The 144,179-nt window shown below is 41.4% G+C and overlaps 1 protein-coding gene across 1 annotated transcript; it reads left to right on the top strand.

Moving 5' to 3' along the window:
* The first annotated feature begins 48,670 nt into the window (after positions 1-48,670).
* Positions 48,671-113,680, top strand: ALG12 (homolog of asparagine-linked glycosylation 12). Its single transcript, XM_087690983.1, is given in 22 exon segments — positions 48,671-48,687; positions 48,869-48,954; positions 49,035-49,124; positions 73,683-73,768; positions 74,481-74,522; positions 74,597-74,642; positions 90,088-90,174; positions 91,261-91,316; positions 91,437-91,554; positions 91,742-91,800; positions 93,999-94,070; positions 94,152-94,215; positions 94,401-94,504; positions 94,667-94,750; positions 94,753-94,914; positions 95,054-95,121; positions 95,210-95,278; positions 95,367-95,449; positions 112,483-112,579; positions 112,650-112,715; positions 112,808-112,901; positions 112,985-113,680. Coding segments are annotated over 20 exon segments (1,611 nt in total). The 5' UTR covers positions 48,671-48,687; positions 48,869-48,954; positions 49,035-49,054; the 3' UTR covers positions 113,069-113,680.
* Positions 113,681-144,179: the final 30,499 nt, after the last annotated feature.

Here is a 144,179-nt window from a genome sequence, read left to right as displayed (position 1 = left end):
ATCATCTATCACGGATCCCTCAAACAGAAGAAGAGGAACAAGATGATCCATACCTTCCTGATGCTTCCTTGTTTCTAGTTGAAACAGTTACTCCCTGGTATGCAGACATAGCCAATCTCCTAGCAACTCAACAGTATCCTCCTGGCATCTCAAGCCGTGAGAAGAAGAAGCTTATGTTAGAATTAGCCCCCTACACCTTGTTAGGCAGTGCACTGTACAAGAGAGGCAAAGATGAAGTGCTGCGGAGATGTGTTGCAGGAGATGAAATCGGCATAGTATTGAAAGCATGCCATGACGAACCATGTGCTGGACATTTCGTAGGAGAAGCGACAGCCAGGAAGGCTCTATTGGCAGGATACTAGTGGCCAACCCTCCACAAGGATGCATATGACTACTGCAAGAGATGCTTGTCAGCGAATGGGACACCAAAACAAGTGCCATGCCACTGCAACCCATTCTTCCCCTAAAGCCGTTCGAGAAGTGGGGGATTGATTTTGTGGGTCCCATTGATCCACCCACCAGACAAAAGTAGAATAGATACATCTTAGTATGTACGGATTATGTCACAAAGTGGTGTGAAGCTAAAGCCCTGAAGCGGGACGATGGTAATAGCATCGCCATGTTTATGTACGAGAATATTATCACCAGTTTTGGCAGTTCCCTTGAGCTGGTAAGTGACAGAGGTACTCATTTCCTTAACAAAATCATGAAGGAGTTGACGGAGCTGTATAAGATCCGCCCATCGTAAGTCCACTTCTTATTACCCCAGAGCCAATGGCCAAGTTGAAGTCACCAATTGCATCCTCTGCTCAATTTCGATAAGAATGATTGCCGTACATCGTCACGACTGGGGCGATCGACTTACAGAGGCCCACTGGGCGTACAAAACCTCTCGTAAGATAGCTACAGGACAGACCCCATTTCAGCTAGTGTATGGTAAAGAAGTTGTCTTCCCTGTTGAGCTGGAATTGCCCTCTTTGCGAGTGGCAGTTAAAGAACGCTTGGGAGATAGTGAGTCACTGCAATGCCGTCTCCTGCACTTGGAATGCTTGGACGAGATACAACGGATGGCCCTACAGTGCATGGAAACCACTCAAGTGCGACGCAAGGTCTATCATGACAGTTTCATCAAGCACAAAGAGTTCAAAGAAGGTGATCTTGTCCTAGCCTATGATTCAAGATTTGGCAAGTTTCCTGGCAAGCTTCAACAACGGTGGATGGGCATGTACAAGGTACTTGCTGTCAATCCTAACGGCTCTATTCAGGTGCAGACCGTTGATGCCTCTGATGATCCTTTCCTCATCAATGGCTATCGCTTTAAAAAGTATTTCCCTCCCTGGGGATCTTGACAATCACAGTCAACCTACCCTCTCCCTTTTGGGCGTTGCACTGTCCTTCTTGTCGTGCTTCTGATAGCTATTATGATTCTCCTCATGAGGCAGTCTCGTTCTGCTACCCCCTCACAGAAACATCTCAATCCGACATTGTTCTCTTCTCGTCTGATCCAACAACAGCAGCGAGGTTGGTCCTAACATATGGTATTTCTACCATTCTCTTTCTTAATGAAAAAAAAAGAAAAGAAAAAAAAGAAAAAAAAGAAAAAAAACGAAAAGAAAAGAAAAGAAAAGAAAAGAAGAAGAAAATAACAAAAACAACAAAATTGTTATGGGAGAAAATGAAGAAATTCCCTGTCATAACAGGCCTCGTTCCAAGAAAAGGTGGAAACATCCTTGGACGAGAAGCTGACTGTGGAAAAGGTGGTAACACCCCGCAATTCAGGATAGCTGACTCACCAGTAGAACCTCTTCAGCAAGTAATTTGAAGCCACCTCCCTTGGTGCGATGTCTCTGTAATATCAGTCTGACTACCCTTCTTAACAAACGACTCTTCCTACCAATCATTGAAGTACGAGATTTGTAGGCTGCCTCCCTAGGTATGGCTCCTCCTCAAGCTCCTTATGATAACAACAGCCGACATGATCTTCATCATCAACCCCTTGAGTGATGTGAGCTTTCATCCTAACAGGATGGGGACATGAGTATGGCTGCCCTCTGTATCTATCAGAGAGTGAGACAGAGAGTGGGGTGAGTGACCAGTCTTTCCCTTCAAATTGAATGAGAGGTGAGATGTGTGAACAGAGTGTTGCACGCACACGATGGGCCTCTCAATGCACAATGCACGATCTGTTTTTGTGCACTGCACTATAAGGCTCCCTGGCCTTCCTTCTTGCACTGTACGCCGACACAGGGTGGGATGCACAGTTGCACCATCAAATGCGCACAAGGCATACAACCTCTGCACAAGTGATAGTGAGGATTACATCAATGGGTTTCAGGATATGGCTGCCCTCTGTATCTATCAACAGAGCGTGAGATAGAGGGTGGGCTGAGTGTGACTAGTGTTTCTTCAACCAATTATCGAGAGGTGAGAATTGAGAGACATTACGACCTTTGGAGTCAGGTACGTTCCCATTTCCCTATGCACCCACGGGCTGGGTTTCTGCCATAAGCATAAGACATGTCACTCTGTTCTGTACACTGCACTGCAAGGCTCCCTGGCCTTTCTCCTTGCACCTATGTCAGACGGGTTGGACGCAGTGATGCACCATCAATTGTGCACCCTGGCATACTCTTTCTACACCATTCCCTTGTCGATTCTTAAACCGGGTGTGAGCTCTGGGTTTTCATCCTTATTTCCTCGAGTGATATTAGTAATGGGGTGAGTAATTGCTCTTTCAATCCATTTGAGTGATCATGAGTTGAGTGCAATATCCCTCGCTATCGATGAATTTCCTGCGATTCCTTCAACCAGCTACCTCCCTGGGTGCTGCCGCTTGGTCCCTACCACGAAGGACGAAGAATGTGTGCTGCGAAGACACCTTGTTACCTCCTGCAGCCGACGACGCCATCAGACACAACCTCGATAGTCGACATTCCTCCTCGGCAATATGGGCCAAGTTTTTCTAACCCTACACCTTTTGTTTCTCAATAGTGGTCATGTCTTAAGTGTGGGGACATTTGTGGTTGGTCTGATGTGAGGTACTAAGTCCTTGAAGTTTGGCTTACCCTTCCTGCTAAGGTTTTAAGTGTGGGGATGCGTCCCTGCACGTCTATGTAGCATACCCCCATGCATACCCCATGCACATACCCTGTTCTAATCATGCATCTATGCCCTGACTTTATTTTACCCTGATTGGGTCCCTTCCTCACCCTTACGTTCTATTTCACCCTATCCTAGGGGTTGTTCTTTGACCATTTGCCCTTATTCTGGGTTTTGCGTTTCTTTCATATGAATAGATCTTATGTTTACCGAAAGCTCAATCCAACCTTACCGCCCTCTTCGTCCCTTCGAATTGCCTATTTTTCCTTTTTACCAACCCCTGTTCCAACAAACGATTCTCACGTTATTAATTTTTGACGCAATTCCTGTAAATTGGATAGTTTTCCATGTGAACGCATCATGATTGCTTCAGAACCCTGATCTTATGCATCAGACCTGTCCTACCCATTCCGCTTGGTACTTTTCCTTTTTACTATGTGTCCTTCCGATACACAGTTCATCCGTTATTAATTTCTACGGGTTTTGGGGCCCTTTTTGTGCCTATTTTTCACATTTTTCCATGTGAACCTGCCCTATTTTCACCAGAATTCCAGTTTTATTTGATAGTTGTGTTGTGCCAGCCTTTCCCCCACTTTTTCCTTTGCCCCCCTCTTTCGATTGTCGGATTTTTAGTTATTAATTTTTTCGAGCGTTTTTTAATGTATTTTTCGTATATTTTCCACGTGAATCCTTCCTAATTCCCCCCCAAACTGAGTTTTGATGCACCAGCCTTGTGAATCCCTTTTTTTTGGACATTTTTCCTTTTTACCGTCTGCTCTTTCGACGCATGGTTCTTCCCGTATTAATTTTCAAGTCCATTTTCGGGCTCATTTCTGGGGTTTTTCCTATGTGAACGCGTCCTATCTCGCTTGAAACCATGTTTTTGTCGTGATAGGGTTGTCGGATACATTGTTTTGCACACTTTTCGTTCTTTCCGTACTTCTTTTCGATGCGCGAATTTTCTGATATTAATATCCGTATGCGTTTTCAGGTTTATTTTTAGTGTTTTTCCCATGTGAACACCCTAATTTTGTCCCGGAACTGGTGTTGCATGTTTCCAACATTTTCCTCTTGTCTCTCGGCCCATTTTTCCTTTTTACGGATTTTTGATCCAACAAACGGTTTGGATTTTATTAATTTTACTTTATTTTTCCTGTTAACCGTGTTTCTCGCCTCGCGCATGAACGCGCCTATTTTTGGTTTTACGAGGCTCGGGACGCCCTGTGGCGTCCGTGGCTCGTGCGTCCCCGTCCCTGTCCATTTGACCCCGTCACTGCAAATTTTTTTACCTCTGCCCGCGCATGCGCACGAGCCGGGGTGTATTTCTTGACCCTTTAGTTTTCTTTTTCTAATTATTATTAATTTATTTTCTATTTTTTTAAAACAAAACACAAATTTTTTTTTTCATTAACTTCAAACGAATTAATTTTACAATTTTTTTTAAGAGCAAAAACAAAAAACACAAAAAAAAAACCAATAACCACACTTTAGATTATTATAAATTTAAAAAAACAAAAACACAAAAAGACTTTTTTTTTAAACAAAAACAAACGGACGTACCTGTTTGCTCCTCCCTCCTTAGTGCTCCCCCTCCTTTCTCCTTGGCCGCTTCCTCCACCCGCGGTCTCCTCCATCGCTCCCTCCTACCACAGCAGCGTCGTCTCCTCCTCCTCTCCCTATCGGTCGCTCGTGCTCCCCCCTCCTCTCGCCCGCTGGACGCTGCCCGTGGCCTCTTCAGTCGGCCGCCTCCCTCTCCCTCTCGTGGCCTCTTCAACCGCGTGTGGCCTCTTCAGTCGGCCGCCTCCTTCTCCACTCGCAGCCCGCCACCCTCACCTGCGGCTCCTCCAACCGCCCCCTGGACCTCCTCCACACGCCCGCTTATCAATGCCCTCCTAGGCTACCTCACCGCCTGTGCAGATCTGCCCCTCTCCTCCACCTGCCGTTCGCCACCCCTCTCCTCCACCTGTCGTTCGCTGCCTCCACAGGCCGCCTCCTGGGCCCCTCCACGCGCCGTGCCGCCTCCTCCTCCTCTCCCTCCTCCCCCTCCTCCTCCTCCAGCCCACCTCCTCCTCCTCTAACCACAGCAAGGTACTACTAACTAACCTTAGTTAACACTAACCTAAGTTAAGTTACAACTAACCTAGGTTAGGTTAACAACTAACCTAACTATAGTTAACCTCTAACTTAACTCAAGTTACACACTAACCTAACTCACCCCTCTTTGGTTACCCTAACCCCCCTAGAGTTAAATTAACCTAACTAGGGTTAGGTCACTATTAACCTAGCTAGGGTTAGGTCACTATTAACCTAACTAGAGTTGGGTCACTATTAACCTAACTAGGGTCAGGTTAACCCTAACCTAACTATAGTCAGTCAACTAACCTAACTCAGGTTAGTTCCCCCCCACTAAGTAACCCTAGGTTAGTTAGTCTCACCTAGGTTAGTTAATACTTGCCTAGACTACCTTAACTTGACCTAACTGACCCTAGACTAACCTAATTGACTTAATTACCCCTAGACTAACTCAGACTAACCTAATCAACCCTGACTAACTTGACTACATCAGCCCTGACTTACCTGACTTATCTAGATTAACTTGACTTAGTTGACTTAACTTGACCTTACTTACCCAACTAAACTGATTTACATTATTTAATTGATTTAGTTAATTTTTAAAAAAAATCATTTAAATTTAGGAAAATTACCAAAAAAAATTTAAAAATTCCCCCATATTTTGTAATTTTTTTAAAATTTTGTCAGGTGGAAATTTCAACAAACCAAATTACAAAAAATTAACAATTTGAAAATTCATTCAAAATTTCCTTTAAAAATGCATACAATTCATTTACAATTAGTAAAAAATACCAAAAAAATTCAAAAAATTTCCAAAAAATTCCACCCATCCCCCCCCCCCCCCCCCCCCGCAACCTTTTTCCACTGATTTCTCACTTCAAAATATTTTCATAGAAGGCACCCATATTCTTTGAAAAACAAAAAAACAGAATAAACATAAAAAAAAATTTAAAAACTTCTTTTCATAACATAAATTGTGGATATTTCCTCCATGGATGAACTTTTATTTTTTCCCTTCCTCGCATATCCATGTGCTATATATCTTGATTTAATTATTATTCCTTTTGAGAAAAAAAAAACCACAAACAAATTATTAAAAAATAAAAAAGAAAAAAACACATAAAACAAACAAACAAAAACACATAATAAAATAAATTAACCAAACCACATTATACAACCAAAACAAACACACCTCAAATACCAAATAAACAAAATATAAAATTAAAAAATAAAATACTAATAAAATAAAAAATAAAAATCGACAAATCTACTAAGGTATTTTCTTTGTTGTTTAGTCAGTGGTCTTTGATTTTCTTTGACTAGATTCATTGATTTTGGGGGACTCCTCCATGCACCTTCTAGCCATTGCATACACACCCCTACCAGGTATTTATTGTGTGAGATTTATTTATTTTCATTCTCCCTTAATCACACTTAATTGCTAAAATGAACTATCTATTCACCCACATTTTTCACACGCATTCGCGCTAAATACACAATGTAATAATTTAACAAATCAACCAGCCGTTCACGCTACGTGTGCTTAAGAGGCACCTTAATTGTAATACAAATGAACCAGCCGTCACGAAGAAGCACGCGCTGGCAAAAAAGCGCTCCATATTACTATTAATTTTTAATTAAGGAATTTGCATTTAGAGACCCAATCTGGGAATCGTAGTCCAGGTTGCGATAAAGCATCGTTTCACCTTAATAATTTGTAACTAAATTTTTAAGAAGGAACCGTCGTTTTCTTATTAAGGTTTATAACATAATAAAATGTCACCCATTGTTAATAATTTCTTAAAAATGAACCCTCCATTAAAATAATTCTCCCTCACTGCACTTTTTTTTCCTTTTTTTTTAATAAATACGCTTCGTGGGATGGGCGCATACAAGTCTTTTAGTTGACACTGATGGTCAAGGTTACAGTCAAGTCTTGATGTACATTTTTATGGTAGTCTGATTTATCTATGTGTTACAATTACGGGTACAGTGTGTAGTTCTTTCTTTCTTGCTTGATACGGGGATTTGGGTGCTTGAATGTTGCATTGCATGAAGCTTTCAATCGTATATGTGTAGAGGTCATGCCGAAATTTTTCTAGGCTGTGTATTGTCTAGGGTGGTAATTGGGTTAGTTACGTCTATGTCTGTATGAATGTTCTTCTTTTGGATTGATTCCTTTTTTATAGCCCTTTGGTTGTTTTGCAGGCATTCTTTGTGATTGTCTGTGTTTGTGGTGTGTGTGTTTACCATCTGAATGGCACCTCACGCTCCTCCCCCTATCCAGTATGTCCCATCGGTTAGTAGGGATTACTCTGCCCTACTCACTTTTGAGCCTATCGCGAAGGCAGGACTCGCGACTGTGTGTGTCTAGTAGTTCATCTACAACGCCTTGCCTAGCGGATTCTCCTGTGGGGATACAAGACATATGGTCAACCATGTAATGTTGCTTCCCTTTACGCACCACCATGGAGAAGTCAAACTCCAAAAGCAGAAGTAGCCATCTAGCGATGCATCCTGTAGCGCAAGATTTATTAACCAAATACAACAAGGCTTGATTGTCAACAAAGAAGATAAAATGTGTAGCCAAAAGATAATGCCAAAATTTCTTTACACAGCAAACACCATGGCCAAGACCTCTCTCTCTGTTTTTGAGTAATTCATTTCATTCTCAATGAGTTGTTTGCTAGCAAATCTCACTGGGTAATCCAGGTTGTGTTCGCTTGATTGGCACAACACCGCTCCTACGGTGAATTTCGAAGCATCAATGTGCACATGGAATGTGAGTGCCCAATCTAGGGCTCATAGAATTGGTGCCCTGGTTAGAGCCTTTTTCAGTTCCTCATACGCGTGTTGGCATTCCTTATTCCATTCAAATATGATCAACAGCTTGTATAGAGGTCTAGCAATCAATGCATAGTTTAACATAAACCATCGATAATACCTTGTATGTCCTAAGAAGCACTAAATACCCTTATAACTAGTTGGGGGTGGAAGATCGACAATGACCCTGATCTTCGAGAAATTTTTGGCAATCCGTTCTTCGACACCACATGTCCTAGGATGCATCCATGCTTCACCCAAAACTGGAACCAAGCGACCCTTGTCACTTAAGCATAGTTCAAAATCTTGGGAGCATTAAGTAGGATCGGTGAGGCTATTGGCCTCGTAGACCTACTTTAATTGCTCCACAAAAGCTGTACGGTGGGTCATCGTTTGCTTGGTATTTGTCTAGCTGCTTCGCCACCACATGAATTTTCAATTGGCTCTTAGTGCCTTGGGTGACTCCTAACCCCACTAGCAGTGATGTTGCTAATGCTACAGCATTCTGCTCTACTGCCATGTTATCTAGCATCCGCTTGTCAAGAGCTCGCTCAGTGTGAGGTCTCCTTCTAGCGCTCTCTCGCTCTCCGACCGATTCTTGCCTACTAGGGCTACCATTGTTTGAATGTCTCGCATTTCCATGCTCTTGCGCAAGCTCCTAGTTTGTTGGTCCTAGTTGTATGCGGCTAGGCCTTGTAGAGCCCTACATGCCAGCTTCCTCTTCTCCTCAAGATCTACTATGATTTCCTCTACAATTCTACCACGGTGTTCTAGTCGGGTTTGAGCATCATATTTTTTCACTAACTCTTGGACAGCCTTAGGAAAATCGCCTAGGTCTAGTTCTTTGTTGGCTCTATGGCCTGAGCTGCCCTCTTCCATGTCTAGGACTTCCTTTTGCACCAAGTTGTCAATCAGGTTGATGAGGTCGCGTAGATCCACTTCCCCGATAATGTCGGTCCTCGCTGTGTCTGGCTCTTTGATCGTGTTCCTTGCCTGGTCCTACTTTTGGGGATTCGATCACCCTTCTACGTCTTGGGATCTTCTACTGGTAGGTTCCTTCAAGGTTTTATGCCTGAGTAAGTTCTTTATTAATTACAACCAATCCTCAACTTACCCTCACTCTGTGCATGTGTGTGCGGGTGTATTCTTTTCAGTGCACTGTGCACAACCAGGCTATTCGCTCTTTTTAAGTGTGTTTTGGGTGCTGGAAATTAGAGTGAGTGAGGAAAAAAAGTGTCTATGCAGCTCTAGCACTCTTGTTTATGGGTTAGCTTCATAAGGTCATATGTTCAGTTTCTAGCTGTCCTCACTAGCTTATAGGGTTTTTCGTCGCACTATTTAGTCCAGATCGTTCAGGGTCAAGTTGGGGTCTTACAACCAACCCACAACATCAGACACTCCAAGCTTGTGGAAACATGCTAGTGCACGATTCCAAACTATTCGATCACAATTTCTAGGTCTATAACTACTTATGAGGCATTCGGTGGGTTCTTCCACTATGGATCACACTTCTCATTGGCCGGATTTTGTCAAATTTCTATACTTTCTTTCTCAAGCTATGTCCAATTTACCAGAGTCTGATTTTGAAAATCAGACGTCCGATTTACCAGTGTCCAATTCTAAGAGTCGGGCAGGGCCAGGTCTTTTCGATTGTCACAATCGGACAAGGTGTGTCCGATCGGACGGCTTGAGTTTGTCTGATTAGGATATGTCCGCCAATTGTTGGACTCAGAAAGGGGTGCTTGGTCCGATTCAAATGTATGTCCAATCAGATCAGTCACATTAGGTCCGATCCTGTGGTCCGATTGTTGCGATCGGACAGGCAAGCACCCAATCGGATGAAGTGGTGTCTGATTTCTTCTTGTCCGATTCTCAGAATCGGACAGAGGTGGTGTGTCCGATTATGAGTTGGTCCGATTTTCAAAATCAAACAGGTATGTCCGATTGGATTGGATGGTCTTGTTCAAGTCTGATTCTAGGAATTAGACACTGCAGAAAGCATCCGATTCTGTCGGTCGAAAATGTGCATCGATCGTGTTTTGCCAAAAATCTCCACTATAATGTTGCCACCACCTACAAAAACTTCCAAGAATCAAGCAAGGGTGTAGGCCAAGGGCATCCTATACATGAATCCTACCAAAAGCTCCAACATGCTCCAATCGATCCGAAGTAGACTCGTGACCTACAAGCTCTCTCTCTCATACAAAGCCATGACTGCAAATGAGGCTTTACCTAGTCACCCATGATCTTAAAACCTTGCTAGGCAGCACCTTAGCCTTCCCGATCACTCCCCTTGCGACTTTGACACATCTGAGCACTCTTTTTTTTCCATTTTTTCCGTGTTTGTGCCTTCTTTAGGCTTGTTTTACGGCAGTGAACCTTAAGCGTTCCACTCCAATTTCTCCCTCCTATCCTACTCTAAATGCGACAAAAATCAAAGGCAAAGTACTAAAATTATTTCTCCTACTCAATTAATCATCAAAAACCAAAAATACTTACTTGTAGCACATATTAAAAACCCAAAACCTCCTATCTATCTCAAGCTCTAGTTCAAGAAACCCTTACTTCAATGCTCGATTTGAAGCGCTCAAGCTTGAATCTATTGGTCCCGGCAATGGAACCAAAATGTAGGGGCAAGCAACTACCAAGACCCATGGACCACTTATTCTTCAAGCATTTCAAGCGAACACTAATGGCTACCTCTCACATAGCCAATATGCTATCCCTCCCTATGAGTGTAGTGAGCTTACCTTAATGCCCGATTGAGTTGCCTCCTCTCTCAAACACACCGGTAGCTCCACGATTCTTGATGCAAGCTCAAGCATCCTCAAGCCTCTTCCTCCATGCTCCATCCTCCATAGCCAACGCGAGACAAGAGAACAGAAGAGAGGAGAGGAAGAAGAGGGGAGATGGCGGAGGGCTTCATCTCCAAGATTCCTTACCCTCACACACACACTCCTCACTCACACACTCCCTCCCTCAAGCACTCACAAGCAAGCAAGCAAGAGAAGAAAAGTCTAAGAGAAGAAAAAGAGTCCACTTTTCCACACACCAAAGAATGAGCTCTCATTCACTTTTTGAACTTTATATACATGCCCTAAAATCCCATGGACATCCATCCCCTTTTTTACAATGATGGCCAACCATGGCCTAGGCCCTTTTTTCCATTGTCCTCCTAGCTTCCTAGCTTCCTTCCTACCGCCCATCTGCCTTTACAACTTGCACGGCACTCTTAAAATAAATCATGATGCGCCTTGCACTCTTTTACCAAAGTATTATCTCGTGCTTTTTCTTATGCACCTTCGTCTTCCGTTTCACTTTTGCCTTGGCCTTGTCTTCTGCTTTAGATTTTCTGGATTTTTTGCCTTGTTCATCTAAGGGTTAACACCCTATGTAACTAATCTTTCCTTGTATTTTTCTAAGCTATCATTAGCCTTATACTTTCCCTTCTAGATCCACTTGGTGCTAATAATCTTTCTCTTTTCTAGCCAACCCAAGTCTGTGTGTAAATAAAATTTAGGAGAGAAGTAACATAAGATGTTTGGGTAGGAGAAGAAGATGTGGGCAATAAGAGGATGGAAATACTTTTGATGCTGAAGTATTGTTGATTATAACATCATTTAATTTGTCATGAATGAAGCACACCATTAGAATCCTCTTTGACTCATGATCACACACCTTAGGAGTTTTGGCATGATTCGAATCTAGGATAGATATGTGATTTTTCCCAAAGAGGGAAGTTTAAGTTGTTGGAGAGAGAGAGAGAGAGAGAGAGAGAGAGAGAGCATGATGTGCTTTTTTCATTTTTTTAAATTCTTCTCCTCCCAAAAAAATCAAAGCTGCTTTGTATTTATCTTTGTGAGTTGTACCTTTCCAACAAAGCCAAAGTATTTTCCACCCTTCTTTGTTCTCCACAATAGCAAATTAGTATTCCCTTTTCCACTCTATTTATTTTATTTATCCATTATTTTCCTATACAAAAAGTGTGTTCTCACCTCTTCATTTACGAGTTTAGCCTAGCCTGCTCCAAGTATTGAATTAAGTTGATATAAAATCCTAGAATGACTAACTTTTTGAGATGACTAGACTTGCATAGTAGAGTGACTAACTTTTTGAGGCAAGTGAACCTGAGTTGTCAATTTCACCTAGTTTTCATTAAGGATTCAATTTTTAATCTTTAGATTTTCATGTGTTTTAAATGTACAAGTTAAATTTTACTAATTTTACATATGTTTAACAACATGTAAATATGAAAAGGTCCTAATAATTCACGTTTCTTCAATGGAAACACTTGTTTAACATCATTTACACATTAATGTACTTATTTCAAAATATCTATGTTGTTTTTTAGTATTAGCTATGTAATTTTCAGATTACATCCTCTCCCCCATAGGGAAATCAAGATGTCCTTCTCTTGAGAGACATTGGTGGTATTCTATTTGAAGGGTAACCTCAACCACCCATGTAGCATAGATAATCTTTTCATTGTACAATATGTTCACTTAGAATTCAACTTCTCAAAGGTTTCTCCCTTGTCTCAATAATTCTCTTTGGTTGAAATTCAAGAATTTTTAGGTTTGCATTACTATTTGCTCATCATCAACTACATGCTTAGGGTTAGATATATATGGATTTAGCAAGCTCACATGGAATACATTATGTACCTTGGGATGAGGTGGTAGTTTGAGCTTTTATTCTCACTTTCCCATCACTTTGATCACTTCCTAGGATCCACAAAACCTCAAAATAAGCTTCTTATACTTCCTTGGGGATAATGAACTCTTTTGAAGTCTCATTCTTAAGAAAATGATGGGGTTGCTTCCACCTTGAGAGTGGTATTCAAAAAATGGTGTTTGACATTCTTGTCCATGGGATGTCTTAATTATCTATTGATAGATGATATTGTATGCACATTCCACAAGTGACACGTTGCAAAAAATGAAGAATAGTTAACATGTTAATTGTTTGATTGGTCACAGATTGCATACTAATTCATCACTTTGTAAAGTGGGTGGTGGAGATTTCTCATCCAAAATTGGTGGGGGACTTAACATGGATGCCCAATTCCTAAATAAATAATTGGATTAATTGATATATACAAAATGGACGTTTGTCATTGTTTGTACAAGGGTGTGACTTTGATGTGTCAACTTTGAGTTTATTGTGGTGTTGGCCATGCCTTTAAAAAAAAACAATTTTTAGGATGCCAAGACCCCAAAATATGGGTGAGGCAAATGATGATGAGTCCATCCTTGGGATTGAACTCAGCCGAAACACACACACACAACGTTGGCATAACCCAGCAAGGAATGCACTCGACCACCACTAAGTGGTTGATAAGGTAGGGTATGGGGGCCAATAAAGTGTCATAAAAAAGGCCCATCGCAAATGACCCTACCAACCCTTGTGGTCCAATCTGGGTGGCTAGACTGGTTGTTGGGCACCCCCCTAGGATGGATAAAAAATATTACAGTCATCCAAAGCCTAAAAATTACCACTTTTTGGGAAAATAGAGAGGGGATTTTGCCCCCTATTGGGATGCAGACTAAAGCCCGCAATGCCCCCCCAGTGGGGCTAAATCACATGCCATACTAGATTGCTAATACTACCACTCCAAGACCAATGGAATGGCACCACACCATGCATATGTTGCTACATGCATGCCCGAATTGTACACGATGGCCTATTGTCCTGCACAAACACACTAAGAGTATCATTGTGGTTGTCTTCCCTTTGTCTCCTCTATGTTAACTACCTTGACTCAATTGATGGCCTTCCTTACCACAAATATGTTCTCTATTCAGACAAGGATAATGATGCGAAAGGCAAAATAGTAACATGTATTCCTACTCGTGCATTCTTAATCTCTGGCTTCTACAGAATGTCTTGTTGAGAGTCTATGCAACAATTGCATTGAGGCATTGATTGCGATTTGTGATGGAGTTGCAAAGAAAATAGAATAACATTGTTAGAAACACAATTATTAGTACAAGTGATATTTCAAATAAGAAAGCAAGAAGAACCAAAAGAAAACTTACAAAGTCTTCCAAATAAGTCATGTGGCCACCACTCCCCAGATGATGCATGACCCCTGCCTCCAGTCGTGCCCTTGCTGCCTCCTGTTGCCGCTACCATTGTCCTAGAGAATATGTGCCCTCCTCCCTTAGTCTCCGCCAATCCTCTACGTCTAGCTACACGGGCTTTGAGATGCCACTCTTGATGGTCTTGCGTGCATCTGATCATCTATGTGACATATATACACACATACACTCCATTATCCACCCAGTGAAAAGCCTCTCTATTGTCATAGGTATCGAAAACTCCTCATGCAAAGATGCCGCTACATAGTCCTTGCTCCCCTCATGTATATTCTTCCAATGGTCTAGAACATTGTGCCTATATACTTATTGGCACAACGCCCTTATGTGAGACATCACCCTTCTCCCCTCATCATTCATGATTACAGCACATGTCTTGTCATCTACAAGGTATTCGTACCCTACTCGGGTATGTCTAAGGTGTGTCCTCTCCCACATGTGACCATGCTCCTGGGCAAACCAGGAGACCCCTATATGTCTAGCATACTTGTGGGGGTAGTATCTGTCAGAGTAAGCATCATCGATTGAACAATTTGGAAGAAAACCACCATAACACTCAAGAGACAACTAGAAGATAATAACATCAAACATTAGCTGCCAGTTCTGGGTGTTGTACTCAGTCATATTCCATTCTTGATTAAAAGCAACTGTTTGAATACAACTGCCTGACATTTTTTAACCTACGCCCTAACTTTCAGGTGAAACATCATATGAAAGATAAAGGTTGTTTTACATATGCTGATCCAAAGGATTACATGTATACTAATACTAAGGTGTAAAATAGTACTAAATATACAGTGAAGTTCAAGTCCTAACACCTGGCACAACCCGGTGGATGATTGGGATAGTCATGACTCGAACCCACATGCATGTAGATAACTGACTGAACATATGAAAACTAAATATGATAAATAACTACTCAAATAACACAATTATGCCTTACCAAAGGCCTTGCACCCCTTGACAAGCCACACTGAGCTATTATGAGTAGAGCCCCTCTAGGATACTCGTAATCCTCTTATGCAGTTGCATAATTGGTTCTAGGAGTCAATGGAATGATCAAAAGATATCATGAACAAAACAAAACTACATCCAAAGTAACAGCTAGACAGATATAGGAGCATATAAAACGATGTCTATGCATGAAGATATCTTACATGCTACAACACCAACATCATGATTCTGAACTATCCCATGATCCACGACAAAAAAATCCTAATGAAGTTTGTGAACCACCTCCTTAATGACAAAATCATGCTCATCAGATCGAAAATCTCTATGTTGCAACAAAGAAGCCACATGCTCTTCACTTGCTCTTTTTGCATCCAAAGCTTTCTCCAACCTTGCATTTACATCCATGCATTTTGTCTCCAATTCTTCCACTTTCAATCTCAAAGCATTTCTCTCATGCATGAGATCTTCATAATCTGTAGACACAAAGACATTTTTAAGCATATGATAAGGCCGAGAAATCATACCAACAAACCTATCTGCAACCATTTGCCATGCAACTTTGACATCATCCATCAATGCATTTCTAATATCCTCAAAGTCACAAACTTCAATATCACTGAAGCATCCACTTCAACTTCAACGTTGCTCAAAATTTGCTTTTCCACTCCCTACAATGGCTGAAATCTCTCCAATAACATTTGATAATCAACCTAAAGTTGAACATGTTTCCCGATAAAAGACTGCATCTCCTCCAAGCATTGAGTCCTAAGTTCACTGGTCCATTTTTCAAAAAGTGCAGTAGACATTTTGTTTCTATCCAACATCTGCTGCAAATATGCAATTTTAACCCCAAGATCCAATTCTAATGCATCATACTCTGACTGCTTTTGCTGCAGCTGCTAATTCAACTCCTCAATTGCCTTCTACCTGGCAGCCAGCTGATCCTGCAATTTAGTAACCCGAACAGCAGTCTGAGCATTCCACTTATCATAATCCTGGAAGTATGCCATGATTTTCCGCATAACTCCAATAGCATCAGAAAGACTAGAAAACTGACCACCACACATCCGAAAACCAGTTGAACCTGAATGTATTTTTGTTGGACCTTCAACCACATGTTGGTCACCAAAATCATTGCCAACATGATTCCAAGCATCAAGATTAGCATCTTGCTTTTTCTCCTCTAATGCCAACCTACCTCTCAACCATATCTTCCCAATTTTTTGCTTCTTCTTTGCATAAAAATTTCCACCCATTTTAGAAGCATCCCCATCATACTACTTACCAACATGAAATACATCTTTAATACCTGCATCTCTATGGTCTCCCTTAACAAATTCGGAAGCCACATGCTTAGCATATGCCTCATCATATCCAACCTATTTCAAGTCACGATAAATAGCATGTTTTCCAATATCACCATCAAACATATCATGAGCATCATTGACATTTTTAAACTCGTGAGAAACATCATCTTTATGATCGGCTCTGCATCTTTAGCCAAGAAATAACATCCATTTTCAGCAAAATACTTAGCCATAAGCTTTGGATACAAAACCCTTGCATGCTCATACAACCCTGCTAGAAAACAACCCATCCGAGATTTTTGAAAAGCCTTCTTGGTTTTTGAAATTTTAATGTTAGCAATAAGCCTCTCAAACATAAGGCCTACCCAATTTGGCATCCCTATATTCTTTACATAGTAAAGAATCCCATAAGTATATCTAGCAATGCTATCCATCTTGATGAACATCATAAAACGTTCCATAAACCAATGCAATTGCAATTTATTGACACCATCAATGCATTTTAACACAAACATTCCTGGGCCTTGCTGGATCACCGAAAACATAATGCATCTAGTCTTCTGTGCATCTATAGGCAATCGGATTATCATTCATTGGGAGTGCAAACACTTGACTAACAATAGCAAGAGTCAACTCAATATGACCTGCAATTTTGCAATTTGAGTGCCTCAAAATATCCATTTGTAGGGAGGCATGCACATTCGATGCCCAACAATCCCATCGCAACTGAGCATAATCATACAATCCAAACCACGATCGATGAACCTATACCTCAACATTCAAATACAAGGTGGAGTCCACGAAGGGAGTTCCAACAGCACTAGGACTGGAAAATGAAGCTTTCAGTGGTGCTACATCTTCATCTCCCTGCTACACCGACCTGTCGTCATCACTGGCCACATATAGCTCATCATCGTCATCCTTCTAGCGGCCACTCTTGGTCATGGACAGCTTCCCAGTTGAAGAGCGGCGAGTATGCATCATGATAGTGAGAGTTGCAAGCCGAGAATGCGTCGAGAGTGGAGAAGGAGAGAAACTCCCAAATGAACACGTGCCCTTTTCCATTTGCATGCCAAAGTTCTTAGTCTTCTCTTAGTGTACCCTATTTTGTGCTAAGTGTCACCTCAACATCATAAGATTTGGACCATTCACACATGTAACTACCAATAATTGGTTCCTTTGTCCCATTTTGAATGATAAAATGGACATTTGAATAATAGGGTTGTATTAACCTCTTAAGCCTAAACCCATTCACTGCAGGGTGTAAAACCTTTCCTTGCAAGTCATGCTGTAAAAAAGTACCTTGACCCATATCCTTGAAAATAACAAAGGGACCTGCATACCTCAGTTGTAGCTTACTGGGAAACTTGCCAAGGTGGGAGTTATATACTACAACCTAGTCTCCCTCCTAAAATTTTTTCTTCTTGACATCCCTATTAACCCATGCCTATCACCTCTGTTGTGTGACACCCGTAATATAAGCTGCTAATATTTGGCCCTCTTCCATTGTCAAAAGTTGTTCTAATCTATGCTACATCGAGTCTTTAAGATCCATCTTGTGCACAATAGCAACTCTCAGACTTGGAACTACAAATTCCATGGGAACCACTATTTCCAAACCATAAACCAATCTAAAAGGTGTAAGCCTTGTGGCAACTTTATATGCTATCCTGAAGGCCCATAATGTTGAATCAAGTTTAATATCCCAATGCTCCCTGTTATCCTCCACAATTTTCTTCAAGATGCGGAGTAAAATCTTGTTGGAACTTTCAGCTTGACTGTTAGCTTGAGGGTGATACGGAGTAGATTTCTTATGCAAAATCATATGCCTAATAGTCATTCTCTGATCACTTGATTCAAAAAATGCTTTCCTCGATCATTAATTAGCTCGATAGGACAACCAAATCTGGTCATAATATTAGAGTATAAAAACTTGGCCACACTTGCTGCTTTATTGTCCTTTAATGCCTAAGCTTCTACCCACTTTGTAGCATAGTCAATGCAAACCAAAATGTATCTATTACCTGTCCATTTAGCTGCTGATTCAATGGGCTTGACAAAGTCAATTCCCCATTTTTGAAATGGTTCAAGTGGTAATACAGGATGATCAGGCATCCTATCCCTATCAAGTGGTTGACCTTCCTTCAGACACTGCAAACACTCTTTGGTATATTGATGAGCATCCTTCAACACAATAGGCCACCAAAGACCTGCCTGCAAAATTTTCATGCTTGTAATCTCTCCTGAAAAATGACCTCCTAATAATCTAGAATGAGCTTCATGCAATATTGTTGGTTGCTCAAACTCAGGAACACATCTTCGCAATACATTATCAACTCCCCTTCTATAGAGTGTGTTCAAAATTACCTGAAATAATCTACTCTTTAATGCCAACCTTCTTCTTTGATCTGTTGAAAGGTGGGCAGGCATAATTCCTGACGTGAGGAAATGCAACATATGGTCATAATATGAATCAGGGTCAAGCACCTAAACCTCAAACAATTCAGCATCATGTAACTGATCATGAATTCCTACTTTAGGCTCATCAGTTTGCAATCTACTTAGATAATCAGCAATGGCATGCTCTTTTCCAGGGGTATGAATAACCTTAAAATCAAACTCTTGCAACAGCAGCATCCATCTAGCCAATCTACTTGTCAAATGGGGTTTATTAATAAAAAACAACAATGCTTGATGATCCACATGGAAAACAACTTGATTCCCCAATAAATAATGTCTAAATTTCTGCACCGAGAAGACCATTCCAAGTGCTTCCCTTTCCGTAATTGAATAGTTCTTCTCCACAATACACAATCTCCTGCTTGCATAATAAATTGGTTTGTACCAACCAGACACTTTATCTTGCATAAGAACAGCTCCCACAGCCAGATCAAATGCATCAACAAAAATACGGAAAGGTAAATCCCATATTGGAGGTTGTAAAAGTGGAGCCACCACCAACATCTTTTTCAAAACCCTAAAAGCTCTCTCCTAATCTTCCCTCCAAACAAACCGCATTCCTTTCTTTCTGAGAGTTGTAAGAGGAGAACATATATGTGATAGGTGCCTTAAATATTTGCTGTGCCACTTAACTTGCCCCACAAACCTCATGATTTCTTGCACATTACTAGGAGTCTTAGCCTTCTGCACAACTACAATCTTCCTAGGGTCTATACTCATACCCTCTTCAAACACATGATATGACCCAACAACACACCTCTTTTGGCTGCAAACACTGATGTGAAAGGATTTAATGACATACCAAACATTCTACATCTCTGAAAGCATAATTTAAGATGTTTTAAGTGTTCCACTTTGCTACCAAAAACACAAAAATCATCAATGAATACTCTCATAAAAGTTGTTAAATACGGTTCAAAGGTTTTGTGAGCAGCTCCTTGAAATTCAAGCGGTCCATTTTTAGCCCAAAGTTCATAATTGTGCTAACATAAGCTCCCCACTCTATAATGAAAGCTGTCTTATCCATATCTTTTGGATGCATCCTAATCTAATTTTATCCTGAAAAACCATCTAGGAAACTATACATCTCATGACCTGCTACATCATCCAGAAGAGAATCGGTAAAAGGAATGGGAAAGGGATCAGTAATGGTGGCTACATTTAATTTCCTGTAATCCACACAAACTATGATCTTCCCCTTCTTCTTTGGCACTACAACAATAGAAGATAACTAAGTAACCTCATTAACCACTTTGATAAACCCAACTCTCAAAATCTTATCAATTTCTTCCTTGACTTGTTTGGCATAATTAGGATTCATTCTATACTTCTTTTGAACAACAGGCTTAGCATCCTTTTTCAAGTTTATCCTGTGCCGACACACAGCTGGATCGAATCCCTTCATGTCTATATAATCCCAAGAAAAAATATCTTGAAACTCTCTGCACAATTGAATTAGATCCTGCTTGAAATTATCTTCCACAAAAATAATGACCTTGATAGGTTTAAACTCATCTTCAACATTCACCTCCTAAACCTCATCTTCAACCACTCTTGTTGATCTTCTCATTGTATGCTCATATCTTACTTCAGCCTAAACAATAGGTTTCTGTCCTTCCTCATCCAATGAACCAAAACTGTCCATGAAACTGTCCATATCAATTTGTTGTTTATCAAGTATTGCTTGCTGCAAAACCTCCAGATGAGTGATGCCTCGGTCCTAAATTAATTTATTCCCTTCATGCCATGACCTGTCCTGAAATTCAAGATTCTCCAAACCTTCAAGAAAACCCTTTGATTGCTGTGCATGCTTATTTTGACCTATAGTTTCAACAGGTTGCTGCTCCAAAAATACATCTCCAACCCTATTGGGTTGCTCTTGATACCCTTGAATAATACCATCAACATCTATCTCAAAAATTGGAACTACAGAAGGATTTGCTTGAAGATATAATTCCTCCTCATCATCTTCTACTTCATCGGTAAGGTTAATAGCTTGGGCCACGACAGGTCTGGATAAACTCTTCAAAATAACCTTATTTATGTGGATAACTTGATTTCCTTAAGTCCTCTTGGAATACACACATAATCATTTCTCCAATCCTACTTGAGTTTAGCCAATCTAAACCATGGCCTCCCAAAAGCATTGTATAAGAATCCCCAATTTTTGACATTCTCAAGACCACAAAATTGACCCTAAACTTCAGGCCATCTACTCGAATTTGTTGATTTCTAAGAATACCCAAAGGCTGTAACCTCCTTTGGTCTGCCATCCTCACTTGAAATGGGGCTAGCAATAACTCTTCTTGCTTATTTGCCAAATATGTATGTTCAGGAAGGATATTAACTCCTGAACCTCCATCCAACAGAACATCATCATACTTACTACCGGCATACTCAACCTGAATGGTAGGTACTTGATAATTCACCACTTCCTGTTGGGTTGGGATCATTGCTTGATAATCATGAACTATTTGATCCTGAACTGGTATACTTTCAAGGACTTCTTGTTGCCTCTACCTGATCTTCAGAAGTAACTTCTCCTTGAATCCCGGTATTAGTTCCAAGATTTGCTCCAAAGTTAACTGCAGAGAACACTTTGCTAAAGCTTGGAATAGCTCTTCCGAGACTCCTTGCTGTAAGTTTGGGGCAACACTACTATCAAGAAACTGCTCCTAATCTTCAAGAGATTGGTTCTGTTGTTCAGGAGAATACTCTTGAATTTCAGGAAATTGGTCCTACAATTCAGGTCTCTACAAACCTGAATTCCCTACATCCTGAAGTTGATCAGCTTCACATTTTTCAACAAGTTTTTGCATTTTTCTTACCTACTTTGCTACCTTTTTCTTTATCTTCTCTTGTTCCTGCCAATCAAGCTTCATACCACCTTGACTTCTGGTGACTGCTAAAACCAATGGTTCCTCTTGACATTCCTCTATTTCAATGCAATTAGAACAATCACAATGAACATGCATACTTATAGCATTAGTGTTACCTAGCACCACCTTTGCCTCTTCTTGAACCTTCTGTTGCTGAATTTTCTTACAACTAGTAGCTCATGTACCATCAGGAGATTGCCTTTTCTCATCTTGATCAAGTAACTCTATAACGACTGCTGCAACTTTCCCAAGGCTGCCTAGCATGCATTCTTCTAGGTCCTCTGAAGGGTCTCTATGACAGTATCAGAAATAATTTGATTTATTGCAACTGGTTGAATAGGTCTTGGCCTAGCCTGCATTAGTGGCAACTGTTGTGCCATCCTGACATTAGGATTATACTAGCAAGTCCTAGTCTCATGGCCCTTTCTCTAGCATATCTCACAATGCTTTTCCTTCTTCGTAAATACCCAAATCTTTTAACTTTTGTTTTATCATTCTATTTAACTTGTTGTCCTTTGACTTCCTCTTATCTTTGTCCTTTGCTTTCTTCTTTTTAGTCTTGGCTAATCCTGATTTCTTCTTTTTCTTCATGTGCCTCCTCTTGCTAGAGTTATCCTCATTAGAGTCACTTGATTCATCATTTGAATCTGAGTTGTAATCACTATTCTCATCATGAGTGTCTATGTCTGAATCTGACCCTGAATCTGCATCAGAATCTGAGTCCGAAGAATCCTCATCTTTACTATTCTTATATCTAGAGGTACCAAGTCTTTTTTCCACTCTCATACACTACAAGATATAGGCCTTATATCGACATTAAAAGCGACGAAAATGTTAATAAAGAAATTTGTCCCATCGTCACAAAAAGTGTCGTTATTGGCGACGCCATAGAATAATCGGTATTAGCGTCCTTATCAGCGTCGCTATTTGCATTGGTATCAGCATCGCACTGATATCGACGCAAATAATGATGCTGATAATGATGCTTTTGTTAGATATTATCAATGCCCCACCCTCATTAGGTGCCACCAATGATCCATGGTGCTCAAAGTTGCAAGGCCCCCATTATGAGGAGAAGCCAAATGTGAGCCCGGACATTGGTTGAGTCCTGACTTGTATATCAAATGAGGTCTATGTGACCGATAGCAAAAAGGTGATTGTTGTGGGTCTAATCTTTGGGTTAGATGGAGTGGTTAAGCTGGAAGCAACTCAAGGCACATTGCATCAAGTTGCGGGGTAAGGGAGTTAAAAGGGGCCGACTAGTGGAGGCTCATATGGTAGGTTGGTCAGGCCGACCTAATGGCCTTCGCAGGCTATAAAAGCTAAACCCCTTCACAGCCATCCATCATTCATCTTTCACCCAGTCAGAGTTGTTGTTCCAGCTAGCCTTAAGCTCTTCACCTATCTTCTGTCTAAATCGCTATCTAAGCTTCACACAGTGGAAGCACACGGGTGGACAGAGCCATCTTTGTATCAGGTGTTTGGAGCTAAAGAATTTACTGATTCTCCTCTTATCTATTGTGTACTCTCTATCTCTTTCTCAGATTCTATTCGCTGCACTGTGTAATTTTTTACATGGTATCAAAGCCCAGGGGGCTCTAGAGATCGGAGAGTGTGCAAGAGGCAAAGGCTTCAACAGCAAAGATAAAATATGTCAACTTCCGAAAGCGGTTCTGGCGCATCAGGAAGAGGTGCAGGAGGTGGTACTGGTGTACCGGCTATTCAAACACTGAGGATTCATCCACCAACCTTCAGCGAAGGCAAGTTAGATGGTACAAACTACACCTTGTGAAAGTTCAAAATTACAACTATCCTTGATTCTTATGAACTTCTGGAGACTGTGCTGGGGACTAATGCAGAACCACAGCCTACCCCCGACCCATCAAATTCTAGTGTGATGATTCCTCTGAATGCAGATCTTCTACGAGCTTGGAAACGAAGGAATGCAGATGCATTGTGTGCCTTAGTTACAAGCTGTTCTGACAGTGTTCTGACTTTGATTCAGCATACAACCAAAGCGTTAGAGGCTTGGAATGTATTAAGGAGTCAATATGAAACACGAAAACAAACAAGGATTCAAAACTTGGAGAATCAACTAGTAGCGGAGAAGTTTGCTGAAGGAGAGATAGTTGAAGCATTCATCACTCGGATTAAGAATCTGCGCGACCAGATGGCTGACGCTAGGATACAAAAGACTAGCGAAGAGCTAGCTTGGAGGTGTCTTCGGATTTGTCCACAAAAGTTTGATGGACTAGTAACTGCCCTTAATACTCAGGTGAGACCTCAAGCTTTGACTTTTGAGGAGTTTTGTGCATTATTGATGGAGGAGGAGTTGAGGCTGAAAGCCCGAGAAGGAAGCAACAATGGAGATGATGCATTCTCTGCCAATGCAAAAGGCAAAGGTGGTTTCTCCACCAAAAATGATGGTGACAAAAAGAAGAAGGGCGGTAAGAAGAAGTTTCAAGGAGAGTGCTTCTACTGCAAGAAGAAAGGACATGCAATTGCAGATTGTCGTGTCAAGAAGGTAGATGAAAAGAATGGTACCCTTAAAAGTAAAGGGAAAGAGACAACCAATACGGCTGAAGCAGAGTTGGAATTATTCATGGCAACCATTGAGGAAGTGTGCTCCTCGGTGCAAGAAGAATCTACCACTGACTCATGGGTGTTGGATAGTGGGGCCTCCCGTCACATGACCAACAAGAAAGGTCTATACAGTTCTATGCAGCCTCTACAAGAATCCATCACTGTGACGGTTGGAAATGATGCTAAATGCCCTGCTGCGGGCATAGGTACTATTTCTTTTGTTGTTGCAAATGGTGAAGTCAAAAAGCTTTCAAATGTGTTGTATGTTCTCGAAATCAGGAGAAATCTGTTATCAGTTGTGCTGCCATAACTGATTTTGGTCTTGAAGTGAGGTTCAAGAAGACAAGTGCATAAATTCTTGATAGTGCTGGTACAATTGTTGGCAAAGGAGAAAGAAGGAACAACCTGTATGAGCTAAGTGCTCTTACAGCCACCACTGGAGTGGGCACAAGTAAGCTTTGGCATGAAAGGTTTGGACACATCGGATTTGCAATGTTGAAGAAGATGCAAAAGCAAGGTATGGTTGCTCACCTACCTACAATAACTGAATTGAAGGAACCATGTGAAGCTTGTATGATGGGCAAGCAACAAAGAAAGGCATTTCCACAAGAAAGCAAGAATAGAGCATATGCTCCTCTAGAGTTGGTGCATGCTAACTTGTGTGGTAAGATGCCTACACAGGCCTGGGGGGAATCTTCTTATTTTATGTTGATTGTCGACAACTACAATAGGAAGATGTGGGTGTACTTCCTTCGTGATAAGGCTCAAGCTTTTGGTAAGTATAAAGAATGGCTAAAACATTTTGAGAATGAAACAGGGAAAAGTGTGAAGAAATTTAGAACAGATGGTGGTGGTGAGTTCAACTGAAAGGAGTTCGAAGACTTTTGCAAGAGCAAAGGGATCAAGCGTCAATTGACGACACCTCACACACCTCAGCAGAACGATGTTGTGGAACGCAGGAATCGCACCATTGTGGAGATGGCAAGATGCATGCTAAAGGGCAAGGGATGTGCCTAACCATTTTTGGGCTAAAGCTGTTAATAATGCAGTCTACATTCTAAATCGGAGCTAGACAAAGGCTCTCTAGGGAAAAACACCTCATGAGGCTTACACTAGTAAGAAATCATCTGTCTCACATTTCAGAATTTTTGGATGTGAATGTTACGCGCATGTTCCAGATGAGAAGAGAAACAAGTTAAAACCAAAAAGCAGAAAATGTATCTTCTTGGGTTATAGTGATGAATACAAGGCTTACAAATTATATGACCAAGAGGCAAAGAAGATCATCGCGAGCCGTGATGTGGTGTTGAAGAAGGAGCCGCATACAGTGGAGGAGGAGAAGGCAAGTTCTTCCACTTTATCATCAAGCGAAGAAGTAGTCCACTATGAACCTGTCCCGAGAGCTGTCCCTATCCTTAAGGAGGAGGAAGCATCATCTTCAGATGATGAGAAAAAAGTTCACCAACCTGACATCACCCGACCGAAAAAGCCATTGCCGTGCTGGTGAAGCAGCTCTATGACCACAATAATCCTATGCCTGCATCTGTTTAGGAGAAGGCAGATGGACCAAGAGGTCTTAGAGAATAAAGGAGCAAAGGAGGGCTTCTGCTCACATAGTCAATATGGCCTTGATGGTTGAGATTATGAGAGAAGTAAAGGAGCCAACTGACTTGGAAGAAGCACTTGTAGATCCATCATGGAAGGCTGCTATGCAAGCAGAGTATGACAGCATAATGAAGAATGACACTTGGGAGCTAGTGGATCGACCAGCAAAGCGGAAGGTTATTGGCACCAAGTGGATCTGGAAGGTAAAGTACAATGCTGATGGTACCTTAGAAAAGTACAAAGCTAGATTGGTTGCCCAAGGATTTTCACAAGTTGAAGGGTTTGATTTTCAAGAGTCATTTGCCCCAACTGCCAGAATGACCACTATTCGCACGGTACTTGCAGTGGCTATCCACAAGAAGTGGCCAGTGTACCAAATGGATGTTAAGTCAACATTCTTAAATGGTGACCTCAAGGAGGAGGTGTACGTGGTGTTGAGATATTGAGCTCCACTCATGATATGCCAGGGCGACCGTTGTGCATTTATGTCACCGACTTGTTAGCTGCAGATGCGGTTGGTACATCGCCCATGAATAATAGCTCATGACAGCTATCCTTATCTACTCTACTTCGTGGCTCAGTTAGTATGCCACCTTAGTTAGTTGAGTTTGGTTTAAGACCCATATATAGGGTTCTTCTATTTCTCTGTACTAGAGTTTTTTTGGCTTACACAACTAAGAAGAGGAAAACTGTTTTCAGCCTCCACCTTTGTGTGTATTCCCCCATTGTGTAAGTGAGAAAGCTACAAGTGAGACTCCTTCATTCTCTCCCACAATCTTGACATGGTATCAGAGCCTGGTTCGTGGTAAGAAGCTCAAGAAAGCAAACCAAGCTTGCGGTGTTCTGGTAAGAGGACCAGTGTTGCTTTCATTTTTCGAGTTTGGGAGCAAGTCTCTGCAGGTAGCACAGCCGGAAAGTGCAAGAGTGCATTGTCTCAGATTGAGACGCCTTTCGCAGTGTAGCAAGAGGGCAATATATGCTGCGGGGGAAGGCTTTAGCCCTTGGTTGCCCTGTTTTTTTTATTCGAGGCCATTTCGGGGCTCGTTTTGAAAGCGGAAGTTTTCCGCACGCACTCAAGAAAAGGCCCTGTTTTTTGTTGTGGGACCACTTTTCTACAGGTCGGTGAAAAGTTACCGTAGAAATTGCATTGTATACCTATGTGCAGAGACATTGGGAGTTACATAATCATCCTTGTTGCCTGTTGATGAAAAATCGTCACTAGGAAGTGACTGTGTGGTCAAATACCACTTTCGTCAGTTGTGCAGATTTGCCCTTGTGAGGCTGAAGCTGTGTTTTTTGTAGTGACAGAATTTTTTGCAGTGTTCTGTAATGGTGTTTGATTCTCTTTCACAGATTGTCACTAAAAAGCTTGACAAGAACAACTTCCAAGCATGGAAGTTTAAAATGACGAATTTCCTTATGAAAAAAGGATATTGGAAATTCGTTGCAAGAAATGAAGAAGAACCAGTTCTTCCTGATGTTCCCAATCAACAGCAAATGTAGGCATTTAAAGGATGGCATGAGAGAGCCAGAAAAGTTATGTACTGGCTGTCTATCAGTATTCCAAACTCTATGATTGTGCATTTAAAGGATGGCATGAGAGAGCCAGAAAAGTACACCAAAGGAGGCATGGGATACTTTGTTAAAAATGTATAGCATAAATACGTAAGCCAGGAAAATGCAGCTCAAGCAAGAGTTGCACAATGTGCAAAGAGAAAGTATGAGCATCAATGATTACCACATGATGGTGAAGAAGATTGCATATGCACTTGCTTCCATTGGATCGCCAGTGGAAGATGATGATTTAGTTTCTGTGACCTTGAATGGTCTAGAAAAGGATTATGCACAGTTCCGAACATCCATTTCTGTCCATGAAAGATTTCCTGATTTTGAGGAGTTGATTGCTCTTCTAATTTCTGAGGAGCAGAGAAATGGTGGTGCATCTTATTCAGGAGGAACTTCAAAAGAAGCTATATTCTACTCAAATGCTGGAAGAGGTAGAGGCAGAGGTAGAGGAGGCCGATCTGCAGGCCGTGGTAGAAATCAGAATATGCAGCAAACTCAAGAAAACCAGTCCTATGGAGGAGGACGTGGTAACTCTAGAGGCAAGGGGAGCCAAAGAGGTCGTGGTGGATGGCAAAGAGGCCAAAATGCAAGCAGCAATGTTGAATGCTACTACTGTGGTAAAATGGGTCATATGGCTAAAGACTGCTATAAAAAGTAGAATGATATCATGAATGGAAATTTGCAACAAGGGAATTATGCATCTTCTAGTAAACAGGGTGATGACAAAAATGAGCATTTGTTTATGGTGCAGCACATGAACAATTATGTGACAAGTGCATAAGAAAGCAACGAAGTGTGGTATGTTGACTCAGGTGCGTCAAACCACATGACAGGTCATGCAGAATGGATGCAGGATGCAAGGAAAATGGAAAAACCAGGATTTGTGGAGACTGGTGATGATACTGCACATCCTATTGTACAGATTGGAAAAATTCCTTTGTCTATGCAGGATGGGAAAAAGAAATACTTGTCGGATGTATTTCATGTCCCGAATATCACCAAGAACCTAGTTTCTATTGGTCAAATGGTTGAGCAGGGCTTGCAAGTCAGATTTAATCCTCATGGATGCTTTGTTGAAGATATGAAAAATAAAGGTCGCTTGATAGCAAAAGGAAAGAAGAAGGGCAGAATGTTTACGTTGGATGCAGACATGCCTGAATTGAGTGCAACAATGTTTGCACATGGGACCAGTGTAGTTGCAGATATTGATATCTGGCATAAACGCATTGGTCATGTTAATGTACAGCGACTTAAATCAATGCAGGCCCAAAATATTGTTGCAGGATTGCCTAAATTCAAGGTTACAGAAATGTATAAGGTATGTGAAGCCTGTCAATTCGGAAAACAGGCAAGGAAACCATTTCCTAGACATGTTCAAGAGAGTAAGAAGCCATTGGAATTAATCCACTCTGATGTGTGGACTACTAAAGCTGCATCTATTGGAGGCTGTCATTATTTTATCACTTTTATTGATGACTATAGCAGAAAAGTTTGGGTGTATTTTGTGAAAAAGAAAAGTGAAGTGTTTGGGCATTTCAAAACGCTTAAAGCTATGGTTAAAAAAGAAACAGGCCTGCAAATAAAATGCCTAAGGTTAGATGGAGGGGGAGAGTACCTCTCAAATGAGTTTGCAAGGTTCTTGCAGGAGCATGGCATAAAGTAGCAATATTCATGCAGTCATACCCCACAACAAAATGGAATTGTAGAAAGGAAAAGCATGCATATTGGAGAGGTATCTCGTGTCATGCTCAACGAAAAAGACTTGCCAGATTTTTACTGGGCTGAAGCAGTTGCTACAGCAGTCTACATAATGAACGGGACTCCCACTGCAGCAATACATGGGATGACTCCAAAGGAGAGGTATACTGGTAGGAAACCAGATATTTCTCATTTGACAATTTTTTGTTGCATTGCCTATGTTCATGTGCCAGATGAGTTGAGATCCAAGTTGGATCCAAAAGCTGAGAAGTGCATCTTTATTGGTTACTCTCTGCAGTAGAAAGGGTATAGATGTTATAACCCTTCTACTCGTAAGTTTACAATGAGCAGAGATGTTATTTTTTATGAGATGAGTAGCTGGTATAAACCAGTAAATGTAATTGATGATATAGATGCAAAAAATGGTAATGCTGCACAGAATTCACAGCAGCAGTCACAAAATATTAGTGGACTTGGAGTGTCCTCTAGCAGTGGTTCACATTCTTCGCTATGGACAGGCAGATTGAGATCAGGAGAATCTCCTCAAAGCAATGCAGATAGTGGTATGCAGGTTTCACGAAAAGGAAAAGAGAAGGTAGATCAACCCATGTTTGATGTGAATGTAGGTCACTCTTATGTGGATGGTGAATCCAGTGGCTCAGAACAGAGCATTGATGATGAGTTGGGCATTCCTTCTATTGTTACACCTGGAGTAAGGAAGACCAGGGATGTTTTGAGAGCACCTGGGAGTGAACCTACTTTGCGCAGGTCTACCAAAGCTAGGTATCCTGTGGATAGGCTGAAATATGATGGATTTACAGCCATTCACTATGCCTATATAGTCAAAGTGATACAGGAACCAGAACCCACTTCTTTTGAGCAAGCCATGGGAAAATAAAAATGGGAGAAAGCCATGGATGAAGAAATGGATGCCTTGGAAGCAAATGCTACATGGGAATTGGTACCTTTGCCTAAAGATAAGAATGCAATTGGTTGTAAGTGGATTTATAAGGTGAAGCACAATGCAGATGGTTCTGTGAACAGATACAAGGCAAGATTAGTAGTCAAGGGGTATGCACAAACATATGGCATTGATTATGAAGAAACATTCAGTCCGGTTGCAAGGATGGCAACCGTAAGAGCAGTCATTGCTATGGCTCCATCAAAGGGATGGTCTTTACATCAGATGGATGTAAAGAATGCCTTCTTGCATGGTGATTTGCAAGAAGAGGTCTATATGGAGCAGCCACTAGGTTATGTGCATGCTATTCATCCTGAGTTTGTTTGCAGGTTGAAGAAATCCTTGTATGGCTTGAAGCAAGCACCTAGAGCATGGTCTGACAAGATAGGACAGTATCTTGTCACTATTGGCTTTCTGATTTCCAAGGTGGATTTCTCACTTTATGTGAGAAAAATAGATAAAGATATTATGCTACTTGTCATTTATGTTGATGATTTGATTATGACAGGTGATAGTGATGAAGATATCCTTCATGTGAAAATGCTATTGAAGCAGAAGTTTGAGATGAAGGATTTGGGAGAGCTGCGTTATTTCTTGGGCATTGAGGTGATTAGATCACCAAGTGGGATACGGCTCTTGCAGAGGTAGTATGGATTGGACATGCTGTCCAAATATGGGATGACAGGCTGTAAGCCTATTTCAGTTCCTTTGGAGTAGAATGTGAAGCTGAGCGCAAATGCAGGTGAGCTTCTCGAAGACCCTACTATGTATAGATGCATAGTAGGAAGTTTGATTTATATGACTATTACCAGGCCAGATTTGAGCTATGCTGTTGGATTGGTAAGTTAGTTTATGCAAGCTCCAAGGAAACCACATTTGGATGCGGCTAGACGCATACTCACGTATGTGAAGTCCACATTGCAGTATGGACTATTTTATGAGACTGGGGTTCAGATACAGTTGCATGGATACACTGATGCTGATTTGGCTGGTAGTATTTCTGATAGATGATCTACCAGTGGATATGTGTTCTCTTTTGGGAGTGCTACAGTCACTTGGAGTAGCAAGAAACAGCCTACAGTTGCCTTGTCGAGCACAGAGGCTGAGTACAGGGGTGCAGCAATGCCTGCATGTGAGGTAGCTTGGTTGCATAAGCTACTTTATGATATGCATCAGCCTATAGATGGGCCAGTTGTCATTTATTGTGACAACATGAGTAGTATACACTTTGCAAATAACCCAATCTATCATGCTAGAACAAAGCAGATTAAGGTGCATTATCACTATGTGCGGGAGAGGGTTTTACTAGGTCTTATTGATCTAGTTTATGTCAGCACAAAGGATCATGTAGCTGACATATTTACGAAGGCATTGGGCACAGAGAAGCTACGCAAGTTCAAAGACCTGCTTGGTGTGCAGGAATTGGGATTGAGCTCGAGGGAGAGTGTTGAGATATCGAGCTCCACTCGTGATATGCCAGGGTGACCGTTGTGCATTTATGTCACCGACTTGTTAACTGCAGATGCGGTTGGTACACCGCCCATGAATAATAGCTAGATGACAGCTATCCTTATCTACTCTAGTTCATGGCTCAGTTAGTATGTCACCTTAGTTAGTTGAGTTTGGTTTGAGACCCATATATAGGGTTCTTGTATTTCTCTATACTAGAGTTTTTTTGGCTTACACAACTAAGAAGAGGAAAACTGTTTTCAGCCTCCACCTTTGTGTGTATTCCCCATTGTGTAAGTGAGAAAGCTACAAGTGAGACTCCTTCATTCTCTCCCACAATCTTAACACGTGGCTCAGCCACCAGGGTTTGAAGCCCCCCATTCTGAGAACAAAGTGTGTAAGCTGAAGAAGGCATTGTATGGGCTGAAACAAGCCCCCAGAGCATGGTACTAGCGGATAGATAAGTTCTTTTAAACCTAAACTTCAAAAGACGTGCCTCAGATGCTAACTTGTATGTTTACAGGGATGGTAAAAAGTCTGTAGTGATTGTCTTATATGTGGACGACCTTCTTATTATACAGGTGACTATGAAGATATGATCAACCAAACTCGAAAGGCTTTGAGTTCTGAGTTTGAAATGACAGACTTGGGCTTGCTGCACTATTGTTTGGGGATTGAAGTCTGGCAAGAGCCAGGAAAGATCTTCATCTCATAAAAGAAGTATGCATGGGAGATCTTGAAGGCATTTGGCATGACCGAGTGCAAGGAGATAGCTACACCTATGGAGATGAATGCAAAGTTATCCGTCGAGGATACATCAGCACTAGCAGACATTGGGAGGTATAGGAGTTTGGTCGGCAGTCTGATCTACTTGTGTAACACCAGACCAGATATCAATTTTACTGTTGGTGTTTTGAGCAGGTTCTCAAACAAACCTCATGAGAGTCATTGGAAGGCTAGGATGCGGGTGCTCAGATACTTGAAGGAAACTCTTGACTATGGTATCACATACAGTTTCGGAACTTCTCTTGTGGGGAACAGTGACTCTGATTGGCAGGAGACAATGATTCCAGGAAGTCAGTTTTTGGTTATTGTTTCTCTTTGGGTTCATGAATTTTCTCTTGGATTAGTAAGAAGCAGCCAACAGTGGCATTGTCTTCTACCGAAGCAGAGTACAAGGCGGCTTATTTTGCTACATGTGAAGCAGTATGGTTGAGAAGGATTCTATGGCATATGGGAGTGCAAGATGAAGAACCAACTATGCTGAGATGTGACAATCAGAGTTGCATCTCCATTGCCAAAAATCCAGTGTTTCATGCACGCACCAAACATATAAAGATCCAATATCACTATGTGCGTGATTTGATGGAGGATGGGATACTGGAATTGGTCTACTGTCCAATAGAGGAGAATGGAGCAGATATCTTCACCAAAGCACTTACGAAGGATCTGCTTCAAGTTCATCTTCAGAGACTCTGCATCGGGCCGAGGAGATAGTTCACCTATGGGTGGACATTGAGGGGGGGTGTTAGATATGATCAATGCCCCACCCTCATTAGATGCCACCAATGATCCATGGTGCTCAAAGTTGTAAGGCCCCCATTATGAGGAGAAGCCAAATGTGAGCCTGGACATTGGTTGAGTCCTGACTTGTATATTAGATAAGGTCTATGTGACCGGATGGCAAAAGGTGACCGTTGTGGGTCTAATCTTTAGGTTATACGAAGTGGTTAAGCTGGTAGCAACTCGAGGCGCATTGCATCGAGTTGCGGGGTAAGGGAGTTAAAAGGGGCCGACTAGTGGAGGCTCATATGGTAGGTCGGTCAGGCCGACCTAACGGCCTTCGCGGGCTATAAAAGCTAAACCCCTTCATAGACATCCATCATTCATCCTTCACCCAGTCAGAGTTGTTATTCCAACTAGCCTTAAGCTCTTCATCTATCTTCTGTCTAGATCACCATCTAAGCTTCACACAATGGAAGCGCACGGGTAGACAGAGCTATCTTTGTATCAGTTGTTTGGAGCTAAACAATTTACTGATTCTCCTCTTATCTGTTGTGTACTCTCTATCTCTTTCTCAGATTCTATTCGCTGCGCTGTGTAATTTTTTACAGCTTTGCGACACTAATAACGATGCTAATAGCGACACGTGCAGTAAATTTGTGACGCCAATAGTGAGGATAACATGGAAAAAAAAATTGTAGCAGGATAGCTTACATATAGCACTATGTGCTTTATTTGGGCCATACAAAATAGTTTCATAAATGTGTATAATGCTCGTGTAAATAAAGACAAAGTGTACTTAAATCATAACACTGATATATGAAATAAATACATGATCGTATAATGAAAGTGACTGGTACAATCATGGCAAGATATCACTACTACATAGAAAATATCTACACAGATCACGTGACCAAAAAAGAAGGGTGTATGAGCTTTAGGGATCCAAGGGCGAGCTATAGATCATTGCCATCCGAAACCTCGTCCTGCCGCAAAGGAGCATCGAACGGACTCTGGAAAAAAGAAACAATTACACATCAGTCCACTAGACAATAATGCATTCTAATTAAACATGGTAACTACGGACAAGAAAGATGAGTGACTTACAGGGCTGCTACGTCCATACAATCGGTCGATCAATGCAATGAGACCGTGCCTCTCTGCATATCAAGTCTCAAGGCAAGTCAGATCGCGATTTGTAATGGAGTGCTGCAAAGAAAACAAAATACAACTATTAAAAACACAATTGTCAGTACAAAGGATATTGCAAAAAAATAAGCAAGCAAAACAAAAGAGAAACTTACAAAGTCCTCCAGATATGTCCTATAGCTGCCACTCCTAAGATGATGGACCACTTCGGCCTCTAGTCATGCCCTTGCTGCCTCGCGCTGCTGTCTCCAATGTCCTGGAGAATCTATAGCCTTCTCCCTAAGTCGGCACCAGTCGTCCGCGTCTAGCCACTCGAGCTTTGCAGCCCCACTCTTAAGTGCCTTGCGTGCGTCCGATCGTCTATGTGACATATATGCACACATGCACTCCATCATCCAGCCTATAGAAAACCTATCTGCTGTAGCTGGTACCGAAAACTCCTCATGCAAGGATGCTACTATGTAGTCCTTGCTCCTCTCCGGTATGTTTTTCCAATGATCCAAAAACTGTGCCGAAAAAATTATTGGCACAACTCTCTCATGCGAGCCATCACCCTCCTCCCCTCATCATTCACGATGATGGCTCCTAACCTATCATCTACAAGGTAGGCATGCCCCTCTAGGATATGCCTAAAAGATGGGTCCTCTCCCACCTGCGACCACGCTCCTGGGCATATCTAGGAGACCCCTGTACATCTGGTGTACCAATCAGGGTAGTATCTATCGGAGTAGCATCCATAAGGGTGCCACCTGCGGACGGTCGGACTGAGTAGAGTAGACGTCTCCACAGGTGTGACAAATCCTAGAGGTGATACAACTCTAGCAGAACGATGAGATGAAGACACCATGTCTGTGCCTCCACAGCAACCACCTAAGCCATGCTCTCTGGAACTGCCATGAGAGCGAGGAGTAGCACATATATCCCGAGCCGCGGACTCACTATATCCGGATCTCTGCAGCATCCCCCTGAAGCACTCCCTCCGTCTGGCCCAAGTTTGGAGCGTCGACCTCGTCTACTCGAAACTGAAGCATCTGATCACGCCGAAGTAGATCTAATAGAGCAGCCTAACGGTGTCCGAGACAGCTCCTAGTCTGCCATGTCTCTGAATCTCGCCATCTAATCTGGAGACATGCGCGTGAAGATCTCCTACAGATCCTCATTGCTCATCCCTTGACTCATCTTGATGATCTAAGTATCCACAAAGGTCACCTGCACAGACAAAAAATGATGTTAGAATAATCAATTTAAATCATACAAAGCACGGTAATATAAATCTTAAAAAGATTATCTTACTTAAAATGCATATCTTATGTACCCTTATAAGTGATTCGTCAACAAATTGAGTAGGTGGATGCTCCAAGTATGAAGTATCCTATGGTCCCATGTCAATCTCCTGACACAACTCGACATACGCTGGAAGGTCGATAGACATGTCACCACAAAAGGATGAGTCCACCTCGTTCTCAAAGAATTATTGGACTCATGTATTTCCATCATTGTTACCCGATGCTAGCTCCTCTACATGCTCCAAGCTTTTGGTAGCCTCCACCCTTGCAATATTGATCCCTCTATTTGCATATTCTCCTCATCTATACTCGGAACATCGCTTTGATCATATACTCTCACACTTCGAGGAGCTGAAGGTATAACATACCACCATCAAGGTTGTCGGGGGTTGGATAGAAGATTACATGTTCACAATCATATACAAGAGAGATTTAACTATTGTGACAATGTACCATGTCGTAATACAATTAAAAAATAAATGAGTTCATGCACGTGTTCACAACGGGCCGGCAACACAAAGGTGTCGCGCAAATCCGTCCATTTTTTTTTTGAATCTATTTCGAGAAATCCAAATGGACCTTGTCAAACTGTTGCTCCAGCTCCTTCAAGTACCACTTTGAACCACAGCACATTGAATAGTATCATGGAGAAGCTACGGTAATCCATTGTAACAATACTTTACAAGTTCCCAAAATATTGCATCTCATCTATAATCGTATTTGGATCCGTTGCTCGTCATCGGCTCTCTTGCTCGAACCTTGCCATGATACCATAGTCTATTGTGGAGCGCATTTTGTCAATATGCTCCACGCGAAAATGCCGTCCGCGCGATCATGTTACACTATATATTTTATACTATACATTGAAACACTCAATTAGTTGTCGCATATAAAATATAGATACGAAAAATCCTAAACATGTCATCAACTTTGGACTACATCCCCTCGAGAATTCCCACTCCTCGATTGAGACCTCCGCCCCTTCGCGAGACGTTGTGGTCAAAGCTCCATGCAAACATCGCGTTGACATAAACCGCGGCATCTCCTCCATGCCCTCGGGATATCGAATTGGTCGATGGCGCGTAATACGTCAAAATTCAAATCGTGCTTCCTCTCGATCTTGCCTAGCTTGCTGGTACCTAGTGAGCCACGTCTCCATAGAGGCATGTTGCAACATACAAAAGCGATTCACTTTCTCCTCCATTGCAGCATCCATTCTTTTTTCTACCCCATTTTCAACCACCACATTTTCGGTCAGTCTATCATCGTCCTTCAACGAGGACCATAACATACTGTTGTTTGGATCCACCGTTGGTAGCCATCGTGAAATATGCACTAGCGCCTTAGACGCCAACCAACCTTCAGCCATGCTACCTTTTGGCCGAGCTCGTTGTCGCACAAAGCCTTTCAGGGTTTTCATGAAGCGCTCCAAGAAGAACATACATCGCGTATGGACAGGTCCAGCAATCTCCACTTCATCTATAAGATGCACAAGAAGGTGGATTTGTATTGTGAGCATGCTGATAGGCAGGTATTTCTCATAGAGACAAACCGTCTCCACTGCTCCCCACCTCGCGAATTCAATAGAGGACATCTTAATCTCCTTCTGTGAGACCCATTGCACTAAAGTTGGCAACCTATAAATTGCTTTGCGTATTTCTAGAGTAAGGCATCCTGCAATCGCGATTAGTAGTACAAACTGCCACAAATGAGAAAACATTATGAACAATGACTACACTCCAAATAGCAAAATACGCAGGCCACTTACAATCCATTCATAGTAGAAATCAACGAAGCGTACATACAAGGTACTTCATTAACTCGGTCACACTGGCATCGCTCCACCCGTATTTTGCTTGCACACTTAGAAGTGCAAGCAGTGTCTTCAGGCGAGATACTCGGCACCCATCATATAATGGTATGGATGCTTCCTCTCTAAGCGGATCAGAAGTCTCGACATCCATAGGAATCAATGCATCGATCATTGCCTCTATCTCAAGCTCCAAGATTGCAGGTAAGTCTCAAAGGCTGTCTATCTCCTCTGATATTGATGGTATAGATTGGATAGTACCTTCCAAGTGGTGGATTGGCTCAGGCATTCCATCCATCGCACGCCCACGAACTCTTCTAATTGGCCGCAAAGGGTGCACTTCTCCTTGGGACGAGACGTCACCTCCCTGGATAGAAAATTTGCCAGCCACACCCAATCTTTTTGTATATGGTATTCAATTAGCTTGCAAGTACAATGCATGATTGATATTAACTTTTCTTACCATTTGCTCAAAATCCAAGATCGCCTGATTAATGATCTCAGATTGAAACTCGCCGAAGCATCATACATATTCTATAGACAATCGACGTTTTCGTCTAATTGCCAGCTTACATGAGAGCGAGGACATGGGACACACTGATTAAGATACGCCTCATGATCTTCAACATCACGACCTTCATCATTTTCCATTTTATCTACGTTACGACAAACAATTTGTTTTTGTTATCATTCTTTTTTTCTTTCTTAAATTGTTTGAGAAGGGATTTCTTCTCTTATAACTTAGCAAAAATGTACGTATGTAAAGTCTCCACCCACCCACCCACAAATTAACTTATGTCAGAGTGTTTCCCGTCTCGTGATATTGCATCGGACCTCACCAGACCTCGCCACCACTCTCTCTTTGTTTTTTATCCATTCATTATCTCCTCTCCTTCCATCTCTCTCTCTTTTTCTCTTTCTATATTATGATGTATGTTTATTCCCTCTCTCTCATTCCTTCTTCCTTTTTCTCTTCCTCTCCCTCTCTCATTTTCTTTAACAAAACATATCTCTCTCTCTATAACAACAACAACAACAACAACAACAACAACTACTACTACTACTACTACTACTACTACTACTACTACTACTACTACTACTACTACTACTACTACTACTACTACTACTACTACTACTACTACTACTACTACTACTACTACTACTACTACTACTACTACTACTACTACTACTACTACTACTACTACTACTACTACTACTACTAGAAAAGAAGAAAAAACCACTACTACTACCACTACTACAACAACAACAACAAATAAGAAAACTAGACAACAATAAACAAGAAAACAAAAAAATTATTACTACTACTACAACAAAAACAACAAACAAGAAAACCACTACTACTACTACTACTATAACCACGACTACGACTACCACAACAACAAACCACTACCACTACAATAAATAAGAAAAGAAGAAAAAATAATAACAATAACAACAACTACTACTACTACAATAACAACAAATAAGAAAAGAAGAAAAAACTACAACTACAACAACTACTACTACTACAAACAAGAAAAGAAGAAAAAACTACTACTACTACTACTACTACTACCACTACTACAACAACAACAACAAATAAGAAAACTAGACAACAATAAACAAGAAAACAAAAAAAACTATTACTACTACTACAACAACAACAACAAACAAGAAAACCACTACTACTACTACTACTACAACCACGACTACGACTACGACTACCACAACAACAAACCACTACCACTACAATAAATAAGAAAAGAAGAAATAACAATAACAATAACAATAACTACTACTACTACAATAACAACAAATAAGAAAAGAAGAAAAAACTGCAGCTACAACAACAACAACAACTACTACTACTACTACTACTACTACTACTACTACTACTACAAACAAGAAAAGAAGAAAAAACTACTACTACTACTACTACTACAAACAAGAAAAGAAGAAAAAACTACTACTACTACCACTACTACAACAACAACAACAAACAAGAAAACTAGACAACAATAAACAAGAAAATAAAAAAAACTATTACTACTACTACAACAACAACAACAAACAAGAAAACCACCACCACTACTACAACCACGACTACGACTACCACAACAACAAACCATTACCACTACAATAAATAAGAAAAGAAGAAAAAACAATAACAATAACAACAACTACTACTACTACAATAACAACAAATAAGAAAAGAAGAAAAAACTACAACTACTACTACTACTACTACAATAACAATAAACAAGAAAAGAAGAAAAAACTACTACTACTACTACTACAACAACAACAAACAAGAAAACTACTATTACTACTACTAGTACTACTACTACAATCATGACTACGACCACGACTACAACTACCACAACAACAAAAAACTAGAAGAGAAGAAATTAAACAACAACTACCACTACCACTACCACTACCACAACAACAACAAACAAGAAAATAAGAAATTAAACAACAACTACCACTACCGCTACCGCTACTACTACTACGACAACCACAAAAACAACAAACAAGAAAATAAGAAATTAATCTCCAACTACCACTACCACTACCGCTACCATTACTATGACTACCACAACAACAACAAACAATAAAAAAAGAAAAGAAGAAACAAAACAACAACAATAACAATAACAACAACCTCTCCCTCCTTCTCTCTCTCCCTCTCTTTCTCTCTTTCCCTATTATGTTTAATGTTTTTCTCCCTCTCTCTCTCGTTCCTTCTTTCCTTTTCTCTCTTCCTCTCCCTCTCTCATTTCCTCTCCCTCCCTCTCCCTCTCCCTCTCTTTTCTTATTATGTTTAATGTTTTCTCCATCTCTCTCTCTCGTTCCTTCTTTCCTTTTCTCTCTTCCTCTCCCTCTCTCATTTCCTCTCCCTCCCTCTCCCTCACCCTCTCTTTTCTTATTATGTTTAATGTTTTCTCCCTCTCTCTCTCATTCCTTCTTTCCTTTTCTCTCTTCCTCTCCCTCTCTCATTTCCTCTCTCTCTCTCAATGCACATGAATTTTAACAAAAACAAGTAAAAGAAAAAGAGAAAACACAAAAACAAAGCAAGAAGGAACAATGCACTCACCGTAAAGGCTTGAGGATGGATTCGGCGGCTCCTCTTCACCCTCCGTACACTTCCTCCTCTTCTTTGCAAACAGCGGCGGCGGCGGTGAGAAGCTTTCCTTCTCCCTCTTTCTCTCTTTCTCTCCCTCTCTCTCTCTCAAATGCAAGATGGAGTCCGCTCTCCTTTTCGCTCTCTTTTTCGTGAACTCGCGCAAAATAACGCGCTCGGGTTTCAGCCTGCATTTTTTTTGTCTGAACACCATCGCTATTAGCGATGCCGCTATTTTGCATCGGAAAGGGCCGTCACTATACCTCCATATCCTTGTAGTGATAATTGCCCTTATCAATATATCCAATGTATCATTCTAACCCATCTCTATATTGGCAATAGGATTCCAAATCTTACCTCTCAGGCCCTTCATAAAATAGGTCATCTGCATTTCCACTGAAGGTGTATCATCAGCATCCAGCCTATTCAACAGGTTATTGAATTTCTGGGCATAATCTTCCACTAAGATAGTCTTCTGTTTTATCTTCTTGATCTTCCTTAGAATATCTCCCGGAGTTTTTTCCTTACGGAACCTACCTAAAAATGTTATTTTTAGAGCATCATATGAATTAAGGGCTGCCATACCATAACTAGCAAACCAGTCCATAGCTTTCCCCTGAAAAGTGGCAGCAAACTGTTGCTTTTTGACCTGGTCCCCTTACATTTGGTTGAAGCCACTGGCTATCCATCTTGTCTGAAATTGAGCCACATGACAATCTGGGTCTTTTTATTTCTTTCTTGAAAACTTACAGGCTCTAACTTTGGGGTTAACAATTTGATTTGGATTCATAACCTTCAGGAGTCAGAGGGGTTGGAAAAGACTCTTTAGAACCAGTAGGAGAATTATAAACAGTTGTTGTATACCTTGACTATCAGGTACAGCCTCTTCTTCATCCAACCTGCCCAATGCTGCAACAACATCTGCATCAGCAAGAAAAACTTCCTATTGTTGCTACCTTTCCAACGTCTCTCTTGATTCTCGTGATCTGCTCCTGGTAAGAATAGGGTTTGAATAATAAGGATAATTGCCTAACATAAATGCTACCTATACAAGACGCCTGGTACATAATCAATGCCATCATCCTTCCTATCGTATAAATGTCTCAAGAATTGGTTCTAGATATGCCCCTGAGTCAATAAATTATTTTCTTGAAACTGGCAGGGATCACCAAAGTGTTCTACCCTCTTAAAAGACCATAACAATTCAAACACAATATTCCACTTGAGATATCATTACAATACAGCAAAGAACCTCCTGAATAGATTTACAGCCATCAACACTTCAAAACGTTTAGGCAATATATTCAAACCCAAAGCATACATCATACTCGGCAACAAAGAATTGATGACCATCAAATACTACGTTGTTTCCTATTTCCGTAACCATCATTGATTGAAAAATTTGAAAGAAAATCACAATAATGCTCAAGAGACAATTAGAAGATGATAGGATCAAACATCAGCCACCACCAGTTCTGGGCGTTGTACTCAGTTGTATTCCATTCTTGATTAAAAGCAACTGTTCGAATACAACTGCCTGATGTTTTTTAACCTGCACCTTGACTTTCAGGTGAAACATCATATGAAAGATAAAGGCTGTTTTACATATGCTTATCCAAAAGACTACATGTATACTAATACTAAGGTGTAAAATAGTACTGAATATACGGTGAAGTTCAAGTCCTAACACTCACAGAATGGCCTGATGATTTCCATGATAGCTCCTGGTTTGCTATATCTCTAAATCAAGCCATTTGACCTGGAGATATACGTGTGAATATCTCCTGCACCTCCTCATTGGTCATCCCTTGACTCATCCTGCTCTCTGGGTATTATCAAAGGGAACCTGCACAGACATAAAATGATATTAGTATAATCAATATAAGGATTTAGGTAAAGCACGATAATATAACTCTAAAAAAAAGGATACTAATTAAAACACATAACATAAAGTACCCTTAAAAGTGAATCATCAACAACGAATTGAGCAAGTGGATGCAAATACATCCTGGCCTATGGCCCCATGTCAATCTCCTGGCATAGCTTGTGGTATAGTGGAAAGTCTATAGATAGGTCACCACAAAAAGAGGAGTCCACTTCATTCTCAAAAAAGTTCTTGGCCTCCAGTCTCTTCGTCTACGTTACCCATGCATGTCTCCTTTGCATGCTCCAAGCCCTCTTCACCCTTCACCCTCTGCAATATCAACCCCTCCACTTGTATACTCTCCTCATCTATGCTAGGAACATTGCTTTTATCATACACTAGTGCACTCTGAGGAGTTGATGGCACAACATACCACCATCGAGATTGTCGGGGATTTGGATAGAAGATTACATGTTCAATATCATATAAGAGTGAATCAACATTTGTGATTGTTTTGTGTCGTAGAAAAATTAAAAAAGAGTCCATGCACCTGTTCACAATGACCCAGCAAGACAAACGTATCACGCATATCTGTACTCTTTTCTTAGAATCTATTACAGTTGTCCTAGCTCCTTCCAGTACCACTTTAAACCACTATACATTGAATATAATCATGGATAAGCTACGGTAATCCACTGAGATAACACTTTGCAAGTTTCCAAAATACTCCATCTCATCTGCTATGGTATTCGGATCCATGACCCACCGTCAGCTCTCTTGCTCGAACTTTACCATGACATCACAATTTGTTATGAAGCACATTTTGTCAATATGCTCAACACGGAATGTCGCCCACACAACCACACTACATTGTAGATTTTGTATTGTACACCGAAATGGTTAGATTAGTTGTTGCACGTAAAATCCAGATATGACAACAAATAAAGCATGTGGTCATCTTCAGACTACATCCCCTCGAGAATTCCCACTCCTTGGTAAGAGACCTCAACCCCTTCGCAAGAAGATGCGATCAAAGCTCCATGTAACCACTACATAGATATAACCCCAACATATTCTCCATGCCCTCAAGATATCGAATCGGTCGATGGTGTGTACTGTATCAAAATTTCGATCATGCTTCTTCTTGGTCTTTTCTGGCTTGCTCATACCTAGCGAGCCACTTTTCCATGGATGCATTATGCAACATACAAAAATGATTCACCTTCTCCTCCATGGCAGTATCTATTCTTTTTTCTACTCCATTTCCAACTACCTCATCTCCAATCATTCTATCGTCATCCTTCAACAACCATAGTAAACTATTGTCTGGCTCCACTGTTGGTAGCTACTATGAAATATGCACTAATGTTGCCAACCTTCAGCCATGCTACCTTCTGACTTAGCTCGTTGTCACACAAAGCTCTTTAGGGTTTTCATGAAGCGCTCCAAGAAGAACATCCATCGCATATGGATGGGTCTTGCAATCTCCACTTCATCTACGAGATGCATCAAGAGGTGAGTTTGTATCATGAGCACGCTCGTGGATAGGTACTTCTCAAAGAGATAAACCGTCTCCACTACTCCCCGCTTTGTGGATTCAATAGAGGATGTCTTAATCTCCTTCTGTGAGATCCATTGCACTAAATTTGACAACCTATAAATCTACTCATATATTTATGGAGTGAGACACCCCATGATTGCAATCAGTAGTACATACTGTCACAAATGGAGAAGCATTACAAACATCGAATAGAAATTAAATAGCAAAATATTAAGGCTACTTGCAACCAATGTCAAGAAAAACCTTACATATCTTATGCCAATCATGGGATTTCAACCCTAATAGTAGCTGGTTGTTTTTAGAGAAAGCGAACCTGAGGAAACACATCATACCCATCGGGGTGCAAATAGACCTAATAATTTGCTTCACGATGCGCTCTTCTTTAGTGGACAAGACCCAAGAAGCGTGAGGTAGTTGCAAGCAACCATCAGTGCTCGACTATGTCCAAAGTGCCTCCATCTTGCCTACCTCCTTCAAATCCATTCATGCCCCTATAGTATCTCTCTTTCATGTGAATGAGCTACCCACATTCTTGAAAATATGCATGGGATCCAACAAATGGTTGATCTATAAGTGGATCCAATACGGCAACTCATAGAAAATTGAGAACCGTCGCATTCCGCTTGGATGTGACTCCTTATGGACCATTTTCAACTCATGGCAGCTTTGGTGATTCATTCGTACTGGAGGTCGTCCAAGAAAACCTTCCCTCAATTCATGACCCTCCGATAAGAAAGTGGCGTGTCTTTGATATACCATCTTCTTCATGGTCCGTGACCTTCGGGAGTCTAGTGACATTCGGGAGTCTAACAATGGCCCATACATGATAACCTAAGATAACCAAACTTGTCACCAACGAGAACAGAAACCCACTTACATGAGCTATACTAGATATCACCAACGAGAAAAGAAACCCACTTACATGAGCACTCTCCGAATCCTGGAAAGTCATGCATGGTCCACATGAGAATGGCTCGTATATTAGCAGACCGTCGACCATCGTGCTTGTTCATGTCTTCCACAATGACCCCCTCCTCCCACAAAATCTTGACCTCATCAACTAATGGACAGAGGTAGATGCCCATGTTCTTGACTTTGCAGTACCTAGGAACAATCAAGCTAAGGATCAAGTGTCCTTTCTTCATAAAAAGGCATGGCGGGATATTGTAGTTAACAAGGACTACAAGCCACACACTATAAGAAGTTGAGTGGAGACTAAATGGATTCATGCCATCCATAGCAAGACCGAGCTGAAGATTCCTTGGCTCTTGTGCAAAGCTTGGAAAGGTGGAGTCAATGTGGCTCCATGTGCATGAATTTGTTGATATTCGTTGGACTCCATTTGTAGATCTATTCTATGCATGCCACATTGTCAAGCTTACCATGCCTAACATATGAAACATGTGGTGTATATGCGGTATAAGTGGAAAATGTCAAAGAACCTTTTGAGGAATGGTTTTTCCTTGCAAGTCCTATCGATACATGTGAGCACCACACTTTGAACATGTCTCCATAGTCTTGTAGTCTCCTTGAAACAGTACACAATTGTTGACATATGCATGGATGCTGTTGTAGTCCATGCCAAACTTTCGTAATACCAATCATGCATCATCATGGGACTCAAGTATCGTGTTTCTAGGTGGTAATATATGATACTTTAGCAACCCAAAAAAAAAATCAAAAGACACCTTGAAGAGCACAATAAGTGTTTTTTATAAAAAAAGTCAAAAAGATCAATAGTGTAGAATGTACCTAAACAACTCAGTCACACTCGCATTGCTCCACCCGTAGTTTGCCGACACACTTAGGAGCGCAAGCAGTGTCTTTAGGCAAGATACTTGGTACCCATCATATAATGGTATGGACGCTTCCTCTCTCAGTGGATCGGATGACTCGACATCCATGGGCATTAACACATCGATCATTGCCTCCATCTCAGGCTCCAAGATTGGAGGAAGGTCCAAAAGGCCCATTGCCTCCTTTTGTATTGAGGGTGTAGTTTGTGGTGTGCCCTCCACTTGGTATGTCGGCTCAAGTACTCCATTCATCGCATGCCCACGAACTCTTCTAATGGGCCTCAATAGGTGCATTCCTTGGGACGAAGCATCACCTCTCTATATCAATTTTACGGGCACATCTAATAATTTTATATATAATATTCAATTACTTTGTGAATGTAAAGCATGATTGATACATACTTTTCTTACCGTTTGCTCAAAGTCTAAGATCGCCTAGTCAATGATCTCCGATTGAAACTCGTTGAAGCATCGTACGTGTTCTATGGACAAGCGACACTTTCGTCTGATTGCTAGCTTGCATTGAGTGCAAGGACATGAGACACGTTGATTAAAATACACCTAACGATCTTGGACATCACGACCATCATCATTTTCCATTTGGTCTATGTTATGATAAATATTAGGTTTTTGTTCCCCTCATTGGTGATCTTCCTTTATTTTAAGGATTACTCCTCTTTCTCTCCCTTTCCCTTTATTTGTTTGCCTCCCTCTATCTCTCTTTGTCCATTCCTTTTCTCTCCATGTCTCTCTGTTTTTATTTATCCCCCTATCTATTTCTCTCCCCACCCCCCCTCTCTCTCTCTCTCTTTTAATTTGCCTCTCTTCATCCTTCTTTGTTTATCTCCCCACCCCTCTTTCTCTCTCTCTCTTTCTCTTTTTTTATTTGCTTCCCTTCATTCTTCTTTGTTTCTCTCTCTCCCCCCCTCTTTTTCAATGTTTCTTTCTCTCCTCCACCTTCCCTCCCCACTCTCACTTCTTCTCTCTTTTTCTTTCCCTCCCTTCTTCTCTCTATTTCTTTCTCTCTTTTCTTCTCCACTCTCACTCAATGCATCTCATTACAATCAAAATCAAATATAGAAAATAAAAAACTTATAAAACAATGACATTGAAAGATTCTCTCTCCCCACCTCTCTTTGTGTCTTTTTTCCCCCTATCCCTTTATTTTTCTATCATTCTATTCACTCAAATTCTCTCATTGTTTCCATTTTTCTCACACTCTCTCTATTTATTGTTCTCTCTATCTCTCTTTTCCCCCCTTTTTCCATCCCTTTTTCTCCCCCCCTCTCTCTCTTCTTTTCACTCTCCTTCCTCTCTTTACCTCACCCTTTTCTTCCACCTCTTACTTCACTCTCCGTTTCTTTCTCTCCCCCTCTCTTTCTTTCTCTCTTTCTCTTTCTTTGTTACCTCTCTCTTTGTTTCTCTCCCCCCCTCATTGTTTCTCTCACTCATTCTCCTCTCTCCCTTCCTTCATATCTCATTTCTCTCTTTTTCTCTCTCTTTGTTACCCTTCCCCCCTTTCTCTCTCTATTTCTCTCTTCCTCTCCCTTCCTTCATATCTTGTTTCTCTCTTCCTCTTCCTTCCTTCTTCTCCCTCTAGTCCCTCTAGTTCCTCTAGTCCCTTAGACCCCCTTGTAGTATAGCTCTTGAAGATCATAGGGATGACATCTAGCATGCTCCCTCCCCATGTATTAAGTTTCATTCCATGTTGGTTGCCTCCTTTTCTTATGGGCAATCTTTGTGGGGGACTTGGGAGAAGGTGGAAGAGGCAATGCGGGAGCCTCATTGGATTGGTTGCCATGTGTTGGAGTGGATGGACCACTTTTCTTATTTGTAGATTTAGGAGGATGTGTCCTTTTGTAATGCAAACAAGTTGGCTTGGGTGGAGCTCTAACTATATGAAATTGTGGTTTGCAAATAGCCGTGTTGGGATGCCTTTGTGCGTTTGTCCTCTTGCTTGGCATGATGTAGAGGAAGGAGAATTATGTGTTAAAAAACATAATAGTAAAGATGACAATTGAGCATTAAGAAATGCAACAAAGGATTGATTGATAGTCTTAAAGATGTAGTTGTTCGGGAGTGGCTTGCCAAACATAACATAAAATGTTACATGTTTCTCTATGGACAATGCCACTCTAAGTAGCCCACTATGGTTGACTATACCTTATCAAGTAAAGAAGCATAGTCAAAACATTGAACCCTCTTCTTTGATGGTTGTTCCATGGGTAGATCTCTATGAATATGATCCTCTCCATTAGTTTTGGGCAACTTGGGTAGCCATGTTTTTGGTGATGGAATGAGGGGGCAAGTTGGTTTGACCTCTTTCATGACAAGGCAAAATGCAAGAGATGTCTCATGGATTCCTCCACATTGACAGACTCTATACCCTTTCCTATCTAACATCAAATTGGTGCATAAAATGTGAGAGACAAAGGGATGTCTTGAAGATAGACATGCCTTGCACTCACATACTTGAGACATGGTAGGGTAGGAAAAGCATGACAAGAATTAGGTTATTTCTCAATCTAATAATTGAGAAGTTAGACTCGTTTGCAAGGTGGGTTGGGTAGCTTTGTGTAGAGTAGGGTACTTAGAGCAGCAACAAGCTTGAGTACATCATCATTGTGCACATGGTAGGGTACTCAACAAGATCAAAATTGAGCCTAGTACAGTTGGGTGTTGCAGGGTGCAAAGCAACAAGGTGCACTCTTAGACACATGAGATATGGCAGAGCAGGGTACTTGATAGTAGCAAAATTGAGGACAATAGAATTGAGTGCACAACATGTCACACAATAGCAGGGTACTCAACAAAAGTAGAATTGAGTACAATAAAATTATGTACTATAGGGCACATGCCAACAAGGCACACTTGGGACATGGTAGACTTAGATCAAGACAACAATTACAGAGCACTTACCTATCCATGGGAGGGTACTTCAAAGTAAGGGGATTCCTAGGTACACATGCATGAGATGACAAGAGGAGGATGCTCATGAAAGAGATAGACATTAGTACGATTCAGGAATTGCTGCAAAAGGTAAGGATTTTATAGGCAAAGGATAGGGTGGGTAGATAGTTATCCGCTTAGATTTGATGAAGTTTAGTTTTGAATTCAAATAGTCATGATTAGGGGTATTCAATGTGTTACATTCGTGATTCATAATGTTAGATGTGCTCGGGATAGAGAGCCTATCTTGCTGAATTAGTGGGCTGTGCAGGACAACAATCGTATCGCAACTGTGCGAACCCAACTTACAAAGTACGAACACGTTTTACATCCGGATTCTGAACCTACCTGTAGCGGGTATAAATCCGTCATGGGTCAGTCTCTAATGTTCTGTTTTCTGGCCCTGCTACCGTAGCCTAATACGAAATTTAAAATAGATGCAGTGAAGTCGGACACAATGGCTGGTCCTCACAAATGGCACGGGACTCTGATGAAGAAGATCGAAAGAGTAGTTTCGCAGTCTGCCTGTGAGTGCACTTTCCTCTGGTGATGTCTCATTTTAGCATCGTGAAATGTTTTCTTAGTTCAGGATGTGTCTACTGAGAAGGAAAACAGGGAGGACAGAATGCTGTTATGCCCTTTGGCAGGTTCTCTTTTAGCTGAGTATCTCTTAAGAACTTCCAGACAGCCTTACAGAACTCCATTTGTTTCATTTGTCATGCCGTCTTTTTCTGGACATGATGAAGCTAAGGCGCTTCATGCGGTTCCTTGTTAGCCATTTGAGAGCTGATGGACAATGTGCTTATGTGATGAAATCACCATAACCATTCACGACAGTAAAAAATTAGCGTAGATCAAATAAGCGAGGCCACATCAGTATTCAGTTGTTGGACCATCCAGTTATTTTTGTCAAGGTCTCGATGTGCATAGAGGGAGAGCGAGGATCAAATACCCCGTGTAATTACAACAATAGTGTGCAGCAGGAGAGAACTATAATAGCGTATATTAGGAACTTAATGTACAATCAAATTCACAAAGAGGGTGAATAGAGAAGAAAGAAATGGATGGTGAATAGAGACAAAAGTAACTTATTTCAAATGAATGATGATTGTATGCAATATATTAAGAGATTGGGTCTCCTTAGGTGTCCACTAGGCATGGCATTGCTTGGTCTAGTAGAGAGCTGGATATTATTATTGCTTCCACTCCACGTGGCAAAGTTTGAAGAACTTTATTAGGCTACCATGATGGCTTTCCATCTTCATTTGTCTAGCTTGGAGACATTCCTCCTCCTCCTCTTTTTTCTCCTTTGGCACCAACTTGATGGTCAAAGGGGATACTTGGTCTCCTCCTCCTCCAACATTGACTTGATGCTAGATGGTGAAAAGGAGTTGCCACCCTCAATGTACATGCACGTTTTGGTTTATTCTTTTGTCTGCTACATCGATTTCCCTCCCTTTTGTATGTAGATCCTACTTTTGCATTCTTGTAAAGAGGCACATGGGTAAGTGTAAACCACAATGAGGATGCTACTCTTATGGAAATGTGTTACATTGCATGCCTCATTTGCATCTCCTTCTATAACATTGTATTTTGTGTTTGGGTGCTTGGCTTCATGAAAATTCCAATTGGGATAGTCTTCAAAGTGAAAAATTATAACTATGGCCAACATGCATCCCTTTTATTGAATTAAGTGAAGCACATGGGGTTGATTGCTCACCTTGATCCCTAGTAGCCATTGCTCTCATGGGTAGTATTTGTCCCCTTGATAGGAAGTTCATAATACAAGCAAAGAGGCAAATGTGAAAAAAAAATTGAAAAACAAAACAAAGGGGTAGAGCATTGCTTGTTAGGGATTCTTTTTTGGGCCTAAGAGGGGGTCTTAAAGCTATGAAAAATTAGGTCAAATTCAAATTCTCAGACGTCTCTTAATTTATTCAGCTCTTGTATAGCCCCAAAAAGAAAGTCATTAGATGTAAATCGAAAGAAGTCTCATTAGGATAAATATTTCAAAAGCTCTATAAAACAAGACTAACAGTGAGGCCATTCTTTATCCCCTATCATCCATCTTCCATTTTCTGGCATTGTTTTTGCCCATTAGTCTTTTCCATGTCGCCCAACAGTCCATCCTAGTCATGTTAGGGGTGACAACAGCTTTGGCATCCTATTATTGTCTTCATTGGACCTCTTGGACCTACCTAGCTGTGGGTTAGTGTCACATGACAGTTTATGGATGCTTTTCTCCCTTTTTGACTAGTAGTAAATTTTTGTTAGTTCAGCTTGCATATTTTACAAGTCTGTTGGTTTAATGCACCTTGTCTTTTTCTCTATGAAGCTTCGCAACTTACTCCATGAGGTCTTCCACAAGCTCTTTTAGTGAATCCATTTCACTTTGGACGACCTCATCCTGCTCTTGCATCATTATTATTGGCATAGTGCTTTGAAAGCCAAAGGTACCAACAACCCTAATCATACCCTTGTGCCTTAAGTGGGGCTTTGGACACCCATTAGAGTGACATATAAGACCTCCTTCGACTCTTCTTTTGCCAATTCAATTGTTTGCATGATGGTTTGGGGATCCGAAGGGGCCATGGTCTTGGTTGGGGTTTATTCGTGAGCCTCCATTGAAGTTGAGTAGATGACCGGGGCTTGCTAAATGGCGATAGGTTCTTAGGTTTGAGCATCCAATAGTTGTTTCGCATGCTCTTTACTTTAGTTGTCATCATCATGTTCTCATTCTCTCCATCATGATCATCATAATATGGCTAAGCATCCCTTGGAGCTTGTTTCGACGGACTTATGTGGACCGATGTGGACAGACTCTCTTAAGGGGAGTTTATACTTTATACTAATTGTTAGTTTTAGCAGTATAACTTGGGCGTATTTCTTGGAGTTGAAGTTAGAAGCATTCTCACACTTTATGGATTGGTTGATCTTCGAGGAGAACATGACTGCCAGGTGTCATAAGGACATGTATTTTTGAAACCTCACTCAACATGTGGATTAATTTTTAATCACATGGTTAAGTAAATGTTGCATATGCGAGTTGTGATTGGGGTTAGAGTAAATTTACAAGCTCGGGACGTGAGGAAATCACGGGATGTTAAAGGCAAAAGTTGCTATAAGTTATGCCGCACAAGTACTTTATGGTATCTGGTGCTAGTTGTTGGGCTAGGTTATTCATTTGGCTGTAAGTGTCAGTTGGTGACACTAGAGAAGTGACGTTTAATGGTACCTAATGCCAATCTGATGGTCAAAGATGGTGCAGAGACACTTGGGAACGGAAGTTGCCTAGCTAATTTAATTATTGGCCAGTCAGATTATTTTTCAGGGCACTGAAATAATTATTAGATTAATTTTCAGTATTTAAAGATTGAAAATTAATATTTAATTATGGATAATGCTGGAAAAACCATTTGGGAAGACTGCCACTTGTTGTCAAAAATGCCCATGCAAGATTGCAAAACATCTTTAGAGGCTAAAGAGAGGCATTTTTAGTGTATTCAGTCTGTAAGAGAGAGGGAGGAGATGTTACTGGTCTGACTTGCAGCCATTGGAGGACCTTCTGAGGCAGCCAAGGGCAGGAGAAGACCAATCAACAGTAGGTGACAGCATCTACAAGCTGTTGAGACTGGGCAATTGCAGTAAATGAGCGATTTTTTTCAGTTCTTTGCATCTATAAGCTATCGAGACAGGGCAATAGCAGTAAATGACAGATTTTCTTCAGTTCTTCTTGAAGAAAGTTTGAATTTTCTCTCCTCAGCATTGCCTCTTATCTCCCAGTCTTTCTACAGCCTTGCTCGAAAGATTGCAGCATTGAGATCACCAGAGACTGAGAAATTTCAGATTTCTCTGTTGTAAGTCTTAATCTGCAGCAAAAATTAGGGTTTAGCAGCAGCCTTGGGAAGCCTGCTAGAAATTGGAAGCTCCAAGACTTGGATTCAATAGGGCTGAAGCTGTTTTTAGCCTATTCAAGTGGAGGGACCAACAAATAATTGAATTTGGGGCATTTTCCATCTCCATCAAAGCGGGTGAAGGCCAATTGATTGCCCGAATCAAGAGGCAAATCAGATTAAAGACTTGTTGGTTGTTTTGAACAGCAAGACGAGTTGGAATACCAAAGGGGATTGGGAGAATCCCATTGTACATCAACTTCTTCTTCAATTAAGTTAAATAAATACCGAAAAGGGGCGTCAGTTTTGGGGCCAACAGGGTGTTCAATGTCCAAGATTATATGGTAAAGTGTGCTTTTCAGTTTTGTGAATTTGTTAATTGCTGTAAATAGTGCTTAATCAGGTTATTTACCACCCTATCCAAGGAGGAAGGTTGGCTACATGGTTCCGTTGCCGGGACACCACTCAATTTTTTGATTTGGTGGGCTCGAGGCACTTGATTGCAAGCCAAAGCTTTGTGCTAGTGCTGATTTTTACTATCAGCCGAGGATTTATAGCAATATGTCTTCATACAGTGAGATGGACTCAAGGAGTGATGATGCCTCTCAGTAAGAACATTCACATGGGAATGAAGGAAATGCAATGCATGACCTTGGACAAGGCTTAGACCATGGACAACAAGCTAAAAATGTTGCTATTGGATAAGATGCACGGCCTTCAAGGCATAAGGAGGTTGATGACCAGCAAAGTGAAGAGGAATTTGATGACCAGTTCAAGAATTGGATAAGAACAACAGCAAATCTCTTTGCTGAATTGGCAAAGGATCCTCAATTTACCCAATTTTTGAATGCTTCAAAGAAGGACAGCAAAGGCAAGAAGAGAAAGACGTCTTCTACACCTTCGAGATAGCAAGATGCACTGAGGATAATGCCAAACCCTTCATTTGAAGCTCCCAAAGATGCTAATGAAATAAAACAGTTGGTACCTACGGGGCAAGAAATGCAAATGCAAGGCCATCACGGAAGTGCCGATCCAATGGATTTTGGACAGTCGGGCATGCATGCTATGATGGGGCAGTCAGGATATTTTGGTGGAAGCAGGGTTCATTATGCTATGGTTGGACAAGGACCGTATACGGGAATGTATGGCACAAATTCCTATGGTATGCAGCAACCAATGCATGGTGTGCAAGGTCCCATGTATTTGGGTATGGCTGGAAATATGCAAAACTCTATGTATGGCAGCATTGGCTTGATGCCTGGGGCACAAAGTAGCATATTTGGTACTACATCTGCACCCCCTAATGCTTATAGGGCTCAAGGAAAGAATGCTGGTCATGCAAATGCTCCGTTTGGCATTGGTTTTGATGTAAATTCAGCAAATGCACCATTTTTTGCAGCAGTCAATGTATGATAGCTTGGAATAAGCTAGATGCTAAAGAATGTTGTGGCTGATGCACTGTCACATAAGCCACAAATTTTTAGCCGTCAGCATGGTTTATCACACTGAGTTGGATGCCATGAAAGAGCGATATGTTGCTGATTCGGACTTTGCTAATGTTTATGATCAGCTTTGCAATGGCCAAAGGCATGGACACTTTGTGCTAAGAGATGGATTTTTGATGATGCATGGACGATTGTGTGTCACAAAGCAGTTAAGACCTAGAGTTATCATTGAAAGTTATGCTCCTCTGTATGCAAGATATAGAGGTATTGATGCCACGGTCAAGGTAGTGGAGCATTTCTTTTATTAGCTAGCTTTGAGACATAATGTAGAACAATTTGTTAAGACATGCATCGTATGCCAGAAGGATATTTAAGTATCATGGTATGCAAGAGTCGATCATTAGTGATCGAGACCCCCGGATGACTAGTTTATTTTGTAAGGGCTTGTTTGAGAATATGGGTATCATGCTGAAATTCTCATCATTCTTCCATCCACAGACAGATGGTCAGTCTGAGGAAACAAATTCCACAGTGTTAGATCTTTTGAGATGCTATGTTTCAGACCACAAGACACAGTGGGAGTAGTATTTGTCCTTGGTTGAGTTTGCTTACAATAACACAGTGCATAGTTCTATGGGCAAAGCTTCATTTGAGGTGGTTAAGGGTGACAAAAAGGTATCACCTATTTTGCAAACTAAGGATAAGATCTTTGAGGTTGATCGCTATGTGGAAAACTTGGATGTAGCCTGTGCAATGATAAAATATGCACTTCAGAGATCGCAAGAAAAGCAAAAGAGGGTAGCTGATCGCCACACACGTGCTTTGCAATTTGTAGAGGGTGATTATGTATTGCTGCGTTTTGAAAAGGCAAGGCTGAAAAAGATGAAAGGAAGAGAAAGATTGTATCCAAAGTTGAGTGTGAGAAAGATTAAGTGTTGGAGAATATCAATGATGTGGCATATTGGCTGATATTATCTCCACATTGGCAGATACGCAATGCCTTTCATGTCAGTTGGTTGAGGCCTTTTCATGGTGATGTGCCAAAGGATATGCTTGCTGAAATTCAACTTGAGGTTGAGGAGCTGGATGAGATTTTGGTACCTAAGCAGATTTTGGCACATAAGAAAAGAAAGGTAAAGTTTTTGGGAGATACTTAGTGAAATTTCAGAATTATTCACCAATGGATGCCAAATGGATGGAAGAGGATGACTTGGTGGAACATCCTTAGTTGTTGCAGCTTTATCTAGATGCATTTCAGTTAGAGCCGATTTTAGTTCAGACTCTGTCAGGTTTAGTAGAGCAAGGGTCTAGAGTATCGCCTGATGCTCAAGGGGAAGGTAGCACTTCCACTCCTCCAGTTATGGACAACTCTTGTATGTAGTGGATCTTGGATGTATTCAGCATGCATCCAAGGTATTGCGCTGATAGTATGTTTGCCATGAGGTCACTACTTAGTGTACTGGTCACTGTGAGATGTATGTAGATGAGTATGAGTTTCACCCGGGCATTGGAACTATACTTTTGCATCAGCTTATGATAAACTTAGCATGAATTTTGCCTCAATTTTGAGACAAAAAATGAGTTTCAACTTAGTTTTTGATAAGCTTAAGAACCGTTTATGGTCACTTTTGGAATTAGTTTTGTATCAGTTTTTGCATTGATTGCTCGTTGGTTTTTGCAATGAGTTTGTGATCAGTTCTCATATCAGATTATGTTCAGTTTTCAATGGTTTACATCTTGTTCCATGGACAACAACATATGTTTTGATGCCATTGATGTTTTACCCATGGTTTATGCTTGGTTATGCTATGCTATGGTTTGGTTTTGCCAGATGAATTGAGCTCATGAGAAATAGACATGTCACATGATAATCTGGCAATGTTTTTTAAAAATAAGATTTTTTGTGAGTCTCATGGTATGTTATGATTGGCTGGTAATTTTTAGCATGTGTTGGGCATATGGAATGGTTAAGCAACAGTGCACAATGTTGTGTTAACTATGATGCATTGTGGAAATTCCAACCCACTATTTTGCTTTTGATGCATTTGGCGATTGCAAGGATTTTAAGGGGAAGGACAGTTATGAGGATATGTATTTTTGAAACTTTACTTAATATGTGTATTAATTTTTAATCACATGGTTAAGTAAATGTTGAACATGTGATGTGTAACTGGGGTTAGTGTAATTTTTGAGCCCGGGACGCGAGGAAATCCGGGATGTCAACCTCAAAAGTTACTATAACTTATGCTGCACAAATACTTGGTGGTATTTGGTGCCAGTTGTTGGCTTAAGTCATTAATTTGGCTATAAGTGTCAGTTGGTGACACTAGTGAAGTGGCGTTTAATGGTACCTAATGCCAATCTGATGGTCAAAGATGGCGCAGAGACACTTAGGAATGGAAGTTGCCTAGCCAATTTAATTATTGGCTAGCCAGATTATTTTTGAAGTCACCAAAATAATTATTAGATTAATTTTCAGTATTTAAAGATTTAAAATTAATATTTAATTATGGATAATATTGGAAAAACGATTTGGGAAGGCTGCGACTTGTTAAAAATTGCCCATGTAAGATTGAAAAACGTCTTTAGAGGCTAGCGAGAGGCATCTTTAGTGTATTTAGTCTGCAAGAGAGAGGGAGGAGATGCTGTTGGTCTGATTTGCAGCCATTGGAAGACCTTTTTTTTTTGCAAGTAAAATGTGGCTGATTATATTACTCAAAAAAATTGATTACAACAGAGTACTCATGCTCAACAGACAAGGTGGAGCTGATGAAAGTCACAAATACATCATATATACAAGCCTCTCAAGGTGGTCTGGGGGGGATGGGGAGCAAGAAGCCATGGAGGGGGGTGTATCGCCATTTGGGGCTGCTTGCTTGCATCATGAAGAACAGGTCCTGGCCACCCCAAGTGCGCATGAAATGACATCGGAGCTCCTGACCAGCCCTGGACGCGCCCTGCACCTGATCCCATTGGTCTTGAAGGGAGTGGATGATGAAGGTCCAGAGCTCTGCTAAGGTCGCATGTACTGAAAGTCTCTCTCCGCAGAAAGCCACCTGACACCGCGCCTTCTAGATATGCCAACCAGTAAGACTCCCTATGATCTCCCATACCTCAAAGCGGTTTGCTGTGGGCTCCAGTACCTGGCGGATGGGTAAAGCCTCTAAACCGACCACTGCGCACAACCTTGCCTCAATAATGAATATCGTATCCTGCATCCCCGCCTCATACAGAAGGTGATGGCCCTGGCTGACCGCCTCCCATCAGAAAGCACCCCAAGAGATACATCCAAGGTTGGATGCTATGCGGTGAAGGATGCGGCATACTCCTCTCCACACGAGTTGTGCCGCCTCACATGACCAAAGGCAGTGCTTTGGGTTTTCCACAGACTGCTGTATATAGCGCTTACAAACTCCCTCCTGCATTTGGGCAAGCCAACTTCCCACCGCCAAGCCTCCATGTGCCACCAGCCATAAAAAATACGATACCTTCCTTGGTCTCCAGCTGTCCCATAGGCAGCGCCAGGTCTGTCGGAACGGCTCCGTGATGTTGGGCTCCTCCCAGTGCCTGCTACGTGACGGTGCCCAATCCATATCCTCCAGCATCAGTACGTGTTTGCCAATCCTGGTGGTGTACTCTAGGAACCTTTGTGGCTTCTTGGCGACCATAGTGGCCGGCCAGTCTCCTGGATCCCACTCCAGCTCATCAAGTGGCCTTCCTTCCCAGATCCAGAGGCGTCACTCCCTGAGCTCTTGCCAAAAGACCAATGGGTCCAGTCGCCATGTCTTCCCTTGAAGGTCAATCACTTGGATCCTCTTCCATGAAAGGACAGCTATCCCCTCATCCTGTTGCCCTCTGTCAAGAGCCAGACGCCCCCCCTCCTGTACGGTGAAAAAGGTCCCAAGAGGAGCGCCACTCACTCTTCTTGCCACCTGTAGGGGGATGCTTGCTGGTGAAAACCTAGCGGCCTATATCTCGCCGGGCTCTATCGGCTCTTGTATCGGAGGAGCAAGCCACTCCTGAGGTATTGTTGTGTCTATCTTCGCTCTCAGCTCCACTCCTCGCGCTGGCAGCTTGATACTTGCTGCAGCACCTCCTCATTCGCCATCTCGTACACCTCCCGCCATGTCCTGATGGTACAAGCCCGGCCAGCCTCCCAACCAGCCCACTGGATGTGGGGGTGCTTGCCAATCTGTGCTCTTTCTTGGTTTTTGACCAGGGGGTTCCAGATCACCGGCTGACGGTCTATCTCCTCCTGGCAGCGTGGGGGGCTCTGGATTAGGGCCTTACGGAGGCCCTGCCACAGGCAGAGCAAGCTGCGTAGGAAGGGTGATTTGGGGGGGGTGATCTGGGCTGACGTGAAGTTCCATCTCAGGGACGGCCTCCACTCATCGCCAAGCCTTGGTCTACAGTCCTGAAGACCCTCTTGCAATAGGACCTTCCAGGTCTGCCCTCTCGGTGTGAGGCCGCGGACAACTAGCTTGCCCAAGAGGGCCATACTCTGATACTCTGGGTCTATGATCCCAAGCCCTCCCTCTAACTGATGTCGTATGATGGTCGCCCACGCCAACTTGGCCCTGGAATCCCTGGAGCTGTGTGACCCGGACTAAAGGAAATTCCGCACTAGGCAGCGAAGCTGTATTACACAGGATGAGGAGAAGCACCAACACGAGGCGATGTACTAGGCTGTCGCTAGGAGGACCTGGTTAACCTCCAGGGCTCGGCCTTATCAGTCTAGGTACCGGATGGTTTGCCCTCTGCTCACCCATCTAAATCCCAGGTGGATGCCCCCAATCCGTGCTAGAGTCCGGGTCTGTGAGGAAACCAACCGACTTTTGCCATTTGATTTTTGCTCCCGCTGCAGAACAGAACACTTCAAGAGCTAGCCTCACTCTCTCCAGCATCAACTCGTCGTTCTCTATGTAGAGTGTTGTATCATCTGAATACTCTGAGTCTAACAACTCGGTCTCCTCTCTCACTCGAAGCCGGAGGCCACGTAATCCGCTCATACGTGACCTGAGGAAGTGAGACATCGCCTTTGCAAAGAGAAGCAACAGGTAGGGGGCCAGGGGGCAGCCCTGTCGGATTGATCTCTCCAACCGAAACTCCTCCCCTCGCCTACCACCTATGAGAACCCTGATAGTGGCCGATCTGTAAAGTATGGAGACCCCTCAAATCCAAGCCTGGGGGAAACCCAACCTCACCATGGTGCCCTCTAGGAAATCCCAGTTCACCCTGTCATAAGCTTTCTCAAAATCCAAGAGTAGTACGACCAGTCTCTGCCCACTGTGCTGGGCCCACTTTGTCGCCTCAAAGAAGGTGAATACATTGTCTAGGATGCTCCTATCCTGGACAAAGCCTGTCTGTGTGTCATGGATGATGTTTGGAAGCACGGGGCGTAGTCGCCTACCAATCATCTTTGCCAGCGCCTTATAGGCCACTGACAATAAGGTGATCGGTCTCCATTGGGAAAGCTCCAACCGGTCTCCCCCTTTGGGGAGAAGACTAATAAGGCCTGCCGAAAGACTCCCTGGCATCTGCCTTGAAGTGAAAATCTCCTGAAAGGCCATCAGTAGGGGGTCCTTCACCACTTCCCAGAAGGTAGTGAAGAAAGCCTTAGAGAGGCCATCCTCTCCCGGGCATTTCTGCCTGTCCTGTGTATGGAAACCCTCCTTTAGTTCCTTCTCTGTAAGGGGGCTAGGAGGGAGCGTCCCATCTCTGTGACGAGGGACGGGATGTTATCCCAGACCTGTTGTCTACATCGCTGTCCTCTAGCTGAGGCTGTCTCCTGCTGGAAGAGGCGTCTGTAGTAGTCAATGGCAATCTCCATCACCTCGTTTGGGCTAGAATGGGTTCTCCCATACTGATCTCGAAGGCTGCGTATTTGCTCTTCTGAGGTGCAAGGCTGGTGCACCTAGAAAAACTCCTTGTACATCGTGTCCCCCTTCCGCGCCCAGAAAGCTACTGAGGTGCGGAAAGAGAACTCTAAGCGCCTGTCCTCTAGGCCAGCAATGGCTGCTCGCGCGCGCACCTCTTGTGCGTGGAGAGTGGGGTCCCTTGGTGCCTCCTGTAATAATCTCTGCGTGGCTGCAAGGTCCCGCTGGAGCGCTCTCTCCTCCTCCCAGCTTTGCTGCCTGGCCTGTATGGTTGCCTCTTGGCAGATTTTGCTCGACTCAGCTAGAACCTCTTTAACCTCCTCTATGATCTGGTCCCTCCTACCCCTCTCTGGTCCAAATCTGCTCTATTTGTCTCGTCACCTCCTCCCTCCTATAGATCGAGTCAGGGATCCAACAAGATCGTGTATCTAGGGCAGATGTTGGGGAATCTAGTGTCAGGAGAACTGGGCAATAATCGGGCAACGTGGTGCCCCCCAACTGCCCAATCTGGCCTCCCCGAGAGCCTCCCCACTCTCCCACATAAAACCTGTCCAACCGCTCCATCAGGACTCTACCTAGCCGCCTGTATCCCCAAGAGAAGTTCAGCGATCTCTCCCTCTTGTGGAAGGCAAGGTCTCTCCAAGCATTGCGTGCTCCTACTGCGAGTAGAAAGACCTCCCATGCCTCCTGCTCCTCCCCGGCCATGCCCTGGTAGTTTCTCCCTCTGCCCTGCTGGTCCTCCAAAGCCTCCAGGTTGTTGAAGTCTCCTCCAATAATCCAGGAGTCCACCTCTGGGAGTCCATCCGCGATCTCCACCCAGAACCTGCTGCGTGTCCTAACCTCCGTAGGGGCATAGACATTAAGGACTCCAAGGTACGAGTCCCCAATATCCAATCTGATCCATAGAACCCTCCCTGCCACTATCGTCCCGTGGTCTCGTACACAAGCGGTAAGACTCAGACCAATAGAGGTGCATACGCCTCCACTCCTGTCGTGGGCACCTATCGCGTGCTCCCGGTAAGTATGCGAGCTGTCTGGGAGTACCTTTCCTACCCGCTGGGCCGGGGTGGGGGTGAGCTTGTGCTCCTGTAGAAGTAAGATGTCGATTCGTCCGGCAATGGCAGGCTGCAACTCTTGCCGAACAATCAACTTTCTGGAACCATGTGCCCCACCGCAGTGGAGGCTATTCACATTCCAGGATGCCAGGTGTAAGCTCATGGGGAAACCTATGACTGACCGAACATGCATTTGTTCGGTATGTAGGCTGCTGATGAAGAGGAGAAGCTATGGGGCATGCAAGTACGCTTTGCCGCCGGTCTGAACTGCGAACTCCAATCCCCTATGGTGGCCCTCGGCCGGACCATAGGGGTGATAGATGTTCCAGGTGGTACTATCAATGCATCTATCAGCCATGCTGAGAGTCGGGACTCTGTGCACTGGTAGAAATAGGCCGCCTGTGCCAGGGGCCACTCGATCACATCCCTCGGAGCTCTCCACTGTGTAGGGGCTCGAAAGATAATGCTGAAGTGAGGGACCTCAACACCAGTCCACCAGTTAATATCCATCATGCAACCAGGCCACTGCTGTGCAAACAATGCTAGTCCTTCTTCTCCCATCCACTGGGAGGTGTGGTTCGCTACTTGACTCTTCAGCTCTTTCTCTATTTGTGTCGTCGTCCACTCCCATGAGTGAGAGGATTGAAGAAAAAAGATGGAGTTTGTTCCATCCGGTGGTGCTAGTAGATGGACCTTGCCCCTCCTTGACTTACAAACCACGAAGATCCCCACCTCTAGAGGTAGTGGGAACTCTTCGTGCTTCGCAACTCTCAAGTAAGATCATGGGCCACTGCGGTGTCAAAGGGTTTTCTGTTCATGGCATAAAACATGGAGTTCTTATGTTTGCAGAAGAACTTCATTAGGATCCATATAAGAAACTTTCATATATAATTCAGTCATTATTCCCTTACATTTGTCTTAGATGTCATTTAATCACATAAGTTCCTTTGTAACTTGACATGCAATTTTCAGTTTGTATCAAGAAAAATGGCAATGATAGTGTATATGAGGACCTTCAACTTGATCAATAGGTGGTAATTGATAGTTTACAGGTTATGTCACATTGGTTTATGAAGTTCATTAGCTTGGAAGATGTCAAGAGCACTCCAAAGTTGACTAGGTCCACAAGTGACATGGAGTAATAGTTGCAAAGGACTTATATGACTTGTATATGATCTATATGAACTCTTTTTTGTGTGGAAAAAGGAGAGGAGTCCAGCCCGCGTTTTGCGGCGCATTTTTCAGCCTGTACACCTGTGGAAGATAGAGGGAGAGTTGAAGACTACGGTGAATGCTCCAAAGCATGCGAACACAAAGCAAACTAGAGATCAAGAGAAGATACAAACAAAGAAGGTAAGAGTCCTTTTGCCCCATCCATTTGGTAACATGGAAATGAGTTGTATGACAGTCCATGAAAGGGAAAAACAGAGATAAAGTATTCAGCCTGCTCTTATGAGCCTCTTCCATCAAACCCCAATCTTTTTCCTCTCTTTCCTTTGAATCTCTTACTCCTCTTCTGCTCTAAACCCCGGTGGTAGATCTTCGACCCCCAACACGACGATAGTGGAAGAACTCCTGTGGCAACAGGTGTGCCTGTTTCGGGAAAGTGTGACGGGCGGCAGGGGGGGCATGGGATGTGGGGGGAGGTGGGTGTGGGGGACTATGGGAACTCAGGAGAGGTAGTTTGTGGCGCGGGTGGTGGACGTGGGGGGTTGCAGTCCTATCGGGTGGGGCACGCAGGGGGGGCTGTGGAGTGCTCTACCAAGGGGGATGTCGCTTGCCCACCTGCTCCATGCTGCCAAGGTTGGGTCTGAGACGCTGGCTGTGCCTCCTCCTGCCGTCTCCCTCTCTGTCGTCTTTGGACCTGCGTGAAGCCGTCAGTGTTCTCCTACGGGCCTGTCAGCGGAGCCACCTTGGCTCCGAAATGCGTGTAGACTGCTGCATGATGCCCAAAGTCGTGGCAGCGCAGGCATTGCCCTGGCTGCCCCGTCACAATGACATGCTGTCTAAAGGAGTGCCCGCCCGCCTCAATCTCTAGGAATTGTGGGATATTCTTGACCTCTTTCACTGCCACCCGTACCTTTGGGACTCCTGCAGTTGTCACTGCATCCGCGAAGGACGCGGGAAGAATAGTGCTGAAGAGCCGTCCAAAGTCTTCCACCAACTGGTGATACTCTAAAACTGGCGATACTCTATCGCCAGGCTGGGGAAAAGAAGGGTGACCGGGTGCCGAAGAAACCTGTTGTGGAGTGCAAATGCCTCCACATTAAAGCCACTGTACCAAGGGACGATGTATATGACCCCCTTCGTGGACGCATATGGTGAACTGACAAGCAACTCGCAAGCTGTGTCTGCCGAACTGAGCCTGACCATGAAAATCCCTTGGCCCATTAGGATGGCCTCCATGATGTGTGCTGTGTCGATGCGTAGCGTGGAGTGAAGCTAGTCCCAAAGCTGGGCCCTGGCTGGGGAATGTCGTACTACCTGACCATAAATCCTAGTTTTCTTTAGCTCCAGCTCCTTAGCTTGGACAGCTAAGAGCTGCTCCTCAGAGAGGACGATACGCAAGGTGTTTGACTGGGGGGCACTCTTTGAGTGCGCCTGCGTCTGAGCAGAGGTTTCCATTGCACGACCCTTCTGAGAAAACTACCAATCACGTCGCGATGCTACCTGAGGGGGAAGAGTTGCCGCAGGAGAGGGAGCAATTGGAGGGTGGGGGGGAACAATGGCGGGGGGGGGGGAGCTGCTGTTTTTGGCAGTGGGGGGGGGTATTGGACTCTGCAGACTGAACCAAGGTCGCAGACGAAGGCAACGCGCCGGCCGGGGGGGGGGGGGGGGGGGCAATAGGGCGGGGGGTGGGTATGGCGGGGGCAGCAGGGTGGGTGGAGGGGGGGACCAACAAGGGGGTTGGAATGGCGGGTCGCAGACTTGCGACGTGACGGGCATGAACTTCAGGTCCACAGTTCACATGTTAAAAAACATTGGAGGACCTTCTGAGGCAGCCAGGGTAGGAGAAGACCAATCAATAGCAGGCGACAGCATCTAAAGGTTATTGAGACAGGGCAACAACAGTAAATGATCGGTTTTCTTCAATTCTTTGTATCTACAAGCTGTTGAGATAGGGCAGCAGCAGTAAATGACAGAATTTTCTTCAATTTTTCGCGAAGAAAGTCTGAATTTTCTCTCCTCAGCATTCTCTCTCATCTCCCAACCTTTCTACAGCCTTGCTCGAAAGATTGCAGCAGTGAGGTCACTAGAGGCTGAGAAATTTCAGATTTCTTTGTTGTAAGCCCTAATCTGCAACATAAATTAGGATTTAGTAGCAGCCTTGGGAAGCGTGCCAGAAATTGGAAACTCCAAGTCTTGGATTCAACAGGGCTGAAGCTGTTTTTAGCCTATTCAAGTGGAGGGACGAGTAAATAATTAAATTTGGGGCATTTTCCATCTCTATCAAAGCGGGTGAAGGCCAATTGATTGCCCGAATCAAGGGGCAAATCAGCTTAAAGACTTGCTGGTCGTTTTGAATAGCAAGGGGAGTTTGGAATATTGAAAGGGATTGGGAGAATCCCATTGTACATCATCTTCTTCTTCAATTAAGTTAAATAAATACCGAAAGGGGCGGCAATTTTGGGGCCAACAGGGTGTGTAATGTCCAAGATTATATGGTAAATTGTACTTTTCAATTTTGTGAATTTGTTAATTGCTGTAAATAGAGCTTAATCATGTTATTTACGACCCTATTCAAGGAGGAAGGCTGGTTACAATCGAGTACTTAGGATGCATTGTTTCAATTGAGGGAATCTCAAATGACCCAACAAAAGTGAGGGATGTCTGGGAGTGGCCATCTCCCCAGACTGTCCAAGAAATTCAAGGATTCCTAGGGCTCTCAAAATGGTACCGTGTTCTCATTAAGGACTATGCTCTTATTGCCACTTCCTTGACTAAACTTGTCAAGAAGCAAACCAAGATAATATGAACTCTTACAAAGCAAGAAAGTTTTGATAAACAAAGGAAGTACCTTGCTACTACACCAATATGAAAGCTTCCAACTTCTATCAAGAATTCAAGGTTGCCGATGCTAGTGTTATTGCAAAGGTTATATGCTTTTCCAAGAGGGCTACCCCATAGCCAATTCTTCTCGAAATCTCAAGCCTTATAAGAAGAACTTTGCTATGCATGATCTTGAGCTTTTGACAGTTATCCATGCTTTCAAACTATGGCACCATTATCTACTCGATTGCAGATTCACCCTCATCACTGATCGCAAAAGCCTAAAATGGATCTTCACCTAGGTAGCGTGCTCAAGCAACATTGAGGATGTACGGGTTAAGCTCACTGGCGTCCATGATTGGCTATGCTATCAAACTTTGGAGGGATCTCAGAGAGTACAATCCCCACAAGATGTGCCCCTAGAAGGGCATATTGTATGTGACGAGGTTGATCTTATACCTGTGTTACAGGAATTTAGAATGAGTGAATGGTATCCTGTGGCTTGAATTTCATTTGTTGAACGTGTCCATAGAGAGTAACTGCACGCATGGTCGAGGGAGCCTTATACAACATCTGAAGCTTTGTCCATATCATTGAAGCTATCTTGTAGGAGGTGACCATGGTAGAACTTCTTTAAAAATACAATGAAGAAAAGTAGAGTAGCACGGGCATCGTTGGAATCCCATGTGAGCACAACTGCTTGCCATTTGAATATGGTTTTTTGAAACAAGATTGGGGCTCCACAAGGTGAGTTGCTTAGTTTGATGTACCCTTAATCCAAAAGTTGCTTGAATTTCTCCTTCAACTCAATAGCTTTTGGAATGGACATTCAATATGTTCTCTTAGCTCTACTCTTGGCACTATCTTAATCTCATGGTCAACCATCCTTTGAGGTGGGAGCTTTGTTAGTTTCTCTAGAAATACATCTGCATATTCATTTTGGTCCCAATCAGTAGATTGAGTAGTGGGAGGTTGAGGACGCTCAATAGCTTTGGAAACCACGTATCACAATCGCTTCTGTGCACAAACCATGCTTTCAGAACAACATTCCAAGCTAGGTAATCACAGTTGTAAAGTTTGTCATCAATAGAACAACAACGAGCAATCATTTGAAGAGGATAGGAAGAGAAGATAAGGAATAGAGACAGAGATGACAGCCAAACACAACAGAGACTCCACGAAGTACGAGTTTATATAGTGTCAAAAGTAACTGATCACAAAATTTGCAAAAAAGAACAAAGGATGAAAACCCTATCGCACAGCCTATAGGAGCACAAGATGCTGCAAACGCAAATGTTGTAGATCAAAATAAAGACAAACCAGCATTAAATGCAGTCACCAACATTAAAATAATGCAGAAAATGGAAAAACGTAAGTGGCAGCATAAAAATGCAAATAATTTAAGGCTCAAAACAGGCTGAAAATCCCTAAAAACTGGTTGCCCAGCTGCACAGACAGAGGAAAGCAGATCAACACCAGAAAATTGTGAGGGCAGACTGTCCACAATAGAAAACAAGATCGGGATCGTGAACATGGACGTCTGATATGATGTTAGAAGTGGGTGCATTGATGGAGTGTGGAAGATTGCTGTAATAGATTGCACAACATGAGAGAAAAGAGAAAATAGAAGAAATTAAATGAACATTACAAAGGGAGAACTCAAAGATATGCCGGGGGAATCGAATCCATGTATCAAACATGAGATAGTTGCGTACAATAGTGATCCATTGGTTGCATGGGTACTAGCACTAGCTCCCTCTCTCCAACAGAGCTTGAACTGGAATTTGTAGATGATGAATGAATGATTGTGGAGGAGCGAGCTTGAATATATAGGTGAAAAATAATGCAATAAATGCATCAGGTGACCAGCAATAAATGCTGGTCAGCTAGCCATAAATGCCATAAATCACATAATAATGACTAATAAAAAATGTCTAGCCCGCTAAATCACATGCCTAGACTCACTCATGAGTTGGCTAGACTGCTAACATGTCTCTCCTCCTATATTGGATCCTTGCAGAGCAAGGTATGAGGTTTACTCTTGCTTGGGTCTCTGCATGGAGGGTTTAGGAGAGTGAGGCAGTGTGGAAGTGTTTGAAGTCATCTTCTCCTCGTGAACTTGTTTTTGCTGATGAGCGCTCTAATCAAAAGCTTAGGTTTCTTCTTTGAGTACCTACCTTTTCTATTATTTAAAGAAATACTTGTCTATAGATAACAAACACAATTGTACAACCAAACGCAGATTAATGTTGTACTCTGACGGATCTTGAATCCTAGTAGATAGCCTTTGGAGATGTATGGCAGCAATAATGCAGCAGTGCGAAGTTGGATTAGTGATAGATGGGCAGCCGAACAATGAGAAATAGTGGGGAAGAAGCAGGTGACAGCTGGTGCAGGAAAACACAGCTGTGTAGATGATGTCAACAAGCTGTATGGCTAGGCTGGATTGTAAACGCAGCAGTAGAAGATGACACGACGTCAACATCGGGCGGTAGCAAATCTGGGTCAAATGCAGGCCGGTAGGTAAGCTATAGCATTAAACACATTGATTTGACTGATGTAGACAGGCTGAAAGCAGTCATCAACAGGTGGAAGAGGCTATATAGTAGGCGCTAGGTGTAGCATAGCAATGAACAACAGCTCGAACTAGGATATTCTCCATGAAGGGGGTATGGACAACAGAGACATGTGGCAACAATTTGTAAAATTGGATCAAGGTTGAGTGGTGGGCATTTTTTAGCTCAATGCATCACCCAGGCCATGAAGGATTTGACATTGGCCATGCAATGGACAAGTGTATAGGCAATGTGGTACAAGAATATGGCTAAAGTAACAAGGTGCAATGTGAAACTTTTATTAAGTTACATAGTGTCGCCTAGTAAGTAGCTCACTTGGGACAAGTGGGCACTTGAGTTACAAAGTAGGGCCTAGGCTTTGAACATAAGTTTGGTCTAGTGAGCATCTTACTTATGATTAATGATTAAGTCATTAATTAACCCTTAAAAATGACAAGGAGCAGTTGATTACTCATTTGGAACGCTTATCTTGGCTATTTGGGGCTTCTCCTCTCTCATTTGAGCAGCCCAAGTTTAGAGAGAGCTATTCTTCTCTTCTTTGATGTAGAAAATACAAGTTTCAGCCATGGAATATGAGCTAATAGCATCGATGGAGAGGGGACAATAGCTAATGTTCTCTTCTTGGCATGAGAAATCCATTGTGCAGCTTTGTAACTCTGTTTATAGCAAGGTATGCTACTGTTTTTGAACTAAATAGCAGAAAAACATGTGATTATAGCACTATGGGTTGAGATCCTTTCTTCTTCTCTAAGATCTCAAGCCTAGTGCACTTTCTAGGCAACTTTTTTGCAAAGAAACTTGAAAGCTACATTCTCATAGTTTCATCATGAGAAATTTTTTTGTTTGCAAGAGGGACGACGTAGGATTGCATGGGAATTATGATGGACAATTGTCTAGATGAATGCTCCACGAAATTGGGGTCAAATGCTCCTATAATTTTTAGGGTTCAACAGGATGAAGTGTTCATTTGCATTTTTGAACACTCTATACTTGGCTAGAGAACATTGTTGAAGGTGACAAGGTGATTGTGCACACGTGGATAAGTTGTGTTGTGAGAAATCATTGAAATATGATTATCTGCCAGCCAATTTCGATATATATGAGTAACTTGAAAAAATATTAATAGGGGTGCGAAGCTTTGGGGCCAACAGGTGTCATGTGTGGTGTAGGAGCACTCTAGGTCTAGTTGTATGTAGATTTTTCTTGCTTAAATGTACTATTAAGCTGAATTAAGCAGTTTGGAGGTTGAAAATTGGTAAATGTAGTAGTGTACCACTCGAACAAGGCTAGAAACAGCAGGACACTATTTGAGAAGGATCAATTAGAGGATGTATAAGCCTGTATGATCATAAACGCAAGCTTGCTAAAGCAAGCAATAATGCTGATCAGCAAAGCGGCCAGCTAGAACAGCAAATGCAACAATTTTGGGGCAGTAAATGCAGTCGCCAATAGTAGCGCCGGGCATCGGGTGGAGGGGTTGTAGTCGGTGATGATTGGATAGTAGATGGTGATGGGCTATAGGGCACCAACAGCAGCAAAGAGGGTGAGGAGTGTTAGCCTGCCTATGTTCTTGTTTGTCTGTCATCTCCTGGTTGTAAGCTCTTGTCAAAGTCTGATGGAGACATAGGAGCTCTGGCAATTTAGGTGTATTTCTTTATTTGTCAACTTCTTGTGTGCATTCCTAGGCCAATTTTTGCTTTCCACAGTGTGCCTACACTTGTAGGACATTGTCATTGTCAGCTAGGATTTGCCGGGGTCTCCCCGATTTTTTTGGCATTTTTCTCTTTATAGACCAGCATTTAATACTGGTCAACCAACAACATTTATGGCCCTTACAGGAGCAGATCAGCCAATTTTTTGGTGTTGGCTATTTATAGCTGCAACCCCACTTGGCAGACACACACACACTCTTCAGTCTTCAGTCTTTGGTTGTAGATGCACACTTAGACAATTCGACTCTGTGTGCTTTTGGTGCTCCCATTGTCATTAGCCTGATTTGGTGTTCTCACTGAATGACACTGATGCTTTGGGCTGCATGCACGAACTTATTAGTACATCTCCATTGTATCAACATTATTCTTCAGTTAGTGCAATATTCTTCCTTCATCTTCTGCTTCCTCTCTTTCTCTCTCTTTATGTTTTTGTTTCTCTTCCATTTTGTACTTTCACATGGTATCATTATATGTGATAGACATAGTCTGAGGAAGCCATCCACATTTGCGTTTGCTGAAAAGGCAAGGTTCCAATGTATTGGCGACATCATCTGGTGGCCAGGCGACTGCTTCTGGTGGACTACGACATCACTAGGAGGATAGGCGACATCAACCAAGTGCAGGTGATTGCGTCCAGGCATTAGGCGATACATCTCCATCAACATTTTGCTCAAATGCAACCTTTTGGGTGGTGGCGACAGTTTTTTGGCTTGGGACAATCAATCTTTAGTCAAACGCAACTTTGGTGAAGCAAGCAACAACATTCTGATCAACATTTCGTGCTTTTTGCATCCTTCTGTGAGCAGACGATAGCTTTTCGCTCTCAGTGGACCTTCTACATTGAGATCTTAGCATCCTATAGTGGGTTTCCTTTTGTTTTGGGGTTGTTCATAACCAAACACAGATTTTTGTGGGTGTTTCCAATTATTTTCGAAGATGTCTTACCAGTTCATGAGCTTTGATGACTTAGAGGAGGAGCTTCTTTCCAAACACTCTTCTGAGCAAAGATGCGATTATTGCGGGTATAGGTGGCGAGAGGAGTCCCCCATTCACGCCCATCCCCCTTCTATCCATCTATCATAGAAGGTTCCGTCCGAAGCGAAGACACCATCCTTGATACCCTCGGTGCAGGTGCTTAGCGTCTTATCTTCATTACCCAAAGAAGACAAACTCGATGGTTTGAACTATTCATTTTGGTCGTGTAAGGTGGAGTGGATACTCGATACTTTTAACAGAAGAAGGATTCGAAAGATACGAAGGCTGTCCGGATGATTTTTGTCTGTGTGCATGTATTTGTCAAGGAGGATACAACTCTTGCTTCTTCTACTTAGGAGAAGCCTTGGCTCATTGATAGTGGGGCCTCTTCTCACATGACCTATAGACAAGATTGGCTCAGGATTTGAGTGCCAAAGGGGGCATAGTCACCATTGGTGACAACTCTACTGTTCCTGTTGGAGGAGTGGGGACTATTCCTTTATTGCTAGACATGCAATCTTCTTCAGCCAAAGTTCTCTATGTACCGGATTAGTTTAACCTATTTCCTATTCATGGTCTTACACGGCTTGGTACTTGTGGGTATTTATATAGGATGTAGTGACACTGGAGGATGCTTCTACAGGTGCCATTCTTTGGATAGAATCCCAGGAGGGTGGGCTTTATACGCTCACAACCTTAGCCACGAGGTCTTCCCACGAGCTTGGGCTGCTTTGGTATGCTTGTTATGGTCATCTAAATTTTGACGCTATACAACGAGCTTCTTGGAAGAAGATGCTGGAGGGACTTGTTGATTTCCCTCCTATTCACACTTTGTGCTCTAGCTGTTTGAGGGGCAAGCATCATAGGTAGCCTCATCTCTAGATTGCCACTCGGAGAGCTTCTATCCCACTTGAGTTGGTTCACACCGATCTTTGTGACCTATGGTCACGGCCTCCCTTGGGAAGGCCAAGTATTTGATGCTGATTATCGACGACTTCAGTCATTATGTGTGGCCTTATTTTCTGGAGTACAAGAGTGAGATGTACTTACGTTCCTACAAGTGGAAGGTATTTGTGGGGACATAGACTACTTCTAGAGTTCTTGGCGTACGAGCAGATCATGGTGGCGAGTTTACTTCTAACCTCTTTTTTGAGTTTTGCAGGGTTCACAACATTCAGGTGGAGTGTACCCATTTGAATGTGCCCCTGGAGAATGGTGTGGTGGGCATGCAAATCGGACCATGGCCTGATGGATGTTGGAGCATCGAGGTCTTCCTCATACCCTTTCAGGTGAGGTGGTGGCTAGTGCGGTTCACATCCGCAATCGCTCCCCAACTTTTGCGTTACAAGACATGACTCCCTACAAGGCTTTCTTTGGTTGAAAGCCCTCCATGTCTCACTTCCGCATCTTTGGATGCGATGCATTTGTCCATGTGGACAAGAAGAAGAGGAAGACGAAGCTTGACTCGAAGTCTAGGAAACTCATATTCATAGGCTATATCACTACCATGAAGGGCTATTGCCTTTATGACCCGACGACTCGGAAACTTAAGATGAGTAGGGATGTCATCTTCGACGAGGCTTCGGCCTTCAAGGATCCTATTGATGGTTCTAGTAGCAGATGATTCTTCATCATTGACTGACCCTTCCCCACCATCAGTTCCTCTACTTCCTTCTAGGTTGCCTCTTAGCACCCCTTCTTCGTCTTTGGCTCCTCTCCCTTCTTCTTCTCCATCCTCTACCCCGGCTTTCCTACCACCTTTGACAGATGCGACTACTTCTTTTTCATCGTCGCATACTTCCACCCCTTCAACCTTCCCTCTGGAGTCTTCTAGGGATACTCAGTCATTAGAGGGGGAGCTTTCTTCAGATGAGGATGGTTTACCTTCCCTTGGTGAGGGGGAGTCCCCTTCACAGACATGTGCATTGTAGGTCCTGGAGACTACTTAGTCTCCCTCATAGCAGGATGAGCCTATTCAGATTCCTCATTGGTATTGACAGCTCATGCAGGATTTCAGTGTTTTTCACTTTCATGCTTCTCCTACATGTCCACGTAGATCAACTCGCTTACAGGCCTAGCGGAATAGTTCACTTTGTGTGAAGTATACTCTCATGTCACAGATTCTTCATGACAGTGAGCCTACTACAGTCAAGGAGGCTTTTGCATTGGATATGTGGCGTTAGGCTATGCAGGAGGAGCTTGATTCTATCGAGGGTAATTAGACTTGGGAGTCGATTCCATGTCCCCTGAAGCGGAAGGTGATAGGTGTAAAGTGGGTCTATAAGACCAAGTACCTTGTAGATGGTTCCTTGGACAAGCACAAAGGCAGGCTTGTTGCCAAGGGTTTTGCTCAAAGGGTAGGTTTGGACTATTTTGAGACTTTTGCACCTATGGTTCTCTCTTTGTTTTTGTGCTTCCTCTTCCGTTGTGCACTCTCATGGAAATTTCTCTCGCCAACTTCGTCTCTATTCTCTTAGCCAATTCACAGCTTCCCCCAAGAGATCTCAGACAAATTCAGTTTGAGAGTGCAATTAAAGAATTTTTGCTGCTAAACCCTTATTTATAGCAGAAATTAGGGTTTATAAACCACCCTAGGAAGAGTGCTCAGAATTCAGGGCCTAATACTTAAAATTCAGTAGCTTAAATTTGGGGATTTTAGGGAATTTCAAGAGGCCAGCTAGGCAACATTAAGTTTGGAATATAATTTGTCTTCCAAGGAACAAATTGAAGGCCAATCCCCAAGCAAGCCAAAGGCCAAATTGGTTTTAAGGCTTGCTTGTTGCTATGGACAGCAAGATGTATTGAAGATTCAATGTACTTCAACCTTTAGCAATACAAGTTAAAGAAATACTGCGCCCCTTGCCAATTTTTGGGGCCATTTCTTTATTTTGTGCTTTAATTGCTTACTCTAATTAGTGTAATTGAGGGTGCCACCATCGTTTTGTAAAAAGGAAGGTTGGTTTCTTAAGGTTATACGTTGGATCTTGGTAAGGAGGATTGCTTAAAAAACATTTGAATCATCGGAGCTGTACTTATTGTGTGTGAAGCATGGGTTGAAGTAGTTGATGTGTTTGGTCTAACTATGTATGTACGGGATGTACTGAGTATGAAGTTGAACAACAATTTCTCGTTTCCAAAACCCTACATTTAAGGAGTGACGGATGTTAGTTTCCCAAAACCCTACACTTAAGGAGTGACTGATGTTAGTTTCATGCCAGAACTGCCCTTTAAGTGGGCACGTCCTTATATTCCGCTTTGCAATCTCTCTTGCATTGCTAATTTGCTTCTAGAGTGTGTCTTAATGTAGGTGAATTGCACGACTTATTGTGGACTTATGGCACGGATCATGGAGGAGAAAAGGGCCTAACTTCTATTCAGGAGACTCCATCTCAAGATAGATGCAGGCATGCTATGGATGGGGAGCTTGATTCCAAATGAGAGAGATTTATTTCTTAGTCTGATTGTGATGTTATACTGAATTGCTGCTCTTTACTGGCCATTTGAAATTTGGGACGGAAACTAACTTCAGCAGATTTTTAATATCAATTTCTTGTTGTTTGTAGTTTGGGACACTTTGGTTGTGGGGACAACTATGATACATGTACTGATGGCTCCATACACAAAAGTGGAGGAAAGTTTTAATACTCAGGTAACTTTCATAAATGGTTGTGATAGTATATATTGTAACATATAATAAGCTATATGTTTTCTTAATGTTAAAACTCACTGGAGATGCACTCGTTTGGTCTCCACAAAATTATGCAGGAAATTTTGCATAGCTTGCTATGATAAGTTTACTTGATACATCAAGAAATATGAAAAGCAGTTGGGATTATTTGTGAATTTTGTTTGGCTCCATTTTTGAGGATGTAGATTGTACTTGGATTTTGATGGTGGAGGCTTTATTTAAACACACCTATGTATATCATTGGACAGCCTTGAAGGTCCTCTAGAATGCATAGGGTTAGGGCTAGTCCCCTTTTGAGGTTAAGCTTTCACATTAGGACTTTGGAGAAGATGTAAATGATGATTTAGTTTGCTTGAGAGTTGTTACAGATACAAAAGTTGGTGAGGGTCCAAAAAGCCGACCTAATTAGCCCAGACCTCTTGAATAAGGAAATGGCCAATTTAAGGCACGTATCTTGAAGTAAATGGAAAGGCACCCTAAATGTGTAGTGAAGTGTCATAATATCTCACTATCAAGGGAATGGAGATCCTTTGTTCCTAGCTCACTTGCTTTGTTTAATGTGGTGTTTGATCCTCCCTTTTGAGTGTTACCGGTGTAACAAGTTTTTGTTTTCATTATAAGCCCAATCTTTGGACAAAGTTGGGTATCAACAATTGATATGTTTGCATTACAGGCAATGCATGATTTGTTGTATCATCGACATCAACTACACAAGGTAATTGTACATTTATTTACAGATGAATGACATAATCTGCTGATACCCCTCCTAAATTTCTTTTATTTCTGCAGTATGACCATCTTGAATTTCCAGGGGTTGTGCCTCGCACATTCACAGGTGAGTGTTCCACTCAAAAGTGGTGAGATCAAGCTCTTTTATGCAATCTAATCTAGTCTAGGAAACTATTTTTATTTTGACATGTAAGGCTTTTGTTGGAGAAAATAATACTAGCTGAAATGAAATTGGTTGATCTATGAGATATTTATTAAACTGTCTATCTATTTGTCGCTCTTTTTGCTTATTTCTCTGTCCTCACTGTTGGCCTAAATAAATATGTACATAATAAACAAGGGGCACGTCGAAAAAAATGGAATACTGGGATTGTAGCAAACCTTTTGGATTGATGCACTGCTTTTGGTTGTTCAATCCTCCTTACTGTCATGTGTGCATGTGTGTTCTTGCATGCAGACGAGAGTAAGAGTAAGAAAAAGGTCTGCTGCTGTCTTTCTCAAATAGTAGCTGCGTTGGCAATTTGGACAGAGCCATCCGCTTCGAAAGGGGGTTAAAACCCTAGTACATCTCCAGTGTGGCTGGCGAGCCTTGCCCTTCCACCACAGCCTGTTGCTGAGGCAAAGTAGAAATCTAGTGCCCTATCTATATTGCACACAATCACAATCTCTTTCTCTAACTTTAGTGGCAGCCAAGTCCTGTTTATACAACTCATCAATTTCAGCCCAATATGGATGGTGTTTTGAATTCCTATTGTTGCTGCTGCGTTCTTTGATAGAGTTTGCCCAAGTGGTTTACGAAAGAAACAAGAGTGTTGCATGTTCAAAACAGTTGAATATGGGAGATTGCCATGCTCAGCCATATTCTCCTGAAGCTTTGTATGCATACGATGCATTCGTGGAAGATTTTCATCAAAACCATTGAAATTGGGCGGATCCACACCCTGCTGATAGATTCAAGATTGATCTTCCAAGTACTTTGTCTCCTTTGAAGTGACTTTTAGACTTGAGATTTATTGTTTTCTTCCCTCGAAAGGTGCCTGCCATGCAAGAAGTAGGGCAATGGGTACAAAATATACTAGAAGGTCCGTATATATAAAAAGCATATATTGCCTTCGTCTCTAACCAACTATTACAACACTCTTATATGACATTGATCCAGTTTGGGTGGAGGCTTTAAATTTTTTGGACTATTTACAAGACCACTTGTCTACAATTGCCGCTTCCCTCGGCAAAGTGCTCTGCCATCCCAAATTGCAAGGGAATGCAAATAGATTCTGTATTCTTTGAAATGCTGATGAGGAGACCATTCCTTCCATAGCTACTGAAATGATTGATGTACAAGGAATCGGTGGGAGGCACTACAAGCTCAAGTGGGGTATCTTAGGAGGCATGCGATGGCTGTCATAAATTTGGGCATATGTCAAGTCAGTGCCTTATTCTGTTGCATCCTCCTCCTCCTATAGCTATGGTGCAGCTGAGGTGAATTGAAATAAGGCAAATGCTAATTTGCAGCCAACAACAACAACTGAATTGTATGTTTATAAGGGTAAAGGTAAATAGGATGCATTGATGGCTCTACCTCTTTTTTCTAACGAACAACAAAGGAAAATGTCAAAGGATAAACAAAATGAAAGCACACAAGATTGGCAAATTCTTAAAAGGCCTCTTTCTCCACATAAGGCATCACTTGTGCAGAGATTTTGGACACTTGTATTTGTTGCTTCTTAGAAAATGTGGCCTCTTGAATTTGGGCATCTTTGGAAAGAAGTGATGGATGGCCCGGATCCTTTTGTGGATATTGATTAAGCAAGCCCTTCTTGTGTTGAGAAGGATTTTGAGATGGAGGCTATGCATGTTGTCTGACTTTAGCACTTCTTTGTACATATTCTTATGCATGCCCTAAGAAGATGCTTTAGTTGTAATGCTAGAGGTCCTTGTGATCCTGCTAAATGGAGATTACTACATTGCATGTGGTTTTCTAATAGGATCATAATCAGAATTATGCTCAACAGCGGGGTGGTTTTGCAAGCTATGACATATTTTATGCTGGTAGCACTATATATTAGAGGTTGTGAGCCTGAACTCTAGAACTCGTCTTTGTTAGAGCTGGTTAGCTGGTCATTCCCTGGACAGGAGCTGCAGATACAGCAGCTGATTGGTAGGCGACAGGTGCAGGGGGAGTGCCATGTGGCAGCTGTTGTGGCGTAGTTAGTCGGACAGCAGACCTGCATTATTTTTCGTGTTTTTCCCAGCCTATTTATAGGCCCTGATTTCAGCAGTCTCTATCAGTTATTTTCACAGATTTCAGGCTGCAGATTGTGGAGACTGCTCTTGGGGCTGACGGAGACTGAGATCTTCGAGGTGGAGACGTACGGAGATATTCTCTTTGCACCCATGTATGTTTCTGCATCCTTATTCAGCATTCTTCATTGCAGATTTTCTGTGTTTCACTGTCTCTTTCTCTCTCTCTCTCTCTCTCTCTTCTCTCTCTCTTCTCTCTCTGTTCACTCTTTGCCTTGGTCATTTGCTTTTGCATTGCTTCACTCTGACACGGTATCAGAGCTTTGAAGGACTGCTGACCTAGGGTGGACCCATCTGAAGAGGAGATTTCAGCGGGACACAAGGCTGCATTCTTAGCGTTCAAGTGCGAGCAGGAGGGCTACACATCAGAATAAGGCGGAGGTGAGCGTAGGCGTGTGAGAGAGGAGAAGATTTCCTAAAGCTGTTGCTGTTTTTTTGCTATTAGAGAAGGAAGAAGGTTGCATTTTGGGCCTTCAAGTGCAGATTTTACCTTTTCATCGCCTTCGGCGAGTGAAGGAGGAGTTGGATGAGTGACCAAGAGCCCTAGCAGGTTGTATTCTCACAGTCAGAGGGGGGTGCTTCTTGTGTTTTGTGCAAGCATTGTAGGTGAAGATGTCTTTTGAGGCCAAGACAGAGTTTTAGGCGATCATGGACACGAAGGTGCCTGTCTTACCGGCTTTCCATCAAATCAAAAGCTCGACCGTATCTGGTGGGTCATGATGCTTGCCATTTTGGAGTCCTATGATTTGGTGGAGCTTGTTACGGAGGCTATTCATCGTCCTTTGCTAGACAAGTCAAGACTCTTTTCCAGTGATAAGGTGGAGTTGGGAAAGGCACAAGGACATTGGGATAAACTCAATGCTTGCATTTGCTCATTTTTATTTCTCTCATGTACTACAATTGTTATCTCTCATATTGAGCATTTGACAATGGCTCGGGAGAGCTTGATTAGATGTATAATCAGATGACTATCATGAAGCGAGTTTCAGAAGTGCAGATGCAAACCATGAGTGTCAACAAGTCATGTTCTATGCGGGAGTATATCAACAAGTTGAGGCAGCTTTAGATGCAGGTTCAAAACATAGGGAAGGTGATCACTTCTGAAGACATGGCGATAACTCTTCTTTCATAGTTACCACCCCACTTCAGTGGTTTTTATTTCGCCTTGATTGCTTCAGGGCGGTTTGAGACTCTTCGATGGAAAGAGTTGGTTCCTATGGTCTTGGACCAAGAGGAGCAATTGAAAGGGACCAATGCTTCTAAATCTAAGGCCTTGGTTGGTCAATCCTCTTAGAAAAAAGGGAAGGACCAAAGAAAGGAAGAGGACAAAGAAAATGAGTCTACTTGTCACATTTGTGGCAAAATTGGTCACTGGAAGAAGAAGTGTCTCGAGAAGGAGAAGGAGAAGGAGAAGGAGAAGGAGAAGGAGAAGGAGAAGAAGGAAAAATCTTCAAAGGATTCCGGAGCGGTGGCTGCTTCCTCATCAGTTGCTTTCCTCCACTTGGAGGTGGTTGAGAATTCGACTTTGATGGCTTCTAATGCTGTGTTGATAGCCCTATACACTCAGGAGTGGATTGTTGACAGTGGTGCCTCACAGCACTTGACTCCTTTTTCAGCAGGTGTTGCTCATTTGCAGCCTTCGTCAATGTCTTTTTGATACATATGAGTGTACTTCCTGAAGCATAAGTTTGATGCTTTTATCTATTTTTCTGCTTGGGTGCTGTTGATTCAAGCACCTTTGGGTTGAGGTTGTCAACACTTCTGTGTACATTCTCAACTAGTGTCCAACTGCGGCTCTTCTTCAAAAAACCCCGTCCAAGGCATTTTTTGGCTCTCGGCCTGTCATTTCCCACTTTAGAGTCTTCGAGTGTCGTGCCTACATAACACTCTTGATGATAAGATAGGAAAGCTCACTCCTCGAGCTAATCTTCTTATTTTTGTCGGCTATTTCTTTGAAGCAAAAGCCTATCGTTTGTTCGATCTTTGGACAAACAAGGTGATTGTTAGGAGGGACATCGGTTTTGATGAGAGACCATGGAGAAGGAGGACCGAAATGAGACTTGGACATTGGTGGATCGTCCAAGCCACAAGAAAGTCATCGGGACAAAGTGGATTTTCAGGACCAAGCTAAAAGCTGATGGGACTTTAGATAAGTACAAGGCTCGCCTTGTTGTACAAGGGTTTCGATAGAAGCATGGCATTGATTATGAAGAGACCTTTGCTCCTAGTATGTGGTTGATATATTTCCGGTTGCTTCTCGTGCTAGCCACTCACCACGGTTGGCCGATATATCAGATGGGTGTTAAGAGTGCCTTCCTGAATAGTTATTTGGAGGAGGAAGTCTATGTGGAGCGGCCATCGGGCTTTCCTTTACGGAATCCGAGGGATAAGGTATTTTGCTTGTTGCAGAAAGCTCTTTATGGGTTGAAGTAAGTACTCCGATCTTGGTTCAATAGGATGGATGAGTTCTTACGGACTCATGGATACCATTCTACCCCTTATGACCTGAACTTCTATGTTCAATCTATTGCAGAGGGGGTCAGTTATATCCTGCTATATATTGACGACAACTCATCACAGGCTCAGATTCTGCTGCTATAGTAGATAGCAAGGCGAAACTTTGTGCTACTTTTGAGATGACAAACCTTGGATTGTTGTCTTATTTTTTGGGGATGGAGGTAGTTTGTTCTGGGGGATGCATTTTTGTGTCACAGCAGTAGTACGCACTTCTACTAGTGGAACAATACACTTCAGAATAGACACAGCCAGTGGCCACACCTCGTGATCCTACTGTCCACTTGTCGAAGGATACCCTAGGACAACCCTTCGATGCACATACCTATCATTCTGTTGTAGGAAAACTTCTTTGGTTAATTCACACTAGGCCAAATTTAGCTTACTCAGTTAGCATACTCGGTCAGTATTTTACAGCACCTAGGATGTCACATTGGATTGCATATCTTCGTGTGGCGATATTGCAGTGTACTTTTTCTTATGGCTTGACATATGGTTCTGATTTATGTTTGTAGGGGTACACTAATTCTGATTGGGCAGGAGATCCCTGACACCCGATGTTTCCATGGCGGCTATCTCTTTATCTTGGGCACGACTCCCATTTCTTGGTCAAGCTGTAAGTAAGAGACGATGGTGGCTTCCACGGTCGAGGCTGAGTACCGGGCTCTCTTCAATGGCACCACCAAGGCCATCTACTTGAGGAGTTTATTGGCAGCATTTCATTTCCCATTCGACTCTCCTACCGTTGTCTACTGCGATAACCGGAGTGCCATTGCCCTTGCGGGCAATCCGATCATTACACCATGAACATGGCATGTGGGAGTCCACTTTCACCCCCTTGCCTATCCTTCCAATTTGAGAGGGGGTGGCTTCTACTCTTGATAGTGACAGTGATGATACTTACAGTTTTTAAACATTCATTCATTTATTGTATTATAGGCATTTGTAACTTCATCCGCATTGTCAGGATGATCTAATTATAAAAGGGCGCTTGGGCAAGTGAACAATATCCCTATGAGGGCATTGTCCAAGTGGCACCGTTACATTGCATCTCACGTGAGCATGACATCTTGCATCGGCCTTTGCATTACCCTATGCATTAGCATTCTGTTCATGTAAACATGCATCTATGCACATTTATCCCTTTTTGGTCTTTTGGAGTGGTCGGCTTGGATCCACCATATTCGTGGCATTTTCCATGGCAGTTTTTAAGGCAGTCTTTTTCCTTAGCTTGCTTGCTTGCTTTGCTTGTCTTGCTTGCTTCACACATTTACTATACCTATAGTCATTTTTCTTCTTCACCGATACCTAATAATGGTAGAGATAGTATGCTTATTTTGCGAAGATCTTGGGTCTGACCATCCTTATTATTCTCCCGTTTGGAGCACAGATACTCAATAGGACGAAAATTGATTTGAATCCCCACTAAATGCTACGTCTATTAAATCCAAAAAAAAAAAAAAAAAAAAACACACACAGTCCATAGCTGATTTCATCCGCCTTTATAGGGCTTGGTAGGCCACTGGGCAACCGACGTGCACCCTTTGTCCGATACCTTGTCCTCTTTGCAGTGATCACTTGGGCTCCCTTGGTAAGATAACTATTGCCTCTGTAGTCTTAGTAGGCTTCTAGGCAACCCACGTGCATCCTTTTGTCCTATGCTTTGGCTGCTTTGGGGTGGGATGCCTTGGGGTAAAATATCTTTCTCGTGGCATCGTTGTTGGGCATGAGAGGGGGTGTTGAGATAAAAATGCATTAGCTTTACTTAAACAGCCCCAAAACTTGCTTAATTAATGAAGAAACCTTGTTATTTAAAAGAAATGCAATCCTAGAGAGTTTCTGTGTCCCATAAGCACAAACCCACTTGGGAGGGCCCAAACTTTCTATAAATACATATGTCACTTTCCATTCAATCCTTAATCTCGTTTTTGCAGATTTCAGGTGTTTCAGCTTACTGCCCACATCCCGTTCGCAGAGGACATCTCAGCCAAAGCTGTCCATTGCTGTCTACATTAGTTGATGCTTGATTTTCAGCTCTCTTCTCGTAGTTTATAGCTGATCCCAGCCGTGCGACTGCTGTTCTTGCACAAGCCTGCTACCGTACCGTCTGCCGTGTCACCTGCGGCCTGCGTTTGGCAGTTTTCTCTCTTCTCTATTGCCTAGCTTCTCAGGCTGACGCTAGGTTGTCCAGCTTGCGTTTGGCAATTTTCTCTCTCCTACAGGCTATCTTGCATACATTTTTAGTCTCTCTCCTGCAGGTTACGTTTTTAGTCTTTCTCTCTCCTGTAACTTGCGTTTTTAGTCTTTCTCTCTCCTCATTGTTGTCTGCATCAGATCCAGCTTCTCACTGCTGTGTTTGTTGGTGTTCGACATCCGAAGGCTGCCTTACTGCGATTCAGGATCCGTTCAGAGTACGATACACTCTCCAACTCATTATCTCTGCCCTGATCCTTGAGATACAGAAGTTCGAGATTTAATATTCATTCATTGCATAGTGTATTTGCTACATGAGCATTGTATATTCAATAATTATATCATGGAGCCTCAAGAGAAACACCAAGGAAAAGGGGATTCTAATACAAGAAAATCTATCTTGTAATATCAACAAGCTTTTATTTCATTCTTTTGATGACCAAAACAAAGAGAACAACAAATCTTCATGCAGCATCATAGTAAATATCTCCCACGGATTTGATAGAATCAACCATAATCTTCAGCTTCTTCATAAAATCCATCAATAGAACAAGGAACATAAAAAGTACACCATTTTTCTAAATGGAAATCAATCATATAATATTCATCTTCAATGTCTTCATAGTTTTCTCTCTCAATCTCTCATATACAGATACACTGTTTTGATAGAATTGACTATCTCTGGCTTTCTCTCTCTCTCTCTCTCTCTCTCTCTATCAATAGTACATCATCTCTACACTACAATGCTCTAATAATGACTCTCAATAATCCTTCTTAGGTCGTGGATGCACCTCCCAAGAGGTATGTTTGATATGAAGAGGCGCCAGAGCCACTACAATGTCTCTTCATAGCTCACCACTGTCACTGTCACTCCAGTCTTCTCTTCAGTCTTCAGCAGCTACTTCTTCCATTTGTTTTAGCTCTTTTGAACTTAGATTCATCCTTTTCAAAAGTTAGAAAACTTTCCCAAAGTTACACATACATTCTAGAGAACACTTATAGAAGATCTATAGAACAGTACAAAACAGAAACAGAGCAGATACAGAACAGATACAGAGGCTCTTCAGAAGGTTTACAGAGGATTACAAAAGGTCATCAGAGAACATCAAATCCTCATAACTCAAACTAAAATCATTCCAAACTATCAAAAACTATTCAATAAACTTTCAAAATATTTCAATCTTCATCAATCATCGATCCATGCTTCATACAGAAGAAAATCAGAACAAAATAGAAGCTATACAGAAGGTATACAAAACCAATCAGAATCTCATAGAGCTTCATATCTCCACTAAAAATCATCATAAGCTTCCAAAACATAATCAATATCATCCAAAACACTCTCAAACACTTCTATTATCAACCATACATCACTCTAAACCTATTAAAAATCAATCATTCAGACCTCAAAAACAACAAAAATTAGTCAAAATTTCAGTCTTTTTCCACTCTCAACATATCATTTTAGTTATTTTCTGTGTTCATTGTCTCTGAGTTATCCTAATGCTAACTGTGTTCTTTTATCAGTTTGTGCTTTGTCGTATGATTGTTATTTGTGTTTCTGTGTCAGAGTATTTCTTTACAGAATGTGCCCCTAGTGAGGAGAGAATAAGAAAAAAGTGACAGTACAAATGTATATAAGTACAACAAGATGAGGAAAGATATCATCTCATCCAATGCCCATCAACTTCCTAAGAAAGGCAAAACGCTCAGTTGAGAGACTTTTAGTGAGCAGATATAGGATTTTGGTAAGTTGAGATCTTGACAAGATCAACAGACCTGTCCTCAACGACCTTCCTGATGAAGTGGTAATTTACCTCAATGTGTTTCGTCTTCGCATGGAAGATCGTATTCGTGGCCAACTGAATAGCACTCATAGAATCCGAATGTAGTGTAGTGACCACATCAGTAGTGCCAAGGTTTGCCACCCCCTAACTAGAGAGTCTCCTTGCAAGCCTCAGTGGCTATAACATACTCTGCCTTTGTAGTAGATAGAGCTGTGCATTTTTGCACCTTGGACATCCAAGAAACACCTCCAACAAAAGTGAAAACACAGCCAGAGGGGTGGACGTTCTATTGTTTGCGTGTCTTGCATAATCAGAGTTAGTGTTCCCCACGACTCTGGTAGCCTTGCTACCATAATATATGCACATAGTTGCTGTGCCCTTCAGGTACCTCATGATACGGTTGACAATATCCGAATGCAGTCTACTAGGTGTAGCCACATAGCGTGCCGCAACTCCCATTGCAAATGCTATGTGAGGAGTGGATTGGAGAAAAGACTTCATCAAAGTCCACACCATGTTCTTGCTTGAAGCCCTTAGCAACCAATCTGGTCTTGTATCTCGGCTTGGGCGTCTAGGGATACTTTTCAACTTGTACACCCACTTGCATGGTAAAGCGCGCTTGTCGCTAGACAAAGAAACCAAATCCTACATATGATTTTTCTGCAGTGAGTTATACTTTGACTGCATGGCCATCTCCCAAGAGTGACTATCACCTCTGCACATGGTCTCATTATAAGTAAGAGGCTTACCATCATATGTCACCATAACATAATCCATAGAGGGCTCAAACCGCGCAGGCTGTCGTTTATCTCTAGTGGATTGCCTCAAGGTTGGTTGTGGGGCTTGTACATCCTGTGGAGCATCAAGGGCCTGGGCCACGGGGGCATTAACTGCTGTGGTAGGCTGTCTAGCTGGCTGTACAGTTGCAGGAGTCTCCTCTTAGAATATCACCTTGCGTATCTCAATGACATGCTCAGGTTGCTTATGCATTTTCTTCTAATGGAAAACAACATCATGGCTGTGGATAACCTTCCGAGCGTGCGGATCCCGTAGGCCATAGCCCATTCCAGCTACATTGCCATAACCAAGAAAGATGCATTTTCTAGACTTAGGATCTAGCTTATTGTGCTTGTCCTTGGGAACATGGCAGAGAGCCTCACAACCAAAGACGTGCAAATGGGCATATGAGGGAGCTTTTCTAGACCATACTTCCTCTGCAACGTGATAGTTAAGAGCAATACATGGGGATCGATTTATCAAGTGTACGGCAGTAGTAAATGCCTCAGTCCAAAAATGTTGTGATAAGCCTGCTTGGCTAAGCATAATGTGAACTCGCTCTTGAATTGTTCTATTCATGCGCTCAGCCATACCATTTTGGGGTGGGGTTCACAGGGTGGTCAACTGACGCTTAATACCTTTCTCGTCACAAAATTGCTCAAAGGCTTTAGCCTTAGACATTTCAGCCTATACCCAGACTGGTTCCCAACCAAAGCAAGCCAACACTGAAATGTAGCCAAGACTTCTGATTTCTGCTTAATAGAATATTCCTAGAACTTATGCGTATAGTCATCAATGAAGGTAACGAAATACTTAGCGCTACCTAACGACTTGCAGGGCATGGGACCACATACATCCGAATGAACAAGAGCCAAAGGCTCACCCATACGTGTCATACCAGACGTTTTATGCGTATTACATGTTTGTCTGCCATATAAACAATGATCACAAGACTCAAAGCACTTATAGTCAAGAAGCGGAAGATATTGCAAACGAGTAAGCATTTTTATTTCTTTCAAGGATATGAGCCCAAGGCGACAATGCCATAGTGATACATGTGGAACTGTATTCATTGTCAAAATATGGACAATTGACCTAGATATAAGCAAGGGGTAGAGAGTATTGGACTTAGCACCACGTGCAATGACAAGATTCCCACGGGTAATCTTTCATGAGAAATCACTAAAAGAAACCACATAACTTGCATCATCCAAAGTGCCAGTAGAGATAAGGCTCTTCGTGAGAGCCAGGACATGGTGTACATCATGGAGGGTAAACATGCAACTTGAACCAAATTGCAGTTGGACATCACTAATACCAACTGTCTTGAATGCTAGGCCATTACCTAAACGGACAGATCGAGTCATACTGCAATAGAAGTGAAACCACTCTTTGTGAGGGGTCACATGAAAGGAAGCCCCTGAATCTATCAGCCAACATTGAGTATACCTTGACAAAGTATCAGTCAGTTGTGAAGTATCAAGAGAAGAAGCTGCAAGTATGAAATCATCATCAGAATCACTGTGCAAAACATTAATCTCTTCAATCTTAACATTGGACTTGCTAGTGACAATGCTGCAACCATCATTTTTGTCACGTACTTTACCCTTGCCCTTTTCTTTGCACTTGTCTTCGCGCATCCTATGGCATTGTGGCTGAATATTCCTTGCTTTCCCATAGTAATGTTCAGTCTATGAGGACTTACAACCACGGGACTTACTAGGAGACTGTCCACGTGATTGAGAGCAAGAGTGTTGAGAGTCTCTCCCGTGGCGGTCATTACTGCTCCTATCATTACCTCTAATTGTCAAAGCATGAGAGGTGCGGGAAGCAGCGACATTCTTTTTGTTAACCTGTTTAGTCAAGAGTGCACCCTCTACATCCTGCAACTGTAACCCATCAGTAGGTATGTTGGCACACATAGCAGTACGAAAGGTATCCCATGTTTCAAGCAGTGTAACTGAGAGGAACAAGGAAAGAAGAGTGCCTTTGAATTCAACGAAGACAAATGACTGATAATTAAATGAAACTCATTTAAGTGAGTTGACATAGAAGTGCCCTTCTTCATGCGAAGATCCATGAGTTGCTTCAGCCACTACATTTGAGAAGTGGGGTCCTGCTTGTCATAGACATTGCGAATCTTTTCCCATAATTACCATGCGGGCTGCCCATTAGAGAGAACATTATAGAACCCCTGCTTGTAGAGGGATAATATGATGGTGGACTTACATAGCTCATCTAATTCAGCCCAATCCTTTGTATCAATAAGTTCAGGCTTGATACCCTATGTCGCAGAGGCGTAACTTGCATTTTTTGCACTAAAACTTGCCTTGCAATGACAGGAAATTTTGCCCAGAAGAGTGAAAATTTGACAAATTTGGTAAAATCCCCAAATTAATTTGGGTCACCTCTCACAATGTTCTAAATATACTGTTAGGCCTAGATGGGATCAAATCTAGGAAAAACCCCAAATTCTCTAGCCAGATTTGCACAGATTTTGAAAGTGTGCTTTCACGCGTAAACTCCATCAAGGAAGAGGATAAAGGGATTCAAGGAAAAATGAATTTCTAGTTTTTAAAAAAAAGGGGTCTGTTGACATATCAGGCGGGTCGCGTGGCGGCGCCTGCCTGTTGTGTGACGTCGTCATCCCCTATCGCCCACGTGCCCGTCGCCAGTCGCCCAGGCTGCAAATGATGTGTTTGAAAGACTGCTGCCCATTTCTTTTGGTGATACAGCTGGAGTTTCAGTAAATGAACAAAATGTTCAACTAGCTACTCCATTAAGCAATGTAGAAATTCAGCCTATGGCTGATCTGAATATTCAGCAAGATGCTGAATTAGAGATTTATTAGGAGCATGTACATAATCAAGAAGCCATGCAAATGCCTAGATGGTGCTTGTAGACACTGAAAGATAGTCATTTGGATGCTCTTATAGCTGGTCGTACTAGAAGACAAGCACATCTGCATGATCATGCTCATACAATGGAGTTTGTTATGGCAGCATACACACTTGATGATGAGGAGCTTGATTGTTTTGAGGATACACAACAAAGTGTGCATTGGATGGCAGTAATGCAAGCTGAATTTGATTCTATTATGAAGAATCAAACATGGAATTTAGTGACATTGCTTGTTGGAAAGAAAGCCATTGGTACTAAATGGGTCTATAAGCTGAAAAGAAAAGTGGATGGATCCATTGATAAGTACAAAGCTAGGCTTGTGGCAAAAGGCTATGCGCAAAAGAAGGGCACTAATTATGAGGAGACATTTGCTCCTACATCCCGTATGAATATCATTCAGTGGATGGTTGCTTTGACTGCCCATTATGGTTCGATTGTGCACGAGCTTGATATTAAAACTGTATTTTTATATAGGGCACTTCAGGAAGAAGTGTATGTACAGTAACCCATTGGTTTTGTAGTTGAGGGATCCGAACACTTGGTATGCAAGCTGAAAAAGGCTTTGTGTGGTTTGAAGCAAGCTCCACGAGCTTGGTATGTAAAAAGTAACGCCTTTTTACTCAGCCAAGGGTTCATTACATATGCAAAGAGGGGTGATTCTTATCGGTCATTGTCTTCATATAGATGATCTTCTACTCACAGGGATATATGTTGATTAGATTTCAACATTCAAGAAAAATTTGCGGCAAAGTTTTAAAATGTCAAATTTGGAGCCTTTGCATTACTATTTGGGCATTCAATTTATCCATGATGCTAGAGGCATTGGATTGTCTCAATCGAGATATATTTGTAAACTCCTTGAGAGCTTTGGCTTCCAGAATTGCAAGCCAATTAGCACACTGATGGAGACTGGACTCAAGCTGTCTTTGCATGATGACAGTGAGCTGTTTGGCATTCATACATATGCTCCAGCATTTGGATGTCTCATTTATTTATGCAACACAAAACCAGATGTTCAGTTTGCAGTTTTAGGCCTGAGCAGATATATACACAGGCCACGCATGTCACATTTGCAAGCTGTGAAGCGTGTTTTTTGTTACTAGTAGGGTACCAAGACTCTTGGATTGGTTTTTTTTCCCCGTTTTATTATTTTCTATTTTGTGTGTTTATGTCACACAGTTCGGTCACTTACCATACTTTACACCTGTCAGGTGTGACTGCACCTTAACAACCCTAAGGTCTAAGGGTTATACTTTGTACTTTCAAATTGCATTGTGTTTTGAGTTGTGTCTTCACTCTCACTGTCTCTATTGTCTATTGTGTACTCTCAGCTGAGAGCTTTCATCTTAGATCTCACAACACGCTTTGCAGAAAAAGGTTGTGTGTTTGAAGTGAACAGCAGTGGAAATTTTTGCATTTGAGAAGCTAAAGGAAAAGAGGACTTCAAATCTTGTTCTTGTGTTGCCAGATCTAAGGAAATCATTGGTTATTTCGTGTGATGCATGTGGGAATAACACAGGGGTTGTTTTATGCAAGATGTCTGAGTTGTGGCATATGAGAGTCATGTTTTCTATGGCGTAGAAAGAAAATTGTAGGTCGATGAGAAAGAATTCCTTGTTGTTATTCATGCACTTTCGGCATGGAAATATCTTCAGACAATGCACTATTTCTTGACTTAGGCTAAGTTATTTGAGAAGCACATAAGATAGGCCAACTTCTTGTCTATGTTTCATTTTCAGATTATGCACACAGATGGGAAAAATAATGTGGTGGTTGATGTATTGTCACGTAAGTCTCAGATTTCGATTGTCACTATGGTATATCACATTGAGTTGGAGCTATGAAAGATTAGCATGCCGTTGATTCAAACTTTGCGAATGTATATGATTAGCTTTGCAATGACCAAAGGCATGAGCACTTTGTGCTTAGAGATGGTTTTTTGATGATGCATGGATTGCTGTGTCACAAAGCAGTTGAGTCCTAAAGTGATAACGGAGAGTCATGCTCCTCTTTATGTACGGCATAGAGGGATGAATGCTACAGTTAAGAGTAGTGGAGCATTTCTTTTATCGGCCTTCTTTAAGACATGATATTGAGCAATTTGTCAGGACGTGCATCGTATGTTAGAAAGTAAAGTATAATATTCAAAAGATGCCGGGTTTATTGCAACCCTTGCCTATTCTAGATAGGCCTTGGCAAAGCATTGCTATGCATCTTTGAGCTTTGTAGGGCACTTCCAGGTATCATACCTGAGCGTTTCAAAAACCTATGAAACACCTATTTTAAATTTTCCAAAAAATGCTACCCTAAAAAATGTGTTTGAAATTTCATAATCAACATTTCTCACAGATTCATTTGACACACTCACATGGACATTGACATTCTTTGCAAGAATGAGTTGATGTCTATGAGGCATGTATATGTTGATGGCTTCTTCTATAATTAAAGCTAATATTGTTGTGGGCAATGGACCATGATGCATGTATATGTTGATGCTATGTTAAATATCCTTTTGTATTGTATAGGCTTATGAATAATGATAAATTAAATCATACGACTCATACTCTATACTTATGAAGTCTCATGATAGTTTTCTTCCTTCTTGAATAAAACATGTTTCTAATGTTTTAGGAAACTTGTACAAAACTGATGAAACCCATTCAAACCTCCCGTTTCTGAAACCCTTGGCAACTATGATAAGTAGGCAATAATAATACAACAATTATGACCAGTCAGCCAGCATTTAATGTGGTAAAAAATAGCAGTCGGCCACACTTGGTGTGCCTCTTGCACCTTTTCACTTCCTCTGCTTAGACTACATGCAGCCAAGAGGTTATAGCATGCAGTTGAGATAATGCAGTAGGCAAAGTAGAACTCTCGTGCAGCTTATGTTAGTTTGAAAAGTGCCACAGACACTGATGGCTGAAAACGAGTTTAGTAGAGATACACCTGTTTTCAGAAATGCTTACTGGAATTGGTTAATGTTCTTTTTTTCTTTAAGGAGTTGGTAATAGTACTCTTCAAATGATCTTTCTATCAAGTTTGTTCATGTTCTATCTATTTGTTGCTTTGGAACAGGTGCGATTGTTGTCAGCACGTTGTCATCACCTATCGTATGGTCTATTGGTATGTGGGAGAGTTCAAAAGTTATAAGTCTTCTGATTGGTAAGCCAATTATTTATTGAGATTCTAGTTGCATGTTGGTATGTAGTCAGCTGTTAGAACACTGTTTTGATATTCATGGTTTGAACATTTGGACTTACAGTTTAACAGAAAGATAAACCACAAGTTCTTGCAAAATCTTTAAGAGATTTACTAAAGCTCAAAGTTTTAGATTTATTCTGGACAGTGAGTCCCTGGAAACATTTTCATGCAGTTAATATGATTTAGTGTTCAAATGTGCAGAAGCCAGCAAGTACTTATACTCAGAAATATGTATAAGCTTGTCAGTGTTTAGTGTTGGCATAAAAGAATAGACTGTATAAGCTTTCTGCACTCTCAAGTGTTAGCATAAAAGAATAGATCCCTCATATGGTTTACTGGTGCTGCAGTAAAATATAGTCTGATCTGATGCTATCCTACAGTGCTTTGGCTGTAGAGTCTAGCTGCATCAAGTGACTGGTAGAATCATATGAGGTTTGCTGTTTATATGCTTTGTGTTATGGTGGAGAAGGATGTTTTTATTACTTTTTCATATAATGAGTTGTACATTAGGAAAATTAGGCTATGTTATCAAACATGATAACTAGGGACTTATGGAGAGAAAAGACAAGCTGTCTTTTTTTCGAAAATTTTTGGCACTTATAGATAATCAGTCTGGCAAGAGACTTCTCATACAAACCAACCAATAGACAATCACTCCTAGACTATCAGGATATATCCAGTGACAAAATGTCTTCACATGATATTTTGTGCCGCTCCTGTCCTATCTGGTCTAAACCCAGTTTTGCCTAAGTGGTATTCTTTTATTTTTTTGGATGAAATCCTTTGGATTGCATGTTAAGAATATGAGCACTTTTGTCCTTTATCAAAAGCATACTTGTGGTTCACATGATTGTTGTTTGTTTTGCTGCAGAAAGAAAATAAAGGCTATTCACATAGACTCCCTGTAATTCTAATTCAATGCCAAAATTTTGTTCTAGCCAGACCATTTTTCAGCCTATGAGGTGTTTAAGTGCCAATGGTACTCTTTTAACATTTTGTACAAGTTTAGTTTTCTAACAGTCTGCAGATTTTTTGTACTTACACCAGTACGACTTGTTCTTGGAGCTCTGGTGTTATTTTCACTGTACTTATTGAGACTTCAGGTTTAAAAGCTCTCACTCCTAAGATTATGTCAAATGTGAATTTGTACTGTGTACATGGCTTGAATGTGATACAGTTTGTAAAACTGAAGCCTCAAAATGCTCTCCTGATATTTTATGTAGATATACAAAAAATTTGGACACCAAGTTTCCCTAGCATATACACTGCTCACCTTGTTGCAGTTTCATCTTCTTTTTTATGCTACCAGGCCACTTCCGAACATTTTTGCCTCAATAATAGGTAGGTTAGTTTTGATGGTTTTCAATGCAACTGCATTCATCTCTTGTTTTGGGAATGTTTATTTTACATTGATACAAAAAAGTTCATATGGATGCTACTAGCCACCCTCTATTTGTGCATCCTCTTTCTACAAGATACCAAGTGTGGTTTGTTTTTGGCTTTGTTTTGACGTCGATTGTTTATACAGTAAACTTGGCATATGCATTTTGGATAGCTGGAAAGCCTGGAGCAACTCTTGAGTGCTTGGTATATGTGAAAGCTTTCTTCTTCTGAAACATCTCTGTTACGCATTTTCCTTCTACTTGTTTGTCATTTTTACAAGAAGAGAAATCCTGTACAAGACACGTAGGTGTTAATCAACACCAATGTATATATAAGTTTTGCTGACAAACAATAAATTAAGAAAACACACAGAGGGATGCTATCATCATAGCCCCCTACTTGGGAGAAGATATCAAGTACAAGGTTAATAACAGAATGCTACACCATGTGGGGAATCTGAAAGTCTCCTCTACTGCCATACATCTCAAACATGTGATTGGGCCTTTGCAAACCCCCAGGCAACTGCCTACTGCCAGCCTCCTGTGGGTCCATAGCCAGAATAAGAGAGAAATCTCCTTGGCCTAAAGTCCTCCAGTCTCCTCTAGAAGTCTCTGAGAAAGGGCTGGAAGAAATCCTTCTCCTCTTCTCAGGCTGTTGCTCCCAATATCCATTCCTCTATTTGTTACCGCCAATAAAAATTGTTTATCCATGATGCTGTTAGATTTAAATGATGAAATGTATGTCTTGGTGCGCTCCCATGAGAGCAAGGAGTTTGTTGGAATATGTAGGAAAGGTTGAACAAAGAAGAACAAAACAAAATTGTATGTTATGTCTCCTAGAGGCTAGATAGGACTCTCAGATCAAAAGAGATACTTACAATTGTTCCATGAATGACCTTGCCATGGAAAAGTAAAATTGTTAAGAGGCTTGATGAGACTATGGAACCATGAAAGATACATACAATGGTTCCATGGAATATTTTTCCATGGAGAAGGAAAGCTGTCAAGAGGCTTGATGGGACTGAAACTAAGAAAGATACTTGCAGTGGCTCCATGGAATACCTTGTTATAGAAAAGAAAAGTTTTAACAACTGAAAAGGTGGAACTAGGGAGAAAATTGCGGGGAGAAACACAATAACTGTAGTCCTCTGATGCAATCGGAAATGAAGAAGATGATCACCAGTTGCTGTCAAGGGAGCGAACTGCAGTCCTTAGATGCCAGGGACTGAGCTTGGGCAGCAAAACGCAAATCCCTGAGTGTGTTAGAGCTGTCAAACACAGGGAGAGATCAGCCCAAATGCTGACGACTGATGCCAAGGATGTTCGCCAGGGTGGAAGAAGCTTCGCAGACAGTCAAACACAGAAAAGTGATGACATGTGGAGGAACAGGAGTTGATGTAGGGTGTGGGTGCTATCGCTAGGGTGAAGACTGCTGACGCCAGGCTGTAGGAGAAGATGCCAGACAGGAAGAAGGCCCCCAATTAGAAAAACGCAAATTGAGAGAGAGCCTTGATGGAAGAAGCTGATGCCAATGTTGGAGAAGATGACGCCAAGTTGGGAAAGCTCCAAAGGCAAGACCTGAGTGATGGAATAGGGCGCTTGAAGGAGAAGGGGAAGGGTGACAATGAATTGCGATGTCCTATAGTAGGGGTATGGGCAGTAGTGGAGAGAAGAGGGAAGAGTGTTGGAGTGATGAAGGAAGAGGGGTGAAGAATGACTGAAGTGGGATGAGAATGAATGAAGTGTTTGCCTATTCATAGGCATAAGTTGTCTAGGGTGGCGCACCACTGAGTGGGCGCCCACTGAAAAGTGACCAAAATGTGGACATCAGCCCTTTTTGGGGCTGTCAGTGCGAAACCCTAACTGAAGTGTGTAAACTGAAGAAGTGGTTTCTCAGCATAGCTGTCCTCACCGGATCAAACTTCAAATGATACTGAAATATGAATTGTGCTAACTGGTTGAGCTGATTCAGTGCCAAAGTCTGCATGCTGGCTTCCTCAAAGTTAATTTGCAAAAGAGATTATGAATAGGATGTGAAAGCCAGTAGGTGGTGTTAGTACGCCGAATATGTTTGTTTGTCAACTATTTGCTAGCACGATGCACTGTCATACTATCATGCTATGGCTTCTTTTCTTATAACCTTGGTTCCATATGGCCTTGCTAGACCCATTGCAAGATATTAGCCCCTTGTGCATTCTTTCCATGGTGACTATAAAGCCTGTAGTTGGAAGATGGTTGACAGGTTAGTTTTTTGAAGTGTTAAAGAGCATGCTGCATTCATTATGCAAGACCTTTCCTAACGTCTTTGTGTTAAAATATTATATCATTTGAAACTTTCTTTTAGTTCTGCTTATGCCATAAGGAATTGTGTAGTGAAGCCAGCAAATCTTGCTCAAATTGCAGGTCTTTGCAGCTGTTGTGTTTAGGTGTGATGTCATACTTCTTCTTGGTCCGATAGGCCTCTCTCTCCTATTGGTATGCTATTGCAGCTGATGATTTTCCACCATCCGGAGTTTTGAATATTATTGAAGTCTGCTATGTTTGTGAATGTATCAGAGGAGAGAGATTGACATATGGTCTGCTGCGAAGCATTGTTTTATTGTGTCAATGCTAAGTATAGGTAGGGAAGTCTCTACATTCTGAAACTCTCTCTCTCTCTCTCTCTCTCTCTGTGCTATCTTTTTCTGCAGTCGAAATGCATGATTGTTGCAATGATGATACCTGGCAAACTTTTCTTTAGGATGTCACACGTGCATTGTCAAAGAATTTTTAGAATTCAAATCAATGATATCTTGGTGCTTGTAGGATTAACAGGACTGGTTGACTCTGTGATGTGGGGGCGATGGTTGTGGCCTGAAATGGAGGTTTTTTGGTTCAACTCAGTTTTGAATCGAAGCTCAGAATGGGGAGTAGGTGGCTGAACCATTTAGAATCCTTACTCTTTCACTGACTTCTTGTTTAAGGGACTTAATTTTGCATGAATTTGTTTTCTACTAGGGCTATGAAAATTTAGTTCATATTCTAGATAACTCACTTTTGATGGTTCAGCAGTTTTTGGTTTGATAAATTAGGTCTCCCCAATGCACTGGTATTTCACATCAGCCCTGCCAAGAGCAATGTTGAGTTCTTATCCGCTTTTGTATGTAAGTCTCCCATGCCAAGTCTTGGACATCTCTTAAAATGTTTGGTATTGTCTCCTGATCAAATAATGTTAATGGCACTGAATTTACAGCTAGGTTTGGTGCTGGAACGTCGGATAAGCCAATTTGTCATTCCTGTTTTTATTTTTGTGATACTATATTCTAAGCTTGCACATAAGGTGAGTAATCATGGACCAGATATCTTCCACCACTAGTTTTATTATGATGTGGATAATCTAACAAACTAACATCTTACCCATTTGATAAGCACACTGCATTGCAATTGGCTTATGAAATTATTGGGCATCTGGATTTTAGGAGCTTCGTTTCATACTATTTGCAATTCCAATGCTAAACCTGGCATCAGCGGTTGCACTTGTCAGAATGTAAGCATGTAACTGAAATATCAGAAAGTCAATTATAGAATTATGATATTCCTATTTACCTCGTGCTTTAATGCTTCTTGGTTGGCAGTTATAACAACCGTAAAAAGCCATTGTGGGCATGCTTATTCATCGGATTGATATGTACCTTTCTGGCAAGGTGGCGTTCAGTTTTTATGTGCTCTGCAAACACATTAGTATATATACAGTAACACACTGAGTCTGATGGATAAGCATTGGTATCACAGCTCAATCATCATATGTATCATCTCTAAAGCATCTTATGCCAACTACCCTGGAGGAAGGGCACTTGAAATTCTGCACAAAACTGGTGAGGAGGCAAAAAAATTCAAAAGCTCTATCTTCATATGTTTTCGTTCCTCTTTCATCCAAAGATTGGATTTCTAAGGTGTAACAGGGTTCAATCTACAAAGTGCAATATTTCTGGAAACCAATTTCAATATAACAAATTTAGACCTTAAGTGTCTGGTGGTTCTATGTTACAGTTCCTGGTTTTGCTGATAGGAATGGTAATAAGAGCAGAACACTCTTAGGGCTATCTACCCTTTTCCTAAGTGCGCTCGCAGAACCAAAAAAAAAAAAAAAAGGTTCCTCTAACTATATGATATCTTCAACCTTGTAGTTCCTTGAACATCAACCAATGACAATAACAACAACAAAACCCTTCCCACTTGCCCTGCAACCTATGGGCCACAAGCCAACACTACTCTTTGTCTCCCTCTTCTCCTGTTGGCCGCATATCTAAGTATGAATTCTCTGCCTTTTCACCATATTTAGGGAAACTTAAAGTGCACAATAGTCCATGAGCCTTAGATGATTGGGCAACATAGTTATAAGTGATGAGGGACGGGGACGAGGACAGTGACAGTGCAGGGATGTGAGGGGGATGGCCAAATGTAGGGCATGGGAATTGGGAGATTTGAATGGCATGAAATATACATAATATAGAGGTTGGAGTGCAGGCTGGTTGTTGTTTTGAGAGAAATGGAATGATGTACTAACGTCAGCAAGAGGCCAAAGTGACCTATGAGACCATACATTACAACTGTCTGTGAAATGATGCAAGTGTTTAGAGATTAATAGTATAACAAAAGAAATCTGAATCTAAATGCTGAGCACAAAAGAAAGAACTAGTTGGTGGTATGAGGGTACATATGGTATCAGGAAATTCCTCTTGGTTAGTGAAGCAGTCTTAATCTCCTCCCTCTTGGGTAGTTTGGCTCTGGCTCTGGCTCGAGCAATGATCTGATGTATCCTCCTTTGTGTGCATGTGCATGTGCATATGCGCGTGTGTGCATCAATCATCATCTGTATATTCCACTTTGGGTGCCAAAAGGCATAGTCAAGTGGGAAACTAATAAAGAAAAAGTAAAACAAAACTCTTAAGATTGTGCTATCCTTACCAGATAGCAGTACAATATATCAAAAGATCCACTAGGCATTTAGATGGTCATGTCCTTTCTGCTTTTGAGGTTTGGGACTTTGCAATGATGGCTCTACCTCATTTGTAGAGTGCCCATTTTCCCGGTCTTCTAGCTTCATGTACTGAGGCCAATTCTTGTTCCCTATTCTTGAGCTGGGTGAATGTGAGCTCATCTGCCATCGATATCTTGGTTCCTTGCAAGGATTTGATTTGCTTCATTACCGCTATCTTTTTTTGCATTGTTGTGTATTGGAATATCAAATTCTTTCCTTTGACCATGATTGAGGGATCTCCAAAAATCGATTGAGGGAATGGATCTACACAACATTCTTTGTATTATTTCATGTTTTGGGAACAAAGACTTGTTTCTCTATCTCTTCCTCTTCTCCAATTTCCTTTTAAATCATTCTTGTAGTTCTTTTTCTTCAATCCATGTTATGACTTCTTTACTAGAATCTCTTTTCTGTGGTTTAGATTGCTATACCTGATGAATGGTCTCGTTTTCATTTTTCTTTGCTGGCTGATATGAGAGAGAGAGAGAGAGAGAGAGAGAGAGAGAGAGAGAGCTGCCGACGGACCTGCCCTGCGCCTCCCTGCCCTGCGCGTCGCCTGAACCCTTTCCCCTGGGTTGTGCAGGATCGACCTGACCCTGCGTGCAGCCGGACCGTGAGCCAGCGAGGGCGAATCTGCTCCGTTTTCCTGCCCAACGACCCTGACCTTCTGTACAGCAGGTACGCGCGTGAGAGAGAGCGGGCGCCGTCTGTCTTCCCTGCCAGACATAGTTGTTTTCAGACGCATCTGAAATGAATTTCAGACGTCTGTAAACGTCTGAAAACCCCATATCAGACTTGACGTTTTTTTTAATTAAAAAATGTTGACGACTTTACACAAAAGCATACAGAATGTGGTCGCCTTTATCTGCCGACTCTTTCCCTGGATCCAGGCAGTCTGAAACACACACTCCTGAGGAATTGTGACTGAAAACAACTGAACTCAGCCTGAGGAACTCCACAAACTGTGGGAAACACAGCTCTCTACTTGGAAATCGTAGCCTCATTGCCAGTGCCACAGAGGGAGGAAAGCACTAGTGATGCTCCTAGCTCGAGTTCTCTTGGTCCACATCAGAGGGAGGAGGAGGATGATGATGATGATGATGATGATGATGATGATGAGCAGGAGGAGGAGGAGGAGGACTGCACTCTTGAGAATGATGAAGATGATGAGTAGATTAGTTGATGACAGATGAATCATGAATCATGATATATGATGTGACTCTATTATGCAGTTTTCAGTTTTGCTTTTGGTTGTTCTCTTTCAGTTTTTAGTCTACTATGCAGTTGGCATTGGGCAACTTGGCTTGAATCTTGATGACAGATGTATCATGTATCATGTCAATTCCTTGAAAGTTGAATGATGAATGATGAATCCTTCTATATTGACTCAAACTCTGGAGTCTCAGTCTTCAAAGTTCAAGAGTTGTGCATTGTTCTTTTATTTTGAAATTAGCACATGTTTATCATGTTTATCATATCTTAAAGTTGTGTATTTTTCTCATATTTTGTTAAGAATATGTTAAAAAATTAGGGTCACGTATGATTCAGCTCTAGGATCTGAATCATACTCATTTCATACTTTCATACGTGTTTGCGTTTGACGTTTGATTCACGTATGGAAAAACTATGCTGCCAGACCTGTTGAATTCCACCCTTGCCTTCCAGACGTCCTGGTCCTGTCCTGCGCGCACTCTGTCCCACCACTCAGGTGGCTGCACTGTAGACTTCGCCGTCAGTTCCCTGTCTCTTTTGGCCTTCAAATCTCCTGTACTAAGAGCGACCGGCACGCAGTCTTGTAGGTTTTTGGCACAACAGAAAGAATTCTGTGATATAGCAAAGGTTCGGCCTCCGCCGTGTGAGAAACCAGCTTATAGGGGTGCCGATTTCTAACTCAGCAGACAGAGATCTGTGCTGCAGCAAGACACACACACGGAGAGAGAGAGAGAGAGAGAGAGAGAGAGAGAGAGAGAGAGAGAGAGAGAGAGAGAGAGAGAGAGAGAGAGAGAGAGGGGGGGGGAAGGCCTGTGCTGTCTCGGTCTTCCGCGAGCTCCTGGTGTGGCATCCGACCTGCACACGTACTGAAACACCATGGCTGGACTGGATTTGGCTTCTATCGACCAAACGGTGGTTGCCCTTGGTCCGGATTCTGATACAGAGGAACCAGAGGATATGGTTCCGGCTTCAAAAATTTGCGAACAAGTTTGTTAGCTATCCACATTTCACTAGATCCTGGAAATCGTTCTTTAGCAATGTATCAATCCTAAGGAAAGTTAGATTGGGATTATATAGCATCTGTGTAAATTTAAAAGCTCGACAAAAGAATACAAGAGATGACAAGGGGCTTGTGATGGCAAAGAAAGCACTACAAATTCATCAAGAAGAGCAATCAAATAGAGAGAAAAAGTGTCATCTACATAGGCATAAGTGTTTTGCTATACCAGAAGGATATATTGGACTTGTCATTTATTGTATGGACTAGAAGAAGTCATGCTTATCTCAATTTTCTTGTCTTCCAAAGGATGGTAGCAAGCATGTTGCGCTGCCAATGGAAGACATGGTGCTTGATGCTCCGTCCCAGAATGCATCCTAGCCACATAAAGTTCTTGATAAAGGTAAACAACCTGCTTTGGGTTTGGATTCCCGTGGCAATGACTGGGTAGAGGCACGTCCCAAAAAAGGTAAAAAGATTGATGATGGCCTGCCAGCTATTGGGCCTAATGTTTCACAAGATTCCATGCATACGTATATGCGCAGGAAAGAAATGTTGTCTTCAGAGCACGCTGCACGTACTATGGTTCCTTCTGCTCCCCGTAATCAGTCTGCTCAGAAAGTATATACCGACGGTCCAAAGGGCCCACCTGCTAAGTTGGCTTTTGATACTCGAGGGAATGTGATTACGCCATGGGATCGTCGTTATTCCCGTTCCATCCCCAAGACAATGGATATTTCGTCTACCTCTAAAGCTGGCCTCAGAACTCTTTTGCCGTGTTAGCTGATTTTTTGGATGAGGGTGTCCTTGATATTCTAGCAGAAAGGTTAAATCGAGGCAAATGGTGCCTCGTTTCTGATTTTCTTTTGGAATACACATGAAGATAGCCACGTGGAATGTGTGAGGCATTTGTTCTCGCCATAAGCAACATGCCATGTGGATTGTATTGCATGAGAATCAGTGGGATGTCTTGTGTGCGGTAGAACACAAGGGTCACGGTGAAGCAGGAAAAGTTGTGGATTGCCATGGGTTTCGCTTATTTTATGCAGGGACACCCGCCGGGCATTATTCTGGTGTGCTTATGATTGTACATGAGAAATATCAGCCGGTTCTTATTAAAAATGATGTACATGGCCGCTTTGTGGTGGTTGAAGTTTTATTTGAAGAAGAAATCTTATGGTTACTGGGCCTATATGCTCCGAATGATCCTTTATCCCGCCGGGATCTTTGGAATACCTTGAAGACCTCCTTGTCACTTGGCAGACGGGGTTTTTTGATGGGGGATTTTAATATGTGTGTTGATTCTTCACAATCCACTTCAGGGCATTCGGTGATGGACGCTCTGGAAAGTCGGGTGTGGAATGTGTTTGCTCTTGCCGTGCTTAAGCAAGATCTATGGTCCTGGCTATACCCTTCTTCTACAGGGTTTACTTTCCATTCGGTGCTGTATGCCACTATATGGTCGTGGTTGGACCGAATGTACATCATGCAGGATGATGATTTTTTTCCTGAGATGTTGGAAATGACAGTCTTGCAGCAATATGCCTTGTCGGACCATTTCCCTCTCCAGCTTGAGATACTTGCACAACCCATTGCACCTTTTATGCAACTGCTGGATAGACTCCCTTTTTTTCACCTCCTCTTATTTGAAGCAGTCGCTCTTTCGGGGCTATATGCAGCAATTGATTGATAGATTTTTATTGGACTTCGCCTCTGAGGGCACTGCTTCCTTTGAACGATTGCTCTCTAATGTGCAGCGGATAGCTCGGCAGTATGGGATCCATCATGCCTCTCTTTGTCGGCGGCGTCGACATGCAGCGGAGGACTTACTGGCTTTGGTTTGTTCTCTGCTGGTAGACACTCTAGATGATGAATTTCTACTGACACTGGCAATGCGTTTGGCTAATCTTATTAAAGAGTTTCAGCTGAAATCTTATCAGCAGGCCAAATTACAAAAGTTAATTGAGAATTTGCAAGATAGTGCTTTTCAAACTCATAAGTTCTTTCGCGCGTTGCATGCCTCTCCGGCTCGAGAAAATATGACTAGACTCTAGAATTCAGAGGGTAAAATGGTCATTGACCCTCAGACTATTGTTAATATGTGTAGGAATTATTTTCTGGAGCTTCTTGGCTCTTCTCAGTCACCTTCTGACCAGGTTACGCATGCACGTTCAGTCTTCTATGATCTGGTCCGACAGCAGGTTCCACTTGATATGCAAACTACTTTGGAGTCTGATATTTGTGAGGAGGTTATGGATGTTTTGTTGCGCCTGCCTAAGGATAAAAGTCCCGGTTGGGATAGTCTCACCAATGAATTCTTTGAGAGCTCTGCTACCCAATTGGTGAAGCCATTGACGGGTATGTTTCAGCAGGTTTGGGAAACAGGGTTCATGTCTTCCTTATGGAAAGAAGGGCTTATCAAATTGCTTCCAAAGGTTCCTTCGCCGTCAATGTTGCAACATTGGAGATCAATCTCTTTGATGGGTTCGATGTATAAAATCTTTTCCAAAGTGTTGGCGAATCGGCTCCACAAACATCTTCCGGCCGTTGTGCATCCTCTTCAATATGGTTTCATTAAGGGCCGCAACATTCTGCATAATATCTTAAATGTGCAAATGGCTATTGACTATGCAAGGCACTCTAGTCAGGAAGTGGTATTGATCCAATTGGATCTGGAAAAGGCGTTTGACTATTTAGACTGGTCTTTCATTGCAGAACTTATGTCTACGATGGGCTTTGGCACTTGGATGTCCCGCTTGATCTACACCATTGGTGCAGCGGCCTCTTCGCGAGTTATGCTAAATGATGGTGTTACAGAGCCCTTTGTCCTTGTAAACGCCCGGAACAACGTTGTATACTTAAGAATTATGATATTCGCTTGTTTTCGAGATTTAATATAAAAGAGAATGAACACTTAAAGCTGAAAATGAAAATTACTCACAAAATTACAGCCATGAAAATGTAAAAGTAATGGAGACAAGATTGAGGGTTGAAGATGGGCAACCCCCCCGAATGAATGTATTTCTGCTCAACCCAAGTCCCTTAGGGAAGAGCTAGTTACAATCAACGTGAGAGTGAGGAGAAGTAATTCTCACTCTCACAAGATTATGCAAAGATGTACAAACACACGTGCATTATCTATTATGCAATGATAAGAACTGATTTCTTTACAGTATGAGAGAAGAAAAAGGGGAAATCAACCTTTCTCCATCGTTGATCAGCAATATATGGATAGGGCTTGCTTCTTGTTGCTAAAATGGAAGAAAGAGCTTGAGAAGGAGGTGCTGTAATGAATTTACAGACTTGCTGTCTTGTAAAACAGCAGTGATAGAAGAGGAAATATGGAGGAATTTGATAATGGAGAAGTGGGGGATGATGATGGGGATGGATGGGGCCAATTTCTAGCTATCTGTGGGTGCTGTACATGAGTTTACAGCAAAGAAAAATGATGCTGAATGAAGAAAAACGAGCTCTTATTTATAGGAGAGGGAAGAGCTAGTACAAAAGGGGAAAGTGTAGCAGCACAAGACAAGTGTCCAGCCACATGTCATGAGATGTGACAAGTGGTGGGACACTTGGAAACTTGTGTGACAAGTGTCTTGACACTTGTCTCTTCTCTATGGCCTTCCTTTTTGGGCTGAATACTGTCAAGAATAGAAACAACCAAATTTAGTAAGTACAGTCAGAGTACAGAATTTACTATTTTTAGAATGATATCCCTATTTTTTAGGACTAGCATTTTTAGGCTAATTCGAGGCTCCTAAAATTTAGGGACCTCCTAAAATTTAGGGACCCCCCCAATATGGGTGTCATATGAAAGATTTTTCCGTGTACATCACAAAAACGGTATCAGAATCTTCATGTGTCTTTCCTATGCAAAGAAATGTGCATTTCAAACTTTTAGCCCATACATGCACATTGTACAAGCATTTCATAATCATGCCATCTTGTTGATTGTAACTGTTTGTTCTGGCGGATCTAGCCCACACTTCAAGGCATCAATCCTTTCTGTGTGCGAGTCTAACCCTGATATGCGTGAGTTCTGGTCACAGGCGCCCAATAGGGCCATATAGGTGGAAGTGTGAACTATCTTTTCTCTAACCTACCGCGTGGGTCCACCATAACCTGTGACCACTCATCAGTGGCCAGCTCCAATGCACTTTTCTTTATATCTAATTAGTGTAAAGGAAACACATTTAATAAATCATTATATAGATAAATTAATGAAAAAGGATACAAATTCTGTTTCTATAGAGTTGTGACAGCCCTCTGGCTTTTATTCAACTGTCCTCAGCTGAAAAGCTTCTTGATATGGCTGAAGAATGTCTGGGTAATCCTTCATGAATTTTTCATCTACCCACTGTGCATCTGTTGTGGGTAGATTCTTGAATTTTAGTAAGAATTTTCATGTCACAAGGCCACTTCTCGTGGTTCGATCCTTGTGAAACAAAATCTGTTCAGGTTCCAAGAGTTGCTCTGTTTCTTTTGTAAGGTCATGAAGTGGAGAAGCCATATGTGCAAAATGCTTGATGAAGCGGCGGTAATAAGAGCATAAGCCAAGAAATGATTGCACCTCATGTACATCATGAAGATGAGGCCATTCTTGGATTATCTTGATCTTTTCAGGATCCATCTGAATCCTTTCAGAAGAGATGACATGCCCAAGGTAATTTATTTTATGCATGAAAAATTCACTCTTTTTACCATTTACCAAGAGTTGATTTTGTTGAAGTAATTGTAAAACAATCTCCAAGTGCTGATGATGCTCCTTTTCATTTTTGCTAAAGACAATAATATCATCAAAGAAAGTACCGACATATTGTCGATGCTCTCTAAAGATGCGCTCCATCATTCGATTAAAGGTGGCTGGTGCATTGGTTAATCCGAAAGGAACCACCAAGAATTTATAAAGACTGTATGAAGTGCAGAAAGTAGTTTTGTGTACATCTTGTGGTATTACCCTAATTTGATGATAACCACTCTTTAGATCAATGCGGCTGAAAACCTTTGAGCCTCCTAGACGATCCAAAACGTTTTCAATTTTGGGAATAGGAAACCGATTCTTCACAGTGATTTTGTTAAGGGCTCAATAATCAATGCACATCCTGAATGTGCCATCTTTCTTTTGAACAAGAAGAACTGGTGAACAAAATGGTGAGCTACTTGGCCTAATTAGCCCACGGTTGAGTAGTTTTTCGACTTGCTTTCTGATTTCTTCTTGTTGAGGACAGCTCACATGGTATGGTGCTATATTAGGAGGAGAACTGCCCGGGATAATATCAATATGATGGTCTTCTGGCCTTTCTGGGAGAAGCTGATGAGGAGGATCTTCCGAAAAACAATCTTTATACTTTTCCAAGAGCTGAAGTCGCTCTTGGTTTTCAGCATTCATATTATCTTTTACATCAGTGACATAGAAGAAATTGCCTTTGTATCATGCGAATAAAGGATCACCATGATTTTGGGGCAGCATGATCATATTCCAACCCCGTCCACCAAGTATGGGCTAAGTCAATGTAAGGCTGCAAACTTAATCTTTTCGTTTTCTTTATACTTGTCACGACCATACAAAATTTGAAATTGACGAATAAACTTCAGAAGAAGATCAGGATTTCGGGAACCATCATACATACTGAACTTCATTTTCTTTTCAAGTTGAGATAGTGACTTAGTCTTCTTCTTCTTCTTATGCCTTCGTCCATGCCCGGATCTTGAGGTTGAAGATGATGAAGTGCTTGATGGGGATGAAGATGGAGACGAGGGTGAAGAATGTCGACGCCTTTGACGATGATGAGGTCTTCCACGAGAAGGGTGTGACTCTTCGTCACTAGAAGAGGGTCCATCAGAGTAGGCGCCAGATGACTTTGAAGAAGAGGATGAGCTTCGACGCGATCTCTTTCTTTGTCTTGAAGTAGAATGGGACTGCCTCTTAGAAGCAGTTGGACTTCTTGATCGGCTCCTTTCATTGGTATGGCTTTGTCTCCTTGAAACAGGTGGGCTTCTTTTCTTGAATTCTTTGGGATTCTTAACTTTTTCTAGTTTGAGAAGTTGCTCACGAATTTGCTGATTCTCCTCTCTAGGACTTTGAATGGCTTGAAGGATAGCACTCGACTGATCCATTGAGACTCTAAGAAAAATATGCTCAAGCACTCAATGCAATGGCTGAAAACAAACAAACTTATAATTGTAAGCACTATCAGTGTTGCGGAGAGGACCGAGCCAAAGCTCTGATACCATTGTAAACGCCCCGAACAACGTTGTATGCTTAAGAATTATGATATTCGCTTGTTTTCGAGATTCAATATAAAAGAGAATGAACACTTAAAGCTGAAAATGAAAATTACAGCCATGAAAATGTAAAAGTAATGGAGACAAGATTGAGGGTTATGCAGAGATGTACAAACACACGTGCATTATCTATTATGCAATGATAAGAACTGATTTCTTTACAGTATGAGAGAAGAAAAAGGGGAAATCAACCTTTCTCCATCGTTGATCAGCAGTACATGGATAGGGCTTGCTTCTTGTTGCTAAAATGGAAGAAAGAGCTTGAGAAGGAGATATTGTAATGAATTTACAGACTTGCTGTCTTGTAAAACAGCAGTGATAGAAGAGGAAATATAGAGGAATTTGATAATGGAGAAGTGGGGGATGATGATGGGGATGGATGGGGCCAATTTCTAGCTATCTGTGGGTGCTGTACATGAGTTCTATTATGCAATGATAAGAACTGATTTCTTTACAGTATGAGAGAAGAAAAAGGGGAAATCAGCCTTTCTCCATCGTTGATCAGCAGTACATGGATAGGGCTTGCTTCTTGTTGCTAAAATGGAAGAAAGACCTTGAGAAGGAGGTGCTATAATGAATTTACAGACTTGCTGTCTTGTAAAACAGCAGTGATAGAAGAGGAAATATGGAGGAATTTGATAATGGAGAAGTGGGGGATGATGATGGGGATGGATGGGGCCAATTTCTAGCTATCTGTGGGTGCTGTACATGAGTTTACAGCAAAGAAAAATGATGCTGAATGAAGAAAAACGAGCTCTTATTTATAGGAGAGGGAAGAGCTAGTACAAAAGGGGAAAGTGGAGTAGCACAAGACAAGTGTCCAACCACATGTCATGAGATGTGACAAGTGGTGGGACACTTGGAAACTTGTGTGACAAGTGTCTTGACACTTGTCTCTTCTCTATGGTCTTCCTTTTTGGGCTGAATACTGTCAAGAATAGAAATAACCAAATTTAGTAAGCACAGTCAGAGTACAGAATTTACTATTTTTAGAATGACATCCCTATTTTTTAGGACTAGCATTTTTAGGCTAATTCGAGGTTCCTAAAATTTAGGGACCTCCTAAATAGGGACCCCCCCAATATGGATGTCATATGAAAGCTTTTTCCGTGTACATCGCAAAAACGGTATCAGAATCTTCATGTGACTTTCCTATGCAAAGAAATGTACATTTCAAACTTTCAGCCCATACATGCACATTGTACAAGCATTTCATGATCATGCCATGTTGTTGATTGTAACTGTCTGTTCTGGCGGATCTAGCCCACACTTAAAGGCATCAATCCTTTCTGTGTGCGAGTCTAACCCTGATATGTGTGAGTTCTGGTCACAGGCGCCCAATAGGGCCATATAGGTGGAAGTGTGAATTATCTTTTCTCTAACCTACCGCGTGGGTCCACCATAACCTGTGACCACTCATCAGTGGCCAGCTCCAATGCACTTTTCTTTATATCTAATTGGTGCAAAGGTAACAAATTTAATAAATCATTATATAGATAAATTAATGAAAAAGAATACAAATTCTGTTTCTATAGAGTTGTGACAGTCCTGGCACGTTTTGTGAGACAGGGTTGTCCTTTGAGTTCTCTCTTCTTTGCCCTGGCGACTCATCTAGTTCTGTCGATGTTATTCTCCATGGCAGCTCCTGCTCAGTTGGTCGGATTGTCTCTTCCTTTTGGTCAGCACTTCGTTAGTCAATCTTTGGCAGATGACAGTTTTATGATTCTATGTGCAGACAAGAACAATATTCGCAAGGCATTAGATGTCTGGACGCTCTTTGGTTAGGCTTCTGGTCTTCGTATCAATACTTTCAAATCGGCCCTTCTCAGTTGTACGGAGTCCAATTTACAGTCATTGGGCTGGCAGGGACAGGTTGTGCCCCGTGGTTCCATTGTCAAGCATCTTGGGTACCCTTTGGGTGTTGATGTTCGATCAAAACAACTACTACAGTGGATTTCACAGAAACTGGCAGCGAAGTTTCTCTATTGGAAGTCGCAAGCTTGGCCCTTCCATGTTCGCCTCAAAGTGGCTCAAACAATTATGCTGCCAATACTCACATATTTCTTACCATTGCTGCCTTGGACTCCTCCTACTTTGAATGCTCTCACTTGGCCCATTCGTTTCATGTTATGGAAGAAGGATTCATTGCATGCCGGTATTTCGTGGATTTCGTGGTCGCATATATGTATCCCCAAACGCGTGGGTGGTGGGGCTATTTTGGATGCTGAAACTCATATGCTGGCACTTCGTTGGTCTCTTTTTCGTGCCATGTGTGTGGAGCATCACCCGTGGGCCGCTATAGCCCGTTATTTTCTTGAGGACCGTGGGCTTCTGCATGGGAATACACAAATTCGAGGCTCCTGGTGGCATGTGCTTAATGCAGACTCTCGGTTTTCGAGTCCTTCCTCATCTCTGCTTGTTCATTTGGTTGGCTCCTGGCAATTGGTTCTTCAGAAGGCGCGTTGGTCTCCAGTGGAGGACCGCGTAAATACTAACTCTTTTCAACTGGAATTGTTGGCAGCCTCGAGATTACTTTCATGGGAAGGCAAACAGGAGCTTAGACCAAAATTTAACCGCATGGACCGTTTGGGCTTGACCTCAGTTTGCAGATGCCACCCTTGCCAGTCGTAATGTCTTCATATCATTTCGTACTGCCAGGAGGCTTTTTCGAATCCCTCGTGGATACCATGATTTATGGGAACAGCTTCTATTAGTGCTCCAGAGCAGGCAACCCTTTCCTGCCCTTGCTGCGGATTGCCCTTGGCAGGACTGGGTCCTTGCAGGTTGGTTAAATTTGGAAAAGGGCTCGGCTAACCAGGTGTACCATCTTCTAATTAAAGATCATCAATGGCTGGTCACTAAAGCTAATACTGTATGGGGGTTGCGGAAATCTCAGTCATGGTGGAAGGCAACTGTGATGGAGGGCTGGGTGAACAAGACACCTTTCAAATGCAAGGTCTTTCTTTGGAGGGTAATGATTGGTGGTCTTCCTCTTGCCTCGGTCCTTTCCAAGCGTCGAATCTCTAACGGCAACTGTTTCTTCTGCACCACTGCTATGGAATGGGCCCATCACCGATTTATCTCTTGCCCTCTTGCTAAGAAAATCTGGTCCCTTTTGTCAGCGGTTTGGCGAGCTGTGGTTGGTTTCTCAATGAGTCCTTTCGATTGGGTTTTTGTACGCCCAAAATACCCCGCACCGGCACAGTTGCATATGAAGACCTTGTTCCATTTTCTCAGATACTGGGGATGCTGGCATAATTGGACTACTCGGAATGCCTTTCTTTTTGATTCGGCCTCTAATGTTCCGGGACACATTGCCAAGCTTAAAGGCCTCTTGCTTTGGCAGATAGATCTCATTCGGCACTCTGACTTGCTCCCTCGGGAAGACTTGCTTCCTTGGCATAGGGCAATTTCCTCTGTGTCTTTGCCATGACTTGTGTATCTCAGTCCGTGTTTTGTACTGGCAAGTTCACACACGGTGGCTTAGAGCCATCGTGTATCTTGTAATCATGTAACCTTGTACCTTTTTTCGTAATTAATACAATTACCTTTTACGGAAAAAAAAAAAAGAGAGAGAGAGACGGTGGGACGAGAGATTGTGTGACTGTGTTGCCCTTGTGGTTGCATGATTATCCTGCCATCCTGCCCTGCCTGCTCTCGCTAAGCCCTGCAGCTGTGCCGTCCTGCACTAAACCCCTGCCAGCACACCCCAGAACCAGAGAATGAGTGACTGTGCCTGCAGCTTGTGTGACCCTGCACAGGTCACCTGCCTTGTCTGCCTGCAAACTGCTGTGAGCAGGATAGGACAGTGTGAGAGAGAGAGAGAGAGAGAGAGAGAGAGAGAGAGAGAGAGAGAGAGAGCCAGGGAGAGAGATACTGTAAGAAACCGGTTGCTGCAGGCAGCCTTGACCCTGCACTTTCTTCCGAATTGCGCCTGCAGACCTGTGAGACTTCACGGGACACCATTTGTGTCTTATGTGACCTGAGGTGCAGACAGAGAAGGGCATACAGTGCTGTGAATTTGTGCCACAGCAGACATGCCTGAGTTAAACACTGCTTTCATCAATCAGGCGGTCAAGGCTTTGGGGCCCAATTCGGATGTTGAGGAAGGGGAAGAAATGGTTTTCTGCTGCTGTTCGCATCCAATCCTTGAAGCTATCATTGAATTCTTCAGCCTCTTACTGGTCATCAGCCTCTTGCTGTATAGGAGTGCCAACACTTGGTTCATTTTCCACATTTTGAGCTTACTGTCTATGTTTAGAACCATGTCCAACATCAGTCATTGCATTTCCCCCTTCATCACACGTGAATGGCCAAGGAGTGATGTATCCTCTCCACTTGATCCTGTATCATACATGCTTGCTGTAATTCACTGCTGAGAGAAATTTCAGCAAGATTGCAATGATCCCAAGTTGCAATCGAGTGCCATGGACCCTCCAATTCAAAGGATTTGATGGTACCCCGGCAATGGAACTATGAAATTAGCCTTCCTTCAGTGAATGGGTGGTAATTCCCTGATTACAAGTTAATTACAATACTAAGCATTTATCGCAAAACTGAAAACACAAATTTACCTACTAATCTTTGGACAATGGACACCTGGTTGGCTCCAAAACTGGCGTCCCTTTTGGTATTTCTTTAGCTTTATTGAATTAGAAGTTGATTTACAACGGGATTCTCGCAATCCCCTTTTCAATCCAAACTCCCCTTGCTGTTGAAAGTGACTAGTAAGTCTTTAATCTGGTTTGCTCCTTGATTTGGGCAATTAGTTGGCCTTCACACTTTGAGAAGAGTGGAAATGCCCAAAATATGATGGTTCTACACCTGATTTCAGCTGAAAATCACGTGTAGCCTTGAATAATTCAGGTCTTGGAGTCTTCAATGTTTGACATGCTTCCCAAGGCAACTACTAAACCTTAATTTTTGCTGTAAATTAGGGTTTATAGTAGAGATTCACTCAAAATCTTCACCTCCAATGGCTGGATTGTTGTAAAACTTGGAGCAAAGCTGGGAAATAGCTGGAGAAAGAGAGAGAATGGTATAGAGGGAGAAAATTTAGAGATCAGTTGCATCTCACATGTACAACATTTACTTAAACATGTGATTAAGAATTAATCAACATGTTAAGTGATTATATTATATAAAATGACTAAAAGCATAATAAAGTTAGAAGACTAAAAGATTATAAAAGTCAGGCAAAGAAACAGTGGAAATTGCTATATGCCAATGAACCAAGTCCTCCTTGGAAAGAAGATCAGTGTGCTGAATAAGATCCAACTGTCAATGTAGGAGACCCTTTAGTCTATCGAGATGCCTTTGAATGCTAGAAGAGTAAAAAACAAAAGAATTTCAAGTGACCTTATTGTGCCAATAGCTCCAAAATTGTAGAAAAGGAAAGCAATAGGTGGAGATGGGGTTGCACAAATTGCGGTAGGCTCTAGAAACATGAAAGTAGCATCGAGCTGATTTGAAGGACATAACAGCCCCACGAATAGGTAGAAGAGCATCATGAACAATGACGAGTCCTAGGCATGCCATCCTGTTCAACATCATCCTTTGTTTCTCTTTGCCTTGCCAGAAGAGAAGCTTTGAAACTGTGAGCACTTCTGATCTTAGGAAGTGTACTACCTCCCGATCCGGAGGTGGGTGTTAAGAAGATCAAACAAGGAAAGATCTCCAAGATTGGACCAAATGATTCAATAGCATGGAAAACTTAAGATTGATAAGCTATTGGGCATTAACCACATTTTACCATGAGGCAGAAGTCCTAGTGTTCTTGTGCTTAATACCTTGAATCTCAAGGAAAAACGTGGCAATCAATGACCAGGGTTACCTATCCTCGCACAAGGCCTGGAACAGTGACCAATGAATAGCAATCAGATGTGTCTCTGGGTCCAAAATAACCCTATGGCCCATTCTTTTTTGCCTATTCGTTTCAAAGTGTAAACATGGTGCCAAGAGGTCCAAGAGATATCCATCCATGTAGAATGTAGGATCTTTTTTCGAAAGCAAAAACCGGACGGGTTGAGCAATTTGTTGTAGATGAGACTTCGGCCAAGGGAGCAAGGGAAGGTGAGATGAAACCATCGGTATCATGATTGTCTGTGCTATTTTTAATCTTTATGTGGAAAGGCCAAGCCTGTAATCTCCAATACACAAACTTATCCATAATGCTTGAGGAGATTCAATGCATTAGCACTTTAGGCGAAACGTGCGCTCCCAAAGGATAGCCTAAGTGCCTAAAAATAGAGCCTTTAAGCACCACCTCGCCTTGCCAGGCATCGCTCTTAGAGCAATTGATAAGGGCCGATTTAGATGCATTAATGTGTAGTCCTAAGGCCAAGGCAAGCAAGACCCATGTGGTCATTGCTCATTGTATATTATCCAGATCAGCATTAAGAAACATGACGGTGTCATTTGCCAAGGCCTCCCCCACCAACTGTTCTTGTGAAGAGAGAGAGAGTTCGACCACCTCAGCATTGGCCGCTAGACAAGACAACATCGTTAGAATGGGGTGGGTGGCCAAGGGAAAGAACAAAGGACTCAATGGGCAAGCCTCCTAACTGATTGACGAAGGGGGAAGGGTGTTGTGACACCACCATTGAGCAGAACTCTTGAAGAGGAATTTGTGCTGACAATATTGATAAGTCTAAACATTCTTGGACCAAAACCCGTGCCTTGCGTCAATTGACCCAAGAAGGACCATTCCAAATGCGATGAGACCTCTCTCTCTCTCTCTCTCTCTCTCACACACACACACACACACACACACACACACACACACACACACACACACACACATCCCTTTCCTTCCTTTTATAGCCTGGGCCTTGCTTTTGATGTTACTGCTTCTGAATTTTGTGCTTCTCTACTATCTGTGCTTGTTTTCCTGTTTGGCTTTTGATTCTCATTATTTCATGTTTATTTTGAGCTTTCCATGTTGACTTTTCCTGTTTGCGCGTACCTAACATCAGGCCTTTAATGGGGTTATATTCAGAGGTTTTATTTTGTCTTTCAGACTGAAGTATCAGATAGGGGTAAATATGGAAAGAACTTGCACATGCATGCCATCAAGCCCTTGGCATCTTCTCCATTTAAGTTGACATGTCCATTGGTTCTTTGAGAGCGTCCTGTCTTAAGATTTACCAAAAGGCTACAAAATCTTGCCCAATCTTGTGAATGTGATTTTTAAGTAACTGTTCATGAAATCATATGGCTTTTGCAGTTGCAGTCAAACAAAAATTTATTATTGAATTACGCTAGCCTGCATTCTTAATGTCTCCTGTTTATGTTTGTTGGATTTTTTTTCATTCTGGATGTTCGACTCATGCCTACCATTCAAAGAGTAAAAAGATGACATTTCTTTCCAGATACATCTTCTAGCAGTATTCCAAGGGTAGTACATATTGGCACTCTACCAGCAATGACTGGAGTCTCACGTTTCTGCGAGAAGGGGCCACCATGGAGGTAACAATTTTAATTGCTGTCAAATCTGTTTGACAGAAGCACTCTAATTGGGATGTTAATGAACCTGCAGCTACTCTAAAGAGGAAGATCTATCAGTTGATGATTTATTCCTCAGAAATTTCACTTATGCCATCAGGTGATGTTTCAGTATGGTTTGAGTGGTGCTGACTTGCTGGTCTACTAGTAAATTACTTAGAATGTTATCTCACGATCAATGTAACACTACAGTGAACATGCAAGTATACCTGGGTTCAGTTGCTTGATGGCAGTCGAGGCCTTCTCCAAGATTGGCATTCAGTACTCTGTTATTCCTATCAAGCTGGTAAATCTCTGTTCATCTTTTCTTAGCTAGCAGTGAATGCATTTTGGGTTTATGTCTTGAACCTTTTAGGACTGAGTGTGCAGTTGTATGACCCTAAAGTATATATACATGGAAGAGAAGGCAGCATGGTTGTTGATGGGGAGCATTGGCCTCGCTGCACAAGGTAATGGTGATGTAATTTGAAAAGCTCTGCCTAAAGAGTTGGAGGAGACATTATCTGCTAGCTTTTCACACTAACAGTCCCATGAAACATGGAAGATGCATATATGAGGGGCCAGCACTTTAGGGCCATACAACAAGAATAAAATGACATGAGTTGAGATGAAAGTTGAAATTCTCCAACTCCCAAATTGGTTGGTGCTTTCAGTCTCTGCCCATATAAAACCAGCATACACAAGCATGGATACCAGAACCTAGATTCAAGTTGCTGGAAAGGAGCTTCTCTTGTCCTTTGCTTCGTGTTAACAGAGAATCAACTGGCATTGAAGAAGCACTTAACACTCTACATGTGCTACATCCCAATGCAAGAGCTTTATATCTGAAGCCCAGTTTTCTCTCCAATGTAAACTTATCATTTCTGACTCCGCAATGGTGGATTCTGACTTTCTTTTTACTTTTTTAGAGTTGACATCTCAACCCTCCTTTTTTTGGGCATTGAGAGTATCCAAAAGAGAAAATATGATACGTGACTAACTCATTTAACAAAAGTTTGTTTACTTCGATTCTTTAAAATTTGTACCAGGCCATGAGCAAGTCGTTATGATGCTTGATTTCTCCCAAGTATTTTAGCTTTTGCTTTGAAAATGAGTTCTTTGAAGTCTTTCTGTCATTTGTATCAGGCCTTGAGCAAGTAGTTATGTTGCCTGATTTCTCAAAAATGCTTTTCTACTTGGAGAATCAAGTTAGCTTTAATGCCATTTATAACAGTTGTGTTGCCACCCAAATTTCCATAGAAAGTTGTGTTTCAACTAGAAAAGCTAGTTGAGTTTAAATAACACTGCTATTTATGTTGAGCCGAGCAAGTTATGCTACCGTAGAAATGTCTTTAGAAGTGGTGGTTGGGTAAAAGGTTAGTGTTTATACTTAATGCATCACTTTAATGATGGCCAAGAGTAGGGAAAGATTGTCTACTAAGTCACATTAGCTTAAATGGATACATCATACAAGATCTAATCAAATTGCTACGATATACTGATTAGACAAGTTAGACAATGCACCACTTTAAGCGGCCAAGAGCAAGGAAAGACTAACTAGACTATTGAGTCATATAAGTTGAAATGGATACATTGTACAAGATCTAACATAGTTGCTATGTTATATTGATTAGACAAGGTTATGGTGTATCCTTAATGCACCACTTTAATGAGGGCCAAGAGCACGGAAAGACCAACTAGATTATCAAGTCATGTAAGCTTAAATGAATACATCGTACAAGATCTAACCTAGTTGCTATGATGTAATGATCAGACAAGGTTATGGTTTATCCTTTATTCACCACTTTAATGAGGACCAAGAGCAAGGAAAGATAAATTCGACTAGTACGTTATACAAGCTTAAATGGATGTATCATACAAGGTCTAAACTTGTTGTGGTGACATATTGATTAGACAAGGATAAAGGATAAAGGAAGTCATTAAAAAAGTTTTATCTTAGGCTCGACACATTACCTATGGTGCTTGAAGGTTTATATCTTGAGATGCCAATAAAGAATCTTGATTGTGGCAATGAAAAAGTGAACATAATTATGGTATTAATTTTGAATCAGCAAGTTTTTAATTTACTTTGTTGTATATGCTTTTTATGCATGCTAGAATCTCAAGTGACCTTGATGATTTGATATATGGAAAGCAATACATGGATTTAGAAAAATGTTTTGGCAAAAGCATCATGAATATTGATAATAAAATTGAAAGAATAAATATTGATGATCATGATAGGGTATGATAGAATTGGTATGTGTCGAGAAGAAATGAGCTAATACCCACAAGATCATGGAGTTCTTCGATAGCTCTCGAATTGAACGTGTATAAAGGATAAGTCACTAACGTTTACAAGTATGGAACTTGACATTAGTACATCAAACTAATGATTACCCTTGATGATTTGAAAGTGCCTTCAAGGATGGCAAGTATAACTTGAAAACTCCAACATGTGTGCCAATAGGTTGTCCATTCCTACATCTTCTCTAGTTGAGACTGATGAACTCCTTGTGCGCCTTCATCCAACAATTCAATCTTCATTCCTATCATCAACTATCTCAGATTCTTATTCTGCTTCTTAAAACTGATCCGACTGCTTATGAAGATGGTATGCTCTCTCTTTGCATTGACAATTGACATGAGGATTGACCTACTAGCAATTGTAGAATTTGATCTCCACACAATAATACTTCCTATTTGTTGGTTCGAGTTGCTAGATGATATGAATGAGAGCAAATTTACTGTTTGTAGGAATTACTTGCCCATCGTAACCCAATGCTTTTATCTCTTGTGTCATGGTAATCTTCTTACAATCAATCCTTGGCTCTCTTTTCTCCTCAAATTATTTTGATCTCTATCATCGTTCCCATCTTCATCCCACTTACCATTTCATCACTCGTTGCATGAACCTTTGCAGCACCTTAACTCTTTTTTCTATGCAAAAGAGAAGATGAAAGAAAAAAGATTAAAGAGAGGAGAAAGCATAGAGAGAAAAGGCTCCACTCGTACTTTGTCGTGGTTCAATAGTTGATCGAAAGCCTTGGTTCCATGCACATCAGTATCTCGTCTCCCTTTTGGGAATGGGAGGCTTTGTTTGACATTGGAGTTCTAGTTCTACTTCACAAGGGAAACTTCCTTTTGTATCTTGCTACACAAGGCTCCTTGGCACATCTCTTTAGACATGTAACAAGTAATTTAGGAAACAATAAAAATATTGAATCAAAGTCTTTTTAAAATCTCTACCCTTGAGTAGTCAAAATTGTCCTACCTAGGATGGGACCTTCTAATCCTACATGGTTAAGCTATATGTGGTTGCAGTCCTCAATAGCATAAGGAGATTTATGAGCCCAAAGCCTTGCTAAGCTATGTTCCACTTGAACCTCAAGACACATTCTATATTACAAGGATACTATCACTTAATCCTATTGCCCTACAAAGTACTCAAGTAATCTCTCATTCACTCTTACATCCCTAGAGGTTGAATACCTCATACCACAAGATAAGTAGCCAACATCCCTTGAGATTCTCATCACTCATTGGCTTTGGGATTCCAACAATCTCTTGAAGTAAATGCTTTTCCTCATCTAATGGACAGAAGCATGGATTCGAGAGTTAATCACAACACTCAAGAACAATTTATATCTAGTGAGTATAAGTTGGTTTCTACATCTTATTCTTGTCATTGACCTCATTAAAATTTATTAAAACTCTAGTATATTACCTTCCTCTAATGAGAACATAAATATATCAACTTTAGAATTTAAATTAGTAAGTCAAGGCATATAGCTTTTGACAAGTTCAAGGTTAGGGTAAGCAATACATTACACTTCATTTTTCTTTGTCCTTTTAAAAAATTAAAAAGATTACCCTTTGCACTAACCTTGGCTTCTTAGGGTTTCTTTCCCTTGCTATCCTTGGGAACCTTTCCTATCATTGTAGTTTTACCTTCACAAAGCTAGACGATGGAAAATTTAGACCTTCAACAATATCCCAATACTAGTGAATCAAATTTTTGATTTGGTTTGGCTTTTATGAGCCAAATAGAATCTTCTTTGTAGTAATATGATGTGAACTGCAAAAATGAGACCTTGGAAAAGAGAAAAAATTAGAAGTATTTTTCTTAAGTGGAACAACAAGGTAAATCACTTCCAATGATACTCTTTTTATTCAGCATAATTTTGCTTGCAAAAATATTTAGGAATTTTCCATTTCTCTCTATTTACAGGAGAAATTGTTTGATGATTGAGGAACTTGAGAGCATATGGGAATATTTCTTTATCCTTCTTGAGTGGGAGATGTCTCTCCTCTAATGTAGCATACACTCTTCTTAAATATCTATTTGGAGATTTATTAAGATTTAGAAAACCTATTTAGAATTAACACTTATAATTTCATGTCCCCATAACAAGTATTGAGAGATTTTATCAAGTAGATCTTCCTATATTTGAGTTCTAGTATAGCAATAGTCCAGTGTGCCTGCAATTCCTGCAGTTCAGGTAACTGCTCAAATTCCTACAGTGCAGGTAACTGCCTGAAATTCCTGCAATGCAAGCTATTCTTGGAAATTCCTACGGTTCAGGTTATCAGCTTGAAACTTATAGGTACCATCCAAAAGCTTTTGCTAGTCAAAAGTTGGGCATATCGAAAATTAACTACACCTATATGGAGAAGTTGTGCCTTGCGATGGTATTTGCGACCAAAAAGTTCAGGCACTATATTCTTTATGAGAAGATGGTTTTTATACGAAGGCGGAAGGGTTGTGATTATTGTTGAATAAGTTACAGATGCCTGATCATTTAGCAAAGTGGTTAATCACTTTGTAGGAATTTGATTATGAGATTAAGAGCAAGCCGTCGAAGCTACGGGGCATTGTTGAGTGTCTTGTGGATTTGGAGAGCCAAAAGAGGCCTCGGCTGAAGAAAGTGATATGAAAACTTTGTTCAAGTTTGATACGTCGTCTATTCCCTCCTAGTATGCTGCTATAACGTACTATCTTTCTAGGGGAGAGATTGGAGCTACTTTATCAAAATCGGAGAAGAGGAAAATTAAACAGTAGGCATTGAAGTTTTCCTTGATCATAGGAACACTATATCAGGAAGGTGTTGATGATATCTATCACTGATGTGTGATGCCTGACGAGGTTCCATTTATACTGGAAGAGTGCCATGACTCCGCTTGTGGAGGGCACTTTGTTGGGTGGTTGATGGCACAGAAGGCTTTAAGAGCTAGGTATTGGTGGCTGTCCATCTTCCAGGATTCATTTGACTATGTCGAGAGATGTGATACATGTCAAAGACATGACAGTAGAGAGAATAGGAAGTGCCCACTTACGCTGATTATGGCTACCCTTCCATTTGAGAAGTGGGGCATCGATTTTTTGGGACCTATTACCCCGTTGTCTACTACTCAGAAAAGATACATTATAGTAGCAACTGATTACTTTACAAAGTGATCAGAAGCACGGGCAAGGAGGCAGGACAATGCAAAAGAGACTACCATTTTCCTACTTGAGCAGATCATCTACCGTTTTGGTTCACCAAAGGAAATAGTATCGGACCGTGGAACCCATTTTTTGAACAAGGTGATTAAAACCCTGATTGAAGCATGAAAAATTAAGCATAATAACATGACTCTCTATAATCTGCAAGCCAATGGACAAGTCAAAAGTACCAATAAGCAGCTTGTGGGTATCCTATCCAAGATAGTCTCTGAAAAGAAGCGAGACTGGGATACAAAATTATATGTGGCGGTTTGGGCGTATAATACCACGTTTAAGCAAGCCACTGGCCACACCCCATTCAAATTAGCTTATGGGGAGGAGTGTGTCTTGCCCTTAAAAATTGAGTTGCCAACCATTATATTCGCAATCAATCATTATTTGGGTGATGAAGATGCCCTATTTGAGCAGCTTACGACTATAGCCCACTTGGATGAACTTAAAATGCAGAGTCTGTTGCACCAGGAAGTGGCTAAACGTCGGATGGAGTGGCTGCATGATCTAAAGGCAAAGAAATATACCTTTAAGAAAGGGCAGTTAGTTCTATACTACAATGCACGTAGGGAGCTATTTCTAGGAAAGTTGGAACCTAGATGGGATGGCCCTTACAAGATAGTTCGGTTAAGTAAAAATAAGTCCACAGCTTTATTAGCTGATCTACAGGGAATGAAATTTAAGAATAAGGTTAATCTTTGCTGGTGTTGATTGGAGACATGCAAGAGAGCTTAAAGTAGTTGATGGGGCGGTTAATCCCTTATTTGGAGCACCCATATCTCGAGCAAAGATATCACCAGGGGAAGCTTATCTAGTGGAGCAAGGGATAAAAAGTGATTGAGCAAGAAGAGGGTACCTTTGTGTGGAAGATCAAAGGTTTCTGCCATCACTGTTTACAAATTTAGACAAGCATCCCTGTTGAGTTTACTGAAGAAGGTGGGATAGAGCCGTTAGTTCATCCTCTAAATATGTTAAAATTTGACTATCATAATTACGAATAGGAGAGTCCTTGATGGCTGACTCTGTAAATCCATTATGGATGTACACGTTATACTTTGATGGAGCGTCTCGAGGGCCTAATAGAAAAGGGAGTGGTGGAGTAGTTATTTGAGATCCTCGACGTAGGGTTGCAATGAAATTAGATGTTTATCTCGGGGTAGGATTCACTAACAACATGGCAGAGTATAAAGCCTTGATTATGGGAGTGACTATTTCCAAGAAAGGTGGTATTTGGTGATTGTTGGTAAAGGGGGATTCCCAGTTGATCTTAAATCAACTCAATGGGACATTTACAGTCCGAAATCTCATCCTTTGTATGTATCATTGAACTGCTATAACCCTACTTGATGAATTTGAGAGCGTATCTCTTCAGCTCATTCCACGTTATTGGAATCAGTTTGCGGATTCCTTAGCTAATTTTGCTTATGAAGAGGATCTCTTCTTCAACTGTGGTCCTAGCTCGGATGTCGCTCTTGATAACGAGATGGGACCTGGTCGCTTGTGGGGAATGTTATCAGACCACGCATTATATGGCATGCGATGGTTGATATGGGTAATGCGAAGAGTGGCCGAGACCCATCTACCGCTATTATCCTGGACCCATAGGTTGATCGTATGACCTGTTATGCGTACGCCTCTTGCTATATATGTAGGATGTATGGGTCACAACTCGATGCGTTTAGTTTAGGGTTGAGAGCCCTATTTTTCCCCTTGGAATGGAGCGTATTTTCATATATCTGCCTTCTTCCAAGGGGGAATCTATATGAGCTGGTTTGCTTGATTTCTTTAGACCAAGAGGGCCAGTTGTTTTAAGGTTTTAATGATCTATTTCCTTAGGCCGAGAGGGCTAGTTAGTTTTGTCGTGTCATATTTGATTTCTTTAGGTCAAGAGGGCCCTATGTCTATTTGGTGCAGGTAGAGTCAATGGTTTTTTGTTGTAGTGATCCATCATATAGGTTGACGAAGCCACTGGAGGGAGCCTTTGCTGCGAAGGAGCTTCTTGTGGCCATTCCAGGTGGTTTCGTCCCCTTTCCGAGTCTTTTCCCTTAAGCAATTAATGATATATATGCGTGTAAGGGTTTTTGTTTGTTGGGGACTAGCACTCGAGGCATGAAGTCCCAGGTTTAGGCTGTGTATGTCTGGGGGAGGTCTGAGTAGTCATTGCCTCCTGCAAAGGCATTGTTAGGCATTGAAAGACCCGTTTTAGAAGGCAATTCTAGTGACCCTGTTCTGTTGACCTGCTAGGTGACCATTCTAGGAGTTTCTGTTAGTTGTGAGGCAGTTAGAGAAGCCTACTAAAATAATGATGAAAAGGGAAAAAACCCTAAATATCTTAAAGACAATATATGAATATACGGAGGTGTGTAAAAAGGAGTTCTAACCCCTATAAAAATAGAAAAGGAAAGAAAGAAAAATCCTTGAGCTATTGTTTATCGCCTTGCGAAGGCCTGGTAGGTTCCTGGGGATGAGACAAGACCCGAGGCCCATGCCCTGTCTTTCGAGGGCTGGCATCTAGTTGGAAAAAAAAGAATACAAGATGGTTGGAGCGAAAATAAAAGTGAGCATTAGAAAAGGATTCAGTGTCACCTTGCGAGGGCTTGGTAGGTTCTTGGGTATCGAGATAAGACCTGAGGCCAATGCCCTGTTCTCCTTGGGTCACTACGCTCAGCTCCCTCCTTTTTACATGCCTGAGTATGGAAAATAAGAGGCTAAGAAACCCGATGTGCTAAAAGAAACTATTTCTTGATCAAGCTATAGGAGTCCTCGCCTAGTAGGAGCTCCTAGTTGACTTGTGCTTAGTTAGGTAGGTAGTTTAGACCACCACTTAGGATGAACTCTTTGATAGTTCTTTTTAGCGTGGCTGTGTTACAACAGTTGGTTAGTGACTAGCTTTAGACTTTCTGTTAGATTATGCCAGGCCTTCTCCTTGTGTATTTCGTGCCTTGGTTTTGACAGGGGGTAGGGTGAGAGCTGTGATGTGTTTTGTTGTGTATCTTTTTTGTATTAGCTTGATGCTCTTTGTGGTTGTGTTTATGTGCAGATCTGTTCATGGGATTCAACAGGCTGAGTCACCCTATCCCGTGGTCGCCAATGATAGATGATTTTTGATGTCAAGAAGTGCTTAAGAATAGCCAAAAATTGTGAATTTCAGGGGAAAAATAGACTTCCTCGAAGGCGGCGGTTGCAATCAGTGCGATTTTAAGCGGCAATGCCCGAAAGTGCTTAAAAGACCCACTAGACGATAGTTGGTGAATTTTCATAAATTTTTGGGCATGTCAGACGAGACCCTGGGAGATGCCTAGTAGTGTGGGACTTCAAGATGGACTGCCAGGATTTTTCAGACTTCGAATCGGGTATCGGACGTAGAAATAGGAGTGCCAAGGAGGTCAAGATCCAAAAGGGCAAGTGGGAATAGACTTTAGGGGGGCCAAAGGTCATACCTTTTGGGGGCTCCCTTTGAGGCCCCCTAAAAAAATCATAATCATGGGGGGGGGGGGGGGTCATCCGTTTTTTTCACGTGAACAGAGAAGAGGCACCATTTTTTATGACTGATGGAGAGGGGGCTATGGGGTCTGCAAACAACCCCCCCAACTGATCTCATGCCTGATCTTTATCCTATCTTCGTGCTTGCTTCCATTCATCAAATGGCTACCCGGTTCTGGAGATGTAGATCTAGTATTTCTCTCTCCTCTTTCTCTCTCCTACATAGAGGCACTTCATGTGGCAAGAATCAAGAAGAAAATCAGGAGATGGATGCTTATCCGGGAGGCACCGGATTTTTCCAAGAGGCTGAGGAGGTTGAAGGCTAAAGATCTATGCTAAAATCCATGGCTGGGTTGTTGATATAGAGTCCCAATTAAATATTCAAAAAACCCAAAACACGCAAAAAGGCGGTATGCTTTATTTAATGAAAGAAATTTGCCTATTTTTTATCATTCATGGTCTAAATGGTGTGCAGATGAGATGAAATTTTATTTGAATGTTCCTTGCATTATGTTTGAGGGTAGCAATCACTATTATGTACAACCCGTATTGATTTAGAGCAATTATAAATTTTAAAAACCCGAAAAAACACAAATTTTAATGGAAATTGATAGTTTCTTTGATTTTGAGTGGAAAAAATGAATGGATATGGGGTTAAATAAGGAAAAATGCTGAGTTTCAGTTCCAATGATCAGTCATCAGAAAAAAACTAGAAAGCACCTATTTTCTATTAAAAATAAATAGAAAAAAGGGGAAAAAATGAGTTTCTTACGTTCGAAAAAAATGAAAAAATGAGATCTATGTATGTGAATGCCTGACGGGGTTGAAGCATGAGGTTAGGCCCTTGTCCTTTGTGTTAAAGTGTGTATTTATTGCTTTTACATACAAAAAATGACATAAAAGAACCTCTACACCTATGCACCGCATCAAAATTTAAATGGTGAGGGGGAGGATGATGTTATACAATAGTTTAAGCGTTGAAATAATACAAAGTCTGATTGTTCTCTTTATGCATAACATTTTGGATGCGGTTTATTTAGAAATAATGGATCTAGTAGCAACGAGGTTCGCCTTGGTGCTAGGTTCCTACAAGGAAGCATTGCGTATTAGCAGAAATTCATTGAAAGGGTTGTTTTTGCATGACACATAGGTTGATTTCAAACCATAATGAACAACAAAAGGCATACACTATTGCATGAATCATACACATGGTATCTATTCCTAGCATGCATAGCAATTGGTTGAAGTATAAATGACCCACATTGGAGAGAGTAAGTCACCCAAGCTATAGGTCTAGACGGTAGGTCCAAGAGGACAAGTAAGTTTGGACTGGTACATTCATGGAATACAAAGGTTATCTCTCCTGATAGGATAACCCTTATACCGAAAGTGTAAAGTCAAAAATTTTATGAGCTTCCAAAGTATCCCAATCTCCCAAAGTCATCAATTCCTAGAGACACCTTGTTTTGTAACAAAGAAGTTACGGAGATAATCTGAATCACCAAACTAGTGAAAATTGATGAAACATACAAGGAACTCCAAGAGAAGAAGTTTCTTCTCAAGCAGACACCAACACCTAGGTTTAGTGGTGAAGGACCCAAGGTGGAGTAAGATGCAGAAGCATGGATTGATGCTTTGGATGACTATTTCCTAGCTGCTGAAACTATTGCTGCAAATTAGTCCATGACTGCTCATCTTCATCTTACTAGCGAAGCTAAGCTTTGGTGGAAATAGTTTTGCCGAGATAAAGGGGTAATAGAAGCTTCCCAAACTTGGAAGGAGATCAAAGAAGTTGTGAAAGGACGTTATCTTCCCCCATATTTTGAATCAATCAAGATGAATGAATTCTACAACTTGCGACAATTAAGCCTAACCTTGGAAGGATACTATTCCAAGTTTGTGAGTCTGCGCAAATGTGTACCCTCAATGACAACATCTCAATAGATTGCAAGGTTTTGCCAAGGACTAAATCCACCTTTGGACACTCGCCTTGAATCAATGAGACCAACGACTCTCAAAGATGCTCTTATGCAAGCAAAACCTATGGCCAAGGAAATCACTCGAAATGGCCAAATAAATCATCCAATAAACAACTATGGAAGGGGCTACCCAAATCGTGGTATTGACATGACCAATGCCAGAGGAAATGGTAGAGGTAATGCAATTACTCAAGGACCAAATGGGATAGGAATCATGCAATGCTACCAGTGCGGAAGGATTGGACACCTAAGGGCAAATTGTCCTAACCTTCCTCAAAATCCTAGCCCAAACCAGGTTGGTGGAAGAGGCCGAGGGAACGCCAACAACAACCCTGTCCGTGGACATGGAAGAATAGCTGGTGCCTGGATAAATACCATGATTGGATAGCTTGAGGAATGCACGTTAGGTGAAGAATTTGAAATACGATCCATTCATGCTGCCGTGGAAAAGAAAGGAGAAGACCACCAATGTTCATTAATTCAATCTCCAGCTACTTACAAGGGTACGTCGTTTATGATCTTAATTGATTGTGGTAGCACACATTCCTTTCTTGCACCCAAGTCAGTTAAAAGATTGCATCTAGAATCCAGGGGGACAAGGAAAATGATAGTAGAATTGTCTAGTGGGAAGGAAATCCCCTCAACCGAAACTGTAGGGAAACTTCAATTTGAGTTAGACAGCCATATAACTGAAACAAAATTTTGAATCCTACCACTAGGATGCTACGATTTCAGTCTAGGAATGGATTGGCTCAAGACGAACAAAGCCTAGATTCTATGTGCTGAAGAGAAAATAATATTTTAAGACTTGGAAGGAGAAACCGTAAAGGCATATAGGGAAGCTGGAAGAACCACCAACAAGCCAAGGCAAGTTGACTCAATAAGGGATTGAAGAAAGGTCAACCAATCTACATGATCCAATTGAATAAGGTCGAAAAGACTAATAAAGGCACTCTACCTTTGTGGATCAATGACTTCGAGGATGTCTCCCTAGAGGAATTGACTCAACTACCTCCAAAGCATGAGGTTGATCATGAAATAAAATTGATTCTTGGAGCCAAGAACCAGTGTCAAAATGACCGTACAAAATGTCTATTCCTGAAGCTATTGAGCTTAAGGAACAACTGAGGCAATTGATAGAACAAGGATTTATTGGCCCAAATAATTCACCTTGGGAAGCACCTGTCCTCTTTTAGAAAAAGAACAGAACACTTAGGCTCTACATTGACTTCAGAGGACTAAACCAGGTTACGATAAAAAAACAAGTACCCCATACCCAATATAGACAAACTTTTAGATTGCCTACACAGAGCCAAGGTTTTTTCCAAGATTGATCTAAGGTACGAATACTATCAAATTTGAATCAAGGAACAAGATATCCCAAAGACTACCTTCAGCACTAGGTATGGTCATTATGAATTTTTAGTCATGCCATTCGGATTGACTAATGCCCTAGGTATATTCAATCGTCTAATGCAAGACATCTTTCGACCATATCTAGATGATTTTATGCTAGTATTTTTTGACGATATACTAGTATACTCCAAATCAATAAAGGAACATGAAGGTCACTTAAAGATCGCCCTAGTAATACTTCGTGAAAATCAGCTCTATGACAAGATGAGTAAACACATATTTCTCACTCATAGGATTGAATATCTTGGATACACCGTTTCCGCTAATGGAATCTATGTAGACCCTACCAAAGTAAAATATATCCTAGAATGGCCAATATCTAAGACAGTAAAAGAAATCCGAGGATTTTTGGGACTGATAGGATGGTATTGAATCTTCATCAAGGATTATTTCCTCATTGCTACACCTTTGACAAATCTTTTGAAGAAAAATACAGTAATCCTTTGGACCATTGAGCATCAAGAAATATTTGATAAGCTTAAAGAAGCTATAACCATTGCACTTGTATTAAAACTCCTTGACTTCAATCAACCATTTGAAGTGATCACTGGCTGATGCAAGTGGACTCGCAATCGATGGGGTGCTAGTACAAGAAGGACGACCAGTGGCCTATACTTCTAGGAAATTGAAACCCTACGAATCCAACTATGCTACTCATGACCTTGAGTTACTTGCAGTAATCCATGCCTTGAAATTGTGGAGACACTATCTATTGGGAAGGGAATTCACTTTAATGACAGATCATAAAAGTCTTAAAGTGGATCTTCACCCAAGCTGACCTAAACACGAGGCAAAGAAGATGGATAGAGATACTGCAAGAGTTTGATTTTAAAATCAAATATCATCCAAGGAAGGACAATGTTGTTGCAGATGCATTAAGCCGAAAAGCCTTTCTTAATAGCATTGTAGAAATTCGAAGCTTAAGAACCGTATCCATATATGATAACCCTATACTTGCGCTTGTACACCAAGCTATCTCAAGATAAAGAATATGAAAGACTCATGGCTAAGGTACTTCAAGGGGGAAGCTCTGACAAAGAAACGTCTAAGATTAAGAATTATCGTGCCAGCAATGGTTGTCTATATTACCATGATAGCCTTTGTATCCCAAAAAGACCAGAAGTGAAGGCCAAGATCTTATGGGAAGCACATGATAGCCCCATTGCAAGACATCTGGGTATACCAAGACACTCAATGCAGTTCGTAAGAGCTATCACATTGGCCAGGATTAAAAAGGGATGTATTAAAGTATGTAACTCAGTGCTTGACTTGTCAAAGAGTCAAGGCAGAAAGGATCAAGATGCTTGGAGAGTTACAACCCTTGGACATTCCACAAGTGAAACGGGAGTCAATAAGTATGGACTTTGTTGTTGGATTACCTACTGTTGTTGGTGGATATGACTCCATTATGGTAGTGGTTGATAGATTGACAAAAGTTGCACACTTGATCCCAGTCAAAACAACCTATAAGTTATCTGACATTGCTCGAGTCTTTATTAAAGAGGTATTTAGGGTACATGGATTGCCAAAGAGCATAATCAGTGATCGAGACTCTAGATTCACCTCTAAATTTTGGACTTGCCTATTCCAAGAAATTGGAACGCAATTATGCTTCAGTACTGCTTATCATCCTCAAACTGATGGTCAAACTGAGAGGGTGAACTAGACCATTGAAGATATTCTAAGGTCTTATTGTGGCAAAGAATGAAAATGGTGGATTGAACATTTAAATTTGACAAAAATCCTATGCAAATATTGAAAGATCCATAAGAACATTAAAGGAAGGTGATATGGTGTTTCTAAGGGTAAGAATAAAAAAGAGCTCATTATTCTTGGGGAAATACAAAAAGCTTTGTCCAAGGTACTGTGGACCATATGAAGTAATCAAAGTAATGGGAAGGCAAGCCTACAAGCTTAAATTGCCACCCCATCTCAAGATTCACAATGTATTTCATGTAAGCCTATTGAAACTTTATGACCAAATCTCGATCATGTGCTTAATGACAAACAAATAGTTATGCTTGCCCAAGGAATTCTGGAAATGCAACAGGAGAAGATTCTAGATACAAGGGAGAAACCTCTAAGAAGCCGAATTCTAAGAGAACACCCAGTACAATGGAAGGATTATCCTGAAGAAGATGCTACGTGGATCGATAAGGCAACCCTTATAAAAGAATATCCCTAGTTTCTCTTGAGATGAGGACATCTCAATTTCTCTAAGGAAGGGAGAATGTAATGTCCCCATTATTTAGTTTATTTTAATAAACAATGTACATATACATTCCAAATAAAATTGATTTATGTTGCACATCCACACATGGAAAAAGATAGCAGAATCTCTACAGGATTTACAAGAAGCAAGACTGGTTTACTAGAATAGTCTGAAATCTCTAGTATCATATTTAGATGACTTAATTTCCACTTTAGATGGATCCAAATATATATTGTAACTTATTTTGAAGGGAATAAGTCGTCCAAGGCAAAAGATCAATAAAAATAATGTGATTTACGAAAATTATTATTATTGCCTATTTTTGATGAATTTTTGCAATGCTGCCCACTAGATGTGTTGCGATCGTTTTGAGTACCCAAAAAACTATATTTAGAGTTCATATGACGAAGTTATGAACCAAACAAGTTGCGAGGCAGAAATAAACAAAAATCTTTGTCATCGATGATATCATCAAAAATGCCAAAAAGCAAATGCCCTCTCTTTACCACCCTTCCCCCGATTACTATATAAATAGGGGTAGAGCATCACATCAGAACACACATAGACATACAACGACCCATGTAGAAGTCTCTCTGCTACTATTGATGCGACGAAGCTCTACTACAATCAGCTGAGCCTCTCTTTCTCTCTCTCTCTCTCTCTCTCTCTCTCTTTCTCTCTCTCTCTCTCTCTCTCTCTCCACCCCTACGATGAAGCGCTGCCCGAACCCATCAAGCTTCTTCCATGGCTCCCAAGAGACGTCGAGATGTTGAGCGAGGTCATGCTTAGAGACCTCCCCAACACGAGGATTTGGTCGCCGCTATTGCTGAAAAAACTCAACATGATGCTGAAGCACAATCAAAAGTTAACCCCGAACCCATTCAAACCGAAGAACCAGCCATCCCACAACAAATTGAGGTTGCGGCTATAAACCATAGTCACGATGGATGGCTAAATAGAGATAATCCGGTTAGTACCTAAGATATGGATCATGATTAGTTAGGACTTACTTAGACTTGTAAAAGCACGTTAGTATTATCAAGTACTTTTTAGGAAGGAACACGAAAATTGATAAGAGGATAGATTCTATGCATCACATTGACAACTATGTTAAAATGTCTTATGGTTATGTCTGCTTTTGGATTTGTGAATGATGAATTATGGCCCTTATGATTCCGAGCTTGCATAGCCGGACGAATTGTGAATTGTGGTGGTTTGGGACATTGGGGTCTCCAACCCAATGCTCCCTTACACATTGTGGAGTGTGGAAAAACTCACATGTGGGTGGGGATCCTACACTCCCGAGGGAGGTAGATGTTTTTTATTTAATCACTCAAGCACTTGAGAGGGCAAAGGGCTGAGTGATAAGTGCCCCTGTTATGTAGGACGGCTCCTGAGGCTCAAGGAAGCTTAGAAGGGCTCTGAGCCAGTAAATTTCCCTGTTGACTATGGATGGAGTGCGATCACACACAACCTAATCCCGAGGGATTGGAAGGTTCTATCCTAGGCTGCTGGATGGTGTCTTTCTACAGAGTGATGGTGAAATAAAGTATCTAATTTCTGAATTGTTTGTTATGTGCTAAAGATCGAGTTTAATGAACCCAGTTTAACAGAGTAATAAAAGAAAGTTGATTTTATATATCCAAATAGTGTGGTAGTATGCTTTGCTAATTAGAAAACTAAGCAAACCCATCGAGGAAAGTGGGAGGCTTCGATCTTGACAATTGGACGCCTGTGGCTAGGTGGACTCAATAAGTCGGGTAACTTTTCAACACTAGATAAAGCAGATTAAATCATGACCCTCCCAATACCGGTAGGATTAGTTACTAGGTTTAACACCGTTTTAGGGAGCCATAGCTGAGATTTTATCTTATGGGTAGGGGGATCGAGGTAACTCTCCCCCTATCTCTCACTCTCTTTGAACCAAGCATGGTGTTAACCTCATTCCTGCCTTTGATTGATTTACAAAGTGGTCTTTCTTAGGTGGGCATTAGATTGCTGTTATGAGTGACTTGTCCATACTTCCCCTATGAAGTAGAATTGAGATTCCCATGTTCAACAAAGTCTGAGGTTTCCCATGGGGAGATGGGATGGTGATGTGCATGGATATGAATTTCAGTCGACTACTAGAGGACTCCTCCAGGTCTGTTGAAGGAGGCTCCTCACATAGAAGCAATGAGGGTAGAGATGGATAGTTGAGACCTAAATGCAATCTCAACCATGCTAAAGGGTGATGTCGAGATTAGAAAATCTTATGGGTAGTTGACTAAGTATATCCCTTGTCTAAAAGATGAGCAAGATTGGATGCACGTGCTAGCCACTATCGATCTATTATTTTCAAACCAACAGGAGTACGAGCTAGCTACCAAGGCAATCGGTAAGCCTAGAGATGAACCTTCAATGCCAATTTTGCATGATGGCTAAAAGCTCAAATGAACAACCAAACCCTGTCCAATTTTGTATCCCTGGCAACAAGTAAGAACTCCTTTAGATGCTAGAGCATTTGACAAACAGTCTAGTAGGCAACCCAATCGCTAACCTTAAACCTCTCCAATATCTCTTGGATGAACCTAAGTGGCGATGGATCAAAGTGCATTACTTAAACTTGATGTACAATTGGGCCTTAGTCACCGATAGAAAGGAGTATAATACCCAATTTTACACTTTGGAAATGCTCCCTTATCCTTGCATAATGGTCAAGTAAAGAATCGATTAGATGTATTATTACATGTGCCATCCATCACAAAGAGTTTAGTATTTGTTGGCTAGATCATAGAGCAAGGGTTGAAGTTCGATTTAATGCAAAATATTGCTTTGTGAAATACTATAATGATAAGTGAAGGTTTTTCGCAAAAGGAAGTAGAGTTGGTTGCATCTTCACTTTAGCTATTGGAATTCTTGCTACAAATGCTGGTATGTATGCTAAAGGAAAATGAGTAGTTATAGACATTGAAATATGACACAAACATATTGGACATAAGAATGCATAAAGGCTAAAATCAATGTAGTCAAAAGGGTTGGTTATAGGATCTCCTACTTTTAGAGTCACAAAATTTTATAAAGTGTATGAAGCATATCACTTTGGTAAGTAGGCAATACAAGCTTTCTCACATGACAGAGATGTGAGAAGAACTATACTTGATGTTGTACGTATAGATATTTGGAGGTCTACACAAAACATATCTCTTGGTGGTAGCAAATATTTTGTCACATTTATTGATGATTTTTCAATAAATCTATGGGTATATTTCATGAAGAAAAGAGTGATGTATTTGAGCACTTCAAAACTTTCAAGGTTGTTGTTGAAACAAAAATAGGCTTGAAAGTTAAGTTTTTGAGATCAAATGGAGGGGGAGAGTACCTCTCTACTGAGTTGAATGACTTCTTGAGGTCTTATTGGATAAAGAGTTAATTTACTTGTAGGTATATCCCATAGCAAATAGGGTTGTAGAAAGGAAAAATAGAAATATTGCAAAAGTTGCATAGACATTGATGGTTAAAAAGAATATGCCAAAATATTGTTGATTTAAATTTGTTTATACTACTTTCTATATTATGAATATAACTCTCATAGCTGCAATTCATGGAATGACCCCTAAAGAATACTTTACAAAAGAAGCTCAATGTGTCATGTTTGAAAGTATTTGGTTGTATTACATATATTCATATGCCAGATGAGCTGCAAAAGAAGCTTGAGCCAAAGGTTGATAAATGTGTTTTTATTGGATACTCTTTAGAGTAGAAAGGATATCATTGTTATAACCCTATCACCGGTGAGTTTAGAGTGAGTAGGGATATTATTTTTAATGAGATAAGCAGTTGGTGTGCATCTAGTGGCAACACATTAGATGATGATGATAATAGTTATGTGTAGAAAGATAAGCAAGAATCATGGAGTCTTAGTGGACCAAAAACATAATCTAGTACTACATCTACAATTAGCCCCATGGTTTGGGAGACTAATAAGTAGTTCCACATCTTCATGTGCATCTACAAGTGTTATAGGTAGAGACAAAGGAAAGAAGAAAGTGTTGGATGGTAATGATGCATCTTCTAGTCATTTGGGATTTGATGGACATTCCAATGGTTTAGAGAATTTGGATGGTGAGCTCAATATTCCTTCAATCAAGATACTAGGTGTAGAGAGAGCACATGGTAATGTAAAGGCTCCATTAAGTGATCCACTGGTATGTATGTTTAGCAGTTAGATACCCTGTTAAAATATTTAGTTTTGAAGGTTATACAATTCACTATTTTGCTTATATGGTAAAGATTGTTGAGATGTTGAGTCCACTTGTTTTGAGGATGCTATTGATTATGCTCATTGGGATGCACCAATGGATGAGGAGATGGCTGCATTAGAAGCCAATAAGACTTGGGTTCTAGTATCATTGCCTAAGGGAAAGAAAGCTATTGGCTATATGTGGGTTTACAAAATCAAACATAATGGAAATGGTTCTATTACCACGAATATTTAGAGCATCCCACATATGTGTGCAAATTAAAGAAGGTACTCTATGGGCTGAAGTAAGCACCTAGAGCATGATCTAACAAGATTAGAGAGTATCTTGTTACAACATTGACTTTTATGTTTTTGATGCTAAATATTAATAAATAACAAAACCAATGATAGCGCAAAAACTAATCATGTAGTGGCCACTCCTCTTAACTTGTCATGGATACTTCACAAAATGACATACATCAATTAAAAATACCATTCCCACTCACTTTAACTAAGAAAGGGAGATGTAGGCTTAGTCATCATAGTCATCTATGTGGATGACTTGATTATTATGGGTGACAGTGATAGTGGGATTGCTTAAGTCGAGGACCTTTTAAAAAACAAGTTTGAGGTGAAGGATTTGGGTGAACTAAGATTCTTTCTTGGTATTGAGGTGCTTAGATGTGATGATGGTATCTGGCTGTCCCAAACATGGTCAACTTGGATATGCTGTCTAAGTATGGTATGATAACATGTAAGTCTCTTTTAGTGCCATTGGAGCAAAATGTGAAGTTGAGTACCGATATTGGGGATAAGGTAGAAGATCCTATTATGTTTAGGAGGGTAGTAGGAAGTCAAATTTACAGGACTATCACAAGGCTAGACTTGAGTTATGATGTTGGCCTTGCCAATCAGCTTATGTACATGCCTAGAAAGCCTCATTTGGATGTAGTTAGACATATATTGAGGTATGTGAAGTCCACTTTTCATTATGGACTTTTTTATGAGACAAATAAGGATATATAGATGTTTGGATACACAAATGCAGATTGGGATGGCAACACAAGTTCTACTAATGGATTCATGTTTTCCCTTGGTAGTGCAATAGTTATATGGAGCAACAAAAAGCAACCTACAGTTGCTTTATTGAGTATAGAGGCTAAGTATAGAGTTGTTGCTATGGTAGCATGTGAGATGGTATGGCTATAAAAGTTATTGGGTGATTTTGGATATGGAGGGAGATGTCCAGTTGTCGTTCACTATGACAACATTAGTAGCATACAACTAGCTAGGAACCCGATGTTCCTTGCTAGGATAAAACACATTGAGATGCATTACCACTTTCTGAGAGAGAAGGCTAGCAAGAGGGGTTGACTTGGTGTTTCACTACACATGATCATATAGGTGACATTTTCACAAAGGCATCGGGTGTAGAGAAGCTTCAAAAATTTTGAAGCTTACTTGGAGTTACAAAGATATATGTTGAGATATTTAAGCTAGAGGAAGCTTAGGCAATGGGCTTTTTCCCCCTATTCTTGCAGGACATATTGCGATGCGTAGGAGGAGAATCGATGGTATGACAAGGGTGTAGGAGCTGGAGTTGTGGAGGTGGACTTGGCATTCATTGTCTGTGGAACCACTTGTGAGAAACTATGCAACATTCCATTTTTTTGCAAAATCCATATCTTACTACGAAAATTTATTTTGGAGAAGTAGCTTGCTAACCCTAACCATTTTGATGTGGTCTAGAATTTTGTAAGAAAATTTTCGTAAATTCTACATGGATTTTGAGATATTTAACATAGACCTATGTAAACTGCCTCTTATTTACTGCAATGGATAGTACTCATGCTTGAATGATGCTTGGTTATTGTGGGATGCTATCTAAGATGCTTTGAGCATTGGCTACTCAATTTAGAGGTGTTTTATTGATTGTATAATAGGTCAGCTGGCTAGTCATTGATAGAGTAAAGGCCCTTCTTCATGTATACATGTTGAACATGCAATCAGTGATGCTCATATGGATATATTCTAACTCCTAGATGTTATGGAAAATGTTTGAGATGTTGTGAGGTGCTACTGAGATGAGAATACCACAATTATTATAGATTTTTCAAAGTTGGTTATTACAAACTGCTTGTCTATCTCATTGACTGTGAAAGGATTCACTACATGTTGGCATGAGTTGCATGCATCTTTTGGTGCTTTATGGACATGGTTTGATGCTAGGATGTTGTGATGATGTCTTGAGATGTTTTTGAGATGATTTGGGCCAAAGTTGAGCTTAATTTAATTGTCATTTTGCTACTGTAGGAGGACATGTCATCAATAAAGCGGTTTGATATTGATCAGTACTTCAAGTGGATGTATTGGATCTTTGGGTATCATGTACATGTATGAAGATGTTTATGGGGATTTTAAAGCTATAGATCTAAACTACATTTGTTATCTTGGAGCTTGGTTGGTTACACTACCACTGATTGTGGTAAATACATTTGGCTTATGTCTTGAGTAGTTCATATATGTAAAACATTGTCTTATACTAGTAGCATTATGGCTAATGCAACAGGAACTCATAATATTACTTAGATTGTGGGGGGAAATCTTGAAAACAAGAACTTTGCGTTATGAAATTTTAGAATGCAAAATTTTCTGATAGAAAGAGACTACTAGGATCTTTGCATAGGAGATGAAGGTAAACCAAGACTCTTAGAAAGGAATCCAATTGCATAGCAATTGAGAGCTCATAGGTAGTGGTCAGAAAGAGATAGTAAAGTCTTGCATTGATTCTTGTTATGCATCTCAGATGCGATGGCTATGCAAAATACTAGTTGTCAGAATCCAAAGGATGCTTGGAAAATTCTCATGAACGATTGTAGATAGGATTGCTACTATTGGTTTCAAAGTTGATGATGATGACATGATTGTAGTCACCTTGAATGGTTTGGGAAAGAAATACAAGGCCTTAGACACATCGATCTTTGTAAGGACAAACCCCCAATTGGGATGAGTTACTTGCTTTGTTACTACATGAGGAAGTCAAGCTTGGCTTGAATATAGGTTCAAGTACCTCTCAAAGTAGAGATACTATATTCTACTCGAGTTAGTGAGCTAGAGGTGGTAGAGCTCATGGAGCATTTTGAGGTCATGGAGACACTCAAAATATCTATGGATAGCAATAATAAAATATATGACAAAGTTAAAATGTACAAGGTTAATGAGAATTTGGATCCTTTAGAGGTAGGGGAGATCACTTAGAGGTAGATGTGGTTCTTGATAGTCTCATGATCAATCTAACAGAGATAAAGGTTGTCATTACTATTGGAAGCATGGACACATAGCAAAAGTACAAGGTCAATGAGAATTTGAATCCTTTAGAGGTAGGGGAGATTACCTAGAGGTAGATTTGGTTCTTGATAGTTTCATGATCAATCTAACAGAGACAAAGGTTGTCATTACTATGGGAAGCATGGACACATAGCAAAATACTATCATAAAAAGCAAGTTGACATGAAAGCAAAAGGAAGACAACATGGTAACTATGCATCCTTAGTAATGATACTAATAATTAGTTAGAAAAACTATTTGATATGATAGATGTATCAAAGGTTATCCCTAAGCAATGCAAGACTGCTGAAAAGTGGTACATGGACTCAAGTGCATCTAATCATATGACTTTGCATGGTGAGTGGTTTGATGAGTTGACTATAGGCTCTCGTGGCTATGTATGTAGCACTGATGATGATACATAGCATGATATCAAGTATACATGCATGGTATTGTTAGTCATGTCTGATGGTAGGAAAAAGAGTCTATATGATGTGTTACATGTATCACTAAGAATCTACTATCTATTGGAGCAGAATCTACAAGTTCAATAGAGATGACCATTTTATAGAAGAGTATAAAAATGGGTGTGCAAACTGATTGCAAAAGGCAAAAGAGATAGTAGGATATTCACTTTGGGTGCATCGATTCTTAAATTAAAGGAAACCATGTTTGTCCACAATAATGGAGTAGTTAGAGATGTAGAAATCTAGCATAAGTGTATTGATCATGTAAATATCGAAAACTATGTAGTAGAAGGAGATCGTACTTAGCTTGCCAAAGGTCAAGTATATGGATTTAGAATATGTATGTTCCACTCCTCAGTTTGGAAAGCAAGTGAGGTTTCTTTTTGTCAAACATGTTAGAAATATTTTTAGACCTTTACAATTGGTGCATTCAGATGTATGGGGTCTATTCTATAATGCATCTTTTGGTGGTGCCACATATTATGTATCATTTATTGATGATTTCAATAGGTATATATGGTTGTATATTTTAAAGCAAAAAGATGAGGTGCTAGATATCTTTAAGTGTTTCAAGACGCATTCTCAAAATGAACTTGGATATTACACCTCATGCTTGAGATTTGATGGCAGTGGTGAGTATGTTTCTTGAGAGTTTAAGGGGTACTTGGCTAACTGTGGCATTAAAAGGAAACTTACATATAGTTATACACCATAGCAGAATGGTGTGTAGAGAGGAAAAATTGGGTGCTTATGGAAGTTGCAAGGGCGATGCTCAATGAAAAGAATTTTCCAAGTGGTTATTGGGATGAAGCAATTGTAACTGTTGTTTATGTCTTGAATAGAACATCTACAACTCGCATTCATTACATTGTATGAGAAATTTTATGGTTGGAAGCTGCTGGACATCAGCCATATGACATAAAATCCTATAAGAACTACAATCTGTCTACTCATGAGACATTGATAAGCAAGGATGTAGTATTTGATGAGGTGGCATCATGGTATGGTGGTCAAAATGTAGTGGTTTCTAATGGACCAACTAGTCATACTTATGTTGAAAATTATCCTTCCACTAGTACTATAGTGAGTAGACCTACATGTGATGTGTCTTCTACTATCAGTCCTTGGAAAGGATGGCTACGCAATCATGGTTTTGCATCCACCACTAACATAGATATGTCAGCGAGGGGGAGATTATATAAAGGAAAAGACAAGATGTTTCATGATGTTATTAGCCCACTTGCATCTTATATGAGTCACTTTTGGTAGTGAATTCTTGATAGTGAATTGGGTATACCGTTTATTATGACACCCCAAAGCAGGTATGTAACTCCTCATAAGAGGCAATCACATAGTAAACCATAGCTACGAAGGTCACAAAGAGTCAAAAAGCCTATTGATAGGTTGACTTACAATGGGTACTTAGCTAGACATTTTGCTTACATGACTAAAACGGTGGGTTATAAGGTGCCTATGAAGTTCAATGAGACAGTGGGAGATGAAAATTGGTGTGCTACCATGGATGAGGAATATATAGCATTGGCTAAAAATGACACATGGTATTTGGTTAGTATGCCTCAAGGCAAAAACACCTATTGGTTGTAAATGGGTTTATAAGGTGAAATGTAAGGTAGATGTATTGTTGGAAAGATACAAAGCACAACTGGTTGCTAAAGGTCATGTGCAATAGTATGGTCTTGATTATGAGGACACTTTTAGCCTAGTTGTTGCAAAGATGGCAAACATGAGAACTATCATTACTTTAGCAACATCTAAGGGATCAAAGCTTTGGCAAATGGATGTCAAGAATGCATTCTAAATGGAGATTTGATTGAGAAAGTATATATGGAACAAATCGAGGGTTATGTATACCATGATTCCCTGAATCATGTGCGTAGGCTAAAAACGGCAATTTATGGACTAAAAAAAGCACTGAGAGCATGGAATTCTTGCATTAGTATGTATTTATAGTAGCTTTCTTTCTAGATGGGATATACAGACCTTAGTCTATTTATGAAGAAGACAATGATAGGTTATGTATTCCTAGTGATTTATTTAGATAACTTGATTATCACTGGAGATGATGAGCATGGTATCCTTGAAATTAAATCCATGTTATAGGAGGCTATTCAAAGTGAAAGACTTAAGAGAGTTGAAATGTTTTCTTAGCATTGAGGTAGTGACTACACCTCAAGGAATTTGGCTTCTACAAAAATAGTATGCTCAAGATGTACTACTAAAGAATGGGATGATGGACTGTAAGTCCATGGAAACACAACTAAATTAGAGTGTCAAACTTGTAGTTGATATTGGAAATGAGATAGAGAATGTCAATATGTATAGGTAGACAGCGGGTAGCTTGATCTATCTTACTATCCCCCATCTTGACATTAGTTTTTTAGTGGGACTGATTAGAGAGTTTATGAAAAAGCTCTGTAAACCACATGTAGATGTAGTGAGGACAATGATGTGGTACGTGAAAGTTACATTTTATTATGGGATGTTTTATGAGCTTGGAAAGCCATTTGATATGATAGGCTACATAGATGTTCATTGGGTTTTTTGTGCCTATGATAGAAGGTCAACCAATAGTTATGCTTTCAATCTTGGAAGCATTATGGTTAGATGGAATAGTAAGAAATAGCCTATAGTTACTCTCTCTAGCATAGAGGTAGAGTATAGAGGTGCAACCTTCACTACATGTGAAGAAGTTTGGCTTGTAAAATTGTTATATGACATGGGTATACGATTGGACAGGAAGGTCACATTGCATTGTGACAATATGAGTAGTGTGCTATTAGTCTATCATGCTAGATCAAAGCTCATTAAATTTTATTATCATTTCATTAGCAAAATGGTATTTGCAAGAAAGATAGATCTGTTATATGTGAAGACTAAAAACCAAGTAGTTGAAATCTTTACCAAATCACTTAGTAAAGATAAGTTTGTTTACTTTAGGGATCTAATTGGAGTATAGCAATTGACTTGAGCTTGAGGGGGAGCATTGAGATTCAAGCTTAGTATCTACACCAACTTAGTTGTACAACTGTAGAACTAGCTATCATCATCCATGTGTGTTGTAATAATGAGTTAGATTGACTTAACTCAAGTTAGAGGTATTTGGTACCTATTTTCATACACTATACGTGTGACTTAGACGCATATTTTGATGTTACACAATGAATGAATAATTAAAGAAGAGAGAGTACACTACTCTCTATTCATGGCTCCATTTTTTGTTTTCCTCTTCCCCTCTCTTTGAACATAGATATCGATGATGGACTGCTTGGCTAGATGGATCTGCATATCTACATTTAGCATGTTGGTGGTCATTATGATCCTCACATGGCCAATGACTTATCACTTATTTTATTTAGTTTATTGCATCTACCTCCAACTGGCATAGTTATAGTGCCACTCAATTAGTATAGTTACTTGTACACTATTTGACTTAGTAGGTCACTTTCCTTTATGTTGCATCTTATCTATACTTTGGTACATTGTATTGTGTGGAAAAAAAAGAAGAAACCAACAAGAAGATATTTTTGGCCTCCATCTCTCTTCTTATATGCTTGAGTGAGCTTTCTCTTGTGTGTACGGTGTGTTTTTGGTGTAGTAGCTCAAGCAAGTCCCCCCACCATGCAATTCGTGTGACACTTTGTAGTCTCCTCAATTTCATGAAACCTTTCCAAGAGGTTGAACATATTATTCTTATAACTAAAGTCTAGATCAATGCACATCCATTTCCATAAGCTGTTTATGGATGGCATTGAGGGGGGGTATTAAAATTGGTCATAGAAACTGCCATTATCTAGGCTTGTGGAGAAGAGAGAATATGTAAATGCAACCCTATTCTTCTTAAGGACATGTGTAAATGCAATCTTAGCCTTCCTCCTTTCCTATATAAATGAACAAAGAGTCACTCTCACCCATAGAGATGTGTAGAGATGGCTCACACACATATAGCGACGTTAAGTAGCGACGTTTTTTTTTGGCGTCGGTATTAGCGTTGCTATTTGCTCGCTAAAAACGTCACTATTAGCATCACTATTTAGTGACATAAATAGCGACGACTTACTGCGGTAACATTTTGCGAAAACCCGAACGTTTCTTTCAAACGCGCGTGCGAAGGCGGAGAGAAAGAGAAAGGGAGGTGAGCAAGGAAGCAAGCCGCGAGCCGCACACGAGGAGAGGAGCGTCGCCCACACGAAGAGGTCGTGGAAGAAGAAGAGAGCACGATGGTATGCCCTATTTTGGTTTCTTTACAATGTTTGTTTTGCTTTGCAATGTAGGTTAGAAAGTGTTGGTTTCTCTTCGATCTTTGTGTTGCTTTGTGTTGCTTTGCAATGTAGGTTAGGAAGTGTTGAAAGAGAGAGAAATGGAAGCGAGTGTTTTCAAAATTTTTCTTGTGTTGGTTTTTATTCTTTGCAATGTAGGTACAAAAATGTATGTGTGTGAGCATAGTTTAGAGACGACCTCAAAGATAGATAAGTTTAGAGCCGAACTCAAAGAGATAGGTACGAAAATTTAAAGGAGTTGTGGGAGGGAATTGTAGTGGAGGACATGATTGATGAGCTAAAGGAGTTGTGGATGTCTACCTCTCTCCATTGATTGATGAGCTAAAGGAGTTGTGGGAGGGAATCGTAGTGGAGGACATGAGCAAACATATTGGTAGGCGATCCGCAACTGTAAGGGAAATTCTTATGTGGACCATGCATGACTTTCCAGGTTATGGAGAATGCTCTGGTAAAGCGTGTTTTCTTATTTTGCTAGTTTTCTTTGAGCGATGTTGGTGTTATGACATGCCTCATTGTACATGTGTGTTTTGCAGGGCTAGTCACGTCAGGTTACCATGTATATCCTCTGTGTGGACCAAGGTTGGATTCTCATATGTCAAAATCTATGAAGAAGATGGTATTTGAGGGACATCGAGCTTTTTTGCCAGAGGGTCATGTCATGAGAGAAGGATTTCTTGGTCGCCCTCTTGCGAGAATGAACGCACTGAGCTGGTTTGATCGCACGATGGTGGACCAAGACTCGCTTCCCAGTGGAATGCGACGCTTCTCAATTTTCTATGAGCTGACTTATTGGAAAAAACTGAAAATTAACCACCTTTTAGATCCCATGCACATTTTTAAGAATGTGGGTAGCTTGCTATGGGACCACCTCACTGGGCAACGAGACACACTAGGATGGAGGATGGATTTGAAAGTAGTGGGAAAGATGGAACCATATTGGCATGTAAGTGGCGTCGACGGTCGAGTGCAATTGCCGCGTGCTCCTTGGGTTTTTTCTGGCAATGAAGTGCGACGAGTAAAGGAAAACATCAAGTCCTTTCGCACGCCGACTGGCCTAATGCGTTCTCTCAAGACAGCATTCACAAAGGATGACCAACTGACAGGACTCAAATCCCATGATTGGCATAAGATGTGTCAGGTATGTATGGTATAAGGCTGCGTATGGCATGATTCTGCATATTAGATTTCAGAATCTCCGTTTGTTTATACACAATATTAATTACATGGTTTTCACAGTTCGTATTGCCGATCGCAATCGCGGGGTCTTTGACATCGGAGGTACGGACAGCCATTTATAAATTGTCCGAGTTGGTTCAGTTTGTCTCCCAAAAAGAGATTCACACATCATCGATTGAATCCGCGAAATGCATGGCAGTAGAGACTGCTTGTCTTTTGGAGAAGTATCTTCCCACTAGCATGCTCATGATACAAACCCATCTTCTAGTGCATATTGTAGATGAATTTCAGGTTGCATGTCCAGTCCATAGTCGATGGATGTTTTTCCTTGAACGGTTCATGAAGACCCTAAAGGGATTTGTGCGACAACGGGCTCGTCCTGAGGGTAGCATGGCTGAAGGTTGGTTAGTGTCGGAGGCCTTGGTGTACATTTCTGAGTGGTTGTCCACTGTGGACCGGGACAAAGGCTTGATATGGTCACTTAAGGAGGATGATCATCTGAATGGAGATGTCCTAGTGGGAAAGGGAATAGAGAAGAAGATGGACGCATCCATGGAGTCCAAGGTGAACTGATTTTGTATGCTGCATAGCACTACGATGGAGAAGTGGCTGCAACGGTATGAGGATGCTCGAGCTGAGCGAGCTACAAGATCTGACTTTCGACGGACTACGCGGCAATGGCCTATTCGATATCCGAAGGGCTTAGAGGAGATGCCTCTACTCATGTCCACTAGATGGCTACATGATGCCCTAACCAAAGCATCTCAAGATGGAGAAATAGTTACTGAAGAAGAGTGGGACTTCTCACATGGATGCAATCCCAAGGTATGGATGTAATCCCAAGGTATGCAATCCCAAGAAATTACAATCTATACTGCAAATCGCAACTAATATACTTGTTCTTCTCCCAGTATAAGGTCCATAGTGCAGCATGGTCACGTGGACGACATTTCAGAGTAGAGCACATCGACAAGTTACGCTCGATAATGGACTATGGAGTGATGGCAATGTTTGAGCGGGAAAGCCGACGACGTGCCACAGATCCAAACCGTGTAATTGCAGAGATGGAGTATTTCGGATGTTTACAGAGTATCCTTGCAGTGGACTATCGAAGTTTCTCCGTGACCATATTTGATGTGCAATGGTTCAAGGTTACTCTCGAAGAAGCAGGTGCAACAGTTCGGCGAGGGCCAAGTGGCTTTGTTGAGATTGACTCAACGAAGAAGTGGACCAATTTGAGTGATACATTTGTTTTGCCAAATCACTGTGAGCACGTAAGAGTCCCTAATACTTGACACGCTTTAGCAATCTCAAAGTGGACTTTTATACTAATCGTAATATGGATCAGGTCGTCTTTTTCCCTAATCCGCAACAACCTCAATGGTGGTATGTCATTCCCATGACATCTAGGAGTATCCCCGTGTTTGCCAGAACCCCCGTATCGATCGTAGAAGAGACCCCTTTAATAGCGGCAATGACAAAAGGCATACAAGAAACTAGGATGAACCGCATGGAGGACCAAGACATCTCACCTATGGAGATAGAGGATGGGTTTTTTGAAAATGAAGCAGAGTCCTCATTTTGTGGAGAATTTTTTATAGATCTCTCGGTGTATACTGAGCTATGTCAAGATGAGATTGTGGAACCCTAAACAAAAGTGACTCGATCAAAACGTTCCTCCCACTACAGCAATGCCAATTTTTGCATATTGGTAGACAGTTTGTATGTTTTTGGAGTATGGTGTTTTGTATTATCTAATTATTATTATTATTTTAAAATGAAGTTTTGCTAATTAAGTCTTAGTTTTATTATGTCTTGCAATTCATTATCTAATATTATTATTTTTCCTTGTATATGCAGGTTTAGGATTTGGGCATGGACGGCAGGATGAGTCACGATTTTATAGATGACGACATTGACGCGATGCTACCGCGTTTCTCACCGGAGCAGCTAGCACGGGTCAGAGATAGAGCCGATGCACAACTTTCCCATTCCAGCTCAGCACGATCGGCAGACTCTAGACGGTCCGATGCTTCGGTCTCTAGTAGACGTAGTCGTAGGTCTCGCTTTGCTTCAGAGTCACGTAGTCGAGGAGGAGGCAACTCCTGTTGTGGGGATACAGATGCACTCTCTCCCACTCGCATTGCCACCAGGGAGTCAACACCGTCTTTCACTGGTGGTGGCGGGCAGACGTCTACTGCTCCCACTCCTTCATGCACCCCACTGATCACTCCTAGGGCCGACAAGAAGTACACGAAACCCACTCCTCCAGGTATGTATTTTCGCATCCTTTTTCGCAATAGCACTTATCAATTCAAGTTGTGTTTGACACATTTGTATTAATGTCATGAAAGTACCCGTTTGCAAAATCTTGCAGGTTACTCGTATCTCATAGATAAGGCCTCTGGCCATTTATACATGAATGATGATGGAAAAGCTATCATCTCTAGGATGCATGAGTTGTGCCAACAAGTATTTCGGCACAACATTACAGGCAAGTGGAAGGAGATCCCAGATGCTAGCAAGGAGTACATAATCGATACATTGTATCGAGAGTTCCCTTAGCCCTCTAGCAATGATAGATTTTCGAGAGGGTGGATGATGACGCGTATGCGTGACTATCAGTTGCATAGGTGGTCTGATGCACGCGAAGCAGTCAAGCAAGGCAAATCGAAGCAGAGGAATGGAGTAATCTCCAGGATGAGGTGACATCCACTCCAGACAAGTGGAAGTAGCAGAAGGACGCAGCAAAGGCACGCTTGGATGCAGGATCGGTGCATCACCTTGGTAGCGGCAGCCACGCAATATTCCTGGCAGATTTCGTAAGTATTAATAGGGTAGAGTACTCTAATTTAATGACATCCATGTTGATGTATGTATTTCGAACATGAATCTCAAGTACGTTGTTTTTCAATGTTTGTGTGCCACAGCAAGGTTTTACAAATCGCGACCCGACTACACTAGAGGTGACATACGGGGAGAAGCATGGCTTGAGTGCCCTGAAAAGAAGAGAGAGTATACTACTCTCTATTCATGGCTCCATTTCTTGTTTTCCTCTTCCCCTCTCTTTGAACATAGATATCGATGATGGACTGCTTGGCTAGATGGATCTGCATATCTACATTTAGCATGTTGGTGGTCATTATGATCCTCACATGGCCAATGACTTATCACTTATTATATTTAGTTTGTTGCATCTACCTACAACTGGCATAGTTATAGTGCCACTTAATTAGTATAGTTACTTATACACTATTTGACTTAGTAGGTCACTTTCATTTATGTTGCATCTTATCTATACTTTGGTACATTGTATTGTGTGGAAAAAAAAGAAGAAACCAGCAAGAAGATATTTTTGGCCTCCATCTCTCTTCTTGTATTCTTGAGTGAGCTTTCTCTTGTGTGTACGGTGTGTTTTTGGTGTAGTAGCTCAAGCAAGTCCCCCCACCATGAAATTCGTGTGACAGTTTGCAGTCTCCTCAATTTCACGAAACCTTTCCAAGAGGTT

This window comes from Lygodium microphyllum, chromosome 13 (assembly GCF_053477565.2).
Source record: "Lygodium microphyllum isolate KBCC chromosome 13, Lygodium_microphyllum_v1.1.10, whole genome shotgun sequence".
Taxonomy (NCBI): domain Eukaryota; kingdom Viridiplantae; phylum Streptophyta; class Polypodiopsida; order Schizaeales; family Lygodiaceae; genus Lygodium; species Lygodium microphyllum.
The sequence above is the reverse complement of the archived record's forward strand: the minus strand, read 5'-3'. Positions and strand labels throughout refer to the sequence as shown.